Source organism: Nerophis ophidion, linkage group LG08, assembly GCF_033978795.1.
Source record: "Nerophis ophidion isolate RoL-2023_Sa linkage group LG08, RoL_Noph_v1.0, whole genome shotgun sequence".
NCBI lineage: Eukaryota > Metazoa > Chordata > Actinopteri > Syngnathiformes > Syngnathidae > Nerophis > Nerophis ophidion.
The window spans coordinates 52248774-52390249 of NC_084618.1; the positions used below are offsets into that span (position 1 = coordinate 52248774).

The 141476-nt window shown below is 39.4% G+C and overlaps 4 protein-coding genes across 4 annotated transcripts; 2 read left to right on the plus strand and 2 right to left on the minus strand.

Annotated features, from left to right (window-relative positions):
* The first annotated feature begins 33199 nt into the window (after nucleotides 1–33199).
* Nucleotides 33200–40076, plus strand: LOC133557073 (tumor necrosis factor receptor superfamily member 13B). The gene is made up of 4 exons (XM_061907335.1): nucleotides 33200–33451; nucleotides 33527–33643; nucleotides 39430–39681; nucleotides 39744–40076. Exons 1-4 carry the CDS (start codon nucleotides 33337–33339, stop codon nucleotides 39974–39976), a joined length of 717 nt encoding a protein of 238 aa, XP_061763319.1. The 5' UTR covers nucleotides 33200–33336; the 3' UTR covers nucleotides 39977–40076.
* Nucleotides 40077–46972: 6896 nt separating this feature from the next.
* usp22 (ubiquitin specific peptidase 22) lies at nucleotides 46973–84846 on the minus strand. The gene is made up of 13 exons (XM_061908873.1): nucleotides 84359–84846; nucleotides 74599–74731; nucleotides 70331–70444; nucleotides 70150–70251; nucleotides 63378–63544; nucleotides 63158–63305; nucleotides 61323–61425; nucleotides 59007–59165; nucleotides 54630–54756; nucleotides 54467–54558; nucleotides 54209–54271; nucleotides 51228–51377; nucleotides 46973–49982 (listed from the first exon to the last, which is right to left on the minus strand). Exons 1-13 carry the CDS (start codon nucleotides 84476–84478, stop codon nucleotides 49940–49942), a joined length of 1521 nt encoding a protein of 506 aa, XP_061764857.1. The 5' UTR covers nucleotides 84479–84846; the 3' UTR covers nucleotides 46973–49939.
* A 225-nt stretch (nucleotides 84847–85071) lies between these two features.
* Nucleotides 85072–98464, minus strand: cops3 (COP9 signalosome subunit 3). Its single transcript, XM_061908874.1, has 12 exons — nucleotides 98267–98464; nucleotides 97503–97632; nucleotides 96496–96608; nucleotides 94219–94268; nucleotides 93746–93838; nucleotides 93385–93564; nucleotides 90430–90570; nucleotides 90082–90255; nucleotides 87737–87823; nucleotides 87524–87637; nucleotides 87354–87434; nucleotides 85072–85818 (listed from the first exon to the last, which is right to left on the minus strand). The coding sequence occupies exons 1-12, from the start codon at nucleotides 98319–98321 to the stop codon at nucleotides 85765–85767; spliced, it is 1272 nt and encodes a 423-aa protein (XP_061764858.1). The 5' UTR covers nucleotides 98322–98464; the 3' UTR covers nucleotides 85072–85764.
* A 3117-nt stretch (nucleotides 98465–101581) lies between these two features.
* On the plus strand, nucleotides 101582–118002 carry LOC133557918 (5'(3')-deoxyribonucleotidase, mitochondrial-like). The gene is made up of 5 exons (XM_061908875.1): nucleotides 101582–102278; nucleotides 106148–106248; nucleotides 113967–114027; nucleotides 114118–114232; nucleotides 116916–118002. Exons 1-5 carry the CDS (start codon nucleotides 102030–102032, stop codon nucleotides 117053–117055), a joined length of 666 nt encoding a protein of 221 aa, XP_061764859.1. The 5' UTR covers nucleotides 101582–102029; the 3' UTR covers nucleotides 117056–118002.
* The last annotated feature ends 23474 nt before the right edge of the window (nucleotides 118003–141476 follow it).

Genomic DNA, 141476 nt, shown 5'->3' on the forward strand with positions numbered 1-141476 from the left:
CCCAAATCAACCGGAAATGTCCCCAGCCAGCTTTACCAAACAGACAACTGTCCATTGAGTGAGTCACTATAATATTGATCATGATACACGCAGAACATCATGCGCGTAATCACAAATACTTACGCTGTTGAGTTAGCTGTGTGTGGACGAAACATGAAATGTGGGCTAATACTTTACAGAGACTGTAACATGATTGTTTATGTTTTTCAGTCAATACAGATTGGTGCCCTATCACATTGTGTTGTGTATTAAAAACTCAAAAGCATTCAGCTATTTACCCATAAGCTAGTTTATCTCTTTCCGTAGATATTTTACCACTAATGCCTTAGCATGCCGTCCCTAGACAATATCTTACTGCCGTAGAAAAATAGTTTCTCAATGTTCGCTCCTACAATAACAATGTCGCTGCAGCTTGGTTATCATACAGATTACAGAACGTAAATGAATTACTGTTGGCGGTTTTTGAATGCATTTTTAAAGCCATTTAGCGCCATTGCCAAGCATCAAGATCCAGCCATTTTTTGCAAATTAGTGTAACTGCTGTGTACTCGTCCCGCCAAAAATCCACACACAGGCTGGTTTGGATGATGTGGTTCTTTACTGGTAGCTGCAATGAGTGATCACATCACACATACACACAATATGTGGTTAGCACCTCTGCTTGTTACGATGTCATTAGCAGAGTGCAGGAAGTCTGCCAAGAACAAAATATTTTTATATGTTTACAATTAGATGAAATGCAATTACAGGTGTAACTTAATACAATGTTTTTAACAGTATACTTTTTTCTGTGTGTGACTGTATAGTGGTTTTAGCTTGCTTTTATCTTCACTGGCATTACAATCAATTTATTTATACAACATATTTTTAACTTGGTTTTTAAGCCAACATCATCCTTTTATATATATTTATGAAATGGAAAATACAAAAACACAAAATACAATACAAGAAGTGACATGGCATGACACAAATCATTAAATGGACTTTTAGCACCCTCTGGTGGTCCATCCATCCATCCATCATCTTCCGCTTATCCGAGGTCGGGTCGCGGGGGCAGCAGCCTAAGCAGGGAAGCCCAGACTTCCCTATCTCCAGCCACTTCGTCTAGCTCTTCCCGGGGGATCCCGAGGCGTTCCCAGGCCAGCCGGGAGACATAGTCTTCCCAACGTGTCCTGGGTCTTCTCCGTGGCCTCCTACCAGCTGGACGTGCCCTAAACACCTCCCTAGGGAGGCGATCGGGTGGCATCCTGACCAGATGCCCGAACCACTTCATCTGGCTCCTCTCGATGTGGAGGAGCAGCGGCTCTACGTTGAGCTCCTCCCGGATGGCAGAGCTTCTCACCCTATCTCTAAGGGAGAGCCCCGCCACCCTGCGGAGGAAACTCATTTCGGCCGCTTGTACCCGTGATCTTATCCTTTCGGTCATGACCCAAAGCTCATGACCATAGGTGAGGATGGGAACGTAGATCGACCGGTAAATTGAGAGCTTTGCCTTCCGGCTCAGCTCCTTCTTCACCACAACGGATCGATACAACGTCCGCATTACTGAAGACGCCGCACCGATCCGCCTGTCGATCTCACGATCCACTCTTCCCCCACTCGTGAACAAGACTCCTAGGTACTTGAACTCCTCCACTTGGGGCAGGGTCTCCTCCCCAACCCGGAGATGGCACTCCACCCTTTTCCGGGCGAGAACCATGGACTCGGACTTGGAGGTGCTGATTCTCATTCCGGTCGCTTCACACTCGGCTGCGAACCGATCCAGTGAGAGCTGAAGATCCCGGCCAGATGAAGCCATCAGGACTACATCATCTGCAAAAAGCAGAGACCTAATCCCGTGGCCACCAAACCGGAACCCCTCAACGCCTTGGCTGCGCCTAGAAATTCTGTCCATAAAAGTTATGAACAGAATCGGTGACAAAGGACAGCCTTGGCGGAGTCCAACCCTCACTGGAAACGTGTCCGACTTACTGCCAGCAATGCGGACCAAGCTCTGACACTGATCATACAGGGAGCGGACTGCCACAATAAGACAGTCCGATACCCCATACTCTCTGAGCACTCCCCACAGGACTTCCCGAGGGACACGGTCGAATGCCTTCTCCAAGTCCACAAAGCACATGTAGACTGGTTGGGCAAACTCCCATGCACCCTCGAGAACCCTGCCGAGAGTATAGAGCTGGTCCACAGTTCCACGACCAGGACGAAAACCACACTGTTCCTCCTGAATCCGAGGTTCGACTATCCGGCGAAGCCTCCTCTCCAGTACACCTGAATAAACCTTACCGGGAAGGCTGAGGAGTGTGATCCCACGATAGTTGGAACACACCCTCCGGTCCCCCTTCTTAAAGAGAGGGACCACCACCCCGGTCTGCCAATCCAGAGGTACCGCCCCCGATGTCCACGCAATGCTGCAGAGTCTTGTCAACCAAGACAGCCCCACAGCATCCAGAGCCTTAAGGAACTCCGGGCGGATCTCATCCACCCCCGGGGCCTTGCCGCCGAGGAGCTTTTTAACTACCTCAGCGACCTCAGCCCCAGAAATAGGAGAGTCCACTACAGATTCCCCAGGCACCGCTTCCTCAAAGAAAGACGTGTTGGTGGGATTGAGGAGGTCTTCGAAGTACTCCCTCCACCGATCCACAACATCCGCAGTCGAAGTCAGCAGAACACCATCCGCACCATACACGGTGTTGATAGTGCACTGCTTCCCCTTCCTGAGGCGCCGTATGGTGGTCCAGAATCGCTTCGAAGCCGTCCGGAAGTCGTTTTCCATGGCTTCCCCGAACTCTTCCCATGTCCGAGTTTTTGCCTCCGCGACCGCTAAAGCTGCACACCGCTTGGCCCGTCGGTACCCGTCCACTGCCTCCGGGGTCCTATGAGCCAAAAGAACCCGATAGGACTCCTTCTTCAGCTTGACGGCATCCCTCACTGCTGGTGTCCACCAACGGGTTCTGGGATTACCGCCACGACAGGCACCAACTACCTTGCGGCCACAGCTCAAATCAGCCGCCTCGACAATAGAGGTTCGGAACATGGTCCACTCGGAGTCAATGTCCCGCACCTCCCTCGTGACATGTTCAAAGTTCTCCCGGAGGTGTGAATTGAAACTCTCTCTGACAGGAGACTCTGCCAGACGTTCCCAGCAGACCCTCACAATGCGCTTGGGCCTGCCAGGTCTGTCCGGCATCCTCCCCCACCATCGCAGCCAACTCACCACCAGGTGGTGATCGGTAGAAAGCTCCGCCCCTCTCTTCACCCGAGTGTCCAAAACATGAGGCCGCAAATCCGATGACACAACTACAAAGTCGATCATGGAACTGCGGCCTAGGGTGTCCTGGTGCCAAGTGCACATATGGACACCCTTATGTTTGAACATGGTGTTTGTTATGGACAATCCGTGACGAGCACAAAAGTCCAATAACAAAACACCACTCGGGTTTAGATCCGGGCGACCATTCTTCCCAATCACGCCTCTCCAGGTTTCACTGTCGTTGCCAACATGAGCGTTGAAGTCTCCCAGTAGGACAAGGGAATCACCCGGAGGAGCACTTTCCAGTACTCCCTCGAGTGTACCCAAAAAGGGTGGGTATTCTGAACTGCTGTTTGGTGCGTAAGCACAAACAACAGTCAGGACCCGTCCACCCACCCGAAGGCGAAGGGAAGCTACCCTCTCGTCCACTGGGTTGAACTCAAACGTGCAGGCTTTGAGCCAGGGGGCAACGAGAATAGCCACCCCAGCCCGTCGCCTCTCACTGCCGGCAACGCCAGAGTGGAAGAGGGTCCAGTCCCTCTCGAGAGAACTGGTTCCAGAGCCCTTGCTGTGCGTCGAGGTGAGTCCGACTATATCCAGCCGGAACTTCTCTACCTCGCGCACTAGCTCAGGCTCCTTCCCCCCCAGTGAGGTGACGTTCCACGTCCCAAGAGCTAGCTTCTGTAGCCGAGGATCGGACCGCCAAGTGCCCTGCCTTCGGCTGCCGCCCAGCTCACAATGCACCCGACGTCTATGGCCCCTCCTATGAGTGGTGAGCCCATTGGAGGGATGACCCACGTTGCCTCTTCGGGCTGTGCCCGGCCGGGCCCCATGGGGACAGGCCCGACCACCAGGCGCTCGCCATCGTGCCCCAACTCCGGGCCTGGCTCCAGAGCGGGGCCCCGGTGACCCACGTCCGGGCGAGGGAAATCTGAGTTCATTTTGTTGTAATTCCATAGAAGTCTTTGAGCTGCTCTTTGTCTGATCACTCACCTAGGACCTGTTTGTCTTGGGATACCCTACCAGGGGGCATGAAAGCCCCCAGACAACATAGCTCCTAGGATCATTGGGACACGCAAACTCCTCTACCACGGTAAGGTAGCAGCTCAGAGAGGAGCCCTCTGGTGGTGACTAGCGAATATAACAGACCACGTTGTCATGTTAAAATGGCGTAAATTTCAAACTTAAATATGAACGTACTGACACGTAACACGCACATAGTGCAACAATTATTACCTGCCGTGAGTAATCAAAACACACATACACACAATATGTGGTCAGCACCTCTGCTGGTTTCGATGTCTACAGGGGGAAAACAATATCGACTTCAGTGCAACATCGTATTACATCTAACGTTAGCAACAACCAATTCAAAACGAAAATTCGAGAACATTGCATTTCAACTGCTGTTAAATAACTGTGTATCTTACAATAAATATCACGTTAGCTTTAGTGTAATTTACAATATTTTGCAGAGCAATAACGGAACGTGGCTTACCATTAGCTGAGTGCAGGAAGTCTGCTAACAGCTTCCGGTTTCCGGTCATATTCACAGACTATCAGGTACCAGCAGATGGCGCAATTGGACCTCTCATTGCATTACAAAACAATATGCATATTTTAGGACAGGGGTCTCAAACACAATTAACCCGGGGCCCCCAGGTTAATTGTGTTTGAGACCCCTGTGCCCCCCAGGCTGGAGGCCACTGGATGCAGAGTCTGGGTGAGGCTGGGCCGCAAGAATATATTTAACAAAATGTTGCATACTCCTCACCATGTCTAGTTGTATAATGACATTTCAAATTGTATTCCTTGTGCACCGCAACTTTCTCTGTGCAAATAAGACACGTCGGGGTGCCCCTGTGCTCAACAAAGAATTATTGCATCTCCCACTTTTCCTGGAATTGTCTTTGCTCATCACTAACCTTTATCTTCAATGCAGACTTTGAAAAAGACATGTTTGGGGTTGTGGAATATATTTGTAATTAGCCGACGCACGGATAATAATGTTATTTCCGCAATGTGTGTCGTTCCGCTTTTCCTCCCTACAACAACAGGGCGGTCGGCGGGAAAAGTACCGGGATAGCCAGCGCAAAAAAGTGGCGGCACCCGGAGTATTATCCGCCATCATATAGAAATATATGTAGTGTTCATCGTGTGAGGCAATGCAAATTAAACAATAAAAAACAAATAACGGTTTGAATTGGTCAAGGTTATCAGGGACTGTTTTTACTGACAGACAGGTGTCGCGGTGTGACTGCAGCCAGGCAAGTGAGAAAACCCTCGTCTCCATGGCAACATTTCTGTCGCTTTCATTCATTTGCCGCTTTTCCACCAACGCAGAGGTAGGCAACCCAGAACATTAAAAGCGCCATTTTGGACCCACATAACACAACGTTGTCAAGTGCCATTCATATAAAACTCGCGGGCCGCACTAACAATACACTTTCATATTAAGATGGGGGCCATAAAATAACGACCTGCAGGCCCCAATTGGCCCGCATGTCTGAGACCCCTGTTTTAGGAGGAATTTCACTCAAATAATTTAAGTATTTTTTTTATACCCGTTACATTAAATTGCAAAAAAATTCAAAATAAAATTTGCGTCCTCTTGGCTCTCATTAGGATTGTAAACGAAAGGCAAAATTCCAAATAAAGTGCAGTTCCCATTTATAGATGCTGCTTCAGTGTGATGAGTTCCGTTGATTATATGAGGATGTGTGGAGACGTTCAAAGAGCAGCCATCAGACCTTCAGTCAAGATTGAACAAAAAACAACCAAAATACAGGCGGGAAACACTGAAAGGAAAAATATAAACTACACAGTAAACAAATGGAGGGCGGGGGTGATATGAAACCACATATCTGATCTTCAACTGTAATAATGTCAAATGTGTAATGCTCTTTTAAATACATACATTCCGGCCTTGACAGCAGCGATTCTTTGCTGCTTAAATATTTAAATGAATAAAATGTTTTTTCTTTAAAAAAAACAACAACAAAAAACATACCAACTGAAGTGCATCACATGTTTAGTTATTTAAAGCAAATTAAACAATTTTATCAATCAATCAATGTTTATATATATAGCCCTAAATCACGAGTGTCTCAAAGGGCTGCACAAGCCACAACGACATCCTCGGTTCAGATTCCACATCAGGGCAAGGAAAAACCCAATCCAATGGGACACCTTGGAGAGGACCACAGATATGACCCCCCAACCCCCAAAGTTACCGGTGCAATGGGCGTCGAGTGGATCTAGCATAATACTGTGAGAGTCCAGTCCATAGTGGATCTAACATAATAGTGAGAGTCCAGTTCATAGTGGGGCCAGCAGGAGACCATCCCGAGCAGAGACAGGTCAGCAGCGCAGAGACGTCCCCAACCGATGCACAGGCGAGTGGTCCACCCTGAGTCCCGGCTTTGGAGAGCTACTGCTTCATCCGTGGCCACCGAACCTGTGCCCACCCCTCCACAAGGGAGAGGGGGGCAGAGCAGAAAAGAAACGGCAGATCAACTGGTCTAAAAAGGGGAGTCTATTTAAAGGCTAGAGCATACAAATTAGTTTTAAGATGGGATTTAAATGCTTCTATTGATGTAGCATCTCTAACTATTACAGTTATATTTCTAATTTAAGAAATTCCACCTTGCCCAAAAGTGAGCAAGAGGTATGGACATTATGTAACATGTTTGACATATTCTCAGAGGGGGAAAAAGGATAAACAATGAACATTTTTAAGTTTATCAAATTCTTATTCAGCAAATAATTCATAGATATTACATGCACTGAAATTGTCCAAAGTGTCTTCTGCATCTTGTGTTTGAAAATTATACCGTGAATCCTAAATTATCCAAAAGAGTACTTAGATATACTTCAATCTATTTTTTTCAGCAGGTGTTGCCTTATATATGATAACAGTATGCAGCTTGTTTTAGGTTTTTAACATAATAATAAAAAATAAAGCATATTTAATGCATTTTGAACCTAAATTAAGCATTTTCAAACTGAAAAAGGATTCTAAAAAGTACAATCCCACGGTACTTTTGGCCACTAGATTAGACCAAACCAAGCAGAGCGCATTGTTCGATATCGTGGCCACTGATTGGCTCAGTCTCAGGCCCTGTTACTATATCGGATTAAAAGGAGTACAAGGTGATACGATGTAGGTGTTATTTCATGTCGAGAGGGCTCTCACTATTTAAGAAAAACTGTATTTAGAATGAAGAAAACTGTTGTATTCTTTACCTATGAAAATGTTCCATTTATGATTAATCATTCCTATATTTACCAGTTAACAGCGCTACACAAATGTTTGCTGTAGTTCAAAAGAAGAAAGCAGAAGGATCTGTCAGGGCTACGGTAGTTGTGACTCCAAGATGCAGGAGACAGGAGGACGAGGTACAGGTAAGAGTCTTTTAATTCTATCTAACACAAGAGGTGCAGCAGGGAAGTGCACGGAAGAATAGCAGCCTCCAGCAAGCTGAGTCAGCGACGTTTACAAAGAAACAATCCTCGAGCCCTGATGAAAGGTCAAGGCAGTCATCAATAAAAGCCAGCTGATTGACAACCAATTGTTGTGTACCGGGCAGAGGGAAGGAGGCGACACTAAGGCAGAACTGCGGTTTACCAGGTTTATTGAAACCCTTGATGAGTGTGTGGGGTGTGTATGCTACCACAAGTGACTGAGTGCGGAGGGTGTGTAGAATTAACAATGTAAGTCTTACCAGGGGTTGTTGTCGGTGCGTGTTGTGTTCATCTTTCATCAAATCCAAGGGGCAAGGCGAAGAGGTAGTCAGCAGGGAAGCGAGCAGTCGGGGGTTGGAGAAAGGCAACAATGTCTGTGTCCAAGCTGGGGTCGAGGGTCGAGGGAGGCAAGCAGAGATCCGGGTGGAGGTCGTGAGGCAAGGCACGATCACAGGCAACAAGGAAGACACAAGGGACATCAAACACAGGAACCAGGAAGAGCACAAAGAAGGCGAGCAAGGAACGAGGGAGAGGTGCCAGACGTGATGCTTACTGTGAAAGATTGGCTACGTTCTGGCAAAGTTCCCTCGGGTCTGCTGGACTTTATGCAGCTCCCTCTCATCAGATCCAGGTGTGTAGATTCTTGATAGGCTGCAGGCTCGTTGCTGAGTGGGCGTGCTGCACTCAGCACGAGTTAGGACGTTTCTGAGTGCGCTGTCAGCAGAGGTGTCTCTTGGCGCACTGTCAGCAGAGGTGCACGCAGCTCCAGCCGCTGAGGAAACGCGGGTTCGACTCCGCGCCATGACACCAATACCATGTGTGGCCAGGCTGCTAATCAGCGGCAGGAGAGGGGAGAGACCGCTTGGGGAGACATGCAGAAGTGAAAATAAGAGCGCTACACAGGAAATAAACCAACTAAGGAAGTATAACAAGCTGTGAATGTGACACGTCGTTAAGTTAAAGTCCATACAATAGTCTCACACACCACTAGGTGTGGTGAAATTACCCTCTGCATTTGACCCATACCTTGTTCCACCCCCTGGGAGATGAAGGGAGCAGTGAGAAGCAGCAGTGGATGAAGGGAGCAGTGAGAAGCAGCAGTGGCCGCGCTCGGGAATGATTTTGGTGATTTAACCCCCAATTCTAACCCTTGATGCTGAGTGCCAAGCAGCGAGGTAATGGGTCCCATTTTTATAGTCTTTGGTATGACTTGGCCGGGGTTTGGACCCACAACCTTCCAGTCTCAGGACGGACACTCTAATCACAAGGCCACTGACCAGGTTCCGAAATAAACACAAACACAACCACTATAAGGCCCTACTGTGTCCAAAGACCTATTCTCTATGTTTTGGTATGCGACTTCATCTAGTGGCACACTAAAGAATCGCTTGACTAACATAGTGTTTTATTTTCCTAAACACAGTGTTACTGTTCAAACTGTGTGTAATATTACAGTGGCCAATAATAGTAAATATAACTGTTAAATACAACCTTTGCCTTGTTTTAATGAATGCTTAGACCTACTACACTACTGTGTTTTAATGTTGTCATTATGGTGGTATTTGGGGAGCCAAGTTTTTTCTGAAGTGGTACTTGGTGAAAAAAGTTTGCAAAGCACTGTTGTAAATGACAATAAATCAAGAATGCAACAGTTGAAACAAAAAAACTATTATTAGTAAAAATAAAAATAAAAGACAAGAGAAAAATAAAGCTGCAAGCAGCGATGGACGGGACGAACTTTTGCTTGTGTTTCCTGCCTTTACCCATTCAACATATCTTTACCTGCACATTACCTACATTCCCTGCATCCTGGGGTCACACTGGTGCTTCTTTCTGTCACCCATACATGGTGGTGTTTCCTGCCATCACCCAGACAACATATCTTTACCTGTACATTACATACCTTCTCTGTATCCTGGAGTCAAACTGATGCCTCCTTCTTTCACCCAGTCAACATATCTTTACCCGCACAGTACCTACCTTCTCTGCATTGTGTAGTCACGCTGGTGCTTCATGCTTTTAAGCGGCCATCTTGAGACGGCAGCACGGCAGCAGCATCAGCGCAGCAGTTCTTTGAAGGCTCGTAAAATCAAAACCGAAGCAGTTATTTAAACTCTTTTCGCAACTTTTAATCCGAGGGTTCACTATCTCTCCTGTGCGAGTTTGAAGCCGACATAAACATGCTCGGAGGAGATAATATTTAAAAAAAGGTGACAGGGTTTTACAAAACTTTTGTTTTGAAAGGGTAATTGCCAACTTCCTGTTGATGTTTGCATAAGGATGTAACTAAATGAAATGTAGGTCTAAGTGAGACCTACATAGAAGTTTTTGTTTCATGTCTCTACGACATTCGTACCGGAAGTTCCAAGCAATTTTGTCTGTGTTTTCTTCCTAGGGGCAGTTTTGCTTGTGTTTTGTTCCTAGAGGGCGCTAGAGTGCAATTTTGAGTTTTGTTTTCTTTTTTTTATTAGATCACAATTTTTGCCAGTCCTGATGTGTGTGTCCAGTTTGGTGAGTTTTGAAGCATTTTAAGAGGGTCAAATTACAACTCAGAGAGGCAAAAATGACATTTAAGAAACATTTGTTTTGAAGGGGTTTTTGCCAACTTCCTGTTGATTTTTGCTGAAGGATGTCATTTTATGAAATTTAGGTCTGAGACCTGCATAGAGGTTTTTGTTTCATGTCTCTAGGACATTCCTAACGGGAAGTTACAAGCAGTTTTGGCTGTGTGTTTTCCTAGGTGGCGCTAGAGCGCAATTTTGAGTTTTGTTTGTTTTTTTGATTAGATGGCAATTTTCGCCAGTCCTGATGCGTCTGTAAAATTTGGTTAGTTTTGAAGCATGATGAGGGGGTCAAATTACAGCTCAAAGAGGCGGCGTAATAATAATAATGAAACCTTATGTGGAGATCCTCGTCCTTGATCCTCCGTTCCCTACCCGGAAACACCACGCCTGGTTCAATGGTTTCAATTGTTTTAATGGTTTTTCACAATATGACAAAGTTTAACAGTCTTTTAGCTTTTGTACACTATCTTTTCGGCTTGCTTTTCTCGTCTGGCAGTCTCCCTCTCGGTTGCCAGCCTCCTCATGGATTACAACGCTGCTAATAAAGGAAACAGGTGATTAGATAACTCGTCCCAGCTGAGGTATCTGCTCACCTGATTGCTGCTTCACGACCGGCTGCCGCACATGCTCCGCCCGCAGGGGACGTGTAGGACACGCCCCTCTCCACATGTCTCCACCGCCCGATTCAGGCCGGGCAGCCGTCCGGCCGCGGCCACTCCCCTCCCCAGGGCGAGAGAGGATGTCGGCCACGGCCATCTGACTCCCCGGCTTGTGGACTACCCGAAAGTTATAAGGCTGCAGCGCCAGGTACCATCGGGTGATCTTCGCATTGGAATCCCTCATGCTGTGGAGCCACTGGAGCGGTTTGTGGCTGAAGGGGCGCCCCAACAGGTAGTAACGGAGGGCCCCCACCGCCCACTGGATGGAGAGGCACTCCCTCTCCACCGTGCTGTACCTCGCCTCCCGGTCCGACAGTTTACGGCTGAGACAGTACCGCCCCCAGCCCACGACTCGACGCGTCCGCCTGCAGACAGAAAGGGATTTCAAAATTAGGCATGTGCAGCACCGGCTCCTCACAAAGTGCTTTTTTTACCTTCTCAAACCCCTGCTGGCACTGCTCCATCCACTGGACCAGTTCGGGAGCACCTTTTCGGGTGAGGTCAGTTAATGGCCCAGTCCAATCCGCGAACCGCGGAATGAACCTCCGGTAGTACCCTGCTAGTCCCAAAAACTGCCTCACCTCTTTTTTTGTCTTGGGAGGTGGACAGGCCGCGATCACCGCTGTTTTGTCCACCTGTGGCCGCACCTGCCCACCCACAAGTGGTACCCCAGATACTGTACCTCCCTCCGTCCAACCGCGCACTTCGCCGGGTTGGCAGTGAGCCCCGCCCGCCTCAGGGACTCGAGGACCGCCCCCACACGCTGCATGTGTTGTTCCCAGCTGTCACTCTGGATGATGACATCATCCAAGTACGCAGCCGCGTATGCAGCATGGGGCCGCAGCACCCGGTCCATGAGACGCTGGAACGTGGCAGGCGCACTGAACAAGCCGAACGGAAGTGTTACGAACTGGTACAAACCGTCCGGAGTGGAGAAGGCCGTTTTTTCCCTGGACTCTGGTGATAAGGGAATCTGCCAGTAGCCCTTAGTTAAATCCAGTGTGGTGAAAAAATTAGCAGTGCCCAGTCGATCAAGGATCTCGTCGACCCGGGGCATTGGGTATGCGTCAAAACGTGACTGATCATTCACCCTGCGGTAATCTACACAGAAACGCACGGTCCCGTCTTTTTTCCCTACCAAAACAATGGGACTGCACCATGCGCTGTGAGATTCTTCTATCGCTCCCATTTCAAGCATTTTTTTAAATTCCTCTCGCACAACTTTACGCTTGTGTTCGGGGAGCCTTTATGGCCGAGATCGCACCGTAATCCCCGGGCTAGTCTCAATGTGGTGTCGGATGAGATTCGTGCGGCCGGGCCGCGGGGAGAACACGTCAGAAAAGCGCCGCTGTAACTCAGCTACCTCCGCCCGCTGTGCCAATGTGAGCTGGTTGTCACAGGAAAGCGGAGGGGTGGGTCCAGAGTGCGGGACCTCTGGCCCCAACTTCTCTTCCTCCTTCACCACCGTCGCCATGCCTTCAGCAGATTAATATGATATAATTGTGTGTGTCCCCCCCGACGGTCCGAGCGCCAAACCTCGTAGTCCACATCACTCACTTGCCGCGTGACCGCAAAGGGTCCTTGCCACTTTGCCAGTAATTTAGAGCTTGAAGTTGGAAGCAATACAAGCACTTTTTCTCCCCGTGTAAATTTACGCAGTTGGGTTTCCCGGTTATACGTGCGCTGTTGACGCGCTCGAGCACGGAGCAAATTCTCGCGTGACAAGTTCCCCACCTGGTGGAGTTTTGCTCGCATGTCAAGGACGTATTGTATTTCATATTTGCTGGAGCTTGGACTCTCCTCCCAGCTTTCTTTAATAACGTCCAAGACTCCGCGAGGCCTCCGGCCATACAATAACTCAAAAGGTGCAAAACCAAGCGAGGCCTGAGGTACCTCCCGCATCGCAAACATGAGGGGATCCAACCATTTATCCCAATTTTGTTTGTCCTCTCCCCGATCGGGCGCAGGTGCTGGAGGCCCGAAAACCCGCATCACCTGCCCCACCTCCATCAGGGAGCACTCCCTGCGCACGTGACCGGGCTGACCGCACCCCCAACACACCGGGCCCGGCGTTTGAGGTGCACTTTGCGAGGGAAGCCCTCCATCTGCTGCGCTGGCACCCTGCAACATAAAAACACAGGCAGGTTTGTCATATTCCCGTGTCCCCCCTTTTGTGTTGTGTTTGTGTAGGTGTGTGTGTGTGTGTGTGTGTGTGTGTGTGCATTTTGTGTTGTGTCCGCCTGGGGAACCTGTCCGTGGTGCCTGGGCGATTTTGCTTTCTCCACCGCCCCCCATCGCGGGGCGAGTCGACGGCGGGTTGCTGCATCGGGTCCCGTGGCCATCCTTGGCGTCGCCTCCCGCTCTACGGCCAAGTGTTCCTCCGCCAGTCTTACGGCCACCTTTACATCCGGGGGGCTGTGGTACTTGACCCAGGCTGCGGTCCTCGCCGGGATGGCCTCCAGGAACTGCTCCAAGACAATGTCTTCCAGCATCTGTAGATCTTGCCCGTTTGGCTGGAGCCATCGGGTCGCTGCGTCTCTCAGCCGGTGCGCAAAAACAAACGGCCGGTCTTCTGGCTCCAGCCTCATCGCCCGGAATCTTTTTCGGTGGTCTTCTTTGCTGCTGCCAACCCGGTCCAAGATGGAGTGCCTTAGGTTGGCGTATTGCGTGCGGGCGGTTGCCGGGAGACTCAACACCGCCCGCTGCGCCTCCCCCACCAGGAGCGGCAGCAGCTTCACGCCCCACTCCTCTACCGGCCATCTGCTTGATGTTGCCGTTGCCTCGAAGACTTAGAGGAACGTCTGTGGGTCCTCCCCCTCCACCATTCGCTTCATGGTTGATGTCCCACCTGTCGCCTCCGTTCTGTCCATCAGCGTCTTGAGTAGCTGCGCCTGCTGCTGACTCCCGGCTGCCACTTGCGCCAGCACTTGGGCAAGTGCCTCAAGTGGGGTTGGTGCTGACATTTTCTTTGGGTCCGTCTTTATTGGGCGCCACTGTGGAGATCCTCGTCCTTGATCCTCCATTCCCTACCCGGAAACACCACGCCTGGTTCAATGGTTTTAATGGTATTTCACAATATGACAAAGTTTAACAGTCTTTTAGCTTTTGTACACTATCTTTTTGGCTTGCTTTTCTCGTCTGGCAGTCTCCCTCTCGGTTGCCAGCCTCCTCATGGATTCCAACGCTGCTAATAAAGGAAACAGGTGATTAAATAACTCGTCCCAGCTGAGGTATCTGCTCACCTGATTGCTGCTTCACGACCGGCTGCCGCACATGCTCTGCCCGCAGGGGGACGCGTAGGACACGCCCCTCTCCACACCTTAGAAATACAATAGGGTCCTCTGTCCCAAAGGGACATTCGGTCCCTAAATACTGAAACTATGTAAAACTGACACATTGGTATTAACACTGTTGGTATTTGAAAGCATTCTTGATGTTTTGCAAGAATTTCAAAAACCTTCCTGGTGCACCTTTTACTTTAAAACCCTTTGAAATATCAGCACATTTGCACAAAGCTCGTTTGTCTTCTTGGTGGCTGCAGATTTGAATTCATTAAATAAATATCACAGCCAATTACTTCATCAGCGTAGGTGGAATCTATATATGTATTCTTATTAGACGTCACCCGAGTTAAGCTTCTCACAGTTAGGGTCAGGCAGATGGGAAAAGAATGTGTTAGGTGTCAATGTGTACTGGTTGTTATGGCGACGCTGTCAAAAAAAAAACTGAAAAAAAGAGCAGGTATAGGCCTGATTAATAGCCAAGTTGTAATGCAATCTACTGTAAAGTCGCAGAAATGAACATGGTGATGTCTGATTCCCGTTTTTTGGAATTTTTGTTGGTAAATGTCCTTGTCCTACTTTCTGAAATGTGCCTGCATGCTGGTGGAGTGAAAGAAAACATGTTTCTCCAAAAGGCATCATTATGCATCTGTCCAAAGCTGAGCATGTGGATGCACACAACAGTCTGTTTGATCCAGCAGAGATGCACTTGTGATGAAGGAAATGATCAAGAGGACGTGCTCAGCGTGTGCTTTCGCTTGCTTTGATCTCAATTGCGCACACTTGGTGCCAAGACTTGCTTTTTTCGCCTTTTGCACCCAAAAGTGCCTCAGCCTACTAATTTTTACATCACCTCCTCGTCATAAAGCTCGTGCTGCAACCGGGCACTGACAAATTGCAGGCCGTGATGCTTGGGCCTGGCTGGTCCAATAACGATGATGACGGTGATGCAGGCTCACCATGGCAATAAACAAGCCCAGCAGCTCTCAAACCTTTTTCTCCGAGCACCACCATAGCAGCCAACATTAAAATACAATAGCATAGTAGGACTAAGTATTCCTTGAAAACAAGTCAGAGGTTTTGTTTCAAAAGTATATTCAATAGTTTTGGACACCGTTGTTACAGTTTGTACAGGGGAAGAAGATGGCACGGACAACAGGGACGTCGTTAAACTCTATTTATATACAGTATATACAATATTAATATAAATAATAAATTACGTGTGAACCAACCGAAATATGCGTATGGTGTGCGACGAGATCTGATAACTCAGTTACAGCTCATGTTATTACCTATTCTGTGTTATAGATGTTTTATAATGTTTTATGTGGACAATATGTGCAAAATACTGTGTGGTTGACAAAAGAGCATAAAACCAACAAAATAATAGTTCAAACGTAAAATCGACAGATATATCTCAAGTAGATCTCGTAACTTAATTGTTGAAAGTAAAACAAATAATAAAAATGTATCACTTTATGAGTGTCACACCTGGACTTGGATTTGTTTTGCTTCTTCCACGCAAAGGATGATTGGCACGAGCCAGACGAGAGTGTGAGTACATGGTTGTTTATTTGAATACTAAATACAAAAATAAACACAAAGTAAGGGCGCTCACAAGGAGGTACAAAACTTGGCAAAATAAATACAAAGAGGAAAACAAAACACCTTTTCGATGGCATGAAAGACAATTAATTATAAACTTAAACTTGCACTGTGGCAGAACTATGAACAACTTAAACAAAAACACTTACTGTGACCGAAACAAGGGGCATGGATAGCAAGGTGCGTAGCAGGTCATCGTGGGTGCGTGAAGGCAAGCGATTGCAAAGTTCCCAGACTGATGGACAGAAAGTAAAATCCTTAAATACTGGCTGTGGTAATTAGTAACAGGTGTGAGGGGCTGAGGATTGGGGCGTGACTAGGGGGACCAGGTGGAAACAAACAAACCAGGAAGTGCAAAACGGAACAAGAGTCCAGAAAACAAAACAAAACATGATCAAACATAAAACCAGATTCACAGGCATGACAATAAGTGGGGGACCTTTTCGATCCCAAAGATATTTAGTGGGATTTTATTTATTTTTTCACCGTGATTACTCAGAAATAATAATACATTTAAATCAATGGTGTCCTGCATTATTGATCTTTTTAGGGCTCCAATTATTTCAGATCAAACATTGCTTTCTGAATGTTTTGGGCAATGGGGAAATACTGCATATTTCAGTTTTATTATAAAAAACAAAGTTGTCTTTGACTGAAAAGGCATGAAACCTTTTTTTTTTTTTTTTTTTACTTTATATCAACCTGAAGTTGATAGAGAGATTTACTGTAAGCGTTACATAAAAAATGAAAATAATAATTTGACTTATTTTTTAACATGTTGATGACGTAGACCCTCTATGGTCCCTGGGAGTCCTAAAGGTAAAAAAATAAAAATAAAAATCCATATAATTTTGTTATGGTTTGAAAATGAAAAATATCAAAACGGCTCCCGCATGGTTTAATTTTTCCGTGTGTGGCCCTCAGTGGAAAACGTTTGGACACTCCTGTCTTACAACAACTAACCAGCATGAACGTGTCTCATACAGGTTTAATTCAAGCATCACCCCTTTTTGGTGAAATATATGCAATAGGTTAAAATTTCTGCATCGCCACTACATTGCAATAATAATTCATAACAATAAGTGCACAAGTGTAACCACATGCTGCTAAACTATAAAAGCTTGAACACAAGCGCAGTTGAAATGAATGTGTGCAGGTTGTTGCAAACTCTGCATGTTGTCTCCATCTTCTGGTGGAAATGAAGCATAAGCTGCCCAATTTATAGTAATACACTTAGACTTATAGTGACTGATTTTTCCAATTTCTTTTACTAATCTCAGTCCATGAAGTTTCTGCAGTTTACATAATTATGTTGCTTATGAGTACAGTTTTGGTCATCACCTGCTTTAATGCCTAATTCATTTGATTTTTTTTCCTTCTTGTAATGATATCCACTTTATTTACAAAGCCCTTTAAAAACAACCACAGTAGATAAAAAAACAACAAAAACACGTAATATATATATATATATATATATATATATATATATATATATATATATATATATATATATATATATATATATATATATATATATATATATATATATATATACATATATAAACCCCCCTTCCATATGAGTTAGGAAATTGTGTTAGATGTAAATATAAACGGAATACAATGATTTGCAAATCCTTTTCAACCCATATTAAATTGAATGCACAAGACAAGATATTTGATGTTCTAACTCATACATTTTTTTTTTTTTTTTTTTGCAAATAATAATTAACTTAGAATTTCATGGCTGCAACACATGCCAAAGTAGTTGGAAAAAGGCATGTTCACCACTGTGTTACATCACCTTTTCTTTTAACAACACTCAATAAATGTTTGGGAACTGAGGAAACTAATTTTTGAAGCTTTGAAAGTGGAATTCTTTCCCGTTCTTGTTTTATGTAGAGCTTCAGTCGTTCAACAGTCCGGGGTCTCCTCTGTCATATTTTATGTTTCATAATGCGCCACACATTTTCCATGGGAGACAGGTCTGGTCTTCAGGCGGGCCAGGAAAGTACCCGCACTCTTTTTTTACGAAGCCACGCTGTTGTAACAAGTGCTGAATGTGACTTGGCATTGTCTTGCTGAAATAAGCAGGGGCGTCCATGAAAAAGACGGCGCTTAGATGGCAGCATATGTTATTCCAAAACCTGTATGTACCTTTCAGCATTAATGGTGCCTTCACAGATGTGTAAGTTACCCCCATGCCATCACAGATGCTGGCTTTTGAACTTTGCGTGGATAACAGTCTGGATGGTTCGCTTCCTCTTTGGTCTGGATGACACGATGTCGAATATTTACAAAAACAATTTGAAATGTGGACTCGTCAGACCACAGAACACTATTCCACTTGGCATCAGTCCATCTTAGATGATCTCCGGCCCAGAAAAGCCGGTGGCATTTCTGGATGTTGTTGATAAATGGCTTTCGCTTTTCATAGTAGAGCTTTAACTTGCACTTACAGATGTAGTGACGAACTGTATTTAGTGACAGTGGTTTTCTGAAGTGTTCCTAAGCCCACGTGGTGATATCCTTTAGAGATTGATGTTGGTTTTTGATACAGTGGCGTCTGAGGGATCGAAGGTCACGGTCATTTAATGTTGGTTTCCGGCCATGTCGCTTACGTAGAGTGATTTCTCCAGATTTTGTGAACCTTATGATTATATTATGGACCGTAGATGTTGAAATCCCTAAATGTCTTGCAATTGCACTTTGAGAAACGTTGTTCTCAAACAGTTTGACTATTTGCTCACGCAGTTGTGGACAAAGTGGTGTACCTCGCCCCATCCTTTCTTGTGAAAGACTGAGCATTTTTTGGGAAGCTGTTTTTATACCCAATCATGGCACCCACCCGTTCCCAATTAGCCTGCACACCTGTGGAATGTTCCAAATGAGTGTTTGATGAGCATTCCTCAACTTTATCAGTATTTAATGACACTTTTCCCAACTTCTTTGTCACGTGTTGCTGGCATCAAATTCTAAAGTTAATGATTATTTGCAGCAACAAAAAAATGTTCATCAGTTTGAACATCAAATATGTTGTCTTTGTAGCATATTCAACTGAATATGGGTTGAAAATGATTTGCAAATCATTGTACTCCATTTATATTTACATCCAACACAATTTCCCAACTCATATGGAAACGGGGTTTGTATATATAAAGGAAAGGATAAAAGCGTATACATAAAAGAACACTTGAATATACACTTTAAAAATAAAAGTAAAATATGTTGTTTGGTAATAATTAGATCAGATATAGAATGTTCAAAAAACATAATTAGTCACAATGAGAGAGAGTTCGATACAAGAAATTATTACATTGAAAATGTGTAAATAAATAAGAAAAACTGTACAACATATTGTACACCAGTTTCAAACTCATTTTAGTTTGGGGCCACATGGAGAAAAATCTACTCCCAAGTGGTAAAGTGCCAAGTGCCGTGGTAAAATCACGGCACGATAACTTAAAAATAAGGACAACTTCAGATTATTTTTCTCTGTTTGAAAATAGAACAAGCACATTCAGAAAATGTACAAATCATAATGTTGTTGGGTTTTTTTTAAACTTACATGTTGCAGTTAATAGTATTCTACTATTATTTGTCATTACTTGTATTTTCTGAATACATTATGTGTATTCAGAAATGTGTGTACATTATGTTCTTCAGTCAGCTCATTAGTGTTAATTTTCAATTTGTCGAGATAAAAAAAAAAATTGTTTCAAAATCAAATTATAGGATCTGGGAATGCAGCTGAGATATGCTCCACCGACCCTAAAAGGGACAAGCGGTAGAAATGAATGGATGGAAATTACAGGATTTTATTTATGTAGTTTGATCATTTTCCTCGACTGGTGCACTAACGTGTGGCTTATTTTGTACATATGTAGCCTCATCTACAAGGATACAAATAATTGTTATTGCGACATCCAGTGGACCCATTTGGAACTGCTGCTTCTTTCCTTCAAAAATTTCATGTTAATTTTTATACTTAGCAAATTCATCCTGCGGGCCGAATAAAACCTGTTCACGGGCCTGATTCGGCCCTTGGGCCGTACATTTGACACCCCTGTTGTACACCTTCAGTGGTTTTTAAAAACAAGAAATGCGTACCAAATTTTGAAATCGTTTTAGATTTGATCTACTTTCCGAAGGCTCGATTTTCATATTATTCTATGAAAAAAAACAATATATGAAATGATCTTTGGATAACATTTTATGATGGTTGCTAATAACTATTGATATAATATATGCATAGCTGGGGATATAAACAAGATATTAACCTTTAATGTAAAAAAAAAAATCTTAATTTTATTTTCTTAATATTCTTAGAATTCTAAATACTGTATACACATCAAGGTGCTTTCTGGATTGAGAAAATCCATTATTTGTTAATGACTGTAATTATAATTATGTGACCTTTCCAGCCAATTCCAGTAAGCTATTTGCTGTTAAAAAAGAAAACCTTTAGTGAGTCACTGCACATTTTTGGGTGTCTTCTACCCAGCTGTACAGCAAGGGTTGGTTCACAATCGATACAGGAACATCTTATTTATGCTCTTGTTCACTATCTTAGTCATCATCCCCAATCCCTTTTTTTGAACCAGTCCTCATACAATACCAGTGAGTCAATCGTTATCGGTCTTAGTGTCGACTTGTCATCAGTTTTAGGATGAAAAAGACACACTGTAGTTGTGTGTACAATCACACAATTCTTACAAGATAAGTTTAGTTCGACAACCACTTCAAATTTTCACACAGTTAGCATCCAATTTGCGGTCTCAGGGTTCAAGTCATTTAAAATAACTTCCTGGTGTCAAACTTTAAAGTTTAGCTAAAGTACCACTGATAGTCACACACACACACACACACACACACACACACACATACACTAGTTGTGGTGAAATTAACCTCTGCATGTGACCCTTCCCTTTTATCCACTCCATGGGAGGTGAGGGGAGCAGTGAACAGCAGCGGTGGCCGCGCCCGGGAATCATTTTTGGTAATTTAACCACCAATTCCAACCCTTAAAGCTGAGTGCCAAGCAGGGAGATAATGGGTCCCATTTTAATAGTCTTTGATATGACTCAGCCGGTGACTCGGCAGCTTTTTGTTTTTCTTTATCTTCTTGTTATGGGACATTCACGCTCTGCTGTTGCCATTTTTAATATAAAGTCACCTAAAGTTCTAACTTATATCTCGCAATGGAAGCGCTAAAACGTACCGGTGTAGTGAGTTTACATAATTCCCCCACAGAACTTTATTAGAGAGTTACGGTCGAACAGTTTTTCACAGGACACATTTCCGGCCTTGTTGTTGCACTAGTGAGCCACGGATGAGGAGATGCTGCTCCGTTATTTATTGAAGTAAAGTCTGAATGGCATTAAAACAGTTAGCACCATCTTTTGACACTTCTTCCACTTCCATCCTTGCACGCTACACCACTACAACAAAGATGACGGGAAGAAGACACTGTCAAAGGTGAGCCACGTAAATAAGCCCACAAAAAAGGCGCATCCTGTTGCAACTGTCAGAAAGCGTCTTGAAGATGATCTGTAAAACATAATCTATGCAACATTTTGACCAAAGAACCACCATCACATGTTACGTAGACCACAAGGAAGTGTTTTTGTCAGAGTAAGTTGGTGACAAACCCCAAGATGCAGAGAGGGAGGCAGGCATGGAGTGAGAAAACATGATTTAATTTAAAACACTAAGACAAAAACCAACAAAGGGTACAAACAAAAAGCGCACACGTGGGTGGATAACAAACAAAAAGAGCTAGCATGGGAACTAGAAAATAAACAGAGCTTAGCATGGAAGCTAGCAAAAACAAAAAGGCCTAGCGTGGAAGTTAGCAGGTCTGGAGCAGGAAACAGAAGTCGTACATGAAATATGAAAACAAACTTGGAAGCAGGGAAAAAAAAGGCTGTAAACTAAAAACCGCTGCATTGACAAAACACGACAGGTAGCAATGACAAGAGCGACATCGACATGACAATAATACAGCACTTTCTGGAGGACAAAAGAAGGTACAAATAGGAGCGGGCTGATTGACACCAAGTGTGGCCAGGTGCCAATCAGCCGCAGCTGAGGAGAAACAGCGCACAGGGAAAAAAACAGGAAACAGACAAAATAAGAGCGCTGACAGGAACTAAAAACAGGAAATACTAAACACACACAGAGGCAAAACTAAAACACAAACAAACTGTCAGTGGCAAGCCTGACAGTTTTAAATGTAGAAAAAAATCATAATATGACCCCTTGAATGTGCCTTATAATCCGGTGCGCCTTTTGTATGAAAATAGACCTGACTCCACCCACTAATCGGCAGTACGCCTTACAAGTGTCACGATGGGGAGGTCGCAGCTTGCTGCTGGGTCATTCTCCCAGGAAGGCAGACGGACTACTCGGGACATGGCGTTCAGGTAAAAATGTGATTTAATTGTGACTAAAAATGGTGCAAACAAAAAGCGCTCACTGCGGAGGCACAACTTGGCTAAAGAAACAAAACTAACACTTTGACATAAAGTTAAAGTTAAAGTACCAATGATTGTCACACACATACTAGATGTGGCGAAATTATTCTCTGCATTTGACCCATCACCCTTGATCACCGCCTGGGAGGTGAGGGGAGCAGTGGGCAGCAGCGGTGCCGAGCCAGGGAATCATTTATGGTGATTTAACCCCCAATTCCAACCCTTAATGCTGAGTGCCAAGCAGGGAGGTAACGGGTCCCATTTTTATAGTCTTTGGTATGACTCGGCCGGGATTTGAACTCACGACCTACCGATCTCATAACTATGAACATAACGCAAACAACTGTGACTTGAAAAAAACAGCATGAACTTTGGCATGAAAAACGAGTATGACTAACTGTGGCAAGAACAGCGCATGGAACGAACACAATGACGCCAGGGCGACTGATTGGCAAAGACTAGCTTAAATACTGCCACTGATTAGTGCTTGGGAAGCAGGTGAGCGGGCGAGCACTAATCAGAGAGAGGTGGACACAATGAGTAACCAAGGAAACCTGGCAAGGGAGTGGAAAAAAACAGAAACTTAAAGAGTCCAAAGGTCAACAAAACATAACCAAACAAGACATGATAAAAAAGACATGACAATAATCCAGTGCGCTTTATGGTCCGGAAAATAAGGGTAATATGAATAATCAATATGTATGATAGAAAACTGGACTGACCATATATGGCAATGTATTGCACATGCACGCACACACACACACACACACACACACACACACCCACACACACACACACACACACACACACACACACACACCCACACACACACACACACACACACACACATACTTGTTATTAGGAATGGGGACCAAGTTTTTGATCATCACTTGTGGGGACCACCTTTTCTACAGGTTGTGGGGGTATAAAAAAAATGAGGTAAAATGGTCACTACCCAGTTAGCTCATATATGTCTTTAAATCTCTGGATTGATGAAGTAATGTGATGATCGTTCTTACTGGGTACCCTGGGGAAAAATCGTTAATATAGTTCATTGGGACCAAATTTTAATAATTTTGCATAATTCACACACATTTTTACGTGACTGCTGAGGACCATTTAAAATAAAAAAATAAAAAAATCAAATTAAATATAACGTGATCTTCAGAATATAGCACTGCAGCTGTCCTCTTATAGGAAGTTTCACCACCTAAAAGTACCAGCTACAGCCTGATGAGGGGGCTGCTGTGCAAATGTCTCACACTCAAACTAACTAGTAAACATGTTTTATGGGCCAACGCTTTAAAATCACTTAGGCGTCTTCAGAATGGATCTGACTATCATTTAAAAAGGTTTCTTTTTAGGGGGCCTGTTTTTTGTCCCCATAGCGTCAGAGGTCCCTGTGGAAGGGGCGTGGTCCACACGTCCCCTGTGGGCAGGGGATGCACAGGAGCCGGCTGTGAGGCAACTGACAGGTGAGGAGATATCTCAGCTGGAACGAGTTATCTAATCACCCGTCCCTTTATTAGCAGCGTCGGAGACCATGAGGGCGAGGGGAGAAAGCGCAGACAGCCGGACGAGCCAGGGGAAGCACGAGCACAACGACATTTGCACGACAGACCAAAAATAAAAGACTTGTAAAACCTGACAGCCGGGCTCTGCAGCCTTTATATTGGTCCAAAAAAGAACCCACAAGGAGAAGTCATCCACAGTCCCCTAAAGGTGACTGTGTAAACAGAGCAATGTCCCCATTAAAGGGGAACATTATCACAATTTCAGAAGGGTTAAAACCAATAAAAATCAGTTCCCAATGGCTTATTTTATTTTTCTAAGTTTTTTTCAAAATTTTACCCATCATGGAATATCCCCAAAAAAGGCTTTAAAGTGCCTGATTTTCACTATCTTTAAATCCATCGTCCATTTTCTTGTGACGTCATTTAGTGATGCCAACATGGCGGATAGCACAGCAAGATATAGCGACATTAGCTCGGATTCAGACTCGGATTTCAGCGGCTTAAGCTATTCAACAGATTACGCATGTATTGAAACGGATGGTTGGAGTGTGGAGGCAGATAGCAAAAACGAAATTGAAGAACAAACTCAGAATCAGAATCAGAATCATTTTTATTTGTCCGTTCAAACATGTACAAGACACATCAGAACCGAAATTACATTTTCGGCACAGTCCCGCTATGAGAAGACATACGTTACAGGGGGGGGACAAGACGAGACCGCCGACGGATCAGCCGGTTACAGCGCTCCTTAAAAAGATAAGAAAAGGGTGACATTAGGAAAGGGGGGGAGTAAAAAAATATCAGTCCAAGGCTAGACCCTCAGCAGAGGTCTAGTCTGAGTCCAAGGAAAAAACCTCACATAGCATGGCACACATTAAACATACATATATCACACCAACTTGCAACAGAGGGAGGGGTGGGTTTGCGCAGGCCCGCTGTTCGCTCTGTAGCGCCGCTCAGCCATTTCACAACCCCATAGGAGATAAGCGGTGGTGAGGGTGTTGATTTAAGGGTCGGGGTCATGTGTGTGTGTATATGCCCAATTAGCTCGGGAGAGGTGAAGTGTTTTTGTATGGCTGAGGCCGATAAAGTTCGGCTACAGATGTTGTTGACAAAGAGGAAGGTCAAAAGCGTCTATCTTTGAGGAGTCTTCGGTAGATTTTCTTCAGAACAGCCTGATCCATGGCAAGGCCATTCAGGGAGTCCAAATCGTAGATAAAAAGTTGTTTTCCTTCGAGAAGACAAAATATTGACTTGTCTTCTCTGCTTGTCCATGCGGGACCTCTTTCAGTTCCAATTAATTATTCCTTCCCTGCAAACTTTTCCAAGATGAGATCCATTTTGCGATTCAACTCAGAAATCGCACTTGTCTGTGTTCCCACAGCCCGACCCAATCCTTCCATTGCGTTGAACAGCCTTTGGGCTCCTTGAGTGGCTGCCATCATCTTCCGAATTTGTCGATACACGAGAGCAATGCCCAGCCCAATCAGCAAGTGCCCCGTGATCACAGCTCCAAATAGGTAGAGATGTCTTCGACGTCCTCGATGGAAAGAGCTGAGAGGCACATGATCCTCCATGAGTTCCAGGAGTCCCTCACGTAACCCGCAGCGATGGTTCCATCAGGGCAGCCAGGCTCCCCCGAACCTCTTTTTCTTGTCGAAAAGACTGTCAATAGCGTCAAGAGTCCAGCTGATCATATTCATATTGAAGTTTGGATTACAGGACAGCGCAAAGAAAGAGGCTTTTAAAAATTTCAGACAAGGACAAAGACAAAGAGAGCAAGCAGGGAAGGAGGGAATGGAGAATGCGACCGCCCTCACCAGAGGCTAGGATGAACTGAAGCTATTGGGCGAACGCCTACTAACCAACGCTTGAGTGTCGCAGGGCATCCATACATTTCTGTGCCATGTCTGTCGTAGCATCGCCGGTAAAATGTGCACGAGCAACTTAAATCTGTCGATTGGTAAGTGTTTGTTTGGCATTAAATGTAGGTGGAGTCAAAGGCTGGATGCAAATATAGCTATAAATGTACATACAGCTAGCCTATATAGCATGTTAGCATCGATTAGCTGGCAGTCAAGCCATGAGCAAATATGTCTGATTAGCACATAAGTCAATAACATCAACAAAACTCACCTTTGTGATTTCGTTGACTTTATCGTTGGAAATGCATCTGCTTTGAGTGTCGCAGGGTATCCATACATCTCTGTGTCATGTCTGTCGTAGCATCGCCGGTAAAATGTGCAGACGAGGGACTTTCGGATATTTTGACACTAGTGCAACTCGAATCCGTTGATTGGTAAGTGTTTGTTTGGCATTAAATGTGGGTGGAGGGAAAGGCTGGATGCAAATATAGCTACAAATGAGGCATAACGATGCAATATGTACATACAGCTAGCCTAAATAGCATGTTAGCATGCCTAAATAGCATGTTAGCATCGATTAGCATGCCATGCCATGCTAATCGATGCACACTCCACGTAAGTCAACTTGAATCAGTCCCTGATCGTGTTGTTACACCCTCTGACAACACACCGACGAGGCATGATGTCTCCAAGGTACGGAAAACAGTCGAAAAAACGGAAAATAACAGAGCTGATTTGACTCGATGTTTGTAATGTGTTTTGAGAAAATGGCGGATTGACTACCTAAGTGACGTCATCGCCCCGAGAGCGAATAATAGAAAGGCGTTTAATTCGCCAAAATTCACCCATTTAGAGTTCAGAAATCGGTTAGAAAAATATATGGTCTTTTTTCTGCACCATCAAGGTGTATATTGACGCTTACATAGGTCTGGTGATAATGTTCACCTTTAAGTAAGCATTGCCAGAACACACACACACACACACACACACACACACACACACACGCACGCACGCATACACACACACACACTCACGCGCGCGGGGGAGTCCCAGACCACAGTGAGAGTCCATACCCAAATGAACCTCCAGCGTAATAAAACACAAGCGATCTTAAACCTAAGATTTCACTTTCTTCTTCTTCTCTCCAGGTAAGCACGTTCATATGTGTTATAGAAATATGTTTCAGGTGGTTTTCCCTTGCTCACATCATCACGCAAGGAAAAATCAGATCAAATACAGTCAGGGAAGTTTACTTGCCCCTTTTTAATGTGATATAAAGAAGTGTGACTTAGATCACAGTAACTTAAGTGCCATGAATGATGACCTATGCAATATAGTTAATTTGTTTAAGTTAAAACATATTTGCCCATTTTTGCCAGGTTGTCTGCATTATGTCTTTTGTACAGTATTTACGACTACAAACAAACACTGCCCTATGAGCAAATGCCTTATAAAGCAATAGTAATAGTGTATTTGTTTTAAATGTGCTTAACAAAGTTACATGTTTACACTTGCACAATTCAACATGTCTGATAAGGAGTAGGAAAAAGCGGATCCTATTTGATACCAATCCTTTCTTTATGTCTCAACAATTACTGATAGTTTGTTCAGATAATAATGAGCTTATTCAGTGACGGACAAGAAAGGAAAAAACAAAATAAAAGTTAAAAGAAAAACTGTGTAGAATTTTCACACAAAAATACATTGAAATTGAAGAATAAATAAAGTATTATAAGAATAAATAAACACGGGTTGAAGAAAAAGAAAAAAAAAACAGAAACATTGCGTATTGTATCCTGTAAAAAATATGTTGTTATTGTGACTTTTTTCTGAAAGAAATTATGTTGAATAATTGACAGGGATATTGCTCATCTGTAGTTTTGATTTTTTTTTTTCAGACATGTTTACCAAGTTACATTAAGGATCATCAAGATGTACACAATACAACACACAGTGTTTGAAAAGGAGTAGGAAGAAGCTGAATTTATTCAATCCCAACCTTTTCTAATTGCATCACCAAATGACTTGATAGTTTGTTGACGTTTTCTCATATGGAAATAAAATATTAAAGAATGTGTCATAAATAGATGGTAGCTTTTTCAGTGACGTAGGAAAAAAAAAAGAAGAACATTGGTAAAAAAAAAAAGTATAAAAAGACAAGAACAGTGTAAGAAAAAAAGAAGTATAAGAATAAATAAACACAGCATTTTAAAAAAATAACAGAAACGGAGCATGATGTTCACTGTAAAAAAAAAAGTAAAAAAAAGTTGTTTTGATTACTTTTTCTGGCAGATTTTACCAAAGAAATTATGTAAAAAAATATACATTTGCAAGGTAATTTGTTAGATTAAAAGACAGTGATTATAATCAAGGGTTATTCACATTCAAAAATATATCCAAGTTTATTATGCATACCTTTTTATGGTTATGATGTATTAGTTTCAGACATGTTTATCAAGTTACATTAAGGAACATCAACATTTGCACAATACAACATACAGTGTCTGAAAAGGAGTAGGAAGAAACTAGAGTTTATTTAATTCACACTCTTTCCTCATGATTCAGCAAATACTGATATGTTAGTTCACCTGTAAAGTTTTCCTACAAGAAAAATACAATAACAAAGAATGTGTAAAAAATAGCTTATTCAGTGAAAGAAATGGCAAAAAATAAATAAAATATTAGTGTAACAAACATTTTTTTAAATGAATAAATCAAATATTGGAAGAATAAATAAACATAGGTGTAAAAAGAATCTGACAGAAACATTGCATATATTTTCCTGTAAAAAATCAATTCTCTTGTTTTTACAACTTTTTTCTGACATGTTTTACCAGCGTAACGATGTACAAAATACATCTGCATGGTTTTGAAAACTTAAATACATTAATTTAAAGCAGGGGTCACCAACCTTTTTGAAACCAAGAGCTACTTCTTGGGTACTGATTAATGCGAAGGGCTACCAGTTTGATACACACTTAAATAAATTGCCAGAAATAGCCAATTTGCTCAATTTACTTTTAATAAATACATATATGTATTTATATATATATATATATATATATATAAATATATAAATGGGTATTTCTGTCCGTCATTCCGCCGTAAATTGTTTTTCCTTTTACGGAATGTTTTTTGTAGGGAATAAATAATGAAAAAAACACTTAATTAAACGTTTTAAAAGAGAAGAAAACACAAAAAAAATTTAAATAAAATTTTGAAACACAGTTTATCTTCAATTTCGACTCTTTAAAATTCAAAATTCAACCGAAAAAAATTAAGAGAAAAACCAGCTAATTCCAATCTTTTTGAAAAAAATTCAAAAAAGAATTTGTGGAACATCATTAGTAATTTTTCCTGATTAAGACTGATTTTAAAATGTTGATGACATGTTTTAAATAGGTCAAAATCCAATCTGCACTTTGTTAGAATATATAACACATTAGACCAAGCTATATTTCTAACAAAGACAAGTCATTATTTCTTCTACATTTTCCAGAACAAAAATTTTAAATGAAATTCAAAAGACTTCGAAATAACATTTAAATTTGATCATACAGATTTTCTGGATTTGCCAAAATATTTTTTTTGAATTTTAATCATAATAAGTTTGAAGAAATATTTCACAAATATTCTTCGTCGAAAAAAACAGAAGCTAAAATGAAAAATTTAATTAAAATGTATTTATTATTCTTAACAATAAAAATAAAAAATATACTTGAACATTGATCTAAATTGTCAGGAAAGAAGAGGAAGGAATTTAAAAGGTAAAAAGGTATATGTGTTTAAAAATCCTAAAATCATTTTTAAGGTTGTATTTTTTCTCTAAAATTGTCTTTCTGAAAGTTATAAGAAGCAAAGTAAAAACAATTTTTTTATTTATTTAAACAATTGAAGACCAAGTCTTTAAAAAATGTTCTTGGATTTTCAAATTCTATTTGAATTTTGTCTCTCTTAGAATTAAAAATGTCAAGCAAAGCGAGACCAGCTTGCGAGTAAATAAATACAATTTTAAAAATACAGGGAGCTCACTGGTAAGTGCTGCTATTTGAGCTATTTTTAGAACAGTGTAGCGGGCGACTCATCTGGTCCTTACGGGCTACCTGGTGCCCACGGGCACCACGTTGGTGACCCCTGATTTAAAGTGATTCAAATCATGGATGATTCACATTTAAATTCATATATCTGAGTGGATTTTGCATAATGATTTGTTCATTTCAGACATGTTAAGAAGTTACAATAAGGAACAGTGTGCGCTTACATTTTCACAATTCAACATTTCTGAAAAGGAGTAGGAAGAAGCAGCGCTTGTATTTAATCCTCTCCCTTCTCCATGTCTTTTGCTGGTTATCAATGCACATCATGTCTTTTACATGTTTGAGCTCAAATGCTGTGTAAAAGAAAGAAATATGTTTGAGAAAATTGCGACCAAAAAAAAACCTTTTTGAATGTCTTGTCTTGATTGTACATTTCATAAATGATTCTGAGATATAAAATAATTGGTGATAGTCAGGGCTTCACGGTGACAGAGGGGTTAGTGCGTCTGCCTCACAATACGAAGGTCCTGAGTAGTCTGGGGTTCAATCCGGGGCTCGGGATCTTTCTGGGTGGAGTTTGCATGTTCTCCCCGTGACTGCGTGGGTTCCCTCGGGGTACTCCGGCTTCCTCCCACTTCCAAAGACATGCAACTGGGGATAGGTTGATTGGCAACACTAAATTGGCCCTAGTGTGTGAATGTGAGTGTGAATGTTGTCTGTCTATCTGTGTTGGCCCTGTGATGAGGTGACAACTTGTCCAGGGTGTACACCGCCTTCCACCTGATTGTAGCTGATAGGCACCAGCGCCCCACGTGACCCCAGAGGGAATAAGCGGTAGGAAATGGATGGATGGATGGTGATAGTCAATAAATATTATGTAGTATTTAATATTATTGTATGATGTCATTTTCAGTCCATTTTGTCCAGCTCCTTAATATATTTGACAACAAGAACTTAGTCTTGTCAGCAGTGTCCTGCCCTCTTCTGTTATCAGCTGCCGTGCCGTTAGCCATGCACTGTTACCTGAAGCCCAGTCATAATCACTTTGTTCATGCAGACAGACTTTTGCTTTTCCTGAGTCTGACACATCATTTGAAGTTTAATGGGATCCTTCCCATCATGTTTCTTCTTTAAAGGGGAACAATATAACAATTTCAGAAGGATTAAAAACAATAAAAATCAGTTCCCAGTGGCTTGTTTTAATTTTCGAAGTTTTTTTCAAAATGTTTCACCTGCCGGAATATCTCTGCAAAAAGCTTTAAAGTTCTTGATTTTCGCTATTTGCGATACAACTGTCCATTTCCCTGTGACGTCATACAGTGCTGCCAATACAAACAACATGGCGGTTACCACAGCAAGATATAGCGACATTAGCTCGGATTCAGACTTGGATTTCAGCGGCTTAAGCGATTCAACAGATTACGCATGTATTGAAACAGATGGTCGGAGTATGGAGGCAGATAGCGAAAACGAAATTGAAGAAGAAACTGAAGCTATTGAGCGAATAGCTATTGATGCTATTCGGCCATAGCATGGGTGTACCTAATGAAGTGGCCCATAGCATGGCTGCGTTATTAGCATCGCCGGTAAAATGTGCGGACCAAACGATCAGGACTTTCGCATCTTGTGACACTGGAGCAACTTAAATCCGTCGATTGGTACGTGTTTGTTTCGCATTAAATGTTAGCATCGATTAGCATAGCATGTTAGCATCGATTAGCTGGCAGTCATGCTGCGACCAAATATGTCTGATTAGCACATAAGTCAACAACATCAACAAAACTCACCTTTGTGATTTCGTTGACTTAATCGTTGCAAATGCATCTGCAGGTTATCCATACATCTTTGTGCCATGTCTGTCTTAGCATCGCCGGTAAAATGTGCAGACACTAGTCTGGCACATTCAATGGGGGTTTGGCGGCAGACACTTTCGCATTTTCGGTGCAACTTGAATCTCTCCCTGTTAGTGTTGTTACACCCTCCGACAACACACCGACAAGACATGATGTCTCCAAGGTTCCAAAAAATAGTCGAAAAAACGGAAAATAACAGAGCTGAGACCCGGTGTTTGTAATGTGAAAATGAAAATGGCGGGTGTATTACCTCGGTGACGTCGCGTTCTGATGTCACCGCTACAAGACCGATAAACAGAAAGGCGTTTAATTCGCCAAAATTCACCCATTTAGAGTTCGGAAATCGGTTAAAAAAATACATGGTCTTTTTTCTGCAACATCAAGGTATATATTGACGCTTGCATAGGTCTGGTGATAATGTTCCCCTTTAAAACATTCACTTTCCCTTCCTGTCCATCCATTTGTTTACACCAAATTGCATCATTACACAGTTTTGCAGTATCATTCCTCACGTCCTTAATATAAGTGCTGCATGTGCTCATGCTGTTTATCAAGCCTTACAAAATCTCTGTTCAACATCGTCCTTACTTCATGGTTGCTATCTGATTCTTGACTGCTTTCCACGTCCTCCTCTGCATGCAAATTATTTAAATATGTATTTATCTAATTTTATACTTTTCAAGTACATCCTCCTAAGCCGCTGTTTTAAAGAAATCTTAAGCTTCAAGCCACAGCATTCATTGGACTATATTTGTGATATAGTCCAATGAAATTGTCCCCCCCCCCAAACCCACCCATTAAATTAAATGGGTGAGTTTGACAAATAAGTATATTCAGGTCCATGTCATGATGTCATAAAATAAATCTTTAAATCATGATATTATTAGAATCATGAAATAACTAAATATATTATAAAATTATATTATAATATGGTAATATATTATGAAAATATATCTATATAATTAATTAAATTATTAATAATAAATAAATATATAATTAAATCATGTTTTTTATTTTATAATATATTTAAGAGTTTCATAATATATTCCGTTATTTCATGATTCAAATAATTTCATGATTTAAAGATTTTATTTTATTTTATCATGATACTAATATATATATATATATATATATATATATATATATATATATATATATATATATATATATATATATATATACATACATACATATATATATTATTAGTGTTGTCCCGATACCATCATTTTGGTACCAAAATTATTTCGATACTTTTCAGAAATTTTCTAAATTTCTAAAATAAACATTATTGTGAACCTGGAAGAGCCTGTCATGTCGGTGCTTGGTGGTCCGAAGAACCTGGAAGAAACAATCTTCCACATTATGGTTTTGCCGTACATTTACGCAGTATTCGTGTACTAATATGTTGGAGAAAAATACATATACTCTATATTTTAAGACAAGACAAGCGAAAAGGGGTTGTGATCCCTCTCATGTTGTGACTAACGTGCAAGTTTTGGTTGAGTTTTGACAGAGCGAAAGTGAGAAGACAGTGGGCGGTTCAGATGGATCTGTCACAGCTGGCTGACTCACTGGTCACTGGAGCGAGGAGCTCTGAACACTGATTTTCTTCTTCTTGTGTGGGGCTCTTTGCAAAATGAACACATCATTCTAATACAAAACAAAAGGATACATAATAGGAATACATAAAAAAAATGGTACGGTAGCTTAGTAAACAATGTCAAATGCTGACGTTATGTCAATGTTATTATGATAGGTTGCATCTCCAATGGGAGCTGCTTGCCCTGCAGGCCAGTACTGGGATAGCTTGGTTAAAACATGTCTTCCCTGCATCATAATGTGTCAGCAACCACTGGTTGTTACCAGATGCACCGACTACTGTGGTAAGCACATCAATAGTATTGTATTTGAGCAAAACTACCCCATCTTGTCTCCTCTCCTCATTGCTTTGTGTTAAGCGTTAGCAGATTGTGCGACACTGCCTGGACATTACTATGATGCACTTCTGAAGAAATGTGTGACCTGTTCCTATGTTTGTGGCAGACATCCAACACAGTGCTCCCAACACTGTGAAGGTAAGTCGGCCCACAGGACGATCTCAGATCAATTTGTATTCAGCGATGTCTTTGTCTATTTTTGGGGAAAAATATATATGGGGAAATGGTTGACAATCACATCTTGTTTTAATGTTAGCACGCTAGCGTTTGTAGCTAGTTTCCCCAGGTACGTTAGCGCGTTACCTTAGCGTGTTAGCATTGGCGGGCCGTGCGTTTCCCAACTAGGCCTTCAGTGATGTTCGACTTCAATGATGACCTCTCAAAATACCATCATTGATGTCACCACATGACCATTGCTGGAGAAATACTATACAGAAACACATTGAATCTCTACTGTGCATTGAACACATCAACAGCGTACAAAACGGGTTATTTTCTGGCGCATTTAAAAATCAATAAAGCCGCATCAGCAATTAAAACATATCTTATATGGTACTGTCTAAATTAAAAATGCAAAAAACATATTATACATGAACAAATTAAGAAATAAAATATCTGAACTCACACTTTGTAGAACCCATTCGAGCTTCCAGGGTTGGCCGACATATCGTCTCACAATATGTAGTTTCTCTTTAAATATCCTTCTTGAAAATGAATCACGTGTGATCTACAACTTATTATTATTGTTGCATTCTGACTAACGAGACATACTCTGGATTAATTCCATTTTGTATAAAAAAAAGTTTTGGTGTCAAAATACGCGTTCATTAGTTTTTACAAACAGCCGGGATGTGCTGGTGTCATGTCATAAATTGTCTTCTTTGGAAACCGTCTGACAATTATTAAAAATGTAGGTTCCTATTTCATCATACACCTTCAAAGTATTGCCCTATTTCAGCTTCTATATCTGTGATTTTACCTTGTTTGGCTTTGTCCTCTTCGCCTGCAATAATGTGGAATGCCAGGCAGCGTTTGATTGGCGAAATGGAGTCATGTGACTGCCGGGCTCCTTTGGATTGGCGAAACAGAGTCATGTGACAGTGCCTACCGGAAAAAGGCTCGCTGACAGATGAACACGTCTTTGCAACCCTTCATCATTAAATAATAATGATCTAAATTACAAAACATATTTGAAGATCGGAATGAAACTCAATGTAACAGAGTAAAAGCAGCGTTTCTTCTATGCAAAAATACTCTAGTAAAAGTAAAAAGTATGTTGCATTAAAACTACACTGACAAGTACAATTTATCCAAAAATTCACTTAAATGTAGCACGTTATTACCCACCTCTGTACTTGTAGTAACTGTTAACATGCTAATGTTAGCAGGCTAAAATTAGTATGCCAATGTTAGCGCTCCAATAGTTAGCATGTATAAATTACCAAATGTTATGACTTTGAGGTGTATAATTGTGGAATTGACAAAAAAAAAGCTATCATGTTAATAACTTTTGTAGCAAATTGTGCAGGTATACGAGTGTGTTCCATTAATCTCGGAAGTTGGAAGTCGGCGCTGGGAATGAGTTCACAGCCGAGCTAAAGGCATTCTGGTTACGAGGTCGGAAATCAAGATGGCCACATCTATGAAAGTTGTTCTTGCGTTTGCCTTATTTGAATACAAACAACCTCTGGATGTAAAAGGTATATACCACATGAAGACGTCTAGCAATACATTGAATGTGTTTCTAATTTAGCACGGCAAAACATAGTCAGGCGTGCTAATAAGGGATATCACAGAAGCTACTATTATTATTCACTCAGAGAAGCCATCTTTGAAGCCAACTCGGGGGGTGGTGAGTTCAAGATCAATATTTCGAATAGAAACTCTGGTATTCCAACTTCCAAATGGAACACACCATACACCTCAGAGTAGGGCTGGGCGATACATCGATATACACGATATATCGCGGGTTTGTCTATGTGCGATATAGAAAATGACTATATCGTGATATTCGAGTATATGTTCTCACGCAGTTGCTTTTAGCTGCTGGCTTTACACTGCAGGCTCTTCCCACTCTTTCTTCTATCCCTTTCTCACAGACCAGTGCACCTTCTTACGTCACATACTGTCACGTCATACGTCACATACGTACACGCCCTCGCGGATCAGAGAAGTAGCAGCATGGGTAACGTTAGCTGTGATGCTAGTGCAGCCATGCGATTCGTAATACAAGAGAAAGAAGGTGCAAATGAAGGAAGAATTAATTCCCAAGAAAAAAAGCATGGGGTCCATCTTCTGCCGGTGGTTTGGCTTCAAGTGGGAATATGTCGAACAGACGACCGTAATTTGTCAAGTGTAGGCCAAAAGCGTTGCTACAAAAAGTAGCAGTACTGCTTGTAGCATCATTTGAAAAGTCACCTGCTAGTGCAGGGGTCGGCAACCTTTACCACTCAAAGAGCCATTTTGACCCGTTTCACAAAATAAAGGAAATAATGGGAGCCACAAGACTCTTGAAATTTATAATGAAATAACACTGTATACAGAGTTGTTTTTTTTTTGCTTTGTGCTATGTCCCGCAATTAAATATGAAGATTTGATATTAGTGCAGCCAGGGAGTTTGATATGAATGCCACTTATTAGCATCACGGATACAATTCCTCACAATTTTTCCGGGAGACTCACGGGTTACAGAGTGACTATTCCCTCAGACGTCTGCTGAGTATTACCCAAACAACAAAAATAAGGGCGTGCTACGATGGCACTGTCTTTAATGCCCTCCACAACTTGTACAAACAGCTTTCCAGTCAGGTCACGTATTGTATGTAGCTTCTGCAGATGCACATATGCAATTGCAAGGCAATCTTGTTCAACAGCCATACAGGTCACACTGAGGGTGCCAGTTTAAACAACTTTAACACTGTTACAAATATGTACCACACTGTGAACCCACACCAAACAAGAATGACAAACACATTTTGTGAAAACATCCACACTGTAACACAACATAAACACAACATAACAAATACCCAGAATCCCATGCAACCCTGACTCTTCCAGGCTACATTATACACCCCGCTAGCACCAAACCCCGCCCCCCCCAACCCACCTACCTCAACCGATGCAGGAGGGGGTGGGGGTTGGTGCTAGCGGGGTGTATAATGTAGTCTGGAAAAGTCAGGGTTGCGTGGGGTTCTGGGTATTTATTATGTTGTGTTTATGTTGTGTTACAGTGCGGATGTATTCCCGAAATGTGTTTGTCATTCTTGTTTGGTGTTGGGTCACAGTGTGGTGCATATTAGTAAGAGTGTTAAAGTTGTGTATATCACAACCCTCAGTGTAATCTGTATGGCTTTTGAACAAGTACGCATTGCAATCGCTTAAGGATTGTAATAGCGGTTTCACACAATACGTAACCGGCCAGCACGTGCATGGTGTTGTGTAACAGCAGGCACAATTACATTTATTAGAATAAGTTATGGGTATTGCCATCACGGCCCGCCATCAATACTGTTGTCCAAGTGAAAATCGCAGTATGCAGACCTCAGACAATTTAAAGGAAAGGCACTGAGGTCAGAAATCTCCCGGTAAATTCGGGAAGGTCGGCAAGTTAACAGCTGAGCCACACCAGAGTGATCAAAGACCTGCATGCGGCTCCGGAGCCGCGAGTTGCCGACCCCTGTGCTAGAGAATGAAGAGTGTTTACTCCGCATGTCAACACCACCATTCGGTGCCACGCCCACACCATCAAAATGCAGAGGCAAACATTTCCAGATCAACACCGATGAAAAGAATAGTCAACAACATAATTTAATAACGTCCGCAATAACCTACCACATAACAAAGGACAAACACTATTTGATTTCCTATTATGCAGTTCATTTTTATTTGACGGTTATTGAAATATCTTGTGTGACATCATGCACAAAAGTGCACTTTATTTGTTTTAAACTATTGTAGTGGCAGTCTGTACAAAAAGTGCACTTTATTTTAGTGTTGTTTTGATATGTCATCTTACTGACATCATGCACAAAAGTGCAATAATAGCTTGTTTTAAAATGTTTCTGACAATCTTGCACTTTCTGTTTTGGAACTGACATGAATGTTTGTGCCACTGCTTGATAACTGTTTAATAAATACAGTTTTGGTCAATTGACTTATTTGTGATTTCCTTTTCTGCATGAAAGTTTAAAATGAGCATATATTAATGCAGTATGAAGAAGAAAGTTTTAATGTAGACACATAGAATCATCATAATGCTGTGAGTATATGTATCAAGAGTTAATTCAAGTCTACGGAAAAATATTGATACATACATATATATATATATATATATATATAAATATTAGGGGTGGGCAAATTAATGTGTTAATTACGCGTTAACTCATCAATCTATTAACGCCGACAATTATTTTATCGCACATTTGCGTCTGTTGTTTACATGCTTTTATTTTGTTAACGCCTTTTCTTAAGAAGATGACATCTCCCGGATGTACTTCGGCGTGGAGGGGCTCTTGGTAAAGATGGAACATTTGGCAAAAATACCGGACAATTCTGCAAATTTCATGGCTGGCTTACAGCGTGGTCACTCCGGGATCACTTACGACCGCAAGACAATTCTGAATGTGGATAGATCGGGCCGTTTTGGACTGAATGACGCGTGCTTGCTAGACCGGCTAGCTAGCATGGGAATACTTTGCCGGCTACATCCAGCGGCTTGTGAAGCAGCGGAGTATTTGTGTTTTCTGTCTATTTATGAATAATGCAGACGAGGAGTGTTGGCTGAGTTCTGAACGTTTGCTTTCAGAGCGTGCATATGACAACATACAAGATGCCGTCATGGCGACACAACCTATACCGGGCTACCGCGCATGCTCGTCACTCCTGTTGCATGCTGGGTAGGGTAGTTCTTTTTTTCCCTGGCTCATAACATCACAAATAGTACCATGTATATGCGTTCAGTTTATCAAAGCACCAAGCAAACAATCGGAAAATTCCCATCATATCAATTCCTAGATATGGTCATAATTATTTTAACTGCACTACGCAAAATAAACACAACATTATTAATATTAGCTACTACGGATAATTTGATCAAAAATTCCCTAAAACAGCCCACTACCTATAATATAGTTTTTTTAAACATAAGACCCTGATAAAAAAAATGTTTCTGCTGTTACCTCAGAAATTGCCTGTTCAGATGTTATGATTGTGGCTCAGAAATTTGTATGTAGATTATATTTATTTTCCATAACAAACAGGATAACTTAAATACCCTGGCAGTGGCAATAAGCTTAAATGTTTGTATTTACATTTTTTGAGTTGATTTTCATAAAATATGCTATTTAACTGCTACTGTTTAACAAGGACTGATTTAAATTGTGTTTGCACAACAAATGTTTTGGCGCTTTTGTTCATGTGGGAGAATATTCCAATAAAGGTGCATTACACACTACTTTTGAATTCATTATTGGGCTTTGCGTATACAATGCAGGTAATCGCGATTAATCGGAGAAATAGTGCGATTAACTTCGATTAAAATTTTTAATCGTTGCCCAGCCCTAATATATATATATACATATATATATATATATATATATATATATATAATATATATATATATATATATATATATATATATATATATATACATATATATATATATATATATATATATATATATATATATATATATATATATATATATATATATATAGTGTATCGTGATATGGCCTAAAAATATCAAGAAAGGGCCATATCGCCCAGCCCTACCTCGGAGAAATATAATTTGGTTGGTGACACAAGCTAATTGTAGCTCATGTTACAATTTCCAGCAAAATTTCTCTTCCTTGTTCACTCATATAATTCAGTGGTAGTTAATTAAGATGTTTTGATACGCAAGTTTCTCCTCCCTTCTTGCCCTTTAGCTTCATCTGTTCCAGTTACCCCAAAAAATGTCCTGGTTCGAGTCCCTTCACGCCTCCCGAATCCCAGTGGGCTCTCGGTGCAAGACTCCAGCGTCCTGGTCTACTCCCTCATGGCCCTCTGCATGGGGCTGCTGCTGGCCAGCCTGTCTGTTGCCTTGGCCATTTTCCTGAGAAGAAGCAAAGCCAGAAGGAGCACCGACCAGGAGCGTGTCAACAAGGCGGGCCAGGGAGTCGCTCAGCGAGGACCTAAAGGTGACATTACCAATGAAGTCCAACTGGGTGCGATTATTAATGTCATCTGAACTCTACGACAGATTGTGTCGCACGCCTTAGCAGAGCTGCAGACGGGACCAGACCTACTGAGACATCTGTTTGTGTCCATTGCTTCCCCGATTTCACAGCAGTCGACGATGAGAGGCCTCACAGAGCACCTCTGACGCACAACGTCCTGAACCACACCCGAATTCAACACCAATGTCCTCTGTGGACTGCAGACAGGTCTCATACTCCCACACTGGAGGTGCAGGGGGGGCCAATGGTGGGGTGAAGCGTGTTGAGTATACAAACACCGTTTTCATATGAGTTGGGAAATTGTGTTAGATGTAAATATAAATGGAATACAATGATTTGCAAATCATTTTCAACCCATATTCAATTGAATGCACTACAAAGACAAGATATTTGATGTTCAAACTCATAATCTCAATTTTTTTTTTTGCAAATATTAATTAACTTATATTTTAATGGCTGCAACTCGTGCCAAAGTAGTTGGGAAAGGACATGTTCACCACTGTGTTAAATCACATTTTCTTTTAACCACACTCAATAAACGTTTGGAAACTGAGGAAACTAATTGTTGAAGCTTTGAAAGTGGAATTCTTTCCCATTCTTGTTTTATGTAGAGCTTCAGTCGTTCAACAGTCCGGGGTCTCCGCTGTCGTATTTTACACTTCATAATGCGCCACACATTGTCTATGGGAGACAGAACTGGACTGCAGGCGGGCCAGGAAAGTACCCGCACTCTTTTTTTACGAAGCCACACTGTTGTAACACTTGTCTTGCTGATATAAGCAGGGGCGTCCATGATAACGTTGCTTGGATGACAACATATGTTGCTCCAAAACCTGTATGGACCTTTCAGCATTAATGGTGCCTTCACAGATGTGTAAGTTACCCATACCTTGGGCACTAATACACCCCCATACCATCACAGATGCTGGCTTTTGAACTTTGCGCCTATAACAATCCGAATGGTTATTTTCCTCTTTGTTCTGGAGTACACCATGTCCAGAGTTTCCAAATATAATTTGAAACGTGGACTCGTCAGACCACAGAACACCTTTCCACTTTGCATCAGTCCATCTTCGGTGCGCTCAGGCCCAGTTAAGCCGGTGGCGTTTCAGGATATTGTTGATAAATAGGTTTGGCTTTGCATAGTAGATTTTTAACTTGCACTTACAAATGTAGCGACCAACTGTAGTTACTGACAGTAGTTTTATGAAGTGTTCCTGAGCCCATGTGGTGATACCCTTTACACACTGATGTCGTTTTTTTTTTATGCAGTACCGCCTGAGGGATCAAACGTCCGTAATATCATCGCTTACGTGCAGTGATTTCTCCAAATTCTCTAAACTTTTTGACGATATTTCGGACAGTAGATGGTAAAATCCCTAAATTCCTTGCAAAAGCTCGTTGAGAAATGTTTTCAAAAACTTTTTGACATTTTGCTTACAAAGTGGTGACCCTCACCCCATCCTTGTATGTGAATGACTAAGCATTTAATGGAAGTTGCTTTTACACCCAATCATGGCACCCAACTGTTCCCAATTAGCCTGCACACCTGTGGTATGTTCCATATAAGTGTTTGATGAGCATTCCTCTTATTTATCAGTATTTATTGCCTCCTTTCCCAACTTCTTTGTCACGTGTTGCTGGCATCAAACTCTAAAGTTAATGATTATTAGAAAAAAAAAAAAGTTTATCAGTTTGAACATCAAATATGTTGTCTTTGTAGCATATTCAACTGAATATGGGTTTAAAATGATTTGCAAATCATTGTATTCCGTTTATATTTACATCCAAGACAATTTCCCAACTCATACGGAAACGCGGTTTGTATTTGCATGATGACAAATACTGGAGTAGAAGGTCTGATCCACACTTAAGTGGGGCTATTTAAGAACAAGTATGGACAACACCTTATTGCAGTGAAACTTGCCAAGGGACATGTGACCAAATATTAACATTGCTGTATGTATACTTTTGACCCAGCAGATTTGGTCACATTTTCAGTAGACCCATAATAAATTCATAAAAGAACCAAACTTCTTGAATGTTTTTGTGACCAGCAAGTATGTGCTCCAATCACTCTATCACCAAAAAATAAAGAGTTGTAGAAATTATTGGAAACTCAAGACAGCCATGACCTTATGTTCTTTACAAGTATATGTAAACTTATATAGACAAATATGATGTTTCAGGCTGCAAGGACACTTACATATGTCTTGCTTGTATGCGATTGTGTGCTTAGCTGTTGTGTAGCTGCTATCTTTTGGTAGCCTATTGTTTGGATTTACATGACGTCACGTCCAAATCATTACATATGCGTAGTGGTCAAGCCAGCATTTTTTTCAGTGGGTACTAGACGCCATTTAGCCTTTCTTGGAGAAAAATGCCCGATGATTGTGTTGTTGTTCGAACCGCTCAAATCACAAAGAGGACAAATGTTTCTTCACAGTTCCGCCTGAGGTAATCAAGAAAGGCTTAAAAGTGGAATTTTTTTTACCAAAGACGATGAGAAAAGTAGCAATCACTGGAGGAGTAGAGTAAAAGAATGCACAAGTTTGCAGTGATCATTCCATTAAAGGCTTGTTTGATGTATTTTTAACATTTAATGTTTCCCATTGAAGTATTATCTTGACATTTATCTGTATGCCCTAAAACACATTTTTGCTACGAGTGTTCAGAAAAGCACTTACTCTGTGAGTCTGAATAAAAGAAAGCAAATGTTAGCAAAACCTAAAAGGGTTAAGCTTTCATAAATGCAATCATAAATGAAGCTTTCAGCACGTACACAATGTTGACATCTGTAGTTATATTTTGATGAAAATGGAGAAAAACACGCTACTCGTAAACGGCAACAAACATGGCTGAAGACAACGTTAAATCATGAAATACAACTTTAACCGAGGAAAAACGAAGCATATTTATCCGGGAGAGTATTGATACCAATATCCTTGATCCAGCCGCACACAAAAAAGTTTTGACCTCCATGCTTGTACATATCACTCAAAAAATCTTTTATGATAAATTATAAGGATCTATTCCGTTTCACTGATTGATTTTTTTGCTCATAAGTGCTTTTTGCAGGAAGATCTTGGCCACTTGTGTACTCAGAGAGTTTGCAGGTTGCTTTCTGCACAAAAAACCTCTTGGCTTGGTTGACCACCACTGGTTTTCACTTCTGGGAAGAAGTCACATGATGGAATACAAGCAATCGCTTACCATGGGAGAGCTGCCGTGCGCAACCCAAGGGTCCCTGGTTCAATCCCCAGCTAGTACCAACCTCGTCACGACGGTTGTGTCTTGAGCAAGACACTTCACCCTTGCTCCTGATGGGTGCTGGTTAGCGCCTTGGATGGCAGCTCCCTCCATCAGTGTGTGAATGTGTGTGTGAATGGCTAAATGTGGAAGTAGTGTCAAAGCGCTTTGAGTACCTTGAAGGTAGAAAAGCGCTATACATGTACAACCCATTTACCATTTACCATTTATGTTGACATTTTGTGAGTTCCTTCAGTAAAACACAAGAAAAGACCAGATGGGTCTTCTTATTGGAGAACATTTGGATATTAACTGGCTGTCCTAGCTTTGTACAAGAACTGTAAATGTGCCGCAGGACCGCTTGTATCGGAATTATTAGAATAATGCAAGCCAATATAGACCAATTATTTTTTTCTTCTATTATCAGACTAATAGTCAATATCAATATCCATTTAGGACCCTCCTAAAAATTACTCATGTTATGCAAATTTATATTAATTAAAAACTGCGACATAAATTAATCAATAGGCCTTCAAAGGGCTGAAAAACATTTTGTGTTTATTTTTTGTTTAAAGGGGAACACTATCACCAGACCTATGTAAGCATCAATATATACCTTGATGTTGCAGAAAAAAGACCATATGTTTTTTTAACCGATTTCCAAACTCTAAAAGGGTGAATTTGGCGATTTAAACGCCTTTCAATTGATAGCCTGTCGAGCGATGACCTTTCACCCGTGACGTCACAACATCAAGCAATCCGCCATTTTCTCAATCTTATTACACGCACCAAGTCAAATCAGCTCTGTTATTTTCCGTTTTTTCGACTGTTTTCCCGTACCTTAGAGACATCATGCCTCGCCGGTGTGTTGTCGGAGGGTGTAACAACACGAACAGAGACGGATTCAAGTTGCAACAGTGGCCAAAAGATGCGAAAGTCCCTCGTTTGTTCTGCACACTTTACCGACGACAGCTATGCTACGACAGAGATGGCAAGAATGTGTGGATATCCTGCGACACTCAAAGCAGATGCATTTCCAACGATAAAGTCAACGAAATCAGAAAGGTGAGTTTTGTTGATGTTATTGACTTATGTGGAGTGTGCCAATCAGACATATTTGGTCACGGCATGACTGCAAGCTAATCGAGGCTAACATGCTATTTAGGCTAGCTGTATGTACATATTGTATCATTATGCCTCATTTGTAGCTATATTGGCATCCAGCCTTTCCCTCCACCCACATTTAATGCCAAACAAACACTTACCAATCGTTGGTTAGAAGGCGATCGCCGAATTTGTGCGAGCTTCCTCCCGTGACGTTGTCTGTCATGATATGGCTCAAAAGCTTCAATTTCTTCTTCAAGTTTGTTTTCGGTACCTGCCTCCACACTCCAACCATCCGTTTCAATACATGCGTAACCTGTTGAATCGCTTGCGCCGCTGAAATCCGAGTCGGAATCTGAGCTACTATGCTATACTTTTCTGTGCTATCCGCCATGTTTGTTTCTGGTGGCTTCACGCAGTGATGTCACAGGAAAATGGACGGGTGGATATAACGATGGTTAAAATCAGGCACTTTGAGGCCGTTTTTCGCGATATTGCGTGATGGGTAAAATTTTGAGAAAAACTTCAAAAAATTAAATAAGCCACTGGGAACTGATTTTTATTGGTTTTAACCCTTCAAATATTGTGATAATGTTCACCTTTAAGTTTGAGATTTGAGTGAAGAAAGTAAAAAAATACAAACTAACGTTGGGACTCTCAGGGCAACTCACATCTGGATTTCAGTTTTTGGGATGACATTTCGATTCAGAATCAATTCTTAAATGAACACAGAGTCTTGCAATAGATTATTTTGTATTAAAGTTATCCACCCATCCATCCATTTCCTACCGCTTGTCCTTTTGGGATGCTGGAGCCTATCTCAGCTACAATCGGGTGGAAGGCGGTGTACACCCTGGACAAGTCGCCACCTCATTGCAGGGCCAACACAGATAGACAACATTCACACTCACATTCACACACTAGGGACCCTTTAGTGTTGCCAATCAACCTATCCCCTGGTGCATGTCTTTTGAGGTGGGGAGAAGCCCACCCAGTCACGGAGAGAACATTAGTGGTGTGGGAAAAAATCGATTTGAATGTGAATCGCGATTCTCACGTTGTATGATTCAGAATCAATTATCATTTAAAAAAAATTTTTTTTTCAATATATATATATTTTTAATCAATCCAACAAACCACTCCACAGCAATACCATAACAATGCAATCCAATTTCAAAACCAAACCTGACCCAGCAACACTCAGAACTGCAATAAACAGAGCAATTGAAAGAAGACACAAACTCGACACAGAACAAACCAAAAGTGTTGAAACAAAAATGAATATTATCAACAACATTATAATTATTAGTTATAATTTCAGCATAGCAGTGAGTAAAAAATCCTTCATTGGCATTATCATTAAACATTTATAAAAAAAAAAAAAAGAATAGTGTCACAGTGGCTTACACTTGCATTGCATCTCATAAGTTTGACAACACACTGTGTCCAATGTTTTCACAAAGATAAAAAAAGTATTTTTTTTTGGTTTGTTTAATAATTAAAAAAAAAATTACATTATTGCAATCAGTTGATAAAACATTGTCCTTTACACTTATAAAAGATTTTTACAAAAATCTACTACTCTGCTTGCATGTCAGCAGACTGGGGTAGATCCTGCTGAAATCTTATGTATTAAATGAATAGAGAATCCTTTCAAATCTGGAAAACATCGTTTTTGAATCGAGAATCATGTTGAATTGAAAAAAAAAAAAGATTTTGAATCGAATTGTGGCCCCAAAAATCGATATTGAATTGAATCGCGAGACACCCAAATATTTGCAGCCCTAGAGAACATGCTAACTCCACACAGAAAGACATATTTTATTAAAAGCTTTTCAATATGAATTATATGTACAGTGAGAGAGGATATTGGCCTAAATACCTGTCAATAATTTTTGTTATTTATTTTGTAAGCATTATGAATGGATTTAGAATCGGCACAAATAAGAATTGCAATTTGAATGTGAATTGATTCTTTTTCAGCACCCTGTATTGTATGCGTGTGGAAGACTCTTTCTTCCCGGTTCTTCAGACCACCAAGCACCGACATGACAGGCTCTTCCAGGTTCACAAACATGTTTATTTTTGTAATAAATCGTCTCTGGCTTTGCTTTTCAGCAATTGTCTGTTGTGGGTCAGTCTCGCTCTAACTCGTGCTTCGCCAACCGCCATCCACCCCTTCTCCTTCCCGACTGCTGCCTTTGCGACAGCTGATTAGACAAACCCTCTCAGCTGTGCCATCTACGCACCTGTCGCTGATCACGAAGCCAGTTCTGCCACACCCCACTTTGGTGTAGGTCAACAGGCCACGCCCACCACAATGCGCTTTAAAAAATGAAGCACTTTTATGTCCTGTTCGACTTTAGTTTATTGCAAAATAACTGCCTGTGTATTGTACAACTGTGAAATAATATATGCATAAAAAGAGCTATACATACATCTACTGTCCAATAAATGTGTACACACACATGTATATTTATGTAAACATACAATAATATATTCACACACACGCACACACACACACACAAAACCCAAAACCAGTGAAGTTGGCACAATGTTTAATTTGTAAATAAATAAAGAATATAATGATTTTCAAATCCTTTTCAACTTATATTCAACTGAATACACAGCAGAGACAAGGTATTTATTGTTCAAACTGAGAAACTTTTTTTTTTTTTTTGCAAATAATTTAGAATTTAATGGCAGCAATTAATTGCAAAAAAGTTGGCACAGGGGCAATTTTACCACTGTGTGACATGGCCTTTCCGTTTAACAACACTCAGTAAACGTTTGGGAACTGAGGAGACCATTTTTTGAAGCTTTTCAGGTGGAATTCTTTCCCATTCTTGCTTGATGTACAGCTTAAGTTGTTTAACAGTCCGGGGTCTCCCTTGTCATATTTTACACTTTGTAATGTGCCCCTTTTTTTTTTTTAGGTCTGGACTACAGGCAGGCCAGTCAAGTACCCACATTCTTTTACTATGAAGCCACGCTGCTGTAACACATGGTTTGGCATTGTCTTGCTGAAATAAGCAGGTGCATCCATGATAACTTTGCTTCGATGGCAACATATGTTGCTCCAAAACCTGTATGCACCTTTCAGCATTATTGGTGCCTTCACAGATGTGTAAGTTATTCATGCCTTGGGCACTAATACACCACCATACCAACACATATGCTGGCTTTTGAACTTTGCGCCTAGAACAATAGTTATTTTCCTCTTTGTTCCAGAGGACACGACATCCAGTTTCCAAAAACAATTTGAAATGTGGATTCGTCAGACCACAGAACACTTTTCCACTTTGCAACAGTCCATCTTAGATGAGCTCGGGCCCAGCCAAGCCAGTGGTGTTTCTGGGTGTTGATGATAAATGGCTTTGCATAGTAGAGTTTTAACTTGCACTTACTGTTGTAGCGACAAACTGTTGTTACTGACAGTGGTTTTCTGAAGTGTCCCTGAGCCCATGTGGTTTTATCCTCTACACACTGATGTCACTTTTTGATGCACTACCGCCTGAGGGATCCAAGAACCTTTTGCTGATATTACAGACCTTAGATAGTGAAATCCCTAAATTCCTTGCAATAGTTGGTTGAGAAATATTGTTCTTAAACTGTTCAACAATTTGCTCACCCATTTGTTCACAAAGTGGTGACCCTCGCACCATCCTTGTTAGTGAATGACATAGCATGTCATTGAAGCTGCTTCTATACCATATCATGGCACCCACCTGTTCCCAATTGGCCTGTTCACCTGAGGGATTTTCCTAATAAATGTTTGAAAAGCATTCTTCAACTCTCAGTCTTTTTGCCACCCGTGCCAGCTTTTTTGCAACAAGTTGCAGGCATCAAATTCCAAATGAGCAATATTTGTAAAACAAAGTTTTCCAGTTTGATCGTTAAGTATCAGGTCTTTGCAGTCTACTCTATTGAATATATGTTGAAAAGAATTAGCAAATCGTTGTATTTTGTTTTTATTTACAATTTACACAACTTGCCAACTTCACTGGTGTTGAGGTTTATATACATTTTAACATTAAAAAGTCAGCATTTGTCCTCTGAGGGTTAAGTGTTGCTGAGCTCATCTCGAGCATCCTGCATATCTCAATTATTGACAAAAAATGTATTGACAACAAATTATATATTGAAAAAATTAACCAAATAGTTTTTATAACAGTAAAAGAACAAGACAAAGTGTGTTACAGATATATATATATTTGTTTCTTTATTGAAGTGTCTCGCCATCACTGTCCAGTCTTTGCAGCAGTCATTTTGTACGTGAGGAATGACTTCATAAGACACGATTATGCACAACTTCCGTGGCTGAATCCAGCAATATAGAAGAACAAAAGTCAATATTGAAGTTCTCACCGTTTGTCTAGTACATACAAACTGTACATACATACATACATACATACATACATACATATATATATATATATATATATATATATATGTATACATTAATATATATACACACATCATATATATACACATATATATATATATACACACATCATATATATATACACATATATATATATATATACACACACACATCATATATATATATACACATACATATATACACACATATATATACATATATATATGTATATATATATACAGTATATACATATATATAAGTATATATATACATACATACATACTATATATATATATATATATATATATATATATATATATATATGGTTTACATCTTTAACATGTGAAAAAAAACAAAAAAATTAATTGAATAGTCAGCTTGGGCAGCATGCTGAACACAAGTACTGATTCAGTACACAAACACCACATACGCACGCGCACCAGACGTGCATACAAACTTGAACACAAACACACTTTCTTTTATATACGCAGTAACACTTTTTTTTTTCTCTTTTACAACCAAACCGACAAAGAGCATTTATTTCACCCTGTCTCTTGTGCACATTAACAAACACACACACTAAAATCAAGCAGCATGCGGCCGTAGATTAACACTGTAGGACCCTTTTCACACTATTCTGAGGATGACACTTCCCATATTTTCTTATTTGCACTGACCTGAACCAACATTACAACCACATACCGTGAACATGAAGAATATATGACTATAAACTTCTCAGGACCAGTATATTAAAAAAAAACACAGTTTTACAAACAAAACTTAAAGCTGCCATAGCAGCATTTTCCAGAGTGGGTGAAGTTAGTTAGCTCTTTTGCGTATGGAAAAATAACACAGCACAATGCAACACAGACGGACAAAGTGAGAGTGAATGCAAAACTGTAAACCAACCTTTACAATTACAGTATTTATAAAAATATAATATTTACTGAGCAACGTCCGGCCCTGCGACAGTTGGAAGCAGCAATAAACGCGGAAACACCCGACACACTCGGTTAAAGTGTTGTCAAAGCTTCCCCTGTTGTTAACAGGACGCCAAACTCACAAGTAGTGACAGACATTAAACAACCTTTCTTAAAATGCTTATCATACATTTTGTGAGGAATTTTTTTTTTTCTCAGTGCAGCGAAAAATGCATAATGCAATATTTGGTCATTTGAGAAGGTGTGTACCTGTATATGATGTGCTTGTCATTGTATTGGCCTTTAAAAAACTGCAACAAATGAGCCTTGATTCTAGAGAAGCAGCTTGTCCCAGTGTGGATGTTTGCGTGCGTGGCGTAAACCGTCCTCAATGTGCATTGGGGTTAAAACCTTCTCTCGGGGCAAAAATGATCATAATAGGCTGCTGACAATCCAAACTGGGTTGGAAGATTTACAAGGAGTGCGTCCTTCGGTGTGTCTTGACTTTCAGCTTGCAATAGTGCTTCAGGGCTCATATGCATTGGGATGATGTTCAGGCGCATCATTCGTACTCCAGGAACTGTTTATGGTAAAATAAAAGGTACCTGGGGAGAAAATCAGGCAGACAATTAACGCTGAGTCTGCAGAAGCTAACTGCCTACCACCATATATAGGACATGACCAAAGTAAGTACACCCTGAACTAGGAGATGTGACGTTGGCCAACGAATCAAGTATTTTGATCGCCTTTTTTAAAGTGAATTATGACATCTAGATTCACTTTTCTGGTTCTTCTAATGTAGATATGTAAAGTAGTGAAAAAGTAAACACACCAGGCAGGGAAGTACAATAATGTATTTTTATTGTAGCTTTATTCATACTATTTATATACCCATTTACATTTTATTCTTACTTAATGTGTATTTTTTCCTGTATTGGTAAAATGCTCATGTGCTAGAATGATTTTTTTTTTGGTGAAGAACAACTTAAAGTCATTATTTACATTTTTGTCAACTAATCAAGCTAAAACCAATCCAATGTAGTCATGTCGAGTAATTAGATATATTACCATATAAAAAACAGCCAAAGCACAGTTGTTAATTTATTAGCATACATATTGATGTATTATCAACATTACGCTGAACTTTTTTCCCAGTGTGGTTCTTATCCTTCTGTATAATAATTCTAGAATATTTCCAAAGCAAAAACAAAAAACAGCAGATTTGATGATTTGTGTTCTTGTCACTCATAAGGATTGTGAATCATGGGCAACATTCCCAAAAAAGTGCAGTTCTCCTCTAAGAGAAAAAAATGAAGGAGAAAAAGAACATACTCAGGGAGCTTCATTAAATAAGTGAACTATTTTCTTATTCACAGTGGTGGTTTACTTTTTATTACACCTGTGTAACTGGTAAGAGTGGGGATGGACTGTTCCTCTGAACAGTATTTTGATCACAGTTTTGAGATGGTCATCCAAAATCACCAAATGATTCCCGAGCGCGGCGCATGCTGCTGCTCACTGCTCCCCTCAGATGGGTCAAATGCAGAGGACAAATTTCACCACACCCAGTGTGTGTGTGACAATCGTTAGGACTTTAACTTTAACAACAGTTTATATGCCCCCTTACAAATGTTTCTAATGAAGTTGTTTAAAATTTAACTGTACCTTTCATTAATTCAGCTTCTATGTCCCACCTGCCTACAATTGCATGACCATAATAATTTTTGCACATGTGCAAACCCAAATAATAAAATAAAAATACTAAAAATATGCATATGTGAGCTAGAGTTTTAGTTTTTGAGCTCTGGAACAGGCTGGCAGGAATACTATAGTATATAGAGACAGCTCACCCTTCACTGTCAAGCACTGCCTCGATGCTGGCCTTGGTGATGATGGCGTCGTCACATTTGAACCAGTGGTCTTTATGCTGCCTAATGAAGGTGGTGTAATGGCCGCTCTCTAGTGTCCCCTGGTGGTTGACTACTGCAAACAGGCTGTATCTGATTGAGATCAGTATAGGACACAATTTTAAAATCTGTGACAAAAACACTTGAGAAAGCGGATTTTTGCATTTACTTAGCAAAATAAGTCAAAATGTCAATCACATGATTATGTGAGATTTGGATACCAGAATGCAGATTAGTAACACATACCGTAAATTCTGGATTATAAGCAGCTACCTTTTCTTACACTTTGAGCGGTGCAGCAAATTTATGGATTTTTCTCCGATAACAGCCATACTAAAATTAAAAAAATAAAAGAAAATCCAGCAAATACACCAGGAAAGTGTTTTATTGTCTGTGCTATGGTGCCGTTTTATGGACGACTTCGCTCACTGCGGGTGTCCTTCCATTTACAGGTATTGCTTTGATTTGAATGACGTTATGTCCGGCTCATTGAAAAGGCGTGGTGGTCAAGCTGGCTTCGTTCTCAATGGGTACTAGGTGCAATTTATTCTTTCTCGAAGAAAATTGCCCCGATGCTTGCGTTGTTTACGGGTGTACGTGCCGTTCAAAATGCAAAAAGGATCAAAGGTAATCAAGAAGAGTGGAAGAGTGGAAGATTTTATGAAAGACGACGATAAAAAGGCACACACTGCAGTACAGGGGAACAGAGTGACCACTTCGTTAGAGGTCTGTTTGATATATATGTAATATACTTACCGGCAACGTTCCCTCTAAAGTGCGCGTTTGAACAATCACACATAACAATTTATTTTGTATGATTTGGCAATGCAACTCTATGAGTGACAAGTGACAACAAGAGTGGCCCCGATGAATAAAACAATCTTTGTCAACACAGTTCAATATCGTCTGTCGAGACACTTTACGGAGAGGAATTCCATCAATCACTTTATTGAGCAAAACTGTTTGTAACCACACCAAAAACATGAGTAAAAAAAACTTTTATCTATAAAAACTGGTAATTTTCTGCCATACAAACCAGGCTTAAACCAACTTTGTCATCCGTCGTTTCAACAGAAGCCGCTCGCTCTTTTACCTGCACCAACACAACCACTCATGGCACTTATCCAGTGTTGCGTTTATGGCCACACGAAAAGTCGGACAACCCCAACGCCACACAATGTGTAAATGCCAGGTTGTAACACTCTTACTCCTCAATCACATGTGTGCTTATTTTACTGCCATTTATTAAGAAGAATATTATTCATGAAATATTGTTACTAAATTCCATAAATGCTAATAAAAAGATGTATTTTACAGACAGAAAGTTACAGGAACTAAATGTAATCTCTGAAAGGGGTAACATTTCTTTTAAAGGGAAAAGCAGGACCCGCAGCCAGACATACAATACTAGCACATAGTTCATGAAAAACATGTTTTTTTGTTATTGTCATGTTAAGAGGGCAAAATCACTTATATCAGAAAATTATTTTAATAAAACATTTAAATTGTTATGATGTTAGGTTTGGAACAGGTGTGACGCTAGTGTGGCCACAGTGTGCACGTCTGATGTTGCTCACATGTGCTCCACTGAATGCTCAGGGAGTTTGTGCGTTTGCTCACACACATGAAAAATTAGAGGGAACATTGTTTACCGGTAACCCGTTTAGTTTATCTCATTGAAGTATTATCTTGATAGTATTTGTGTTTTAATTTTTATAAACAGAAATCAGAAATGATACTTTGTCAGTAAAGGTACTTTTACGTCTCCTTTCTTGTTTATTTTGAACACAAAGGTGTCAGACTACATAAGATAGCTGGACAAATATCTAATATGGTGATGATTTAGTAATTGTTAGTTTGTTAAATGGAAATGAAGCTACTGGTTTCAATGCTGTCAGGTGCTAATTTGCTTACATGGACACATCCTCGCAAGATGCAAAGTTAAATCATGAAATGCAAACTTACCCGAGCAAAAACAATGCATATTTATCCGGGAGAGTCTTGACACCAATTTCTTTAACCCAGCCACGCACAAAGAAGTTGTAGACCTCCAAGCTTATTTGTTTTGTCGTGTAGTATGACATCGGAACACAAGATAGTTCGAACTGTCTAGAAACTGAATCGACAGTTCATGCGCTGCTTGCTGCACAACTTGGTTGACCACCACTCCCGGGAAGAATTTAAGTAACGTAATACAAGAATAGTGCTTTTTTTTTCTTCCAACCGGAGTGCTGTATTCGTCTTCCAGCCGTGCATAACGTTTAGGCTCGTGTGGATTCTTCATTCTGCACTCCAAGCAAGGTTTCTAAGTTTTACAGTAAAACTTAAACTGTTTATACTTACTAAACTGTCCCATGTGTGATGTCTGTAGGAGTGTTTTCATGCATATTTATACGTGCTATAGTAATATAGTAGAGCTAGCAGGAGCTAATGTCCTACTACATTTTTTTAGTGTCCGTGTTAGTATTATTAACTTGCAATGGGATTCTTTTCGTATTGTTTCAGTTTAAAAAATTCCTCAGTAAACTCACCAAGACGTCAATGTGGAGTTATTGAGTCTGTTTAGCTGATTGGAATACTACATTACGCAGCTATTGGGTCCATGACGATGACTTCTGTTTTGTTTGAGCACCCGTTTTACTGCGGTGTTAGAGACACCGTTTTGAAACAATTAAAGGTATGTAAATAAACATTTAGAAAATATTTCTTTGTAAATAACTCATTTCACAACGTATATGTCTGCAGCTTATAGTCCTGTGCGGTTAACATATGGCAAACTTTTTTCCCCCTCAAATTTAGTGGGTGCAGCTTATACCCTGGTGTGCTCAATAGTCCGGAAAATAGTGTAATCGGTTTCATGACAATAAAATGGTAACATATGGGCCGTGCGCTGATTACCACTTATGATAAAGAGATAATCTTACTTGTTGTCATTGTTGAAGGGCTCCACAGTCTGCTGGTACTGGCCGTTCATCCTGCTCTCCTTACTGAAACATGCAATGGAAAAATGATTAATTACACAACCCTGTAATTAATTTTTCACACACTTGTCAGCCTTTTACTTAGTTTTTCCATACATTTTGAAAAAAAAAAAAAACATTAATTCGGAATAAGTATCTATGAAGTTGAAAGATTGTTTTGCACTTTAATGCTTGTCCTCGCTGTAGGTCTACTATTCTCACCTTGAAGCCATAAAAGGAGTCATGTCAAGCTCCAGAGGAAAAGACACGTATGTTGTGATTTTTCTCCGTAGTTTGGCTGAGTGTTCAAACCTCTGACAATACAAACACACATTATAAACAGGAAATGAAAGCAGAGAGAGCCATCTTGAAGCGAAACTCTTACTTTGAGGTGAAAGCAGGCCACAATGGGCAACTTTTTCATGGTCAGTTGCTTGGTCGACTCTTGGTAACTATGGCAACCGCTGCACTTGATCTTCGCACTGCTGCCGAGGTGCTCTGGTCTGGTGAACCTGGACGGGAAGTGACTATACTTGGTACATACAGTGCACTATAGATGGTGTCTCTCATCTCTTTCTCAGCAAATAAACTGAGCCAAAGAGGTGTTTGTGCGCCTTGCATTTCATTACAATGTGGATCCAATATACTCCAAGTAAGATATGCAAACAGTTCATGATAAACACCTTAATTTAGATAGACAGTATGCATGTGGTGACTATCTATATTAGGGGCAGGAATTCTATCACTGTGAAATACATCTGCTGATGCTTCTGGTCACATTTCAGTGACATTGCTGGAATCATTGGGTGTTTCAACATCATACTCCCTCATCCATGTGACCCAGTTTGGGCTAGCTAGCTACCACAACTCCACAAATCAAATTTATTGAGCCACAGCCATCTTGAAGCTCTCTCAGCTGCTTTGATAATACTGCGGATGGCTCTCCTCTTTCTCTCTCCCTCGATGCCTAAACTGGCCAGAAAACGAGCAGACAAACCTTTGCATTCCACTTTCAGATTTCAGATCTGTGCTACTACCAAGTCAATACACAACGTAGAAAATCATAACATATAATGCATTATATTGTGCCAAGCAAATACCACCCAGGGCAGCACAGTGGCACAAGCATAATAGCTTTGTTAGTGCGTCTGCCTCACAATACGAAGGTCCTGGGTTCGATCCTGAGCTCGGGATCTTTCTGTGTGGAGTTTTCATGTTCCCCCTGTGACTGCGTGGGTTCCCTGCGGGTACTCCGGCTTCCTCCCACTTCCAAAGACATGCAACTGGGGATAGGTTCATTGGTAACACTAAATTGGCCCTATTGTGTTAATGTGAGTGTGAATGTTGTCTATCTGTGTTGGCTCTGCAATGAGGAGCGACTTGTCCAGGGTGTATCCCGCCTTCCGCCCGATTGCAGCTGAGATAGGCTCCAGCACCCCCCGCGACCCCAAAAAGGGATAAGCGGTAGAAAATGGATGGATGGATGGAAATATCACCCTATATGTGCCTGATGCACATACAGTACCAGAAACCGCAATTAGCCGCGCTAATATTGGAACACATTTCGTCAGCGTATCAGCATATTGAGAACGAAACAGGCACTGACACTACCCATAACCACATATATTTTTGACAAATAAAACCTATTTTGCCCTGTCAGTTGGATGACACATACAGGCTAAATGGCACATATTTCCCTGATCAGCCTATACATCGATGTGTCATTGACCGGGCTAGCATGCTAAGTAAGCATTACACTAGCGTGATGGTGCTTCGCTCCTAAGCATTTGTTGCACAAGCATACTAGCTTTGTTAGACAAGATCATAGACTGTATTGGAAAATATAGTTTACATACGAAATGTCCATTTCCATTTGTCACATGTAATAAGAAATCAAATGCCTGACTTACCTATCAAGCAGGAAACTAACAAAAATATTTTCCGCCTTCAATCGTCTCCATCTTTCAAAGGCATCCCCGATACAAATCCTCGTTTCGTTCCTGGCTTTGCCATGAATAAGTTGAGAATCGTAACGACGCTTTTTAGATTTACTAAGGTCTGACATGTTTAGTGGATGTGACACACTCACGGATTTTCTAATTGAACAGGAAAACTAACAGGAAAACAGGAGACATCAGTGTCTATCCCCAATAAGAAACGACATACCCCGTTATTATAACGATATTGATAATTGTGATCATTTTGTCCACAATAACCGTAAACCATGGAATTTGAATATCATTACATCCCCTTTTTGTTTTGTCCTACCCAGCTACTCAGGCAAATCATATTGTTGATATAGATGCCCATATCACATTGATCATATTGTTGACGTAGATGCCCATATTTGTTTAGTTTATTTACATATTTAGATTACAAAAGACAATCGTAGGACACTTCTCTTGTTGTCTTAATTGTATCTGACTTTATTAAATTATTTATATTAATGTTTGGCGCAGCCAGACCGGAGCAGGAGGGGATAGAAAGGAAAAAAGGAACACAGAAGGGGAAATTGCGTGGACAAGAAGGGGATAAGCCAGAGAGATGGCCGATCGATCAGCACGTCCCGAATAGTAACTGCATAAAGATTTTATAAATAACCACAACTACAAGGCTGCTAAAAGCTCAACCTAATTGATTAAACTAAAATTAGGAATACATTTCAAACCACATACTCTAAAACTGGACAAACTAACACATGTTATGTATATTTTGACAAAACAAAAGAAACGGTAAAAGTTTTGTTCTCCAAGCGCCAACTCACTGAACCAGTAGCACTCACCCAGGTGTATACAGTCATGGTCAAAAGTTTACATACACTTGTGAAGAACATAATGTCATGGCTGTTTTGAGTTTCCAATAATTTCTACAACTCTTATTTTTCTGTGATAGAGTGATTGGAGCACACATACTTGTTTGTCACAAAAAACATTTGTGAAATATGGTTCTTTTATGAATTTATTATGGGTCGACTGAAAATGTAACCAAATTTGCTGGGTCAAGACTATAAAAATGGGACCCATTACCTCCATGCTTGGCACTCAGCATCAAGGGTTGGAATTGGGGGTTAATTCACCAAAAATGATTCCCAGGTGAGGCACCGCTGCTGCCCACTGCTCCCCTCAGCTCTCAGGGGGTGATCAAGGGGATGGGTCAAATGCAGAGGACAAATTTCACCACACCTGGTGTGTGTGTGACAATCATTGGTACTTTAACTTTTTAAAAGTATACATACAGTAACATAGATTATAAATTTTGGTGATGTAGAAAAGTTACAATCAAATCAAATTAGCTCTATGGCATGGCCTTTCAACTTCATGTGAGTGATTATGATTGACGCCGCCTGTTGACATCTCAGAGCCCATTTAAATAGGGCTCATGTGATGTAGTCATTAGACTCTGTTACAACCCCGACAACGGGAAAGTCAAAAGAACTCAGCACAGATCTGAAAAAACAAATCATTGACTTGAACAAGTCAAGAAAGTCACTTGGAGCCATTTCAAAGCAACTTTGCAGATAATTGTTCGTAAGTAGATCGTGGCACCAGCTGCTGAGAGAAAATTGGTCAGGATGATCAAGAGTCAACAGAGAACCACCAAAAAGCAGATCTGCAATGAATTGGAAGCTGCTGGTACACAGGTGTCAGTGACCACATCGCCATGGACTGAGAGGCTACCACGCAAGAGGAGCTAAAGTTTGCTGCTGATCACATGGACAAATATAAGACCATCTGGAGGAGCGTTCCGTGGTCAGATGAAAACAAAATTGAGCTGTTTGGCCACAATACCCAGCAATATGTTTGGAGGAGAAAAGGTGAGGCCTCTATCCCAGGAACACCATCCCTACCGTCAAGCGGGGTGGTGGTAGTATTATGCTATGGCCCTGTTTTGGTGCCAATGGAACTGGTGCTTTACAGAGAGTAAATGGGAAAATTATGAAAAAGGAGGATTACCTCCAAATTCTACAGGACAACCAAAAATCATTAGCCCGGAGGTTGGGTCTTGGGCGCAGTCGGATGTTCCAACAGGATAATTACCCCAAACACACGTCAAAAGTGAAGTAAAGGAATGGCTATATCAGGCTAGAATTAAGGTTTTAGAATGGCCTTCCCAAAGTCCTGACTTAAACCCCATTGAAAACATGTGGATAGTGCTGAAGAAACAAGTCCATGGCAGAAAACCAACAAATTTAGCTGAACTGCACCAATTTTGTCAAGAGGAGTGGTCAAAAATTCAACCAGAAGTTTGTGGATGGCAACCAAAAGCGCCTTATTGCAGTGAAACTTGCCAAGGGATATGTAACCAAATATTAACACTGTGCTGTATATATACTTTTGACCCAGCAAATTTGGTCACATTTTCTGTAAAACCATTAAAATTTCATAAAAGAACCAAACTTCATGAATGTTTTTTGTGACAAACAAGTATGTGTTCCAATCACTCTATCACAAAAAATAAGAGATGTATAAATTATTGGAAATTCAGGACAGCCATGACATTACCGTATGTTCTTTACAAGTGTATGTACACTTTTGACCACGACCGTAGATACTGGTATATATATTTTTGCATCTACAGTGAGCATCAATATAGTGTATACATTGTAGATGAAATTTTGTGTCTTATTAAACAAAACAACTCAGGGTTTGAGAAATCCGTACCAAGATTGTACAGTATATGATGCAAAGCAATTTTGAAAATTTTTTTGCAGTTAAAAATTCAAGATAGTAATATAAAACTAAATATTATTTTAGTCGGGTACCTTCGTAGACAGTCAGTCAGTGTCGTGGCTCCATTGGTGTGACTCTCTCCGTTTAGTGTAGATCCATCTCCTCCGGGACTTAATGGCCAAAAGGGGGTGGAGGAACCTGGCAGGTCCAGGCTGATGTCCCAGAACGGGTCGATGGTTGTTGAGACACCACTTGGGTTAAAATAAAGAAAACCAGTTGCACTCAAAATGATTCATTGTAAATTAATGTATTTGTGTATCTGTAAAACAATATATGTATTAAAACATATTTATTTGCAGTAGTTTACAATATAGAAATAAACAAACTAATATCTAAACAGCTCAACATATTTAATATTACGGTCACTATGTTTTTTATTTATTAAAAGTTGGTACAGTTTGAAAATAAATGTGATTTATACTGATTTAGACTATATACAGTAAATAAATGGAATAAATGTGAAACGATACTAATGATAATTTTCAAAGGCAGTGTTTTGACGATGACTTCTTATTAAGTTAAGTTAAAGTTCCAATGATTGTCACACACACACTTCGTGTGGTGAAATTTGTCCTCTGCATTTGACCCATCCCCTCAATCACCCCCTGGGAAGAGAGGGGTGCAGTGGGCAGCAGCGGTGCCGCGCCCAGGAAACATTTACGGTGATTTAACCCCCCATTCCAACCCTTGATGCAGAGTCCCAAGAAGGGAGGCAATGGGTCCCATTTTTTTATAGTCTTTGGTATGACTCGGCCGGGGTTTGAACTCCCGACCTACCAATCTCAGGGCGGACACTCTAACCACTAGGCCACTGAGTAGGTACCAACTTATAAACGTTAATACAAACCCCGTTTCCATATGGGTCTGGAAATTGTGTTGGATGTAAATATAAACGGAATACAATGATTTGCAAATCATTTTCAACCCATATTCAGTTGAATATGCTACAAAGACAACACATTTGATGTTCAAACTGATAAACATTTTTTTTTTTGCAAATAAACATTAACTTTAGAATTTGATGCCAGCAACACGTGACAAAGAAGTTGGGAAAGGTGGCAATAAATACTGGAATGCTCATCAAACACTTATTTGGAACACCCCACAGGTGTGCAGGCTAATTGGGAACAGGTGGGTGCCATGATAGGGTATAAAAACAGCTTTCCAAAGGTACACCCCTTTGTCCACAACTGCGTGAGCTAATTTAGGGATTTCAACATCTACGGTCCATAATTTCATCAAAAGTTTCAGAGAATCTGGAGAAATCACTCCACGTAAGCGGCATGGCCGGAAACCAACATTGAATGACCGTGACCTTCGATCCCTCAGACGGCACCGTATCAAAAACCGACATCAATCTCTAAAGGATCTCACCACATGGGCTGAGGAACACTTCAGAAAACCACTGTCACTAAATACAGTTTGTCACTACATCTGTAAGTGCAAGCTAAAGCTCTACTATGCAAAGTGAAAGCCATTTATCAACAACATCCAAAAACGCCGCCGGCTTCTCTGGGCTCGAGATCATCTAAGATGGACTGCTGCAAAGTGGAAAAGTGTTCTGTTGTCTGACGAGTCAACATTTATAATTGTTTTTGGAAATATTCGAAATCGTGTCATCCGGACCAAAGGGGAAGCGAACCATCCAGACTGTTATCAACGCAAAGTTCAAAAGCCAGCATCTGTGATGGAATGGGGGTGCATTAGTGCCCAAGGCATGGGTAACTTACACATCTGTAATGGCCTGTATGCTGAAAGGTACATACAGGTTTTGGAACAACATATCCATAATCCATCCATTTTCTACCGCTTATTCCCTTTTGGGATCGTGGGGGGCGCTGGCGCCTATCTCAGCTACAATCGGGCGGAAGGCGGTGTACACCCTGGACAAGTCACCACCTCATCGCAGGGCCAAGACAGATAGACAGACAACATTCACACTCACATTAACATACTAGAGCCAATTTAGTGTTGCCAATCAACCTATCCCCAGGTGCATGTCTTTGGAAGTGGGAAGAAGCCGTAGTACCCGGAGGGAACCCACGCATTCACGGGGAGAACATGCAAACCCCACACAGAAAGATCCCGAGCCTGGGATTGAACCCAGGACTGCAGGACCTTTGTATTGTGAGGCAGACGCACTAACCCCTCTGCCACCGTGAAGCCCCTGTTTTAGTATAGCAGAAGCAAAACATAAAAAATCTGCATTAGATTGCAGCGTCTGTGCTACTTTTAACCACAAGGGGGAGTTGCAGTTCAGCTTTATAGACTACATTAAAAGGGTTTTCCTCTGGATGCTGCATTAGTGTGTGTGTGTGTGTGTGTGTGTATGTGTTGCACAGACTTACTGGCACACTTGACAGGTGACATCAGATTGCAGGCCCCCTGTGAAGATTTGGTCAATAATGCAGTTGCAATGGTTTGGGTTGTTGGCTTTTTTCCCATTGTCATCTGTGTGCAGAAACACAAAAAGTAACTTACATTCTGTTTACAAACCAAAAAGAATTCTAAGCAGTGTCTCCAGTATTTTTTATGTACTTCTGTACCAGATAGGGCATTTTCCACAATATTTTGTGGTTATACAAAATGATCATACAACTTCTTTTTAAAGTTATTTTGACACATTTTATTTTGGAATACCTCACAAATAACTGAATTTTTATTTAATTGAAATATGCACCTGTGAATAGGTTGATTGGCAACACTAATGTCTGAATGTGAGTCTGAATGTTGTCTGTCTTTCTGTGTTGGCCCTGTGATGAGGTAGGGACTTGTCCAGGGTGTACGCCGCCTTCCGCCCGAATGCAGCTGAGATAGGCTCCAGCATAGGGCTGAGCGATATTGGCTTTTATTGATATCGCGATATTTTAATGCCATATTGCAATATACGATATATATTACGATATTTTGCCTTGGCCTTGAATGAACACTTGATGCATATAATCACAGCAGTATGATGTGTCTACATTAAAACATTCTTCTTTATACTGCATTAATATATGCTACTTTTAAACTTTCACACAGAGAGGGAAATCACAACTAAGTCAATTGACCAAAACTGTATTCCTTAAATACTCCATTTTCTCACGGGTGACTTTTTAAATGAAAGAACAAATTAATAGTGCTGCTACCTTTTTGTAGTAACACTTCTGCTGCATACTTTGCATATTGCTGTTGTCTGCTGAATATCTTCCCACTTGAAGCCAAACCACCAGATGATGGATCCCTTGCTCTTTATTTTGGGCATTTATTGTTCTTCCTCCATTTGTGATCAGTTTCGCACCATCTCTCTCTTGTATTGTCACAAGCTCCGCTCCGCTTGTACGACCTCTCAGCTAACGTTTGCCATGCTGCTACCTCTCTGGCCGGCAAGAGCGTATGACGCTAGACGCACAACAGTATGTGACATATGTAAGAAGGCGGGCTTGTTTTCCGTCTCTGTGAGAAGGAGACACGAGAATGAGTGAGAAACGCCTATTGTGTAAAGCCCGCAGCTAAAACCAACTGCGTGAGAACATATATTCGAATATTACGATATAGTCATTCTCTATATCGCACACACACAAACCTGCGATATCGTTTATATTGATATATCGCCCAGCCCTACAACCAGCCCAACAATGAGATCTGAACAAAAAGGGCAGATGACCTGTGCATCTTACTGTATATGTTCTTTGATGATTTCCGCGCATCCTGTAAGACTGTATTTCCTGCAATTGGTGCTTTTCTACACTGTATTTTACCTTTAGAATTATTTTCATCTACCAACCTGTTTTGGCTGTTTTTAACACTTATGTAATGTACTATTAATATCATTGAAAATGTACAGTAAAATTTTTTAACATGCATGCAAATAACTCAGTAAATGTTTCCCATTTGGCAACTGTCCTGTAGCCACGCCCCCTTCCATGTTGTGACCTAGGTTTACATCCATTATCAAAAATATACCTTTTTGTTGGCTACTAATAAATACTGTAGAACTAAAACTGGTTCAGAACTAACAGCTACTAATAATAAGTGGATGATTACAATTCGAACACTAAGTGGACAGAGGCTCCTCATCGTCTCCTCATTGTATTCAGTTTATATTTACATCTAATACAATTACCCAACTCATATAGTATCAGGGTTCGTAAAATATTGGGTAGCACATATTAGAGTGAAAGAGAAAAAATTGTCATACCTTTGCAGTGTCTGTGTAGGACATCCAGCGCGGCAATGAGGAACTCGTGCGCGTCTTGCTGCTCGTAGCCAGCGAGGTGACGAGCGTGCGTCCACACCAGGTGGAGGAGACGGAACGGGATGTGTGGTGAACGATGGCCTGAGTAAAACTGGTGACAAACCATGTTCAGTAATAGAAATGTTGACATTTCCAAATGCCTTCTTAAGCAAAAATACGTTACCTCCTGGAAGAGTTGCGACATCTCACACACTAAGCAGGAGTTGCTCTGCATTTCACATTTGTGTCGGTCAGACAGGAAGAAGTCACGCAACAACGGGGTGTGCGTGAGCGCCTGGACGATGCAGTTCATGAAGCAGGTGTTTCCAAGGTTGATAAGACCGCGCAGCCCTAAAGAGCAAGTTAGAATGAGGTGCGGGTCAGACTAATGGCATCCGACAAATCACACACACACTGCAACTGCTGCTGATTTCTCTCAGTGTAGCATCAGGCAGACCCACCTAACACTTGGAAACCCATGTTTTGTTATTTTACAGGTAGTATTATTTCCGTTCATATGCAATTGGGTGTGCAAGAGGCTATGAAATCAACATAATATTCCATGCATGTCCATGGTTTAAAAATTAGCCCAATATTGCTATAAGGATATAGATTTGTTTTTACTGGACAGCCATGACATCAAATTGTATTCGTACAACAGTACAGAACTCAGCGATTTGCTGGTCCTGTTTCATGGTTGTGTTCAGTGAAGCTTTCAAGAGAAATCTTGCCAAAAAATAGGCCTGTGCTGATTGTCAATAATACATCAATAAATGACACTTGAAAATTAACTCGATAACCTTTCTATAATGGATAAATTGTCATGTCTGGGTGTTTTTGTTTTCTTTGACTCTCGCTTTCAAACAGGATGTAAGAGGGTTCACTCTGTCCATCGCTCTCTGCACCTGAGTTTGTTTATTCAAAGGCAGAATTAAATGAAAGTAGTGACTCTTCTTGTCAGTCATCCACAATCTTTGTCTCTGTGGTTGGAGGCGGGGCCGCTGGCTTACACACGATGCATGGACAAAGAGCCTTGCGAGTCGTTACTCGCGAGTCATAACTAGCTAATCACTAGTTGCTATTTGCTACTTATTATCCGCAACTCGTTAGTCGCTACTCGCTGTAGGCTCTAGTGAGAAACATCGCAAGCTAACAAAAATTAGGAGGAAAAAAGGTGTGGGAATATTTTGGTTACAAACACATGAGCACTTGACAAATCAAATATGCCAAAATTCTTGGAAATTGAGAGCAACAAAAAAATCTTGCACTTCAATATATTTATTATTCATTAGAGTGCATTTTATGCTAACACTGATTGAGAGTGTCTAATTTATTTCAATTGTTTGTTTACATCTTTTGGATAATCAAAGGTACCAAATATGATGGTAAAAAAAAAAACCTAATGAGAAATGTGATTTTATTGGGTTTGAAAGGAATACTTGCATTGTTATTGATGTATATTATGATTACCGTACATTGGTGATTAATTTTTGGGAGAATATATCAGCCAGCAAAATGTATTAACAGCCCAAGCCTACTAACTAAGCTTTTCAGGTTTCCTCTTTGGTGCCTGTGTGTCAGTAAATCACTTACGTTTTAATGTTATTGTATAGTTTTAAAGATTTTAACATTGCAACAGCATATTGTACATGTGCACGAGTTTGTGTCGGTGATTGTCAAAAATGGCCATTCAACCACTACCTCCTCCTCTTGCTTCTCAACCCTCTAAAGCTATGAACCCAGGAGGAACGCAGAGCTTCGATATTATAGTAGTTTAAATATGGCGCAGACTCTGACGACTCATACTCAACTTTCGCTTACACAAAATTAAACAGCAGCCATATAAAAAGGGATCTACCATAAGCTTAAATAGTGCTGCACAGTCTGACTGTTCTTCAAAATTCTTCACAAATGCTGTTACAAGTGTGGACTCTGCTTGTTACTCTGAGGCTGACAGACGCCTGCTGTTTGAGTTCCTTGTATTATTTTTCCACTACTGTCTAACTATTAATCTATGTAGAACACAAATGTGCATAATAGTATCTCTGAGCAATATGATGACGGGGAAGACACAGAGTTGGGCGATATGGGAGAAAATCGTATCGCGATATTTTTCAGTATATGTATTTGTTGAAAATGACAAATCAGTTGAAGAACTTGATCCACAGGCTCCATATACACTATCTTACTGTATAATATTTACACACTGCCTGTATTGTTTTACAAATATGATTTTGCTCACAGCTCTTTGTTTACGCCTAAAAACAAGAAAAAATTCATACTTATACATACCATAAACTGACTTCTGACATGTCTTTACGTTTATTATGAACATTTTACCCAATTTGTTGGATATTATTCGTCCTATTCGCAATATTTGAAGCCACTACCAACACACACTTCACTTAGCAAAGTCTCATGACAGAGTGAGACCTCTTGTTCACCTTTGCTATAGATTATATTTGTGCCGATATTGTGTAGTCGTCTTTAGCAAGCCAGTCTTACTTTTTCGGTCAAAATTGCCTCTTATTACTACCGACAATATTTTGCAGTTTATATCATTAATGTTTTATCGGCCAGCCCTAATGACACGCGCAAACTCTAATTGAATAGATACTGTACTTCCGTCAATGACACCATCACATTTCTGTCCACAATACCTGCCGCCTTTCATCTTCCCCCAGAAAAAGAATGATTCAAATTGAAACTGTATTGCCAGTGGAGAAAAAACAAAACTAAACAAAAAAAAGTACATTTTGCATAGGCATGACTAAGGGCGGGCGATATGGCCTAAAATCTATATCGCTATATACATTGCAGCGTTGTACAATACTGTGATAATATATCACAATATATTTTTTGGCATATAAATGATAACAGAAACATTTCAAAATGGGTTACAGAGGCTTCTAATCTGTCTGCTGACGTACAGCAGTGGTTCTCAAATGGGAGTACGCGTACCCCTGGGGGTACTTGAAGGTATGCCAAGGGGTACGTGAGATTTTTTAAAAATATTCTAAAAATAGCAACAATTCAAAAATCCTTTATAAATATATTTATTGAATAATACTTCAAGAAAATATGAATGTAAGTTCATAGACTGTGAAAAGAAATGCAACAATGCAATATTCAGTGTTGACAGCTAGATTTTTTTGTGGACATGTTCCATAAATATTGATGTTAAAGAATTCTTTTTTTGTGGAGAAATTTTTTAAATTATGTTCATGAATCCAGATGGATCTCTATTACAATCCCCAAAGAGGGAACTTTAAGTTGATGATTACTTCTATGTGTAGAAATCTTTATCTATAATTGAATCACTTGTTTATTTTTCAACAAGTTTTTAGTTATTTTTATATCTTTTTTTCCAAATAGTTCAAGAAAGACCACTACAAATTAGCAATATTTTGCAATGTTATACAATATAATAAATTAGAAACTGATGACATAGTGCTGTATTTTACTTCTTTATCTCTGTTTTTCAACCAAAAATGCTTTGCTCTGATTAGGGAGTACTTGAATTTCAAAAATGTTCACATCACTGAAAAAAGGTTGAGAACCACTGACGTACAGTATGCGATGACATATTGCATCATTTGTACTTCATCATTTTCTCAAAATTATTATTATTCCATCCATCCATTTTCTACCGCTTGTCCCTCTATGGGTTGCAGGGGTGCTGGTCTCTATGCCAGCTGCACTCGGGCAGTAGGGGGGTACACCTCTTCTAAGGGCCAACTCAGACAGACAACATTCACACTACTTGCTAATTTACTGTTAATAGCTGGCTACATTCTGTTGTAACATTGTTTATATCTATACTTCTATTAATATATAAAACGCTTGTACTTGTGTTGTTTAGTTGCTTTGCATTATTTTGGGCATGACTAAAAATGTGGATATGGGTCTAATACCGAGTGGTCACAGGGGCAATATTGGTCATACCAATATTGAAAATGATATTTAAAATAATCAACATCATTGAATGATTCACTTTTTGATCACAATCATAAATAATCAGACAAAAACCCAGAATGAAACAATATCAATAAATAATGTCATACTTTTGGCTCTGATTTAAATCATTTGCTTTTTGCCCTTAAAGTCATCTTGTGTCCATGGACTTACTTGTTAGTTAATAACAAAAAGGACAAAATACTTTCTGACAATAAAATAATCGATCTAATCATGGTTGTACAAACAATATACAGCTTTTCTACTTAGTTTTGTTACAGTCAATATTTATATCGATCCACTAATTTTTGTTTACATTCAAGAGCGCTAGCTTGCTTTTAGCGGTTGGCATGGCTTATTGTATCCTACTACTGTACGGGTGTGTAGGATAGCCGGTTTAGCTATTCCTCATTCTCTAATTATGATATTTAAAGAAACTTAGTTTATCTGCTATCATGGAGGTGAGAATTGCCGACTTAAAAGTGGCTTTGCACTATGGAGGGACATTACTGTACCTGCTAACATAACAAACCACTGTTGTATTGACCGTACACTGCTACTATACTTGCTGCAGTTACTATGAATATTTGTGTATTGAGCTGCCCACCTCTGTTCAAATTCAGGACTTCTAGCTTAGCGATTAGCAAACCCTCTTACGGTGTGTAATGTAGCATGTTTAGCTTTTCCTCGTTGTCAGTAATAATGACACTTGCAAGAAATGTACCGTATTTTTCGGAGTATAAGTCGCTCCGGAGTATAAGTCGCACCTGCAGAAAATGCATAATAAAGAAGGGAAAAAACATATATAAGTCGCACTGGAGTATAAGTCGCATTTTTGGGGGAAATGTATTTGATAAAATCCAACACCAAGAATAGACATTTGAAAGGCAATTTAAAATAAATAAAGAATAGTGAAGAACAGACTGAATAAGTGTACGTTATATGACGCATAAATAACCAACTGAGAAGGTGCTTGGTATGTTAACGTAACATATTATGGTAAGAGTCATTCAAATAACTATAACATATAGAACATGCTATACGTTTACCAAACAACCTGTCACTCCTAATTGCTAAATCCCATGAAATCTTATACGTCTAGTCTCTTACGTGAATGAGCTAAATAATATTATTTGATATTTTAGGGTAATGTGTTAATAATTTCACACATAAGTCTCTGGCCAAACTATGAAAAAAACTGTGACTTATAGTCCGAAAAATATGGTAGTTCATTTGCCGTCATGGAAGCGAGATTTGCTAACTTTGAAGCTGTTTTGCAATGTGGGACATACAGTAAGCAGAGAACTGCTACGTTAGCATGGTGAGAATGCTATTTTGCGTTGAGGACGCGTTTGTTCGTTTGTTGTTGTCAAATTTGCGTGACATAGCTTGCATGTGTCATCAACATACATTATCACAATATTACGATTGTAATAAAAGCATGCCCAAAACTACCAATGAAGACACGAAGGTCATGTCCTATGTATATTTTTAAGTGAGAAAAAGAAGATGATATGACTGACTGCAAATATACTTTGTGTAGGACATTGTGTGCACTGTACATCACCATGTAGTAGATCATCCCCTCGCAAAATACAATCTTTGGTCAAGCACAGTTGGCTACAACTCCATCAAGATAACGCAATAAAGTTAACATCATCCAATCTGAAGTGTGCCGTCAACGTAATGTTAACATTAAATTATACTAACCTAAATAATGTTGGTTTCACCTGATTTAAAATGTTTTGAAATTCTGTCAGTAAAATAACGTTGTCAGTCAGGTTCTGTTAAAAAAAAAGCCCGCCCCAAACGCTGTGTGTAAGGCTTAGTGATCAGTGTTGTGCCCTATTTGTGTAAATAAACACATTAATATGCAAACCATTGAATGGCAAGGCGCTTCATATAACATTTTACCCCAAATGTACTCCTGGCCACATCATGCTCTGTTACTGGTAAGTTAAGTTAAAGTTAAAGTACCAATGATTGTCACACACACACTAGGTGTGGTGAAATTTGTCCTCTGCATTTGACACATCCCCTTGATCACCCCCTGGGAGGTGAGGGGAGCAGTGGGCAGCAGTGATGCCGTGCCCGGGAATAATTTTTGGTGATTTCATCCCCAATTCCAACCCTTGATACTAAGTGCCAAGCAGAGAGGTAATGGGTCCCATTTTTATAGTCTTGGGTATGACTCGGCCGGGGTTTTAACTCACAACCTACCGATCTCAGGGCGGACACTCTAACCACTAGGCCACTGAGTAGGTGAATATGAGGGCAGAATTTCACTTCACTTTTACTTTCCGTAACTCCGATGCCTATGTCATTATGCTTTGCAAAGCAGAAGATCTTGGGTTCAAATCCCTTTCATGGTGTAGATTTTGGTGAAGTTTTTAAGTTTATTTTTTTAATGATGTGTAAATTGTTTCATATGGTGAACTTAAGCATATTAATAAAAAAAAGTGGACTGTTACAAAATTGTACTGATTGTCAAAGATCCATCCATCCATCCATTTTCTACCGCTTATTTCCTTTGGGGTTGCGGGGGGGCGCTGGTGCCTATCTCAGCTACAATCGGGTGGAAGGCGATGTACACCCTGGACAAGTCGCCATCTCATTGCAGGGCCAACACAGATAGATGTTAGATATTATTACATGGGATAATTCGGTCTCAATGAAAGCTTTTATCATTCTGGAAATTAATTGTGTTGCTCAAGGTGATATATTATATATATGGTGCTGGGATCCACGTGATTTCTGCGTTTCAAAGCTCCTTTTGGACCACCAACTTTTTGACCTCGGTATTTGTCAAATCGTAGTTACCGCCCAGATTAAAAGCATTATCATCAGGCATATTTACATCATATATTGTCTATATTGCTCGCACGTTCCTGACTAAAATGAGTGCAAATTCAACCTCTTGTACCAAGCTTTTTATCTGTGAGGTATAGTAGTGATAAATTGGATCAAATGTTTATTTATCCACCCCTTTGAGAGTCACGAACCAATTGTACAGTTGGACGTGATTCTCCTCCTCTTGGGGTTGTGGCGAAGAAGCTCCAGCTCCCTCTTGGTGGGCTCCCATGTGGAGTACTTCTCACCTATGCCTAATATTGGATCATTGTAACAAAAATGAAAGATTGTTCAAGCAGTCTAATAGTGTTGAGATTTCAAATTCTACCACACCTTGCATTTTCCAGGCTTTTCTTTGTTCCTCTTTGGCGATCTGTTCCATGTCTTTGTCGTATATGTAGTCTTGGCACATAAAGCAGTAAATTCCCCCATACAGCAGGTCAATAGCTGGAAAGTCAAGACAAGGAGAGGGTGAGAAAAAACTTGCTAAAGAAACAACAGTGCGCATGGGAGATGTTTTATAGAAATGCAGTGATGTTCTCCTCGTTTATCATTTTGTTTTTCACAGGGTAATAGAGAGCTGTGAGTCACTACACCCTGTATGCAGCGCTAGATGATTCATCTCTTAGTCTTTTTTCTATTAGGCCACGTTGCCATGGCACTGCAATGCCAAGAAGCAGGGCTTATTTGCTGACATATCTGCTATCTGTTAACATCCTCCAGTAATGGTGGAAAGGCACCCGAGAGAGGTGACGAGCATAAAAAAAAAAGAGTCAAAATGTGAGGGGAGGAGTAAAAGAGGAGGCGTCTTTCAAATGTTTCACACATGCTGAATTGCACCACCCGTCTTTCTAATAATGGGCTTGCAGCTACCTGTTTTCCGTCACCATGACAACTTGGCCTTCAGCTTCCCTTGGCTGACGTTTTAATCCTCTGCAGGTATGGAGGGAAAGCTAAGAATGAATGCAGGGAGGAGAGGGAGTATAGAATGTTCCATATTGTCAGGGAACCGGGACGAGTAATGTTTTTATACAAGATGTTAATTGAGACTGTCATAAACGTATTAATGTGACATGTTTGTGTTTGTTGTAAAACTGCACTGCATCATGCTGACACACAACAATCAATGTTGTTAAAAATGAATACCACCTATAAAGTGAACATGGAAGAAACAGTAGGGATGACCTTTGGGGAGACATGGGGAGGAGTTTGAAAGCCTGCTATGATTGCATCACGAAAAATGTTTTTTCTGCCTTTACAAATTGGGCCAGCTCCTCTAAAGTAGTCAGCTGATGAGAAATAATGTTGGGATGCACTGTCAGATGGCTGAAAGAATAAATGAAGGGCACACTATAAGAAATACAGTAAGAGTACAAAGATAAAAGCTCAGGTCAGAATTGGCTCCTAAAAGAGTTGGAAGAACATGATTGAAAGAAAGAGGATGATTGCAAAAGAAAGAGGATAATTGCAGGGGAGGAGTTTGGTCTAATAGAAGCTAATTCCACAGGGGTTATTAAAGACGACTTAATTACCTCTTCAACAGTCTGATGTGCTCTGCCCTCCTCCCTTTTTTTCTTCTTGGTATTCAACTGTTATTTTTTCAGGGACAGCTTACCTAATTAGGCCCACAATTACACTTACCCAATTATACATGTGGGAAACGAATGCACAAACACACATCACAGGGGGATGTTCCTGAGCCAAAAAGTAAAGAGGCAGAGAAAAGGAAGCTTCCAGAAAACCCCCCACAAACGATTGTGAACATCTGCCAAAGAGGTGCTCTGTCATGCACACCCGAAGAGTCTATGCAGTGACAGACAGTCCCCAAACCATCCCACTTTCTCCAATATTGCTGTATGAGGTTCTTAATTTACACCTCAAACGGCCTAATTCCGTTATGTGTAGAGTATTTTTAATCCCATTGTAAAATATTGAGTTTTTACGTTCAAAAAATATGTCCTAGTGCTTTAAAAACAAAGAACATCAGCACTTGTTCTGTACATGTTCGTCTATAGTACTACTGAATAGTCACAAACAAATGATAAATGATAAATGGGTTGTACTTGTATAGCGCTTTTTCTACCTTCAAGGTACTCAAAGCGCTTTGACACTACTTCCACATTTACCCATTCACACACTGATGGAGGGAGCTGCCATGCAAGGCGCTAACCAGCACCCATCAGGAGCAAGGGTGAAGTGTCTTGCTCAGGACACAACGGACGTGAAGAGTTTGTTACTAGGTGGGGATTGAACCAGGGACCCTCGGGTTGCGCAGGGCCACTCTTCCACTGCGCCACACCGTCCCTGGTAACCTCTGGTAACACAAAGCACAATGTAACCAGAAAAAGCTGAAATGTTTATATCTATCATACTCTGGTGATCGATAAAGATAGCCAGACTTCTGTTTCCAGGCTCAGGGTGAATGCTACCAAACAACAACAAACCAGCTAATTTTGGCTCTACGGTATCTTCACCGTGACAATCTCCAGTTGACCAACTTTTGGCAGAACAGATATTTGATGGACTTCATCTTCTGAGACTTTGATGCGAGTGATGTCAAAGGGCAGTGGGATGTAGCTTCAGACATTCGGTGCAACCCTTCAGGCTATGAGCTATCAACAGCTGTACGGGCGAAAAGGAGATGAACTCTCTGGATTCAAGATGCACTTCATCTTTGAGATCAATAGCACAGCTTTGGTTGTGAGCGAAATGGAATGACAACAGATATTGCTAACAAGACGGAATGCTAACAAATAACAAGAAAACTAACGACCGCAGCTTCGACTGTTGACCAACTTTGTGCAAGACAACACACTGCCCCCTGCTGTTTCAACACAAGAAAGCTTAGTTCTAACTAAGAAATTACACAGAATGTGATTAAGTATTTCCACGCCATGGCCCTGTTTTAGTGGCCGAGAGGCGACCATAGCAATGACGTTTGGAGGATCCTCCAAGCTACCAGTGAGTACTGTAATCTATGGTAGAATACACTCAAGGCTACTATATTGGGTGAAATGAGTGTAAAGGGCTTTTATAATGTTACAATGTATTTAGAAGGTTTGTAAAATGTTTGTTATGCTCCAACTATGAAAATCTTTGAATTATTAATAATAATTCTACTTTGCAGAAATGTGTTTATTGCGATCATGTCCGGTACCAATTAACCATGATAAACAAGGGCCGACTGTACACGTAACTATACATGTACATTGCAGTGTGTACACTGTTCATCTTTTCTCTGCAAATTGGATCTTGTGAGAAACGTGGATGTCTTGCGCTATTTGCTGATGTGTGACATTTTGCATGATGACGGACCAGGTCGAGAAATACGTATTGTAAATAAATAGCCACAAAATGCAAAGCAAAACGTGTGCAATATTTAATGATTTCATAGCGGTGATTCAAAATCCACATTTTTATGTGACTTCAGAAGCATTATGTTTTCCTAAAATCAATCAGGTCAAATTTAGATTTTTAACACTTTTGACTTTAAAGGTTCTATTATTTTCCTTAACCTTTACTGGTGGGTAAAAACATGTAAGTTTGTGCTTGATAATAATGTTACCATGCAACAGTGCATAAGTGACTTGAATTTAATTTGATGTAAGTGCTAGCTAGTACAATTCGTAATTACCTAGGAGATATTGTAGTTATTGTGCCTATCTATATATTTTTAGCAAAGCCTCAAGAAAAACTCTTCTTTTAATGTACGCCTGTAAGGAATTAATGCATTGACACATTTTCTCTTAATCTGACAGGATGGTCGATATCTTCATACTCTAGGGATGGTTACATGTGGCGGAAACTACAGTACAGAGCAAAAACTGACATGAAATGAAATGACCGAAACTCATACCCACAATTTACTCTTGTCATTGAGAACGTTAGCCCTGCACACATGATTTTCCAGTCTGGGTATTGAGATAGAAAGTAATACACATTATTGACTGAAAATAATAAAATACAACCATAGATTATAATTCATGTTTATCTCTACTCAATGAGAGGGCCAGTGTCAAATATATGAAATACTAAATAAAACCACATGTTATTCCCTCTTTGATTTTGAAATATACAGCTATGTTGCTGAGCAAATGAAAAAAAACTATAATTTAAACTATATAATTCTGCCACCATAAATCATGGGATTTTTTATACACATAATATTGTAATGGTTATCATCGTCAAAATTTATATATAAAGTGCTTTTCAGACATATAAAATGCCCCATCACCAGACACACACACACGTGCCATGATTTTGATTACCGTACATCGTAATCAAATCGTGAGGTGGCCAAAGATTCCCACCTCTAGCTATTATGTTGCTCTTTTTTGCATGATTGCATTTTTCCTTGATTAAAAACATCAGGATAACACATACGGTCAGACCTGTGAAATGATGCAGTTGCAAAATTGGAATCAAAATGTGTGTTTGTACAGTATGTGTGGCATGTGGACCCTTGTGTACAATGGGGCTCATCAGGACAAGCTATCAACTCATTTTAATTAATGGGCAATATTGCAAGGATAGCAGGATTTTGACTCGGTGCAAACACAGCTATTATGTGTATTCTTTAAGCCAGTGTGTTTTAACCATACCTAGATTATGCCTTTTGCTCTTGGCATGCTCGTGGATGTGTTTTTTGGCAAAGCAGGCGAAGAAGACACAGTAAAGGCAGGAGTGAAGTCTGCTGAGGTGTGCGCCGCACATGTGGCAGATGCAGGACTTGGCCTATAATAGAGGTGGGATAAAAACAAACATACACAGTGTCATCAAACAATTAAAAACAGCTTTTTGAACAGGGCAAATGATTTGAACCAATCAATTGACTTGTCCAATTAATTAAACAAACAATACAAATTCTGTAATAATGGTGTTATGTGCAGGGCGTATTGACTGTCATTTCACCTCCAACTGATTTCAGCTACCAATGCACTTATTAACTAATTAAAAAAGGAATTGGATAAATAGTGACATTTTTTAGCCCCTTGTTATTGATCAATTCTAATGTCCTCAATGAGGACTGCAAAATTGTCATTACATTTTTAAATAAATAAAATATATTAAATTACAATGTAAAATTAAAAAAAATTATTGTATTGAGCCAATTTTTATATGTATTGACAGCTTATAAGCAATGTATGGAAGTATGTTTATAGAAAATGTAATTAAATGTTAAACTAATCATAGTTCACATCAAATAGAGACAATTAACTTCCACTGTTATTTAAACAAATTATCCTTTTAAGCATTATACAGAAACACTAATACAGTCTTACCTCAACCAAAAATGTGTGTTTTGAGATAAAAGCTGCCTCTCGACGAATTGTTTATGCTTTAAGTTGCAAGCAACAACTTGAGTTACAATCAGTTGGCGTAACTAATGTCATATACATCTGGTCTTACTCGCTAAATTGAGATTAACACCACTATTTTCTGTTTGATCGTGGGAAGGAAGAAAGTGATTGTTGAGGATAATGATGAGAAGAAGAAGTGGATGCTATTAAAGAATGAAATCATCAAAACCATGACAGACCATGCAGCAGACTTCAGAAGCAAGCAGTTGGAGCACTGCACTGCTAGTCTGCACAACACTAAAGCACAGTTAGTCAGTAACACCAGCCAAGGCTGTTAAAACAGAATCTAAATGACAAACAAATAAAAGCTTTTTATGGAGTGTTTGTTGGCGAAGCAACTCGAAGGAGATACCGTAGAAGTCCACTCTCCAAGGTAAATGCTACGCATTTTTATTATTATATTACAATCCCCGTTCCCATATGAGTTGGGAAATTGTGTTAGATGTAAATATTAACGGGGAAATTGTGTTAGATGTAAATATTAACGGAACACAATGATTTGCAAATTATTTTTAACCCATGTTCAATTGAATGCACTACAAAGACAATATATTTAATGTTCAAACTCATGAACTTTATTTTTTTTTTGCAAATAATAATTAACTTAGAATTTCTTGACTGCAACACGTGCCAAAATAGTTGGGAAAGGGGATGTTCACCACTGTGTTACATCAACTTTTCTTTTAACAACACTCAATAAACGTTTGGGAACTGAGGAAACTAATTGTTGAAGCTTTGAAAGTGGAATTCTTTCCCATTCTTGTTTTATGTAGAGCTTCAGTTGTTCAACAGTCCGGGGTCTCTGCTGTCGTATTTTACGCTTCATAATGCACCACACATTTTGGATGGGAGACAGGTCTGGACTGCAGGCAGGCCAGTCTAGTACCTGCACATTTTTACTACAAAGCCACACTGTTGTAACACATAGCTTGGCATTTTCTTGCTGAAATAAGCAGGGGCGTCCATGATAACGTTGTTTGGACGGCAACATATGTTGCTCCAAAACCTGTATGTACCTTTCAGCATTAATGGTGCCTTTACAGATGTGCAAGTTACCCATGCCTTGGCCACTAATACACCCCCATACCATCACACATGCTGGCTTTTCATCTTTGCGCCTAGAACAATCTGGATGGTTCTTTTTCTCTTTGATCCAGAGGACAAAACGTCCACAGTTTCCCCCAAAAAAGTGAAATGTGGACTCGTCGGACCACCGAACACTTTTCCACTTTGCAACAGTCCATCTTAGATGAGCTTAGGCCCAGCGTAGCCGGCAGCGTTTCTGGGTGTTGTTGATAAATGGCTTTCGCTTTGCATAGTAGAGCTTTAACTTGCACTTACAGATGTAGCGAACAACTGTATTTAGTGACAGTGGTTTTTCTGAAGTGTTCCTGAGCCCATGAGGTGATATCCTTTAGAGATTGATGTCGGGTTTTGATACAGTGGTCAAAGGTCACGGTCATTCAATGTTGGTTTCCGGCCATGACGCTTACGTGGAGCGATTTCTCCAGATTCTCTGAACCTTTTGATGATATTATGGACCGCAGATGTAGAAATCCCAAAATTTCTTGCAATTGCACTTTAAGAAACGTTGTTCTTAAACTGTTTGACTATTTGCTCACGCAGTTGTGGACAAAGGGGTGTACCTCGCCCCATCCTTTCTTGTGAAAGACTGAGCATTTGCTGGGAAGCTGTTTTTATACCCGATCATGGCACCCACCTGTTCCCAAATAGCCTGCACACCTGTGGGATGTTCCAAATAAGTGTTTAATGAGCATTCCTCAACTTAACAGTATTTATTGCCACCTTTCCCAACTTATTTGTCACGTGTTTATGGCATCTAATTCTTAAGTTAATGATTAGTTGCAAAAAAGAAAAAAGTTTATCAGTTTGAACATCAAATATGTTGTCTTTGTAGCATATTGAACTGAATATGGGTTGAAAATTATTTGCAAATCATTGTATTCCATTTATATTTACATCCAACACAATTTCCCAACTCATATGGAAACAGGGTTTGTACTTCAAAAAACAACTGACAAATCCAATAAAATGGATTTTAATTCATTTCAATGGGAGACATTGATTTGAGACAAAAGTGTTTTGAGTTAGATGCCCCAACGAAGAACCAGCTACTGAATTGTTTTTCTACCCAATTCCTTCCTATTAATGCGCTCAATACTCATTGGCGAGTGACGCGCATAAGCTTAGGTACCACTTCCAGGTGTGTTTTATGGCTGATTGTGAGATGAATGAGTCAAAGAGTTGAGTAAAAAATTAACAGTGAGGCAAACAGTGTGACAGCTATGTATGTATGTAGCATGTACGATTCATGTAATCAGTTATTTTTATGACCAATTACGTTTCACATGCTGTAGGCATGTTGCAGATTACAAGATGTGATAAAGGTTGATTTCAGTGTCAGATCTAACTTTTGATGCCACCACCAAAAAGTATTGGACTTTTGGTCTGACTATGGCTTTAATAATCCTCGCAAATGGTGCCTCGGATTTGGCTGAAAACACATTTTGCTGGACGATAAATTGTCCTACAAATTATTGCCAAAAAACAATATTATCGTCTGTAATAAATTAAGGACTATTGTAGTCATCAGGGTTTCCCACACATTCATTAATTTGTTGCGGCCCGCCACGAAAGAATTATGGCCGACACAAATAGATTTATTTTTTTTAGGCTTTTGACTCACTCGATCGCTCATAAAAGCAATGGGACTCTGTCTGTGAATGGAGCTTGTAGTTACATATCATATAAATATGTAATTATTATATAAATATGTATATAAAGTGTTGTAATTATATTCCAACTCCGCATTCTTTTGGTCATCGCCGCCACTTTTGGTCCCTAGTGTGTGAATGTGAGTGTGAATGTTGTCTGTCTATTGTTGGCCCTGTGATGAGATGGCGACTTGTTCAGGGTGTACACCGCCTTCCGCCCGATTATAGCTGAGATAGGCTCCAGCGCCCACTGCGACCCCAAAGGGAATAAGCGGTAGAAAAAAGAAAGGATGGGTGGACTTTGTTAGTATTTATTTGTATTGGAAACATTTACTTAATGTCCTTTTTTTAGGCATTTTAAATGATTCAAAATCCTTCACATTTGAATATGTCACTGAAACCAAGCATCTAAAATGCATTCAATTAAATTGTTCAAGCCACCACATTTCCAGGAGCTCAAGATCTTCTCGATTTTTGTTTTGAGAACCAGCATCCTCTGGAGTAGAAATTTGTTGTTTGTGTATTTCTTTAGTCAAACTTACACTTTTCAGAAAAAAATAGCACTGTTATGCAAAATACAAATGGCCCCTATGAGTTCAAATGTCAAGGCTAGATCTGCCAAGATGTAGTTTACACTGGTCCAAGTTCCTTGATACAACAAGAGCACTCTAGTGTTTTTAAAAATTTGCTGCAAAAACGTTTCAGTCCATCCCAAGTTTTGAAGTGAACTAGGTGGGGTGGTCTGGTATCATTCATTGGCCCCCAGTTGTTTAGCTCTGATCTAAAGTCTTCGGGTGAACAGACTTAAACAGGAACTGCACTTTTTGAGGGAATTTTGCCTATCTTTCACAATTATTATGGGAGACAAAACCACAAAGCTTCTTGTATCTGGCGAGGAAGACACTGCTCAAAGAAACGACAGAACAACAAAAGACTAACTGTTTGCACTGACAAACCCTGCAGTGGTAGAATTTTTTCCCGCAACTATTGTACCCAAAATCAACTGGAAACGTCCTCGGCCAGCTACACCAAACAGACAACTGTCCATCGAGTAAGTCACTATGACATTGATCATGATACATGCAGCACATCATGCTTGTTAGTACACACACTGTCGAGCTGCCTGTGTAAAAACCCATCCATCCATCCATTTTCTACTGCTTATTCTCTTTGGGGTCGCGGGGAGGCGCTGGTGCCTATCTCAGCTAAAATCGGACGGAAGGCGGCTTACACCCTGGACAAGTCGCCATCTCATCGCAGGGCCAACACAGATAAACAGACAACATTCACACTCACATTCACACACTAGGGCCAATTTAGTGTTGCCAATCAACCTATCCCCAGGTGCTTGGAGGTGGGAGGAAGCCGGAGTACCCGGAGGGAACCCACGCAGTCACGGGGAGAACATGCAAACTCCACACAGAAAGATCCCGAGCCCGGGATAGAACCCCAGACTACTCAGGACCTTCGTATTGTGAGGCAGACGCACTAACCCCTCTTCCACCGTGAAGCCCCTGTGTAAAAACAAAACATGACATTTGGGCTAATACTTTAGGGATACGGCAATATGTTTTTCACTCAGTAAGATTGGTCTCCTATTGCATTTGTGTTGTGCATTACAATCTCAAAAGCGATTCAGCTGCTGAATCAGAAGCTAGCTTACTTCTAGCTAATGCCAGAGCATGCCGTCACAAAGCGATGTGTTACGATGGTAGAAAAAGAGTTCCTCAGCGTTTGCTATTACAATAACAACATCACGAAAACTTGGTTATTATACAGGTTACAGAACATAAATGAAGTATTGTTAGTGGTTTTTGGATGCATTTTTAGATTGATTTAGAGGCAGGATGGATTGTTCCCATCTTTACGAGCGTTATTTTAATCTTGAGAATGCAGAAAAAATAAATAATAATAACCTTAATAAATAACCTACCTGCTCAGTGACTTTGTGGTTAAAGTGTACGCCCTGAGACTCGAATGTCGTGAGTTTAAACGCCCGGCCAAGTCACACCAAAGACTATAAAAATGGGACTCGTGACCTCCCCGCTTGGCACTCAGCATCAAAGGTTGGAATCGGGGAATAAATACCCAAAGTTATTCGTAAGCGTAGCCACCGCTGATGCTCACTGCACCCCTCACCTCCCAGGGGGTAAACAAGGGAATGAGTCAAATGCAGAGAATAATTTCGTCACACCTAGTGTATGTGTGTGACTATCGTTGAGACTTTAACTTCAACTTTACCTTATGTGTTCATGTTCTCATAAGGACTGTGAACAATTAAGCTGACTCTCGCCATATCCTTGTAGTTCGCTGAGCTACAATGATCTGGCGAGAGTCAAGTTAGTGAACAGAAGGCACAATTGCAAAAAAAAAAGTGCAGTTCCCCTTTAAGCACATGCAACACATCTAGCCATCCATATTCTACGATTTGTCCATTCGGGCAAAAGGCGGAGTGCACCCTGGACAAGTCACCCCCTCATCGCAGGGCCAACAGATAGACGGACAACATTCACACTCACATTCACACACTAGCGACCATTATGATTGCAAAACAATTGATGCAATCGTCACAAATCCACACTATAAATAACACATAAAACGTATTGTTATCTAAATATTAGGGTACATTAAAGCTGCTCTGCACTCTGCAATAGCTTGCTGATTGGAACAGTGACCCTTGATGGACAAAAAAAAACACTGTAGTGCCACACGTTAAGAAATGGGCAATTGTGAGGGGGTAAGATATTTGCACTGCTGGAGTTCCATCCTGAATTCCAAAAAGATGAGTAACCAAGGATTGGGTTTGCCTCTGACAGGCCTCGAGTTTGAACTTTTTAAGGGCAAGGCAAGTATTGCCTTAAAGGAGGGCTCATACTTTAGGGCATCAAGGCAAGTTGGAAGAGCACCAAGGCAAATATTATTTTCTTTCGAGGCAGGGGCTCCAAAGCATGCATACATATACAGGACTGTCTCAGAAAATTGGAATATTGTGATAAAGTCCTTTATTTTCTCTTATGAAACTAAAAACATGAAAAAGCCATACATTTTAGATTCATTACACATATTGCAAGCCTTTTGTTATTTTAATATTGCTGATTATGGCATACAGCTTAAGAAAACTCAAAAATCCTATCTCAAAAAATGCGAATATTTCCTCAGACCAAGTGAAAAAATTGATTTATAACAGCAAAACAAAATTAAACATTTGAAAATGTCAATTAATGCACTTAGTACTTGGTTGGGAATCCTTTTTCACGGATTACTGCATTAATACGGCGTGGCATGGAGGCAATCGACCTGTGGCATTGCTGAGGTGTTATGGATGCCCAGGATGCTTCAATAGCGGCCTTTAGCTCATTTGCATTATTGGACCTGGTGTCTTTCAGCTTTTTCTTCACAACAACCCACAAATTCTCTATGGAGTTTCAGGTCAGGGGAGTTGGCAGGCCAATGGAGGACAGTAATGCCATGGTCAGTACACCAGTTACTGGTGGTTTTGGCACTGTGGACAGGTGCCAGATCATGCTGGAAAATGAAATCATCATCTCCATAGAGCTTTTCAACAGATACAGCTTCAATAGCCGTATTCCCATGGTCAAGCCACTCCTGAACTCTAGACAACGGAAGTTCCCTCAGTTAGCAATGGTTTGAGGAGCCATGTCAGCTGCTGGTTTTGGTCCACTGTGTTTCATCAAGTCCAGAGTCAATGCAGCTGTGTACATGCTTCCATCTGTTGTAAAGCTCTATGGAGACGATGATTTATTTTTCCAGCATGATCTGGCACCTGCTCACAATGCCAAAACCAGCAGTAACTGGTGTACTGACCATGGCATTACTGTCCTTGATTGGCCTGCCAACTCTCCTGACCTAAACCCCATAGAGAATGTTTGCGGTATTGTGAAGAAGAAGCTGAAGGACACCAGACCCAATAATGCAAATGAGCTAAATAGATAGATAGTACTTTATTGATTCCTTCAGGCCGCTATTGAAGCATCATGGGCATCCATAACACCTCAGCAATGCCACAGGCCGATTGCCTCCATGCCATGCAGCATTGATGCAGTAATCCGTGCAAAAGGATTCCCAACCAAGTACTGAGTGCATTAATTGACATTTTCAAATGTTTGATTTTGTTTTGCTGTTATAAATCTATTTTTTTTACTTGGTCAGAGGAAATATTCTCATTTTTTTAGATAGGATTTTTTTAGTTTTCTTAAGCTGTATGCCATATTCAGCAATATCAAAATAATAAAAGGCTTGCAATATTTCAGTTGATGTGTAATGAATCAAGAATGTATGACATTTTCATGTTTTTAGTTGCATTACAAAAAATAAAGGACTTTATCACAATATTCAAATTTTCTGAGACAGTCCTGTATATATATAGTTGAGGTTTCTGCTGTTTATCCCTTATACAGTGCTCAATTAAGGCTGGGTGATATATTGATATACTCGATATATCGCGGGTTTGTCTCTGTGCAATATAGAAAATTACTATATTGTGATAATCATTCTCATGCAGTTGCTTTTAGTTGTGGGCATTACACTACAGGCGTTTCCCACTCTTTCTCGTCTCTCCTTCTCACAGAGACGAAAAACAAGTGCACCTTCTTACATACTTCATGTGTGCAAAGTCACATGATCCCACGGAGCAGACACGTAGCAACATCAGGGTTTCCCACACATTCCTTTATTTGTGGCGGCCCCCCACGAAAAAAATACGGCTGCCACAAATTAAAAAAAAAAAAAAAAAATTAAATTTTAATTTTTTTATATACATTTACATATATAAATATGTAAATATTATATAAATATGTATATAAATATGTACATAAAGTGTTGTAATTATATTCCAACTCCACGTTCTTCTTGGTCATCACCGCTGCCTCAATCCCCCCCCCCACCCCCCCAAGGGTAAGGGGACAGGATGATTGAACCGTGTTAAGGAAAGAATGAATGGGGCCATGTATCGTGAGATTTTGAGCCAAAACATCCTTCCATCAGTGAGAGCTTTGAATGGTTGACCAAATACTTATTTTCCACCATAATTTACAAATAAATTCTTTAAAATTCCTTCAATGTGAATTCCTGGATTTTTTTTTTCACATTCTGTCTCTCACAGTTGAAGTGTACCTATGATGGATATTACAGACCTCTGTCATCATTTTAAATGGGAGAACTTGCACAATCGGTGGCTGACTAAATACTTTTTTGCCCCACTGTATGTGTGTGTATATATATATATATATATATATATATATATATATATATATATATATATATATATTCATAAACATATATCTGAAAAAAATGGGCATAGTGTCTGTCCCCATACGCCCATGTTGTTTATACCGACTAACGTCAATAATGCAATGTCTTAAACAGTTGAAAATGTAAGAAAAAAAGTAATCTCAGAGTGTTTTTATCATTTTATTCGATGAAACAATTACATTGCAATTGTCCATTAATAAGTAAAAAGTCAAGGGCGGTCACGGTGTGTTATTGCCGTTGATGCTATGTCTACCATGAATTGATTAACGTAAACCCCGATTTAAACAAGTTGCAAAACTTTTTCGGGTGTTACCATTCAGAGGTCAATTGTACGGAATATGTACTGAACTGTGCAATCTACTAATAAAAGTTTCAATCAATGCTGGTCAATTATTTTAGGGCATTACGGCAAGTGACTTGCCTTGGTTAAATCCGAGCCCTACTCTGAGCACCTCGGATGGTGGGCGCATGCAGATGCAGAGAGATTGGAGATGCAAGCACTGAATGTGCACACATGCCAAGATGGTCCAAACTCAAATAAAATGGGTCAATGCATAGCGCGCTGTGGAGGAAAACATCATTGCGATTAAACAAATGTGAAGATGACGGCTCATTCATGGTTATTGAAGACAATCAATGGGCCTTCAAAGCGATATAGTAAGACCCGTACAGTCCATGCTGATACAGTAAACACATGACTTCAAGGCGCAGTGCCGAGATGTTCTCTTTGATTGCACAGGACCGATTCTTCGTATTGTAGTCCCACCCTTCTGAGGGAGGTGCTGTTGACATTCGGGTGCGTTTGAGCACTGACGTTCGACACCGGTATGTCGCGCGGAGTGATGTTTTTCTTGGAAGGGGAACTGCCCGCATACGCACACGCGCGCGACCTTTCACATTCAAACCCACGCACGCACACACACACGTACACTCACACACACACACCATCTTTCGTTAGGTGACCCCGCAACGTTTCCCAGCATTGTGTTTATTACCTTGCGTTTCCTGGTCTCGGCTGAACCACTCCATACGAAACACTGATAAATGACCCTCAGGTTCTGCTTCCAGTTGTCCACTTTGAAGCAGTTGACATGGGGACAGCCGGCGGGACTCATCGTAATCACAGCATCCGCTTCGGTTGTCCCCCGGCCGAGGAAGGCTGTTCAAGAAGCCACTCGAGCCACTTCCCAAACCCCGGGAAGACTGGCTAGCTTGCCAGGTTATCTTTTCCACCAATCGCCGCGTTGTAGCTAACTGGACATGCTGTGGTTGTAGTTACGGCGACACACACGTTGAGGGATCCCAGCATTCCTCCGGTCAATTTAAGTCCATTATGACACCATGGATGCAGTTTAACCACACTCGCTTATTTGCAGGTTAGCATGCTGGCTAAAGTTGGTTAGCGTAGGAATTTCAACAGTAGCTTACATGGTGAACATAGACCCACCTCGTTCATAACGACGGACCAATCACAGGCGAGCACTACCGGGCTTTGGCGAATGCCAGCTTTTTCAGTGGTTAAGTCCCGCCTCTTTAAAGCGGATGCTATATCATGATTGGTCCAATTTTCGTCGGAGCGACATCCGCCTCTGTGAAGGAACTCATTGGTTAGACGGTAAATCACCTTCGCAGCATCAATGAAAAACGTTACGGACTGAAATTGAACAAGATGCAATCGATGAATGACTGAACGCATGAAACAAATCACTACATTCTTAAACAATTTATTAAAGATCCACAACCACAAAGCTCCCAAATGACATGACAGTTTGGTTGTCCGTTGACTTCACCACTCGTACAAGCTGTCCAAACATTTTTGTACAGTGCTCTAGTGACCTCTAGTGGATCTGACCTAAAAAATAAAAATAATCGTAAAACACAACAGTGCACCAAATTGTGACTTAATGTTTCACCGAGTTTGGTCAACGGTACGTTTGAGTGGATATATTGGCTAGTGATATCTACAATCTAACCAAAACGAGCATTGCAGTTGTTACAAATGTGGATTATACTCAGTTTTATCCCTTGCCAGCTATAGATGTATTGCCTCATATGTAATATTTTCTAATTACACCCATCATGCAGCAGAATGGCGCTATTATTCACAAGTATGTCCAGTTTTTAATTATTGTGTTTTGTAATAACCTAGCAGTATCACTCCAACCTGAACATTGATAAATAAAACACTGACAAAATATTTCTGTAAAGACCGCTTTGTTATCCTTCTTTGACAAAACAATAACCAAATTCAACATCATTCCACACAATTAAATTTCCTTAACCAATGTCCTTATGCAATAGAATATTTGTTTTCCTCTTTTAAAAAAAAAAAAACATTCCAACGCATTCATGAAAGAATGTGCTGGGTAGGCTGCAGCATTCTCGAGCAGTCTGTAGTCCCTCAGGAATAACTTGATGTTTTGCTGCCAACATCATCCTCCTGCGATCCCATACTCTGAAAAATAAAAGTCACATATTAGGAATATGTGTGGCCAGTTAAACTATAACTCTTTTCCACTTTGGTATGTAAATATTGACAGGTTTTAGGTTTGTTTTTAATGCTATATTGATCAACTTGCACTACATGCAAAGAAGGAAGGACATTTTGGAATGACTTATTAAGTAGACCACCATTTGCAGTCTACTTAAAAGATTTATTTTGTCAAATACAGTGTATATTTTATAACATGCAATGAAAAGTACCTCTATTTCTAAGAGAGTGCATGACAAATACAGTTCAAACGACAGTCAAACATGTCTATAGAGGCCACACAAAAAATACTCCTGCAGAGAAAAGTGGTGTTATAAACCTGGCCTGCGGTCACTTATTTTAAATCTTAGAATATAATAATAATAATAATAAAAATATTTTTTTACTTTGTATAGCGGCCATTAATATCAAAATTTGCTGCAATGACACATGTTGATTGATTGAGGCTTACACCAAAATTTAACTGTGTGTATGCGTTTTGGCTGTGCTGTGAGCTTGCTACGTGGTCCACCAATGGTCAACGGCTGAGTGCAGAGCACAGCACGGCTTCGCTCCGAAGACAGTTGGAGTGACGACGGCAACAAATTATCAGGGTAAAAACGCGCATATTAGTGCATGAAAATGGCTATTTGGGATAAATTCAACAACAAACAAGTAGATGATCCAATTGTAAAGGGAGAAGGAGGGCACCTTCTTGAGTTTATCTTTATCTTTTTTTACACTGATTTTTGTGCTTTTAAGTTGCCAAAGTAACATGTTATTAAACACTGAGTGTTTTATTCCGAAAATCAACCAGACCTATTTTGTTTGTATGCCGTAATTCTTGTTCCGCTCTACACCATCCAGTAAGTTATTATTAAACTGTTTACACTTCGAGGATAAACTTAACTACGATATGAATTGTTCTTCTTATGCTATTTTTCCATGTTTAAATGTGATTATTTAATAAATAACGACACTTAAATATGGCACTTGCTTGCCGTTTAAGTGAACCTTCTATACTGTTCCTCACTTCCACATGCATGTCATATTACCCACACTTCCTCATGCATGTCAGATTACCCACACTTCATTTGTTCTCTGACTTTCAACGAATCAGCACAAAGCAGCACTCTATTCTCAGTGGCTCATCGTCATTACTCGCTTGTGTGTACTAATCCAACTCCTCCTGTCGTATCCTGCTTATACGTGTGAGCTCGTCATGCAACCTACATATAGTGACCACTTGTTTAAAGTGGCCGTGTTTGTTGTTTTCCTTGAGTGGTCTTTCAGACAGGTTTGCCTGTGTATTAGATAAAAACAAACACGCACACGTACACGTATACACAAGGCCAAGAAATTATTAAAAGAACAAACAGGAGGAAAAAGACAAAGTAGAATATTACGGTCTACCCACTACAATGTGTTTAATACCTCAAAATTGCTATGTAAATCTAGTTGTGGCCCAGAGACCTTCAGCACAGAACTGCAAATGTATTGAAACACATATGTTGCCTCACCTTCTGCACAAACTGTGGGTTTACTGTGATTTCTTGATCCATTGACTTTAGTTTTTCATCCAGTTCTATACATTTCAACATCTAAAAGGAAAAAACATGTCATCATTTTTTGTGGGGACTAATGTATTGGACTGAAGTGTAACTGCAAAGACAGACTAAAACTTTTGTACCTCTTGGTCAATTTTGTGGAGCATCGCTGGATTGTTGTATTTTTCTGGGTTGTCATGGAAGCACACCATGCCGTCCTTTTGGTTAATGCTAGCATAGATCTCACCGTCTTCAATCTGCACACAAACCCGAGGTTTCACAAGGAAACGAACCCCAAGAGGATTAAAACTGGGATCAAAATGTATAGTTAAAGGCAGGTGTGTCGACCTCCTCACCATGTGTAAGACATATTTCTCTGCCTCCTGGGGGCCTGAGAGCTGCACTCGACTTGCCATGTCTTGCAAAGACAGTGTCAGGAACGTCTGTAAGGGGGTACCATTAAACAGCAACACACAAAGAAACAGTTTAGACAATGATTTGTAGAACATAATAAAACACATTTCATATAGTTTAGTTTTCACTGGGTTGGACCATTGTTGAAGGGTACGATATGTTCATTTCCACTACAAAAACACACTTTTTTTTCTGTACCATCGTTCCATGTGTCAAGCCCAGAGAATATATGTTGATTGCTCATTTTATCAGCATTGGCCTTGCTCACACTATCATACTAACAGCTTTTGGACCTCCTTCCCGTTGGACATGCAACCTTGGATGCTAACAAAAGCTGCGGTCTAAGCCGCTGATCATGTGTAGGCCGACGTCGTACACAAAGTTTAAAAAAGTATTCTAATTGTACAGTCAACTTAAGACTGAAGAGTTACGACATTAAAGGTTTTCTGGTGGTTTGCATGTCTGTCTGACCTTTTTAAAAGACAATATTCTTGCCATGATGGTGCAATATAAGAGTCTATATTTGTATCACCCACAAGGCGCACCGAATTATAAAAGGTGCACTGTAAAATATGGGTGTATATTCATACAAAAGGCGCATTAAAGAGGTAGAATCATTTGTGTAAATTTTTTTTCTACATTTAAAATACTTCCTTGTGGTGTACATAACATGTAAAGGTGGTTCTTTGGTCAAAAAGTGGCATAGATTGTTTTACAGTTCAAGTTGCTTTCTGACCGTTTCTTCAGAATGCGCCGTTTTGTGGGCGGTCTTAATTAAGTGCCTCCGCTTTGACGGTATCTTCTCCCTGTCATCTTTGTTGATAGTTTTTTGAGTTTCCATAGTGAGTCAACTGACAGATCAAGTTAGAACTATATGTTACATTGTATTACAAATGGCAACAGTAGAGGATGAAAGCCTCACAACAAAAGCATAGAGAAAAAGAAGGAGCTAATTGACTACAGCGCTGACAATGACGGTCCCAAATACACCACAACAGGTACCAATAGGTAAGAAAAGTTGATTTTGCATAATAAACAAAAACACTAGCTGATATGCCCCTGAGTAGGTGCCATTTTGGGGTCCTTACACACACATCATAATAATAACCGTATGTTAAAACACAGATGACCATGGTACCCGTAATGCTCCGACAATCCATCATGCGGTGCAGCTTCATAGCTTACCAAAGATGTACTGAAACATTTTGACACATTTTTGAGCGCTGTGTGTAATGTTCTATATTCTCAATGAAACATCAAAGTTTTGGTCTTACTTGCTTACGAGTACTTGTTGCCGTCATTTATTGAACCGGCATTAACCTGTAGTCCACACGCATCCCTTATGTGTGACTCCCATCTATCTACTGGTCACACTTATCATTCCACCACATACTACAACTAGAATAAGTACAACCAGAATTAATACATATTTAATTTGCACTGTAAATTTTTGAGATTTGAGGATTTTAGGTGTTCCTTGTAGTCACAAAAATATGGTTCTTGAGGTTCGATTTTTAAGTGTGCCTTTATTTTCGCCAATTATCTTTGGTTACACTTTAAATGCTCTTTTTGGGTTGCTTGCTTCAAAATTATGAAAAATTACACATTTCCACAGCTTTGTAGCATGGTAAGAAAAAAAATCTGTTAGTGTTTGGTGCAGATCTGGATAAAGGTGTGTCATAAAGAATACATGCTCACTTCTTGCTTTACAGTGCGCCTCCATTGATGCCACCGAATACACCAAATTGAGTGGCAGTTGAAAAAAAGTAACAAATAAACCTACTTTATTATGAAAATTATGGCCACTTGACTGGGGTCAAAAAGCAGCATAATCAATCACACAAGCCAGGCAGACATGTTTAGGATTATTCAGCCTTGGTGGAGATTTGCTTTTCACTGTGGGCCATTTTTAGTTTACCTTTGACAATAGTACATTTTGACTACAAGTATTAAAACTTCAAATATAAAGTAGTGTGTTTTGAGAGAGGATAACTAACCACTTACTATCTCAACATGATAAACCAATACTACATTATGAATTTATCTGATATTAAATGGTTACTGCCACATCCTTTTTGGAGGATTACAGGATTAAAGGAATTACTTTACTCCATCCATCCACCCATCCATTATCTAGCGCTTATTCCCTTTGGGGTCACTGGTACCTATCTCAGCTACAATCGGGCGGACGGCAGGGTACACCCTGGACAAGTCGCCAACTCGTTGCAGATTACTTTACTCACTTTTTTGTAAGTACTATTGAAAACCTTACCAACATGCTACTCACCTTTGTTAACCTCTGAATGTTCTTTTTATAGAGGGAGGAGAGGCACTGTTTGACCAGGCCTGTGTTGTTGTCTCGCGTGTACGTCTCGCTGTGTTTGTTGACTACGTTGCGCAATTCGGCGGGATTGTTGGTGGTGTAAACCTGAGCCAGCTCGTGGTACGCGTTGCTCAGGGGCTGAGGAAGAGAAACAAAGTAAATGTAAAGAATGGTGCTTAAATATTATGGGAAAAATACAGCAAATGAGCTTAAATTGTTGATGTTGTCAGCATAACTGGATGCTTGCTTGTGCTTGAATTTTAGTCACTACAACTTAGTGGAAATTTTAAGCCAAACTCAAGTCATCCCCACCTTGATAAACCTCCCTACAATTTGTGAGGTGTATTTTGGCAGCTGCTGAACTTTGCCATGGAGAATGAGCGAGACCAGGATGTATTTCTTATAGGCTTCCAACATGATATGGCTTACCGCCATGGCTGGAGTGGTTATTGCCTGAAGGGGCAAAAAAAGTACAGGTGATTAGAAGACAGAATTTTATGAAAATCAGATGGTATTACTGTGGATGTGAATTAAAAAAAAAACTCTTAAAATGCCTGCAGGGCTACACTAACTTGTAATTCTGATCCACGTTTCTGTAAATAATATGATTGAAGAGTTAAAGGGGATTCTACCAAAAAAATAACAAGAAAACCACCGGCTAGCTTATGTTACCATTATTGGTTTAACGTAAGATATATTTTCTAAATGACTATTTTTCTCACAATTACTTTATTATTTATAGATCGAGCAAAAACTGTTCGTCAGTCTGAGGAATTTGGCTTCATGCTTGTCATTCACCGCTGTCTTGTCCACAATTGCAGGCAATGAAGGCGTGGACACACAAAAGACGTCCCAAGGAAACAACGAACAATGTGTATTCATGTTGTTCTTACAGTAAGCTGTACTATAGTCAAAGATGGCTAACGATAGCTTGCCAAATCGCTAGCATTAGCTAACAACACACAGAGCTAGTGTGTGTGCAAGTGTTACTTACAGATGTAGTTTATGCTATTATGTGCTAAAAGCTGCAAGAGGGTGGGATTAATGCTTAAAACACATGGGAAAGTAAGCGCCCTCTTGGCAGTCATGTAAAGGTTGTAAACAGCTCCTTTAACTCTTAATTAGGGATGGGTACCTTTCACATTTGAACCAATACGGTATCGATTTCCAGTACTCAATGGTACCAATTTTCCGTACTTTTGTGTGTGTTAAAAAATGCATATTTTTTAAAAACAATAAAAAAAACATTTAACACTGAGCTTATAATGATAACTGTGCTCCCCAGTTGTTATCAGTGTTCGTAATAATGCTGTCATTATAACAGCGTAAGTAACACCGGTATATTTTTTTAAAGAAAAAAAACATTTAACACTGAACTTATGATAACTGTGCTCTCCAGTTATCAGTGTTCGTAACATTACTTTTACTAGTAAGGAGTAATCTAATTTATTTTAGGTCTGTTACAACGCCGTTAACGATCGCTTGATGTAAAGTGGTATGCTAGTATTGATATGGTTTAATGTTAACAACAAGACAGGTCAGAAGCGCAGCAAGTTAAATGCAGTAAATACATTTTACTAGTGAAAGCAACAAGCAGCAACGCTCTAAAATGAACTTGATAACAATTAGGAATAGACAAAATCTCACTGACAGAGCAAACCTACGCACACGTACACAAAGAGAATAATGAATAACAAATCAACGATTGTAATCGAACTGGCAATCCCATCAATACATTTTGTTGGCAAGAAGATATGACAGCCATCGAAGCACATTAACCACAGGTAACACAATCCGGTGAAAAGAATAAAAAGAGCTTGCGTCAAAGCCGACAAACTGCCGCTGCTAACTGCTAAAGCTAAAAACACAGCTCCGTTGAAACCCTCAATGATATTTCACGTCACTAAGCAACAGGCCCCGACTTCTAAAAAGCAAACCCTTGCTCTCATATGGAAGGTCTTTCAACTGCATATGCCTGATATTTTATATTTTTTTAAGTAACAATTACTTTTTTTTAGTAATTAATTGCATTTATTAAAGAGTAATTATTTTAGTAATTCAATTAGTTTTTGTTAGAGGAACAACTAACTATAATAAAATACTCTGGTTATATTATATAACGTTTTCTTACACTCCTTAGTCCCATTTGCCATCATGCATTCACTTCAATTTGTCCAAAGTGTGTTGACATAGTCAAGAAGTAGTCTTTGCCTTTTAAATGTGCCAGTCTTGTCTTTTGTTGAGCTCTATAAAGTGTGTGTTAGTATTATACATATTTCACTATGTAAAAGCGCTTTGAGTCACTAGAGAAAAGTGCTATATAAATACACTTTACTTCACTACACACAAGTTGTGTTTTTGTTATGTTCATCTTAGTTGTAGTTTTGATTACAAATTTAGGTGTTGAAATCGTTTAGTATAATGCTAAGTTGTACTATTTATATGACATATCCAATATAAATTACCTCCGAGCTGGCACATTTTGAATAGTGGAGCCTTACCTTAGATCACTTTCCATTAAGCATGCTTGATTTGTTGGCATGGAAACTTGCAATGCTACCTAGAGTAGTCTGCCACAAATACGCACGTTTGCCTGCCAAGTGATTTATGTCATTGAAGTATGTCAAAATATGGTACCGTTTGATTTTTTTTTAATCGGTACACGTGGTACAGACAAAATTCAGTTCGTTTCTATAAAAGTACCGAATTCGGTATAAAATGTTGTAAAGGGGTAGGAGCGTTTGATTTGTTCACCCTTGCCCACCTACAACACAGTATGAGTAGTCGCCTCATTGGAGCGTTTTTTTTTAATGTATCGGTTAGCTGAGCTTTTTTTTTGTATTAATGGTATCAAACTATCTGTGTGACACCATCATTCCCAACATCCCAACAAATTATCATGCACCCTTATTCTTTTACACTTGTGTAGTAAAAAGCACAGGTGACATGTGAGTTATGTTTAAAAACCTAATTCCCTTTGGAATACAAATGTGTATTACTGCATCTATTCAGGTAAAACTGAAGGTTATTTGTTTTTTGCATCTCAAAATACAGTATTTAGCTAATTATATACAAATGTGTTACCTGTATGAAGACACATAAAAATGTAACTAAAAAAAAATCCTATACACTTAATAAGGCCTGGAGCTGAAACCGGTTTTTCCCTCATTACTTTCTCTGGCAGAATGTGCATGACATAGGTTCAAATGCAATATTAAAAAAAAACACCTGCACAGAGCTGTGGTGCAAACTGCACACAGGACTTACCTGTTCATAAAAATACAGTGCTCTATCGAAGTCTTTGAGGCCCATGTAGATCATGCCACCATAGTAGTAGTAACATAAAAAGTGCTTTGCGTCGTAAGCTCCGTTCTCCTTACAGATGTCCATCATGTCAAGCTCCAAGAAGGGCAGAGCGGGCTTGAAGCACTTTGCTAACAAGCACAGCTGCAGAAATGAAGGAAAGAATATGAGGGATTACAAATAGGACGATAAGACTAAATTGATGCAAAAATGATCTTAATTTTCAAAAAGCTGAATAAATAAATGCAGTCTGTGGAAAAACAGTGATTCAAAATAGATATCTACAGTTGTGTGAAGGATGTAAGTGGTGAAGCGCGTGACTTACCTGACACAGGTCTGCATGAACTGAGGTAAGTTGGTTTGTGTTCATCTGCATTTTGTCTATTGCCTGTTTTAGTACGACAACACCCCTCAATGGCTGTTTGGAGAGAAAAAATATTCAAAATACTAACTAAATATTCCAACCCTATGAGAAAATAAGAACCCACCTTTTTAATATATTGTAATATTTAAAAGGCGCATATGGTATAAAATAAGCCACATTGGGGAGACTGGTGTTATTACACAAAGCAAGACCTGATTGGGCCTTGCAGCAACAATAACACGACGATTTGTTACCAATGACGTTAGCCCAAATTTAGTAGATGCATACTAAAAGCATACACACAATTTTTATGGTTATTGAATATTCATTATAGAATCGGGAATGATCATAATAATTATATTTTAAATTACTATCATATGACGCATTGCCATATTCTGGTGGTAAAAAATTAGCATCGGTAACTAATCTGGTACCTGTTTCCGTTCGACGAGGGCGTTTGTCAACTGGTGGCAGAGACCAGCAACTAGAGGGGGCAAGAAAAGGAGAAAAAAATAAAACAATACAGACCATACACTATTTTGATGCATTTGTAGGTGGTCCATAAACTCCATCTGGGTTTACAGGGAGTAAAATCCAGATGGAGGCAATAAAGCTGTCCAAAAAGTTGCATAACATATTTAAATATTGTATTAAAAAAAGTTATATTCAATACGACCATTTAACAAAACCTTACATTCATTTATGTTCAGGGTCACGGGTGAGAGAGAGCCTCGTCCAAAAAATATTAGATTGCAAGAGCCCTCCCAAACCCACAGTGTGATCTCACAAGAATACAATTATTACACACTTTTTACTAAAGTATTTTTAAGACACTACTATAGAAATTAGATATGGATGAATTTGAAAAGTCTTACTGGTACTTATCTATTTAAAACACATAGGTATTATTGTTTAAATAGCATTAAACACCAATTAGGACTAAAGATCATTATTGTTTGCCAATAGTCAAGTGTGGCGGTGCATGACCAATCATTGTGCATGAGTGCTGCCACCGCTTGGGAGCTGAGGTTCATTTAGTGACACAATGTACTTTGACATTCTATAGCAGAGCACGAGTTTCTCCCTTCGGAAACTGATGAACTTCATAACAATTCCTCAGTACACCTCCAATAAATAATATGTATCTGTGCATATACTGTACAGTGTACATACAAACGAATTTCGATTTATGAGCCCCCTTATATGCAAACTTTTCAATTTACAAACTTGTGGAAAAAAAAGACGCAGCCATCCACTTCACTTGCTGCATAGGAAGTCTCAACACTCCAGCAAATGCCTTTTCTTAGTTGTTTTCACATTTTGACAAGTTTTATCCATTTTGCTAACTCACTCCCAAAAACTCAACAGACCGGCATGAAAAGAATGGAGTAAAAGACTGACTATTTACGAGTACTTTCATGGCGCTCACAAGCATGATCACAGCACAACACAAGAGTAAGTAACTACGAGGGCTGTGAATCTTTGAGCAAGACACGATTTGATTCGATTCTTAAGGGTAACGATTCGGCTCGGAATCCAAATTTTCGATTCAAAACGATTCTCAATTCAAAATCCATACTTTTCAAACACATTCAAATACAAATAAATCAACAAGAGAAGTATCCCACACTTTTGTAAAGTAAATATTAACAGCAGACATGGGTAGCTACATCAACAATCTGATTTGCCTGAGTGGCTGGATAGTACAGAATAAATAAAATAAATCGCTTAAGAATCTTTACAAATAAGAATTACGATTAATTCGAAAATAAATGTTTTGAAACCCTTAGTAAACACATCAAGTTTTAATTGTGAGGAGATCGGTATTTTGCCATTGCAGACTTATATCACAGCAAAAGAAAAAAACAGTATCTCTTCTCTCTTTCCTGCGCAGCCCCTTAATCTTCCAAAGCACAAACATGGCTGGCCCCTATCCCACCCACCCTGCCCTTCTCTCTGTTGTCTGTTCTTTGCTGTTGTTATTGTAAAGTGAATTTTATTTTTTTCAATGTTTATTATTGTAGCAATATGGTTGTTAGAGTTAAGGATTTTGGGCACCAAAGTGACTTCTGGGTGTGGGCATGTTTGTTTTTATTATATAGTTGATACACCAACCCCTTGTTATGTTTAACATACAGTGCTGTACATCACTTAATATTGTGTTCAAACTGTAATTTAACTAAAATAGGGACTTCTGTTGTGGCTGGACGTTCCTGGAACCTATTATTCATGTTTACAATGTTGTTCTATGGCGAACTCTGCTTCACTATAGAAATTTTCCCATTTACAAGCCCTGTTTAAGAACCAATGAAGTTCGTAAATCGAGGTTCCATTGTACATGTACATGACACTTGTCATCATTAGGGGTCACAGGTGAGATGGCTCGATCTTAGCTGACTTGAAGCAAGATTATGCTGGACTTGTCACATAAAGACAACCATTGACCATCTCATTCACATTTATAGGTAATTTAGGACAAATTCAGGGCAGACACGAAAAGAACATGCAAGCTGCTTACAAAAATGTTCAAAGAAAGACTCCAACCAGGATCTCGATACATATGAGGTCAAAATGCATCCCAGCCCACCTTAATGTTTTTGTAATTTAGCAGCAAGCGTATTTTACACCCAAGCACAACAACACCAGTGAGCGAAAACTTCCTCTTGTGTTAGACTATTAGCTAAAATGATGAGGGTAAAGCATTGACTTACAAGTGTCTGTTGCATATCTAATGTGCTCGCCATTGCAAGTGCTGATGAAAAGTTGGACTTGGGAAAAAAGCGTCTCAAAGTCAGGGATGTTTGGCATTGAGAACTTTACGAATCTAGAACAGAAAAGGAGGAAAAAGTCAGTAGAAAATCAAAAACAATAGACCACAGTATGCGGAAGGAGCAATTCTGTGACAAATATAAAATGTTTGTTCCTATCATGTTGTTCTGTAATCCCAACATCATGGCAATTGCCTGGGGAACAGAGTCACATATACAAACTCTACAACATCCATTTCCGCTTGTCCATAATAATGATGAATAAGACAAACAGCTGCATCAAATGTATTATCATTTTTAGATTACGACGTAAAATTAAACCATGTATCAATAGACGATGCGTGATAAAAATGTTTCCAGTATTCCACCACTCTACAAAACTCATGCAAGCACAAGTATTAAACAGAATCAGAATCAGACATACTACTTTATTAATCCCCGAGGGGAAATTCAAATTTTCAGCACAATCGCATTCAAGAGCAGACAAACATTACAGGGAGAAAGAACAGGATCGCTGACGGGTCTGCCAACTTCTGGCGCCCCTTGCAAAAAGGTGAAATACAGGTAAACAAGTGGGGGCGAATGGGAGAAAAAAATTAAAGATTCAAATAAAATAGAATAAAATAAAAAATCGGTCTAAGCCTGGGCCCCTGTGGAGGGGGTCCAGACGGAGGCCAAGGGAAAAGAAAAAAAACCTCATAGCCATAGTAGACATCCCTCTTACAAGAGGGAAACATCAAAGGACATTAAAGTCAATAAAGAGCAGAGCTGATGCAACCAGCCACATCTACATACAGCTATGAATTAAAAGTAAAAGAAACATATACACTGTGGTGGCGTCTGCGGTGTTCCACGCCATCAGTGTAAACAGCAAACTTCTCCATGAGAGTCAGTACATAGTGTGTGGCAAACATACTGTTGCTGGATTTATAATGAAAGTCTGCACTTACAACACAGCAAGCACACCGAGGGAGTGCTCCTGAATGTCCAAGGCCCCCAGCACTGTGTCCAGATGGGACAGGTTCTTGGCCAGCAGCTCCCCACTCTTGTTGATCAACTCGCACAGCTGAGTCATCTGGCCTGAGTATTAAATTCGAGTTAGTAATACTTCAAAGACAATTACAAAGTATAGTACATAATAGTCTGGATAACTTTTGATCAAGGACATGTGTATTCATTGAATTTAAACGTTAGGTTTTGGGAACATTGGGAACAATTAATAAATATATGAACCAAAGGTTCTTAGCAGAGGGAAATGCATGTCTGCATGAACTATTTTTAAAACTCTAACAATATTGTATAGCCTTCCTGTTAGGTAAAGTGCTTGTCAAGGCCTGGCAAAGAGGCAAACGAAAGCGATTGACGGGCACTTGATGCAATCAAATGAGTTGATTCCGTTCGCCAGCCAATCAGATGAGGCTAAGGCGGGACTTCCGTTAGACCAGAGTCTAGAAAATATTTCCCAGATCAAAACGAAAAGTATGATTTTGACATTTAGTTTAAGTAACTATTTGTTGCATTCCTACGGTGCTCCCATGTGACGACACATCTTACAGTTCTGCTTCACGGTCGTCTGACTGTCACCGAAGGAACCTTCAGCGATGTGTTTATATGATGAGGCAAAAAGAAGGGTCTTACTTAGCTATCGCATTGGGTAGCATATGTAGGCTAACTAGCGTAGTACTTCCCATACGAATGAGATTACCAACCCTACCTTGAGCGGAAAGCTGCCGCACATTGTTCACAAACTGCTCCAAGGCTGAAGCCATTATATCACGGTTCCAATGTGGAGGTAATTCACACAGTTTTTCATTCAAACGTCAGCAACAACTCCGTCCGTAGTGAGACAGGGGCCACACAGCCGCCACTGAGGTACAACTCTCGCGGTGTCGTATGAAGTTTACTGACTGCAACGAGACTTTCGAAGTAAGAGGTTTTTTTAAAGGGACACGATTCGCAAAGTATCCTTTGATGCGTCCAAGATCAAAGTTACTGCCATCCCTAGTTTCTTTAACTTCCCCAGCAAACCTTATTTCAAATATATATTTTCATATTCAACATTTATGCATTTTTACAGAAACAGAAAACATTATTGGAGGCAGGCGTGTCCCCTACACCCTTAAGAAATATGAAACAGGAAGTGACGTTTCATCTAGTCTTTTGATGAAGATCGTTTTGTCAAATTAAAGTAACTACTGACTATGACGTTGATTTTCTTACATTTACACTTATGTGCAAAACAAAATGCAATTAAAGTATTTATGTAAACATATTTAGTCAAATTACCTACAGCTTTTTTGTAATAAAAACGTATACAAATATTATTTAAACTCTTTCTTGATTGATTGAGACTCGAATTAGTAGATTGCGTTCAGTACATATTCCGTATAATTGACCACTAAATGGTAGCACCCGAATACATTTTTCAACTGGTTTGAGTGTGTCCACGTTAATCAATTCACAGTAAAAAAAAAAAACATTGGCATATTTAAATGACATATTTTAATTGCATAATTTTGTGAACCTTTTGGAAATGTATTTTTGTGTAGCAAATACTGTACAATATGTTTGCCTTATGTTAAGAGAGGATTAAACATGGATTAAAAATATATATATACATGCGGCACGCGTTTGAACAGTAAATATACTACATATTTAATATAATAGCAATAACAATGAAAATAACAATAAAAGTAATGTGTTTAGTTTAAGAGAACATGTATGTAGTGAGTCATCGCTCTATTTTAGACAGCTCAGTAGGGGTGTACGATACTGCAAATGTTGGTATCGTTCCGATACCGAGAGCCACAGGATTGGTATGGTCTTTTACACCAGTGGTTCTCAAGCTTTTTTCAGTGATGTACCCCCTGTGAACGTTTTTTTTAAATTCAAGTACCCCCTAATCAGAGCAAACCATTTTTGGTTGAAAAAAAGAGATAGAGAAGTAAAATACAGCACTGTGTCATCAGTTTCTGATTTATTAAATTGTATAACAGTGAAACATATTGCTCATTTGTAGTGGTCTTTCTTGAACTATTTGGAAAAAAAGATATAAAAACAACTAAACACTTGTTGAAAAATAAACAAGTGATTACATTATAAATAAAGATTTCTGCACATAGAAGAAATCATCAACTTAAAGTGCCCTCTTTGGGGATTGTAATAGAGATCCATCTGGATTCATGAACTTGGCATACCTTCAACTGTCAATAGATGGAATTAGTACTGAAAAGGTTTCTGAAGTTAAGATTTTTAGGAGTGATACTGGATGACGGTCTGACATGGAAATCTCATATTGCACATGTACGGAAAAATATGTCTAAGAGTATTTTATATTAAATAAGGTAAAATATGTGTTGGATTATAGGGCAATGCGTATATTGTATTGTGCACTTATATTGCCATATATCAGCTACTGTGTGGAAGTACCGGCGAATTTACAAAACAATGTTTGTCATGACTTCTGAGAATGAAGAGCATAGAAGAAAAGGTCATTTCAAACAGTATTCAAGGACAACTTTAAAACAAATGTGTATATCAGTGGTGGGGGTTAAACTATGGAATTCGTTTTACAATGAGATAAAAGATTGTAGAAATATATTCCAATTGAAAAGAATATATAAAGCCAGAACAATAATATCATATGGACAGCCGTGAGTGTTTACATTTGGCTTTATATTTATCATTTTACTTATTTTTTGGCTGGTTTTGTATTTGTTTTGTATCATCTCGTGAGGTGTATATTATTTTTTGTTCGTTTTGTACTTCATTACGTTTTTGCACTTGTTGAGGTTTTTTTGTGTTTTTTGTCTTTTTTCATTATATTTGGATGTATTTGTTTGGTTTGTAGGCTTGTGAATCTGGGCTATCCATTAACTACTTAAGGGGGCAGTAAATATAAGATTTTCTTCATCCTGTTCCTTCTCAAGCATAGGTGTGTAAATTTGTGTTTTGTTGTTAGAGTTTAATTGTCTATTATTCAAAAATGCACATCAATGAAGGAGATAAATAAAAAATGAATGAATGAAGGAATTAATGAACTTTTCATCTTGGATGACCCCATGAAATCTGATTTCAAACACCTTCTCAATTTAAATTACATTAATTAATTAAAGTACCAATGATTGTCACACACACACAAGGTGTGGTAAAATGTGTCCTCTGCATTTGACCCATCCCCTTTTTCACCCTGTGGGAGGTGAGGGGAGCAGTGAGCAGCAGCGGTGCCGCGCCCGGGAATGACTCGGCCGGGGTTTAAACTCACAACCTACCGATCTCAGAGCGGGCGCTCTAACCACTAGGCCACTATAGCGGTTATTCACACTGTTTACGGATACATTAACTTCTACCTTTCATTTATTCAAAAATACCATCAACATACTCAGTGGCCTAGTGATCAGAGTGGCCGCCCTGAGATCGGTAGGTCTTGAGTTCAAACCCTGGCCGAGTCATACCAAAGACTATAAAAATGTGACCCATTACCTCCCTGCTTGGCACTCAGCATCAAGGGTTGGAATTGAGGGTTAAATCACCAAAAATGATTCCCGGGGGCGGCACTGCAGCTGCCCACTGCTCCCCTCACCTCCCAGGGGGTGAACAAGGGGATGGGTCAAATGCGCAGGACAACTTTCACCACACCTAGTGTGTGTGTGTGACAATCATTGGTACTTTGACTTTAATTTAATTTAGTATTTTCCAAATTTAAAGATTCTTTATTTACATTAAACCACAATTTTAGTTCAACCATTCCCTCTTCAATGTTATCAGCTAAGATGTTCAAGTCATCTCCTGAGCAGTATAAATAATAAGGAAACACATGCAAACACGACTGTCTCTCATTCCAATCACTTGATGTATGCCACAAAAGCCCTCCTGTGTGTATAAACAACATATAAACACTTAAACACACACACACACCGATATTTATTTAAAATAAACACAGATTAAAGATATCGATCTAACCATACTAGTATCGATCTAAAACTGATATTACCTTTGGTATGTATCGATATTGGGATCGATCCGCCCATCCTTACTGTACAGTGTGTTCCTCCTAGTTGAGCTGAGCTAAGGTGTTTATATTTGGCACCGCAGTAGTGTAGTATTCTGCTACTGTGGCCTTTCCATTTGGCACCTCAAACAAGCATTTTCTAAAAGGTTGCCAGAATTACAAAGTCGTTTAAAAAAACAATACACGCCAACAAATGGCTGAAACACACTCCAAAACATCCAATTTTCCCGTCACATTTGACCTTTTCGCTGCAATACCCTCAGTTAGCGCTTAGCTAGCAACTAGCTCTCAAGCTAACGTCAAGTTAGCGTTGGAGCCGTGCGAGTGACAACGTTCACAGTGACACACAACGTCAACAGGAGACGTGTAACGCGCAAAGAATAATAATAAACAAACAAACACTTTTAGCCTTCCATGCGGACTTTTTCTTGGAGAGAATTGACCGGTTGTGCTCGAGTCCACCAGCATGTTGCCGCCGAGCACACGCCGCCTGCTGCTGGGGAGAGGACTCGCGTTACTCCATGACTCCTTCCACTCGCCTACTGGTAAGAGACTGCGGGTGTTGGTTGACATGGACGGCGTCCTGGCCGACTTTGAGGGCGGGTTCTTGAGTAAATACCGGGCGAGGTATCCGGATGAGCCCTACATCTCCCTGGAGGACAGGAGAGGGTTCTGGGTGTCCACCCAGTATGGAAGACTCAGGAGTGATCTTTCTGTGAGTATTCTAGTACGTTAATGAATGTATCTGTTGGTATTTAAAACAATGTCTGCACATGGACACTACTCAGAAAGTTACCTTTTTTGATGACATTTCAGGATATTGCTAAAAAGCTAATTTTTGACATACACTAAAATGTCAAAAGTGTTTGCCCACATGCCTTGACTCACATATGAACTTGAAGTGCCATCCCATTCCTAACCCATCCATCCTTCCATCCATCCATCCATCCATCCATCTTCTTCCGCTTATCCGAGGTCGGGTCGCAGCCTAAGAAGGGAAGCCCAGACTTCCCTCTCCCCAGCCACTTTGTCCAGCTCTTCCCGGGGGATCCCGAGGCGTTCCCAGGCCAGCCAGGAGACATAGTCTTCTCAACGTGTCCTGGGTCTTCCCCGTGGCCTCCTACCGGTTGGACGTGCCCTAAACACCTCCCTAGGGAGGCACTTGGGTGGCATCCTGACCAGATGCCCGAGCCACCTCATCTGGCTCCTCTTGATGTGGAGGAGCAGCGGCTTTACTTTGAGCTCCTCCCGGATGGCAGAGCTTCTGACCCTATCTCTAAGGGAGAGCCCCGCCACCCGGCGGAGGAAACTCATTTCGGCCGCTTGTACCCGTGATCTTATCCTTTCGGTCATGACCCAAAGCTCATGACCATAGGTGAGGATGGGAACGTAGATCGACCAGTAAATTGAGAGCTTTGCCTTCCGGCTCAGCTCCTTCTTCACCCCAACGGATCGGTACAATATCCGCATTACTGAAGACGCCGCACCGATCTGTCGATCTCACGATGTACTCTTCCCCCACTCATGAACAAGACGTCTTTCCTAGGTACTTGAACTCCTCCACTTGGGGCAGGGTCTCCTACCCAAACCGTAGGGTTCAAAATGATGTCGGTCCACCTTTTGCAGCTATTACAGCTTCAACACTTTTAGGAAGGCTACCCACAAGGTTGCGTAGTGTGTTTATAGGAATTTTTAACCATTCTTCCAAAAGCGCATTGGTGAGGTCCCATACTGATGTTTGGTCGAGAAGGCCTGGCTCTCAGTCTATGTTCTAATTACCGTATTTCCTTGAATTGCCACCGGGGCGTTAATTTAAAACCTCTTCTCACTCCTGCACTTACCAAAGGCATGCGGTAAAAGTAAGCATGCGCTAAATATTTTAAGACCTCTTCTCACTCCGGCATTTACCAAAGGTATGCAGTAAAACTTTGAGTGTGATGTAAGCTTGGACCTTAAATCCTACTGAATAGCTCTTAATTTTCTTCCTTTTATGCAATTTCAAATTACCGGTATTGAAATCAGCCTCCTCCATTTTGAAAATGATTACAGGGGAAGTGTCACTCGTGACGTCACGAGTTTGACCAGGCGGTACTACTAAGCATGCGCTAATTATTTTGGGAAGCGAGTTTGACCCGGCAGTAACTCAAGGCAGGCGCATACTTTATGCCCTGCGGCAATTCGAGGAAATACGGTAATCCCAAAGGTGTTCTATCGCAGTGGTTCTCAACTTTTTTTCAGTGATGTACCCCCTGTGAACTTTTTTTTAATTCAAGTACCCCCTAATCAGAGCAAAGCATTTTTGGTTGAAAAAAAGACATAAGGAAGTAAAATACAGCACTATGTCATTAGTTTCTGACTTATTAAATTGTATAACAGTGCAAAATATTGCTCATTTGTAGTTGTCTTTCTTGAACTATTTGGAAAAAAAGATATAGAAATGACTAAAAACTTGTTGAAAAATAAACAAGTGATTCAATTATAAATAAAGATTTCGACACATAGAAGTAAGGATCAACTTAAAGTGCCCTCTCTGGGGATTGTAAGAGAGATCCATCTGGATTCATGAACTTAATTCTAAGCATTTCTTCACAAAAAACGAAATCTTTAACATCAATATTTATGGAACATGTCCATAAAAAATCTAGCTGTCAACACTGAATATAGCATTGTTGCATTTATTTTCACAGTTTATGAACTTACATTCATATTTTGTTGAAGTATTATTCAAAAAATATATTTATGAAAGATTTGTGAATTGTTGCAATTTTTAGAATATTTAAAAAAAATCTCACGTACCCCTTGGCATACCTTCAAGTACCCCCAGGGGTACACGTACCCCCATCTGAGAACCACTGTTCTATCGGGTTATGGTCAGGACTTTGTGGAGGCCAGTCAAGTTCATCCACACCAGACTCTGTCGTCCATGTATTTGTGGACCTTGCTTTGTACACTGGTGCACAGTCATGTTGGAAGAGGAAGAGGCCCGCTTCCAAACTGTTTCCACAAGGTTGGGAGCATGGAATCGTCCAAAATGTTGTGGTATCCAGGAGCATTCAAAGTTCCTTACACTGGAACTGAGGGGCCAAGCCCAACTCCTAAAAAAAAAAAAACACACCAATATTCCTCCAAGTGATTTGGACACCTGATTCTGATCATTTGGATGGGTGGCCAAATACTTTTGGCAATATAGTGTGTGGATGTATATACAGCAATACCTCAATTTACGAGCTTAATTGGTTCTTTGGTGTAAGTCTAAACACTCGTAGCGCAAATTAATGTCTTCCACTGAAATAAATTGAAATCAATTTAATTTGTGCTTGACGCCCCCGCCCCACCCATGCACCCCTCCAACACAGCATAGTTGTAACATGCTTTAAAAAACAAAAAACAAACTTTTAACTAAGATATGTTGTATGTATTATATCTGTTTACTTACAATGGTATTTTATCAATTTATTATGTATTTATTGACAGTTCTGTTACAGAGAACAAATAAATGGGATAAAATGGCTATGGTATGAAAAGGGGTAGAATTAATTAAGCTTCTTCCTACTCCTTTTTGGACGGGCTGTAATGAAACAACTGTAAATATGTGATGCATTACAATGTATCGTATGCATGTTTGAAATAAACTGAAACTGAACTGAACTGAACTAACAACTACAGCTAGTTTAGGAATTAATTAATAAATATGTCCTGTCCAGCCACTCAAACAAATCATATTGTTGATGTAGATGCCCATATTTGCTGTACAGATTTACTTTTAAAAAGAGAAGTGTGGGGTATTTCTATTTTTGCCTTAATTGTATTTGACTTTATTAAATGTTTGGGTATATTTAGGACTGGAGCAGGAGGGGATATAAATAAGAGAAAAAAGAACACTGTGGGAAAAATTGTGGAGACAGCACAGTGAGAAAAACAAAAACAACAGCACTACATTAACAAATATGATTTTTACAAATATGATACCAGAAATTTTTAAGAAAAGCAAATAAGTAAAGTAGATAAAGTTATTAACATATTGACATTATTGCACTACAACTGAAACAATGATTATACTGTACCAAAATAAATAACAATGTTGATTATGGATAATAAAATGTACATTTATTATCAACATTATGATCGTTTCAAACGCAACAACACACAAATGTAATTAATTATTGGATTACTAAAGAAAGGAGAAAAAGAGTGGGTCATACATTGGAATGGGCTATATTAACCTTTTACATTGTTATGGTAAATATAGATTACGCTTTAATCTTTCTGACTAAATATATTCAATCTTTCAATTTTGACAGAAAAATTGCATGTACTTGTAAAAAAAAAATGCATAGGCAATTATCTTGTATTAATATCATGAGGCCATTATACATTAAAATGAATAAGATTCAAATATATTCACTATCACACAAGCCCTTTGAGGGCAGCCATAACTGCCATGTATCCCTCAATAAAAACAAGTGTTACGCACCAGGTTTAACTGTATCACCTCACCTTTGGAATGTTTCATAATAAGCACATAGTTGTCTGCATGTGCTGTGTGTGTCCCTTTTGATCATAACATGTTTTTTTTATCTCCAGGAGAAAGCTATCAGTATATGGGAGTCCAAGGACTTTTTCATAGACCTGGAGCCCCTCCCAGGCAGCGTTGAAGCACTGAAGCAGATGTCCAACATGGACAAGTAGGTTGAACACAAGCATCCTCACTTGTATATGCATTAGGGCTGTCAAAGGTAACACAAAATTAACGAGTTAACTATAATATCCTTTAATGGGTCTAATTTTCTTGACGTATAATTAACGTGCACACGTCATGTCTGACCCTCAGTCCACGCAGTAGGGTGGGAAAATATAGTTGCGTTCAGTTACTAGATAGATAGATAGATAGATAGATAGATAGATAGATAGATAGATAGATAGGTGGATGGATGGATGGATGGATGGATGGATGGATGGATGGATGGATGGATGGATGGATGGATGGATGGATGGATGGATGGATGGATGGATAGATAGATAGATAGATAGATAGATAGATAGATAGATAGATAGATAGATAGATAGATAGATAGATAGATAGATAGATAGATAGATAGATAGATAGATAGATAGATAGATAGATAGATAGATAGATAGATAGATAGATAGATAGATAGATAGATAGATAGATAGATAGATAGATAGATGGATGGATGGATGGTACTTTATTGATTCCTTCAGGAGAGTTACAATTAAAATTCCAGCAGCAGTGTACAGAGTTGAGATCAATTAAACAGTAACAACTAAATAATGGGGGGATAAATGGAAACAAAATAGAAAAAAATTACAATAAGAATAAAAATAAAAAAGCATCAATGAGAATAAAAATATAACAGTAAAATAAGAATATAAGAAGCAAAACTAGGCAGTAGTGACCATGCTATGAAATACTGAGTATGTATGAAATACATGAAATGAGATACTGATGAGCCACAAAATGGGAAAAAAATAGCATGTACAAATGGAGAAAGAAAAGTGTACATTATGGAAAGCCCAGGTCCAAAGCCCTGGCAAGTCATTCTCCTGACACGACAAGACTATTTTCATTCAACATCGCCATGAGCTGTCATCACTGCAGCAAATGCTTTCTGGAGAAGTGGAGCTTCACTTCTATGTTTATATTATACTTTTGTGCATTTATAACATAAAATGTGGATTGTTACTGTAACTGTTTGGTAAAATGGGATACAAAGCTGAGCAGAAATGAAGGCCGGTAAGCAGAAAGTCGAAAGTAATTTTCTTATTGCCAACATTCAAGTCTGTCTTAAAAACATTCCAAGACACCTCTTCTAAACCAATCATGCATTTATGACTTCAAAATATTAGTTGTACAAGTCCAACTACACAAACCAAAATGAAAAATGTCTTACATTACAGTAACGCTTTGTCAAATATGTTTTGTAATATAATCTGTGATACTTCTACCTAAATAAATGCAAAAACATCAATTGAGAAATATGGGAGGGAAATATTCTGGCAGGCTGGAATATTGTGTATATTCTTTGATTGTCCTCAATTACAGACTGTTTAGCTGGTTGAATATTTCACTTTATTAATAAGTATATAATTACCATTAACATTTAGAACACGTAATGTACAGAAAATGAGAAGCATTTATTCAGTTAAAAATGTTAGAGATTACATTACGAAACATCTTTACAATCAAGCCATGATTCTAACAATTCACATTTTGTGTTATATATATATATATATATGCAACTTGTATCTAAACATGGTGTAGCTCCTCTCTTCTGAATGCAATTGCTCCTACAGCAGGAATTTAATTTCTGCCTGGGATACATCAACGCACTGCAGATAATTATCTTTATGGCCATTAAAAGTATGTTTATTTCCATTTTGTTTTGCGTTGTTAACATTAAATAAATATGTAATTAAAGCAAACAAAAAAAATATTAAAAAACTTGACAATTATCTGTCTATGACATAGGGCTGGGCGATATTGCCTTTTTTTAATACCGCGATATTTTTAGGCCATATCGCGATATACAATATATATTACGATATTTTGCCTTAGCCTTGAATGAACACTTGATGCATATAATCACAGCAGTATGACGATTCTATGTGTCTACATTAAACATTCTTGTTCATGCTGCACTAACATATGCTACTTTTAAACTTTTATGCAGAGAAGGAAATCACAACTAAGTCAATTTACTAAAACTGTATTTATTAAAGTTATTAGCAGGTGACTTTTGAAATTATGCTACATATTAGCAGTAATGCTACTTTTGGTAGCAACGCTTGTGCCCCACACATGACAAATTAAAGTTGTCTATTCGACATTGTGGCGATCCTTGTCCTGGACCCTCCGTTCCCTACCCGGAAACACCACGCCTGGTTCAGGGTTTACACACTTTTATTTGTCACAAATGTCTCTTTCCAGCTTTTCAGCTCTGAATGACATGTTTTGATTGTGCTCTCCTCCGTCTGGCTCTCACTCCTCACTCGCCCGCCACCTCATGGTTTCCAACGCTGCTGATAAAGAAAACAGGTGATTAGATAACTCGTCCCAGCTGAGGTGTCTGCTCACCTGATTGCTGCTTCACGACCGGCTGCCGCACATGCTCCGCCCGCAGGGGACGCGTAGGACACGCCCCTCTCCACAGACATATTCCCGCTTGAAGCCGAACCACCGCCAGACAATGGGCCCCGTGCTGTTTTTCTTGGGAATTAATTCTTCCTTCATTTGTTACGAGATTCACACTTTCTTTCTCCACAACAACCCATTAGCATCACAGCTAACGTTAGCCATGCCGCTACCTCACCGCCGGGCGAGGGCGTGTACGTATGACGTGACAGTAAGTGACGTATGAATGTGCGCCTGCCTGTCTGTGAGGAGACACAGGAAAGAGCGAGGAGAGTGTAATGCCCACAGCTGCGTGAGAACATCTACTCGAATATTACGATATAGTCATTTTCTATATCGCACAGAGACAAACCCGCAATATATATCGTATATCGCCCAGCCCTACTATGGTACACTTATTAATGATGAAAAATTATATCTATCTGCGATTATTGCGATTAATTTAAAGTTAGCTGTAAGTCATTGCGATTAATCGCGATTAAATAATGTAATCGTTTGACAGCCCAAATATGCTTACAAAGTTCATAATCCATAAGTGCTGTTTTGGTTTGTTTATTGGTAAGTTAGTAGTGGCTGATACTGGTCCTTTTTTACACAGCCTGTCAAAGCTCTGCTTTTTTACTTTTTATTTGCTCTAGTGTAAAGTTTGCATACATGGTGTTCCACAGTCACATTTATAACCTACTTTCTATGTGTGCGGACTGTGGAGGTGACCTCTCAGATTGAAACCCTTCACACCCTACCCGCTCCAAAAACATAAGAAATATATTTTTTTAAATGTTAAATATACTGTATATCGTAAATATTATTTTGACAACACACTGTCAAAAACAAAATCCATAAACATTACATAGAATCACTGGTCACAACTTTAGGTGCACCTGCCCAATTAAAGATCAATATATTGATGTCACTTCACATTGCATGTCAGTGTTATTGTGCGCATGCCACAATAAAATGAGATAATATTTTATCCTGCTTATCTTTTGCTTCCTCAAACAAAGTGATAATGTTGCAATTTTTCATCACGATTATTGTGACTAAAATTATCACGGTTATCATTATTATCACATTATTTTTAAATGTGCTCAAAACATTTTCAAAGTACTTGCACTGAAATCTTTTAACCAAGTTGTATTTAAAAAACACAAACAACACATCCAAAATGATTTTCTTTGTAAAAAAAAAAAAAAAAAAAAAAAACTGTAGGTAAAAACACTGTTTGATGGACCTCAAGTAAAAATTGATTCTGCATATGAAAAGAACACACAGTAATATGGTAAAAAAAAAAAAGATAACATCAATAAATAAAATAAATGAAAAAATTATGCAAGATAGCACTTTATGGACATGAGTGATACAAAAATAAAAACAAAGGTAAGAATTTTGAAAGATGGCACTTGATGGCATTAAGATAACTGAAATTTTTGTTTATAGAGATAAAAATAGTGTTCATGTATAGGATTTAGTCATATACATTGGGCTACACGACTATTGCCAAAATAATAATTATGATTATTTTTTATCAATATTAAAATCACAATTAATAATTATGTTAGGTAAAACAGAGTTGGGGTGGGGTGTGAATTTGTAATGTCTAATAAAAATGCTGTAGATAAACGTTATCCATATATTTAAAGACAAATATTTGTTTTTTCTGTTCATTAATATCAACGTGTCATCTCTTTCTCATTACATGATGCCTTTATCTCTATTTTATAGAGGGATATTTTTTAAGTTATGTACATGTATTAATGTCCTGTATGTACATGCTGTATCAGGACATTTGGAGCAGAAATATGTTGTATAGAAATTAACTGTACACAATAAAACATTACCAAAATGGTACGTCACATGAATGTTTTTTGAAAGTAATAACTTTAAAATGAAAAAACCCATAAGTGATGTAAAAAACATAAAAATACGTCCGTCAATCTGTGATTTCACAAATGGCCCATTGTTAAAAAAAGACTCCAGGCATCTGAATCAAAAAGCATATACTTTATAATTTGACATTCAGGCATTGCTTTACAAGAGTATCCAACATTGTTACATTTATACTTTAGAAAAGAGGAAAATCGTCATAGGTTCTCCAGGCAATTGTCTGCTGGGGTCGAGGTCAGCACAGCTGGAGGCAGAAACAGACCTAGCAAAGCAACAAAGAGAGCCGACTCCAACATAGGCTGCGCTCTATCTCTCAACCAATTTCCGGTCTGCACAGATAGGCGAGAATCCGCTTATGGATACTGAATTGTCCAATCCATGCTCACTCTGCCAGGGCTCCGTGAAGCTCCTCCATCCTGATGCTCAATGCCAGCTATGCGGCACCGTCTCTTTTTCGCATCTACTTTGCCCTCTTCACGTGAAGAGCAGACAGCCAGCAGCTGCTCTCTGGTGCAAACATGGCCATGGTCAAAAGACTGCCAGAAGGAGAGCGAAAAGTCCAAGTAAACGCTCCAAAAGGTCGCAAGGAAGTCACAAACGTGTCACCCCTTGTTGCAAGGTCCCAAAAGGGCTCAAACCAAAAGGCAAAAAAAAAGAAATGGAAACTAGGGAAACCGTGATTTGAGATTTTCATATCATTATACAAACTACGTTTCCATATGAGTTGGGAAATTGTGCTAGAAGTAAATATAAACAAAATACAATGATTTGCCAATCCCTCTCAACCCATATTCAATTGAATGCACTACAAAGACAAGATATTTGATGTTCAAACTCATAAACTTTATTTTTTTTTTTGCAAATAATAATTAACTTAGAATTTCATGGTTGGAATACATGCCAAAGTAGTTGGGAAAGGGCATGTTCACCACTGTGTTACATCATATTTTCTTTTAACAACACTCAACAAACAATTGGGAACTGAGGAAACCATTTGTTGAAGCTTTGAAAGTGGAATTATTTACCATTCTTGCTTGATGTACAGCTTAAGTTGTTCAACAGTCCGGGGTCTTGTTGTCGTATTTTACGCTACATAATGCGCCACACATTTTCAATGGGAGACATGTCTTGACTGCAGGCGGGCCAGGAAAGTACCCGCACTCTTTTACTACGAAGCCACGCTGTTTTAACATGTGGCTTGGCATTGTTTTGCTGAAATACGCATGGACGTACTTGATAATGTTGCTTGGATCACAACATATGTTGCTCCAAAACCTGTATGGACCATTCAGCATTAATGGTGCCCTCACAGATGTGTAAGTTACCCATGCCTTGGGCACTAATACACCTCCATACCATCACAGATGCTGGCTTTTGAACTTAGCGCCTAAAACAATTCGGATGGTTATTTTCCTCTTTTTTCCGGAGGACACCACTTCCACAGTTTCCAAATATAATTTGAAATGTGGACTCGTCAGACCACAGAACACTTTTCCACTTTGCATCAGTCCCTCTTAGATGAGCTCCAGCCCAGCGAAGCCAGCGGCGTTCCTTGGTGTTGTTGATAAATGGCTTTCGCTTTACATAGTAGAGTTTTAACTGGCACTTACAGATGTAGTGACCAACTGTAGTTACTGACAGTGGTTTTATGAAGTTTTCCTGAGCTGATGTGATATCCATTTACACACTGATGTCGGTTTTTGAGAAATCAAAGGTCCGTAATATCATCGCTTACGTGCAGTGATTTCTCCAGATTCTCTGAACCTTTCAATGATTTTACGGACCGTAGATGGTAGGGCTGCGAATCTTTGGGTGTCTCACAATTCGATTCAATATCGATTCTTGGGGTTGGGATTTGATTATAAATCAATTGTTCGATTCAAAGCGATTCTCGATTCAAAAACAATATTTTTCCGATTCAAAATGATTCTGTATTCATTCAATACATAGGATTTCAGCAGGATCTACCCCAGTCTGCTGACATGCTAGCAGAGTAGTAGATTTAAAAAAAAAAAAGCTTTTACATTTGTAAAGGGCAATGTTTTATCAACTGATTGCAATAATTAAAATTTGTTTCAACCATTAAACAAACCAAAAACATTACTTATTTTATCTTTGTGATAACATTGGACACAGTGTGTTGTCAAGTTTATGTGATGCGATGCAAGTGTAAGCCACTGTGACACTGTTGTTCTTTTTTTATTTTTATAAATGTCCAATGATAATATAAATTAGGGATTTTTAATCAGTGCTATGCTGAAATTATAACTAATATTGATACTGTTGTTGATAATATTCATTTTTGTTTTACTACTTTTGGTTTGTACTGTGTCGTGTTTGTGTCTCCTTTCAATTTCTCTGTTTATTGCCGTTCTGAGTGTTGCTGGGTCCGGTTTGGTTTTGGAATTAGATTGCATTGTTATGGTATTGCTGTGTATTGTTTTGTTGGATTGATTAAAAAAAAAAAAATAAATTAAATAAAAAATAAAAATCAATTTTTTTTTAAATGAGAATCGATTCTGAATCGCACAACGTGAGAATCGGGATTCTTATTCAAATCGATTTTTTCCCACACCCCTAGTAGATGGTAAAATCCCTAAATTCCTTGCAATAGCTCGTTGAGAAATGTTGTTCTAAAACTGTTTGACAATTTGCTTACAAATTGGTGACCCTCGCCCCATCCTTGTTTGTGAATGACTTAGCATTTCATAGAAGCTGTTTTTATACCCAATCATGGCACCCACCTGTTCCCAATTAGCCTGCACACCTGTGGGATGTTCCAAATAAGTGTTTGATGAGCATTCCTCAACTTTATCAGTATTTATTGACACCTTTCCCAACTTCTTTGTCACATGTTGCTGGCATCAAATTCTAAAGTTAATGATTATTTGCAAAAAAAAAAAATGTTTATCAGTTTTAACATCAAATATGTTGTCTTTGTAGCATATTCAACTGAATGTCGGTTGAAAATGATTTGCAAATCATTGTATTCCGTTTATATTTACATCTAACACAATTTCCCAACTCATATGGAAACGGGGTTTGTATATCTATATAAACTCTATTGTTGGATTTTTTCCACAACAGCTGAGTACCTACTAAATTACTAATATAACATTTTTGGTCAATAGCAGGATGCATATTCTAGCTGCCACCTGCGTGAGTAATGAATGTTTGAGATTATTTTTGGCAGAAAGGTTGTCACGAAATGGCCTCGTAACATTTACTTTGACATTTGTTGAGTCAAACTGCCCTATACTGTAAAGAACATTGCTATGGTACAGCAATCTAATCACTTGACATCACTAAAATGAGAAAATATAATTGTGTTTGTGTAATTTCCCCCTATTTTCTATTCCAACACAGTACAGACGTCTTTATCTGCACCAGCCCTATCAAGCGTTTCAAGCACTGCCCTTATGAAAAGGTACGTTCTCTTGCTCATCAGTGACATGTTCACTCTGGGAAGCATTACAGGTTGTCATTGTGGGTTTTTTTTTTCTTCCTTTTTTCCCAGTACGCGTGGGTTGAAAACCATTTGGGACATGAATTCCTGGAGCAGGTTATTCTGACCAGAGACAAGACGGTGGTCAGCGGAGACATCCTTATAGACGATAAACCTGACATTTTAGGTATGAATCTCGGTTTGGTTTCATCTATTTAGAGCCCAATTCTATTAAACCTTTAAAAGGCTCATTTCATATGGTGCAATAGGGCTGGGCGATATGGCCTTTTTTTAATATCTCAATATTTTTAGGTCATACCGCGATATACGATATAAATTATGATATTTTGCCTTGGCCTTGAATGAACACTTGATGCATATAATCACAGCGGTATGATGATTCCATGTGTCTACATTAAAACATTCTTCTTCATACTGCATTCATATATACTACTTTTAAACTTTCATGCAGAACTAAGTCAATTGACCAAAAGTGTATTTATTAGAGTTATTAAGCAATGGCACAAACATTCATGTCATTTCCAAAACAGAAAGTGCAAGATTGTCAGAGACATTTTAAGTGTCGAATAAAAATGAGCTGCATATAGGAAATCAAATAGTATTCCTCCTTCACTATGTTGTATGTTACTACGGACGTTATGAAAATATCTTCATTCTCGAGTGACTTTTCAAATCATGCTACATATTAACAGTAATGCTACTTTTTATAGCAATGCTTTTGCCCCACACTTGACAAATTACGGTTGTCTGTTTGACATATTCCCACTTGAAGCCGAACCACCGCCAGACTATGGACCCCTTGCTGTTTTTATTGTGAATTAAGTCTTCCTTCATTTGTTACCAGAGCCGCACTCTCTTTCTCTTGTATTAACACTCGTACGGCTACGTTAGCATCACAGCTAACGTTACCCAGTCTGCTACCTCTCTGCTGGACGAGGGCGTATACTTATGTGACGTATGACGTCACAGTATGTGACGTGTTTAAGTTTGTGTGTGATAAGGAGAGACAGGAAAAAGTGAGAAAATCCTGTAGTGTAATGCCCGCAGCTAAAAGCAACTGCGTGAGAATGTATACTCGAATATTACGATATAGTCATTTTCTATATCGCACAGAGACTAACCCGCGATATATCGCCCAGCCCTATGGCGCGACAAGGGATTAAACACTATTAAAGTGTAGTAGTATAATTAAACGCAGTTGACATATAGGTCTGCTATCTACTATTAAAATTACTATTTAAAATATACTACTTTAAAAACAACTTTATACTCGTACCACTAATCACAGTAATAATATAACATTCATGAAGTTTGGTTCTTTCATGAAATTGTTATGGGTCTACTGAAAATGTGACTAAATCTGCCTGGTCAAAAGTATACATACCTGGACAGCAATGTTAATATTTGGTTACATGTCACTTGGCAAGTTTCACTGAAATAAGGCGCTTTTGGCGCAACCCACAAGCTTCTGTCAAGCTTCTGGTTGAATTTTTAACCACTCCTCTTGCCAAAATTGATGCAGTTCAGCTAAATTTTCTCACGTGGTCTTGTTTCTTCAGCATTGTCAACACATTTAAGTCAGGACTTTAGGAAGGCCATTCTAAAACCTTAATTCTAGCCTGATTTAGCCATTCCTTTACCACTTATGACGTGTGTTTGGGGTCATTTTCCTGTTGGAACACCCAACTGCGCCCAAGACCCAACCTTCGGGCTGATGATTTTAGGTTGTCCTGAAGAATTTGGAGGTAATCCTCCTTTTTCATTGTCCCATTTAAAGGACCAGTTCCATTGGCAGCAAAACAGGCCCAGAGCAGAATACTACCACCACCATGCATGACGGTGGACACGGTGTTCCTGGGATTAAAGGCCTCACTTTTTCTCCTCAAATCACATTGCTGGGTATTGTGGCCAAACAGCTCAACTTTTGACATCACATGGACAAATATAAGACCTTCTGGAGGAAAGGTCTGTGGTCTTATTGCAGTAAAACATGCCAAGGGACATGTAACCAAATATTAACATTGCTGTATGTATACTTTTGACCCAACAGATTTGGTCACATTTTCAGTAGACCCTTAATAATTTCATAAAAGAACCAAACTTCAAGAATGTTATTTGTGACCAACAAGTATGTGCTCCAATCACTCTATCCCAAGAAAATAAGAGTTGTAGAACGTATTGGATACTCAAGACAGCCATGACATTATGTTCTTTACAAGTTTATGTAAACTTTTGATAACGACTGTATGCTCAAAACTTAGAGCATAACAAAAAGCGATTCAAAATCAATGTTTTTAATAGCATTGGATGCCAGTTCTGTGATAAACTACATTCATCCATAAAATATATTAACAGTTGTGAAGAATGTTTGTATTACTTAAAAGAAAAACTGGTTTTGTTTTAATAAATTCCTACCCAAACTTTTAACAAAGTTAAATATAATTAAGGCAATATTAGAAGTATAACACACTTCTTTTTTGTAAAATACATCTGTACAGCAGATATTTTCATTTACATGAACAATTTGATTTGCCCAACTGGCCGGACAGGAAAGAAAAAAAAAAAAGATTTTTGGATAGTTATAAATAAGAATTGTGATTCATTCAAAAATATTTTTTTTGACAGTCATACTTTATATGGAACCAAAACAAAATTATTATTTCATAAAATAATATTGTGTAACGCTTCATGGGTGTTTTTCTCTGATTCACCATCACCTCCTTAGACAGCTGTTACATGGTGTTACTGTCTGTCTACAACAACACTGTATGGGTTGTGCACCATGTGGACAAAGGCTGCTGCATGCTTCTTGTATATAATATTTCATATCAATCACATCTCTTGTTCAGGTGTGGAGCCCAAACCCACGTGGGATCACGTTTTGTTCACCGCCTGTCACAACAAGCACCTTTCTGTCAGTCCTCCGCAGAGGCGCCTTCAGTCGTGGTCTGATGACTGGCAGGCCATCTTGGAGGGCAAAAGGAAGTGACGTACGGCTTCAGTTAAAAGCTAAGGCATTCCAAATGCAATCAAGATCGCATCACCAGCTGTATTGCCTCTTATTCGGCTGCAGGTGCTCATAGGGGAAATCATTCACTGATCCAAAGAAACACTTGACGGTAAATCCAGAAGTCAAACAAACCACTCTAGTTGAGGTGTCTTAGCCTTGTTTGACCACAAGGAAGCGATGTGAGACTGAAGCATGTTTTGATCCCGAACAAAGTGCAGACTGAAATTAATGTTAGCTGTAAATGTGAAATGTATCCTCTCATTAGCACACGTTTCAACTGATTTTACCTTTTGTGCAGAGGTGCGTGAATGAGCCAACAAACACTTCCTCTCTTCACACTCGATTAGTCACCAATGGTTGCCTACCATTTACAGACCAAATACTGTATGTGCAATACTGGGCAATTAGATAACTAAAATTAGGTGTGATATAGTCAGTGTTCAAAGAGCTTTTTCTTTTTTTTTTTTTTTTAAAGAAAAAGAATACTTTTAGTGCTTATTTTTATCTTTGTTTTAAAATAATCTATGCATTTTACTTATTATGAAAAAGAAATATAACAAATATAATTGCATACACTAATGCACATGTTAATTTAGAATCAGCCAATGAAATTAGGCTGATTTTATTAAAGAAGATCATAGTTAAAAATGCGGTGATTTAATTAAAAAATATGTTTTTTGCTTGCAAAAAGTATTTTGCAGTTTTTGCTCCTATGTACTTTTTACACGAACACTCACAACTCCTTGTTTTTTTTGTTGAGTTTACTTACATCATTTTTTTAATTGTATGTAGAAAAATAAGTACTGTAAGATGACACCCATTACAAGAACTGTGTTCTCAAAATGCCACCTAGTAATTGTTTGCATAACAACGATTTACAATGGATCGATAAAGTACCTTCACAAAATAAATGTCTGTGGTGTACACTTTTGGCCATTCTGTGGTTTAGTTTGTCTAGATTCCTGTCCTAAATAGAACATGTACTCAAATGCCAAATCAATTTTGACAATTACATAATTTCCATCCATCCATTTTCTACCGCTTATTCTCTTTCAGGGTCGCGGGGGGCGCTAGCGCCTATCCCAGCTACAATCGGGCGCAGGGCAGGGTACACCCTGGACAAGTCGCCACCTCATCGCAGGGCCAACACAGATAGACAGACAACATTCACACACTAGGGCCAATTTAGTGTTGCCAATTAACCTATCACCAGGTGCATGTCTTTGGAAGTGGGAGGAAGCCGGAGTACCCGGAGGGAACCCACGCATTCACGGGGAGAACATAATTTGAAAGAGCAATATTAAAAAAAAGAATACATGTGCATCTCAGAAAAAAAAAGAATATTGTGAAATATTAAATGTTTTTCACTAAAATATTAGAATGATCGAAGACACTGCAATCATTAACTTATTGAGAAATTCGGAAATTTAAAAAAAGATTACATATCTACTGGTATGTTATCTCAAAGTTTTCACTCTTGAATTTGATCTAGTAAAAATGAATTTTGATACATGCGTTCTTTTATATATATTATGTAGTTACTATATTATTATATGTTATGCCTATTGCTAATTGTTAAGCATTTCTATTTAATTTTCCTATACAATAATAACATTGGGGCAAAAACTGTTATCTTTTGACGTTAGTTTTCCAAAACGTTTTAGCAATGTTTTTTTTCATGAAATATTTCTTTAAACATTTAAAAAAATGTTATACATTAATTACATTTTTTTCTGATTCATTCCAAACCCTAACTTTCACATAGCCAGACATCATAAAAAAACACCACAAGGTCTCTGAATGTATATAAATATGTCTGTATGCAGATTGTAGATTCTTTGTTAGAGTGCATAATATATTCGTAAAATTGCACATTGATTGTACAGCTGCTTCTGAAGGAACCATGGTGTTACCATACTTTGAAGAAAAGTCTTTCTAAGAAATGTGTTGCTTTCATCCCTACAATATTTAACTTGCATTAAGCGGACGGACATGGTGTCATTATTATTGGTCACATCATGTCCACTCCTTGCGCCTTTGGATCATTGTTACCAGCCTTCTAAAAAACAAAAACAAAAAAAAACACTTATCCTAGAAAGACCTGTGTGCAAAATTGCATTTTTTGTAATATCTCTTTCTCACTTTTTCACAAGTCTCATATGTTATAATCATCTCTAAAGTCTCTATCTGTATCACAGTGTAACTGCTTTATTTGGGGCTTCAAACAAAGAAGCAATCATGCTATGGCACATCAATCCAGCTTGTTATACAGCATGGATAATCAACAAAAATATTTTGAGGGCCACATTTTCAGAAAGCCTAGCCGTTAACTCTTAGTCTTTGTAAATAGGAACCAGCGGCCTCTATAGTAGACATTTGATTTGGGTTGTTTTTGTTTTTAAAAGCTAGTCAAAGATCATCTCTATGACGATATCTTATTGTGTTTTTAAGAATAGGCTGCAAACAAATGTTTTGAACTGAACTTGGGGGCCACCAGTTAAATAGCCCTACTAATGAAAAAGATAGGACCTAAAATGGAACCTTGAGGAAGGAGCATCACGATCATAACTAAATACATTGAACAAATGACTACTGACTCCATTTAAAGGAAACAACAATCCACAACAACACTTAAGCTCTATACATCACAAAATGAAAAATAATAACTAAAAGGACAGGACTTAAAGGGGTGCCGTGTGGAATGCCTCAGTTATATCAATCACAAGTTTGGACAGGAGTGTTCTATGTTTGCTAGCAAGGTTAAAATGTCAAGAAATGGAACTGCCAATGTGTTTACAGTGGTCCAAGTTCCTCTCTCTTGCAGGAGCACTAGTGGTTTTATTGATTTGCTGCCAAGTTGATTTGCTGTTTTCAAAGTTTTAAACTCAGTTTGGAACTACTGAACTAGGTTAGATATGTCAGTATAGTGGTGAACATGGTTAGTTATCACATGTATTATATCTTGTCACCAGAGGACACAGTCTCTCAATTTGTGCTAGGATAATTTTTCAGAAGTGGAAGCATAGCTCACTTTTATATAGTCTTCTGGAGAGTAAGATGGCTGATGAGAAGACCTTTTGTGTTTTCTTTATGTGAAATTGTAAATTTTTAGCTGTTCAGTCGCCTATTTCTGTTTTACATGGCTTCATAACAAAACAATTGTTACCTTTACGAAGTGTGAAAGTAAAGGTATAGTTTAGATCAGGGGTCGGTAACCTTTACCACTTAAAGAGCCATTTTGACCCTTCCATTTTCTACCGCTTATTCCCTTTCGGGGTCGCGGGGGGCGCTGGCGCCTATCTCAGCTACAATCGGGCGGAAGGCGGGGTACACCCTGGAAAAGTCGCCACCTCATCGCAGGGCCAACACAGATAGACAGACAACATTCACACTCACATTCACACACTAGGGCCAATTTAGTGTTGCCAATCAACCTATCCCCAGGTGCATGTCTTTTGACCCGTTTCAAAAAATAAAGAAAACAATGGGAGCCACAAAACTTTTGAAATTTAAAATGAAATAACACAGCGTGCAAAGTTTCTTTTTGCTTTGTGCTATGTATAAACCAGGGGTCTCAGACACATGGCCTGCACCTTAACTGAACATTTAATATAAGGGCGGCCAGCGAGTTTTATTTGAATGCTGCTTGACAACATCACATCACATTTTCCAAACATCCCAATTTTTCCGGGAGACTCCCGAAAGTCAGAGCAACTTTTCTCTCGAATATATGCTGATATTCATTCAAATAACAATGATAAGGGCGTGCTAAGATGGCATTATGTTTAGCGCCCTTTACCGTCGTAACAAACAGCTTGCCAGCACATTCACATGTTGTATGTGGCTTCTCCAGACACATAAAAGTGACTGCAAGGCATACTTGTTCCACAGCCAAACAGGTCACACTGAGAGTGCCCATTTAAACAACTTTACATTCTTACTAATATGCGCCACACTGTGAACCCACACCAAACAAGAATGACGAACACATTTCGGAAGAACATCTGCACCGTAACACAACATAAACACAACAGAACAAATACCCAGAATCCCTGACTCTTCAGGGCTACATTTACACCCCCGCTACCACCAACCTCCCCACCCCCCACCCCCCCAAACCTGCTCACTTCAACCGACACACGGAGGGGGGGCGTTGGTGGTAGTGGGGATGTATAATGTAGTCCGGAAGAGTTGGGGATGCATGGGATTCTGGGTATTTGTTCTGTTGTGTTAATGTTGTGTTCCAGTGCAGATGTTCTCCCGAAATGTGTTTGTCATTCTTGTTTGGTGTGGGTTTACAGTGTGGCGCATATTAGTAATAGTGTTAAAGTTGTCTATATTACAACCCTCAGTGTAACTTGTTGAACAGGTATGCCTTGCAGTCACTCACTCGTGGTTACAACAGCCGCACACTACATGTGACCGGCCGGCACCCAGAAAGCATGGTATAAAACCAGACGCGACGACATGTTCTAGAGGACGTTAGAGGCATCGCCGTCACGGCACGCCCTCAATGTTGTTGTCCGGATGAAAATCTGAGAATATTATCCTCGGGAGATTTCTGGGAGAGGTACTGAAATCCGGAAATCTCCCGAAAAAATCGGGGGGTTCTGCAAGTATGCAGCTGAGCCACGTCAGAGTTATCAAAGAGCCGCATGCGGCTCCAGAGCCGCGGGTTGCCGACCCCTGTTTTAGATTGTTATTAGCTAGCCCACTAGGTACACGGCTGATGGTCTTTATAATAGCAAAAAATTATGATGTGGTTTGTTGTCAGGTATACTCCTATTGGCCTAGTCATATATAATACACAGTAAGCTGCCCTACATATGTGTTTAATGTTAATATTTTGTGTTGTTGGACATGAAACCAGCTAGGTCACCTGTGAAGCAGCTATGGTTCCAAGTGAGTGCCTCGCTAATGGCCACGGTGTTTACATAAGGAAGCTGAGTAAGTCTTCCACAAATGAGCCATGTGTGTCACTTGTTCTGTTAATTGGTATGTCTCGCAGTGTTGCTGGATGGGAAATTACAAATTATCATACCGTAAGCTTAAAATTGTCATATTTTTAGGAAAATTCTGATGCATACTTAATCTATTTGATGTTTGTCAGAACCATTTTCTACAGTAAATCATCACTACAGACTATGTATATTGTATACAGCAGGGGGCACCAACGCGGTGCCCGTGGGCACCAGGTAGCCCGTAAGGACCAGATGAGTCGCCCGCTGGCCTGTTCTAAAAATACCTCAAAGAGCAGCACTTACCAGTGAGCTGCCTCTATTTTTTCAATTGTATTTATTTACTAGCAAGCTGGTCTTGCTTTGCTCGACATTTTTAATTCTAAGAGAGACAAAACTCAAATAGAATTTGAAAATCCAAGAAAATATTTTAAAGACTTGGTCTTCACTTGTTTAAATAAATTAATTAATGTTTTTACTTTGCTTTTTATAACTTTCAGAAAGAAAATTTTAGAGAAAAAAATACAACCTTAAAAATTATTTTAAGATTTTTAAACACATATACCTTTTTACCTTTTAAATTCCTTCCTCTTCTTTCCTGACAATTTAAATCAATGTTCAAGTATATATATATTTTTTTATTGTAAAGAATAATACATACATTTTAATTCTTCATTTTAGCTTCTGTTTTTTCGACAAAGAATATTTGTGAATTATTTCTTCAAACTTATTATGATAAAAATTTTAAAAAATTATTCTGGCAAATCTAGAAAATCTGTGTAATCAAATTTAAATCTTATTTCAAAGTCTTTTGAATTTCCTTTAAAATTTTTGTTCTGGAAAATCTAGAAGAAATAATGATTTGTCTTTGTTAGAAATATAGCTTGGTCCAATTTGTTATATATTCTAACAAAGTGCAGATTGGATTTTAACCTATTTAAAACATGTCATCAAAATTCTAAAATTAATCTTAATCAGGAAACATTACTAATGATGTTCCATAAATTATTTTCTAAATTTTTTTCAAAAAGATTCGAATTATCTAGTTTTTCTCTTAGTTTTGTTCGGTTGAATTTTGAATTTTAAAGAGTCGAAATTGAAGATAAACTATGTTTCAAAATTTAATTTTCATTTTTTTCGTGTTTTCTCCTCTTTTAAATCGTTCAATTAAGTGTTTTTTTCATCATTTATTCTCTACAAAAAAAAATTCCGTAAAAGGAAAAAAAATGTACGACAGAATGACAGACAGAAATACCCATTTCTACCGCTTATTCCCTTTTGGGGTCGCGGGGGGCGTTGGTGCTTATCTCAGCTACAATCGGGCGGAAGGCGGGGTACACCCTGGACAAGTTGCTACCTAATCGCAGGGCCAACACAGATAGACAGACAACACTCACACTCACATTCACACACTAGGGCCAATTTAGTGTTGCCAATCAACCTATCCCCAGGTGCATGTCTTTGGAAGTGGGAGGAAGCCGGAGTACCCAGAAGGAACCCACGCAGTCACGGGGAGGACATGCAAACATCATTAACAATAGTTAATGATTATTTGCAAAAAAAATTTAAGTTTCTCAGTTTGAACATGAAATAGCTTGTCTTTGCAATCTATTCAATTGAAAATAAGTTAAAAAGGATTTGCAAATCCTATGTAAGTTTTAATACTGTACATATTCATACTGACCTCTTTCATCCTGCATAATCATTGATGAAATGTCCGCAAGGCTACACTGAAAAAAAAAAAAAAAAAGTCAGTAGATTCTGCTCTAGAAACCTGGCAGCTCAATTGCCAGAATGTTGTCAAAATAATGGTGGTACTTTTTTCAATGTATATTAATGCATTATATGAAAGTAGTCATAGATTTTACAGTAAAAACTGGCAGCTCAGTCAGCAGAATTTTAACATAAACACAACAGTGATGCAGTCTTCAAATTTGCAGTAATTCGGTGTAAAAACTATATTTTATGGTAGAATTATTGTTACTGAGCTGCCAGTTTTTTCTTATCGATATTTTTTTAATTTTTTTTTTTTTACAATAGTTACGTTTGAATTTTAGTACCCCTGCTCTATCGTAAAGTTGTAATTTTTTGACGCTCTTTGAACAAAAAATAATCTTGTTCACCATGCTTGGTCCACGTCCTATAATGAAAACCTAAAGTTTTTGAACCGTAGCATCCTCCTTTTGTCTAATCTGTCTGGGTAAAGTTTGAAAGTGATGAGATTAAATATCTAGGAGGAACAGGTTACAGAATGGAAATGGCGAAAATCTGCATAAAATGACCTTCTTAAATGTTTTGAGGTTAAAAATGTACATAAAAGATGCAAAGTTGCATGTTAACTTCAGTAGGCACAGTCTCTGTAACAACCTCGACTACTTTATATTCATATATGCCGTATGAGGCTAAATCCCTCATTCGTGGTGCCGTTGCGTGGTAAAAATCGCTATATTACCCGCGGACCATTGGTACATGTCTTTTTCGCACATTTTGATCCGGACCTTTTTGTGACTGCGCAGCAAGGGTATCGTACCTTTGTGACTTCAGCGCTGCTTTTTGTTGCATTTTTGTGGACTTTTGAATCCGCCTCGGAGCAGCCTTTTGGCCATGGCTCGATTGTCTGCACCGAAGACCAGCTTCTGGCTCCCTCCCACACTGGAGTCTGCGAGGAGAGAGCGGAGGGTCCAGAGGAGATGCGGAGGAAAAGACGGGGCAGATATACAAACCAAAAGACGGTATTGTGTGTTAAAAATACACAAATAAGTAAAGACAAGAAAGAATAAATAAATAACAAACATAATACGTTAAAATAAATGAAGGTACATTAGTACCTCAACTTATGAGTTTAATGGGTTCTGTGACTAAGCTCTTAACTCAAAACACTTGTATCTTAAATCAACGTCTCTCATTAAAAATACATGGAAATCAATTAAATCTGTACTAGCCCACCCCTCTGAAAAAACAGCACAATTTTAATTTGCAACATGTTTGTTAAGAAAAAAAAACCTAGTTAAGAAAGATTGTATGAACAACAATCCAATAGAATGAAGTTCCAATCTACAGTAGTTTTAAGAAGTAAGGTAAAATAAAATATGATACCGTTACCATTGTACTATATTCTTCTCTTTGTATATTATGTCATTCTCGTAATTCAAATTGTGCTAAAGCATAACAAAATGTCAAGAGAAACCTCCAATCACAAGGAGTGAAAGACAAGCTCTTTGGAAAAAGTAGTAAGCTAAGCTACAAGTTACTATCGATTAAATGCAGCTAAGCTACAGGGGAAGTTATCCCCGGAGAATTGTACCAAGCTGAACTACAAGCTACACGGCAGAATTAGCTTGCTACATCAGAGTTGCATTTAAACGCATTTATATCTATGGGGCCACATGTATAATATCAATGTATTATGTAATAAGGGTCCATTACTATTAACTATCTGTCATTTAGCTGGGCACACCCCAATGTATTTTTTTTTTTAGCTTGCCTTTTCTTTGGCCCACCCCTATAATGTTATTAATTTTTTCTACCTACAGTAATAAAAAACAGCATCTATCTACAGTATATCTTGACAAAAAAAAACAATGACTTGTATGTTGTTTTGTAACAGTTGGTAATGGTTATGTGCGGTAAAACAATTAAAAATGAAGAATTGGGGCATTGTTTTCTGTAAAAGCATATATTTGTCGACATATTTTTGCGTGAAGAAGCACATTAAAATATGAATTTTTGAATGACAAGGCGCTTCATATAATAATTTACTGGCCACGCCATGCTCTGTCACTGATTAAAATATGAATGCAAATTTTTTGCGGCAGGTGTCATTAGGACGTAGTGCAAAGAATCGTAGTCGTGGTTAAAAATGTGGTATGTTTTTAAATGTATGTTTTAATGATGTTAAAATTGTTTAATATGCTAAACTTCAGGATATTAATCACAAAGTGGTCTGTTACAAAATTGTGCTGATTATCAGATGTTAGATGAGTGGTAGATAGTTATAGCTCAATTAAAGCTTTTCTTCTGAAAATTCATTGTGTTGCTTAAGGTAATATAATTTGTATGCGTGTATGTTGTTTTCTCACAGGGGGTTGCAGACTTGTTTGGGGATGATATGATGTGCTTTGCTGGCTGATTCCAAGGTCTTGTCCTTTCCAGGGAATGTTTTTTAAAACATCCTTGGAAATTAAATCGGACCAGAGACTGGGTTCTTTTGTCGCTGTTGCGTATTTCTTACATTTAACAAAGAGAGCACAGTCTACCAAGTCAAATTTCTCGTGTGATAAACATCATTGTCTTAAGTTGATGCTAAGTTAGCTAACGTTATTCCTTGTATCAAGACAAACATATTCATTTGCTGTACGAGCTGTCGGGGGAATTTCCAATGAACATGAAACAATGTTGGTTATTGTCTGCTGGTTCTGCATCAATGATGATTTGGAGTAAGCATGTGTGAGTTGAGTGCTTCTCAAATGGTTTATCTTCAGGAAGAAAAACATTTTTCCATATCATCAAGTCGTGAGTCAAATTTTTAAATCGTTCAAGTTTATTTCACAGAAAAATAGCACAGTAGACTTGTCTTGTTATTGGTGTGACTTTGACTAAAATAATCTTGTTTTGTCACCAGAAAAATGGCTACAGCTAAATCATCTGGTTTTGTTTCCAGAAAACATAGTAACATTTCTGTATTTGTTACCAGAAAGATGGCTGAAAATATCGGGTTTGTTGCCCCATTTAGATTTTTTAAAAATATATTTCCATGTCTGTCCTGAGTCCTCCTCCAACTTGTTAGTCGGTTTGCCTTTTGCTAAAATACTCACTAATAGTCACTAGAAAAATAGCTAAAAATATCTGGTTTTGTTGCTACAATTAGATTTTTTTTCTCCCTATACTTTTTTTTTTTTCATGCACACATGTGAGTGCGACTCACTGAAAATGACACACAATCCACTTTTATGTCACGACCCACCAGTTGGGAACCACTGGTCAACTGTATAACAGTTACTGTAATATTTCCATGTCTGTCCAGAGTGATTGACCACTTTGCAAAAATGAAAACAAGACGTTACAGTTTACTTCTCAGAAAATGATTCCCTGAACAGACACACAACAGTTGTTCATTTATTCTACTACTGTGGCTTTATTGTTTTGTGTATATTTTATAGTTTTGTGTATCTGAAATAGGATTAGCCACATTGCCATAAATGGAAATTAAATATTATAAAAGAACCCAAAGATGAAGGGGTGCTTTATTTTTTGTTTTACTTTTGTAGATGTTAAATTTGCAGATGATTACTGCAATATATATTTCAAAAAGATGCATTGCTCTTCCTTTTTGCTTTTACCAGTAGCAGTTTAGAAGTCTGGAGTAAAAAAGTGCACAAGTAGGTCAAATACATTAGTTAATTTCAGGTAGTTAATCAAAAATCCATACAACATAATCTGATATGATTTCATAGTTTAAAGCACTATTTATGTATTTTTTATGATAAATAAGTGCCAAAAATGTTTTTGCTTGCGCGCTTTGCACGCTCACATGAAATATTTGTGCCCCAAGTGTGCCCCAGTACAGTATTAGGTCTAGTGACGCCCCTGGCTGATTACAGAAAAATAATAATAAACAAATATACTGCAAAAGAGGGGAACCATAAACACTGATTAAAAATAAATATACATACAATTACACAGTGCTAAAACAAATAGATGATTTCTAAATTAATTATATATATTAATTTCCATCCATCCATTTCCTACCGATTATTCCCTTAGGGGTCGCGGGGGGCGCTGGTGCCTATCTCAGCTACAATCAGGCGGAAGGCGGTGTACACCCTGGAAAAGCCGCCACGTCATCGCAGTATATATTAATTTGTTTCTTAAATTACATGAAAATACAGCTTTACCAGTTTAAAAAAAAAAAAATGCGCTAAAGAAACTTCTGAATTAATTTAGCTTCGGACTTCTTCTGTTTATTATAAATGTCATTACTGCCACACGTGGTAGAAAAGTGTATTACAACTGAGAACCGCTGCTGTCCATACGAACCACTGATGAAAAACAGATATTATTTGGCGGCCGTCTAGGGCAGTGGTTCTCAAATGGGGGTACGCGTACCCTTGGGGGTACTCGAAGGTATGCCAAGGGGTACATGTGATTTTTTTAAAATATTCTCAAAATAGCAACATTTCAAAAATCCTTCATAGATATATTTATTGAATAATACTTCGACAAAATATGAATGTAAGTTCACAAACTGTGAAAAAAATGCAACAATGCAATATTCAGTGTTGACAGCTGGATTTTTTGTGGACATGTTCCATAAATACTGATGTTGGAGATTTATTTTTTAGGGAAGAAATGTTTAGAATTAAATTGATGAATCCAGATGGATCTCTATTACAATCCCCAAAGAGGGCACTTTAAGTCGATTATTACTTCTATGTGTAGAAATCTGTGTTTATAATTGAATCACTGTTTATTTTTCAACAAGTTTTTACTCATTTCTATTTATTTTTTTCCAAATAGTTCAAGAAAGACGTCTACAAATGAGCAATATTTTGCTCTGTTATACAATTTAATAAATCAAAAAACTGATGACATAGTGCTGTATTTTACTTATTTATCTCTTTTTTTCAACCAAAAATACTTTGCTCTGATTAGGGGGTACTTGAATTAAAAAATGTTCACAGGGGGTACATCACTGAAAAAAGGTTGAGAACCACTGGTCTAGTGCGTACTCAAGGCCCTCATGGTTAAGAAACACTGAATTAAGCAATGTTATATTTTTGAGATTGGATATTTGGTCCAACGTTTGGTCAATAAAACGAAAAGAAAATAATAATGAGATAACATTGTGATTGCACATTCATTATTTTTTAATATGTGCGCATTAAAACAAAAAAACATGCACTGATAAACCACTTGATTTCAATGAGCTTAACTGTTTCAAATCAGTCAGGTTACTTTTCTAAAGGGCTGTGTACATTTTCATCCCTTGTCTCCAAGCCTGTTAAATCGCGTTGAGATTGGTGTGCACAAAAAATTCATGAGTCATTTGAATGAAAATGTAAATAGTGTTAGGCAACAATAACTATGTTACTTGAGATTGCAGTTTGAAGAAAACCACATTTCACTGAGCGTTGTTTTAAGTAGGAACATTATTTGAAACATTTGCATGTGTCATCAGTCAAAAATGAACACGATTGTTAATACAGCCCAGTCCCATGGGTCTGCAGGTGTAGCTAGGGCCATAGCACCAAACTCTGGGCCTCCATACACAAGATTTCTAAAGGCCCTCCATTTCACCCTAAACGGAATGTTGCTGCCCCAAACACACACACTTGGTATGTTTACATGCACTGAAAACAAGTTATTGAATGGATTTTTGTTATGTGTACAGGATGAGGAGACGGCACAGACAGGAGGGATGCCGTTTTAGCTCTATTTATTATATATATGCACAATATATATAAATAGTAAATTAAAGTGTGTAATGAATCCAAAATCTGTGTGTGTGTGTGTGTGTGTGACTATGTGTGTGAGTTAGCTGCTGTGTGTTAACGGAGTGTGGAGCGAGAGGTGGAAGTCCCGGCAGGTAGTCAGGGCGATAGAGAGGCGTCAGAGGTCCGTGTCCAGGCAGGAGGTGGAGATCCAAGAAGCAGCTAGGGAAGCAGAGGGAACGCGGGGAGACGAGACACACTGCTCGTACATGGGAACGAAGGCAGGCTGCAGGGACGATGACAAGGGAGACACGAGACGATTCAACACGACCAGGGAGAACACAGAGAGAGCAAGAGTGCATAGGCCATCAGGCGCCCGCACGCAGCGGCACCCTTTGTGGCCAGTGCATGGACGCTTTTTGCAGCAACAGCAGCGACGTCCAGGACGTGGGTGTAGAACTCATAGGCTGCTGTGGTTCTGGCTCCAATCACGTCCGCCTTCACGACGGCCAAGGAGGTGGCCGTACCTTGGCCGCCCGCCTCGCCACCAGCGGCTTATGAAGGCAGGTCCTCTGATCAGTGACAGGTGCGCAAACTGCTGGCGATTGATTGCAGCTGCTTGCTGCAGACGGACTGACACGCGCCTGGCGCGCTCTCGAAGATTCATTCAGCGCAGTGACCGTGACAATTTGGTTGAAACCAGCTTTTTAAAACACAGATTTTTGACTTTTAGATAATGACAGATAGATAAATAATAAATCATTTGGTGATGTTTTACCAAAAAGTGCAAACAAATGAAAAATAAAGTTGGCAGAATATTTATTTATATAATCATATAACCTGTCATTATTCACTTAAATATGATAATACATATGTCAAGTTGTCCTTTACTTCAGAGTGTAATGTAAAATGTAATTTGAAACATTTGTATGCATGTACAACACTTAAAACATGTGTGTCAGTATGTGGAATTAAAAGATGTACTACGAACTACAGTACGTACAGGTAGATGATAATTATCTTAAAATAATCACAAATAAGGAAGTAACTCCACACAAAAAATAGTAACACAACAATATCTCTTAGTCCCCAAAGTCCATCCATCCATTTACTACTGCTTATTCCCTTTGGGGTCACGGGTGGCGCTGGTGCCTATCTCTGCAACAATCGGGCGGAAGGCGGCGTACACACTGGACAAGTCGCCACCTCATCGCAGGGCCAACACAGATGGACAGACAACATTCACACTCACATTCACACTCTAGGGTCAATTTAGTGTTGCCAATCAACCTATCCCCAGGTGCATGTCTTTGGAAGTAGGAGGAAGCCGGAGTACCCGGAGGGAACTTTCTGTGTGGAATCCCCAAAGTCATACACGCTAATAGGATTCGTGTCATTTTAAATCAATGAAGACCCATCACTGGGTCTTCTTATTTATATAATATGCACTCAACACATACACATATCAGTTTGCGGCTGTCAATGTGACAGGATGTACATTTAGTCACTAGTAGAATACAGTGATTGTAAGTAGCAGAGTAAGCTCTTGAGTTGTATTACTATGTCATTTTATATTCGCAACTTAAAAATGTTTATTGTTAATGGCAACAGTCAGCACCGTTATTTGTATTATAAGGAGCTAATGTTAATGTAGGGCTTCACGGTGGCAGAGGGGTTAGTGCGTCTGCCTCACAATACGAAGATCCTGCAGTCCTGGGTTCAATCCCAGGCTCGGGATCTTTCTGTGTGGAGTTTGCATGTTCTCCCTGTGAATGCGTGGGTTCCCTCCGGGTACTCTGGCTTCCTCCCACTTCCAAAGACATACACCTGGGGATAGGTTGATTGCCAACACTAAATTGGCCCTAGTGTGTGAATGTGAGTGTGAATGTTGTCTGTCTATCTGTGTTCACCCTGCAATGAGGTGGGGACTTGTCCAGGGTGTACACCGCCTTCCGCCCAATTGTAGCTGAGATAGGCGCCAGCGCCCCCCGCAACTTCAAAAGGGAATAAGCGGTAAAAAATGGATGGATGGATGTTAATGTAATGCCAGCATTAATAAGAGTCATTGTAGTACTGGATGTCTCCAGCAGGGGGCGCCTTTTATGAAACGCGTTGTGCTGGAAACTATACGAGAGGACACCTGACTTCCTCCTAGCAATCATTACAGACATAAGCAGAACGAAGTTGTGTCCTCGTATCTGTAGAACTCAAACATCTCCCTTCTCAGGTATAAGTGTCTTTATATAAAAAGTTTGTATTCGAATGTATCTATAGTGTTTAAACATGTTTGAAAGATTATATTTTTATGATATGTGTCTTTTCAGTCGACAAGGCTTTATATATGACTAGGCTCATGCTAAAGCCAATTGCACTGCCGATTTCGAAGCGGATGTTGACTGCATTCATACATCCATCCATTTACTACCGCTTGTCCCTTTGTCCCTTTTGTGGTCTCGAGGGGTGCTGGAGCCTATCTCAGCATCAATAGTGTTAAATATATAGAAAGGTACTGTGCGTAGGTAGTTATTAATCTGTGTATATTGCTGCTGAAATATGTATTTACTACAGTTTTTTCTGGGACTAGTTCAGTGCATGGCCGGCTCTACGCAGGGGCAAGAGGGGGCAAAGCCCCCTTAAATAAATGTATTGCCCCCTCAAATCAAAATTTGAGAAAGAAAATTTTAATAAACTCACAAAATTACTACATTATAAGTTAACAAAATTATATGCACTAGCGGAAAAATCCGCCAAAAAAGGGACACACACGATATAGTAGTGTCGGCTCCCCTCTCATCCCTCCCTCCGCTGTGCATGTATTCAACATTCCACAGGCTGCGCAGCAGACACACACGCGCACACACACCTCAGCCCTCAGTAAACATCCAATCACTGTTGCAGTTTGAAAGTAAAAGAAAAGGAAACGTTGTCTACATTTATCATATACTTGTTAGGATGGGTGTATTTGTGTAGTCTTATCTGACATAAACACGTTTATCGTCGCGGACTTTCGGTGCTACGGAGTTCCTTTTTTTTTTTTTTTTTTTTTTTTTACAACTTGACGAGAGCAGTGACAGCGGAGGCTCTGAGCAGCAGTGGTTTGGAAGGCAGAGAGCCTCCACTGTCCCTGTAACAAGCTACAAGTCATGTATGATGCTGTTAATGGCGGTAAAAATGAAACATAAGGTATATATCCTGCTTAGCAGTCCTCCTCTGCTGTCCTCTGTTCAGAGCGGAGTCCTTAGCAACGGCCCGTTTTACTTAGCAACGGTCTGGCAATCGACTGCTGGAATTCTTTTTCTGTTGTTTTTCTTGTTATTCTACATAGTCAATCTTTAATGTTTTAATCTACATTTTGTAATAAACAAATTATAAGTTTCATTTGATATGACAAAGACACCTAAAAACAAAAACACAGCCGTTTTCATCAATTTACAAGCAAGTGGGCAACACACATACATTGGAGTGAATGAATTTTGTGCCCAGATGAGTGCCCACGTCCACTGCATGTGACAAACTGAAGACAAGTGACCTGTGTCTGGCAGACCCCTACGTCATGGGTGTCAAACTCTGGCCCGCGGGCCAGAACTGGCCCGCCGTGTAATTTCATTTGGCCCTTGAGGCAATATCAATTTAGCATTAGATCTGGCCCGCCGGTGTTATACAGCGTCGGTGCCGCTGTAACACCGCATTCACCGCTAATACTCATACTTGCCAACCCTCCTAATTTTCCCGGTAGACTCCCGAAGTTCACTGCCCATCCCGAAAATCTTACGGGGCAACCATTCTCCCGAATTTCTACCGATTTCCACCTGGATAATTATATTGGGGCCGTGCATTTAAGGCACTGCCTTTAGCGTTCTCTACAACCTGTCATCACGTCCGCTTTTCCTCCATACTAACAGCGTGTCACATAATACTTGTGGCTTTTACACACACACAAACGCACAAGTGAATGCCATGCATACTTGGTCAACAGCCATAGAGGTCACACTGAGGGTGGCCGTATAAACAACTCTAGCACTGTTACAAATATGTGCCCCACTGTGAACCCACACCAAACAACAATGACAAACACATTTCGGGTGAACATCCGCACCGTAACACAACAGAACAAATACCCAGAAGCCTTTGCAGCACTAACTCTTCTGGGAGACTTACAGCAAACTGACCAATAATTAACGTTTTATTCATGCATTTTCTCTTGCTACTTCAAGGCTTTAATGTCTGGTTCATTCATTATTGTTATTTTATTTTCAAATTTATTATTAGCCTGTGGAAAACAATTGATATTTACCTCAGAAGATTGCAAATAGAAAAAAAGGCAGAACATTTTTATTTAAATTTTATTTGATATGCCATTGATATTTTTTAAATTATTATTATTATTATTATTTGAAACTGGATTTTGCATGTCACTAAAGTTATATAAGCTTTGCTTGCTCAATATTTAATGCAAAACTTGTTTGGGTCCCTATTAAAAGGTTAATTTGTTCAACCTTGGCCCGCGGCTTTGTTCCGTTTAAAATTTTGGCCCACTCTGTATTTGAGTTTGACACCCCTGCCCTACGTAAAGCCCCGCCCCAGGCTGTAGTCCTGTACTGTTGTTGTTTTTCTTCATGTAATCACAGCGGGTTTTTTTCTGTTGTTGTTCAAGCTTACTCATTTTCTGCTCCAGCTTCCAGCAGCTCACAAAGAGAAAGTTAATGCTCTGTAATGCATCCATTTTTCAGAGCATTTAAAAAGTCTAGTCCTGCTCCTGCATGTAGTAGTAGCAACGATGCTACTGCTAGTACATCAGGGACAGCAGCTAGCAATACTGCACCTTTAGCACCAGCAAGCACTGTTTCTCCTGCACCAGCTCCCTCCGTCCCCCCAAAAAGAACTCCCCCAAAGCAGCCTGCTCAGCTACCCAGTGGCTTAAATGGCAACTCACCATCTCAGCCAATACTGGGTGGCTACCCAAAGCGTGCATTTGGTACAACATTAAGATCATTCAATCCTGCCTGGTACCGCACACGACCATGGCTACAGTATTCTGTGGTGCGAGACGCCTGCTTCTGTTTCCCCTGTCGGAAATATGGCAGCGCTGTTAATGTTTCCCCCCCCTGAGGGATTGCCACCTTATTGTGGTCAGGGGGTTTGCGTGCCTCAGTGACCGTAAGAGCTATACCAGCAGGAGCTTAGTCTTCAGGTGGGACAGGTAGAGGCCTGACAAAGTGCAATCCACTACTCCAGGTTGGGGTTGGACACATAGCTAAAGACCCATTTTAATGAAGAAAGCATCGTTACTATAAGCACAGAAAAAAAAGTGCTGGGGCATGATGTGTACACATGATGCCCCCTTCACATTTCTGACTGCCCCCTCATATAAGCATGCCTAGAACCGCCCCTGGTTCAGTGTAGTTTGTTTAATATTTAGTGACTTTTGTCACTAAAACAATATAGGCCTATTGTATCGGTTGAACCTTTGTATTTACTTGTTGAGATACCTTGAAATACTGTTACACTAAGGTAAAGTCTATTAGTGCAAAGAACAGGAAAACCGACTTGATCATTCGAATGTATATTCCTATCATAATACTGGATTGCATTTTATGTTTGTTGCAATACTGTGTTTTTGTACATGTTTGGTGTTTGATTTTTTCCTGGCAGTCATTACAGATGTGAGCAGAACAAAGTTGTGTCCTTGTATGTGTATAACTCAAACATCTCCCTTCTCAGGGCAATTACATCAACACTGGCTTATAGTCCATCACTCAAATAGGTCTGTGTGCAACATAAACACAAATAACTCCTATTGTTACAAAATGTGCACCTACTCAACATGCTAATTGTTTGTATTGATTTATATTATATATTTGATATGAGATGTCATGGTAAAGATCTGTGACTGAATATGAATATCATACATTATTTTATTTTACTTTATTATTTAATTACTATTATTTTACATGTTTTAAGGGGAACAAGCGGTAGAAACGGATGGGTAGATATAAATAGAAACACGGTGATGGATCTTTGTGGTTTTTACAAGAGGATGACATAACAACTATATTGCACTTTGGACATGCAAACATAGTTGACTTGTTTATATTGTATCATGATTTGGTGAGCTTTGCTTAAGTTGTAGCGTGACTCCAGGGATGAGAAAATAGCAGACGGCGTGGAGGTAAAAGTATATTTATTTGAAATAGGGGTGCACAGGAAGCCGACTAACAAGTAGAATGATCCAGCACAGAAGGAGGGACCCAGGTGGAACTAAATATAACTAATTTATGAAAATTAGGTGGACTAGCAGAACATGGAACAGAAAGCTTACCATGAATTGATTAACGTGGACCCCGACTTAAGCAGGTTGAAAAACTTATTCGGGTGTTACCATTTAGTGGTCAATTGTACGGAATATGTACTGTACTGTGCAATCTACTAATTCAAAATATATAGACCAAACAGGAAATACTGACAAAACAATAGCACCAGGACAGGAAGTGATTAAAAAACACAGGAAGTAGAAATTGGAAGTAAGAACACTGGACAGGAATTAAAACACCAAACACAGGAAAACACAAACATGAGAAAACTGTCAGTAGCAAGACTGACAATCAGTTTAAGACCTGTGAAGTATTATATCATGATGTTGCTGGTGCACAACCTCTTGTACTAGTAAAAATGCTAACACTTTTTTTGCATTATGGATGGATATTGTCATATGGTCTTTCTGTGTTCCTCTTGGGACTATGATGTATGACGTAAATGAGCAACTATGCTATAATCTGGCTCATTTACAGTCTGTAACAGTCTGTAAATCACATTGCTCATTACGGGCGTTGTCATGGATAAATACATTTGAAATTTGAATTGAATTTTACACTCCTGCATTGATGTGGTCAGTGTGGCTGTATAATTAGAATTGCACGTGCAGGCTGCTGAATTGTAAAATTGGAGTCTGAGTGTCAGCAGCGTTTCTTTGTGTGTTATTGTCGCAACTGATGAGTCATCTGCTGGCAGCTTTCTGTCAGTCTGTTGGCCTGGCGTCATGTCACCTGGAGTCTGCATATCTGTCATCTTTCTTCTTGTGTGTCTGTGTGTGAGTGCGGTACATGTGCGTAGGAACAGGACACTGTGTTTTTGCTGATCTCTTGTGTTGTGGATGTCAAACACAGTAAGTAATTACTGAACAAACACACCTAACACTCATCTAACAGTATGATGCACTGATAAGCTTGAAATGACTGCAGGAGACAATTAAATATTTCATGGCATGTTTCCTAATGACTGTAAATTTACTTTGTAGTGGTTGCCCAGTGGATATACAGTAGCATGTGATTCATACACATATTGTGGCAAGCGGGGGTGTAGGAACAGTGGAGATGGACAGTTGCTATTGGGTTAACCATATTTCTTTTTTTCTAGCTATCACATTTGAATTGGGGAGATCACAAATGATTAATATAAAATGAATACACAAATGTTTGTTGGACCCCATACCAAGGGAGTAGGTCTGATTTTGAGATTGGTGGGGACACAAAAGTGCTCCAAGGCAGCACTCTGAAAGTTTACTCTTTTTTTTTACATTAGCAATCATAATTTCACGTCATGCAGATGTTATAGGGTAAAGCAACTAAAATGAAAGCAAAGGAGACAACTTGGAAGAGTTCTCATCTTTACTCTTTAGTGAAGGGCTGTAGTGCAACTGTGCATCATACTGTCAATTAACATAGCCTACTGTCCATCAACAACATCAGAAATACATTCATGCAATACAACATTGTAAATAAACATAAATGAACTGTAATAATCTTTTCCCCAACTTGTGTTTAAATCACTCACAATTTTTCCCTTCAACTACTTCTTTCTATTGCTGCTTTTGTACTGTAAATATGTGTGTCACTAATACTCAAATACAAGCAGATTAGTGTCCACTGGTTGTTCCTATTTGAAAAAGCCAAACACATGCCTCCGCCGGTCTGTCACAGAAATGAACTGCTGGCCAAAAATATGTTGATTCATGACAGATACATTAAGGACAATGACCATAGAGCTTGATGGTACAGATACTGCCTGAGCAAAAAGGCTTTTACTAAATATGAATATTACTTCATATTAATTAATTATATTTTAGCATTGTAAAATCACATGATCATCTAGTGAGGGTTTATTGTATTTCCACCCCTTTGGTATTTTCAAACCGTTGCTCACTTCTACACAAATACATGAAACTAAAAAATAATTTCAAAAATAAAACGGAAAGGTGAAATCCGGCGATCTGATTGGCAGTTAACCGTGGTTTAAATATTCTAAAGCCTTATCACAGCGTAGGCTATCACTCCGCCTCAGGCACGTATGACTGGTATGAATGGAAGTTGTTGTCATGTATCCATGACAATGGACTGTTGCAGTCCGTAGTAAAAGACAGCTGATGTTTTTACTATGTTAAAAAACGGACTAAAGTAGTTGAATTCACACGTTTAAGGTTAACTTTCCCCTCCGGGGAGGGTTAAAAATGGTAAAGGGGACTGAGCATTGACTTTCACCTGAAAAAAAGCGGAGGAAAAGACGAGATGCAGTGCTAGTTTGGAGCTAACGTCTGGATAGGTGGGACTATTTTTTCCACAGTGAGGCTATTTTATTGGATAATATGTATTTCTGGTTGAATAAAACTACATTAAATTGATTGAGTATTCCTATTTCATAATGCCTTTATTTGCAACCGTTTTATAAAAGCAATATATCACTCCAGTCCATGGTATATGCTCATTATAGCACTCTTAAGGGGCGTGACTGGAGTGATATATTGTTTAATTATTCAATATTGTTGAGCCTCTATACACCCTTGAAGTAACTTACAGTTTGACTCCTCAAGAAGTCTCTTATATCCAGTTTTCTTTTCATTGACATCCTTCAAAACCTACAGCACACACGCACGCAAACAGACACAAACACAATGTAAATCACAGCACTGATGTTAAAATCCATCTAGCTACCGTGTACCAGGAACAACAAATGCCGAACATGTTGACAACTTACACTTACTTACAACTTACAAGTTACAACTTACACTGACAGTTGACCTTCCTCTCGTCCGCTCGCTAGCAACTAGCATGTAGGTTAGCTTTTACAAGCAGAAGGAGTGACAGCGGGGACAGCCAATCACACGTAAGTTAGCATGAAACCGGCAACCAATCAGGCAGCGATATTTAGGTTAGAGGTGGGACTTCTAGCAGAGACCGACATTTAACCCTTTCTGTGCCATAATCATTGACTAAACATTACGGGCAGCGCTTGTATTGATAGTGACTACACAGTAGCGGCTGGATATTGGTAGGGACGTGTCCCTAGCGTTCCTACCCAATTCTACGCCCTTGCCCCATACATTCAAATATTATGTTCTGAACTAAAGAGTTTAGGGTTCAATTTAAGCATTAAACTGTCAACTACACAAGAGTCTTAATAGATAACGTACATTCTAAGCTCAACATAATGCAAATGTGATGTATAAATCTCCATTGTGATACAACTACCACTATTACTACGAATAATAACAGTTAGCACATCTGCTTGCTTTTACTTAAGTATTTTAAAATTATCTATTGTTTGTATTAATCCTATACATTATTTTACTTTTTTGTAATTATGATTTCATTTTTTTTCAATTGGGTCTTAGATTACATCTCTTTTCGCTAGAGGTTTGTTCACTTTGGTATGGTTTGTGCAATGTAAACTACATGCATTAAAAACTGTACTAGCTATTGTAATGCAGTTAAAAGGTGTCGGTTCAAATACAGTTCAAACAGTTCATTCTCTTCCTGACATGGCCGGTTTTGTGTTGGTTTTGCTGTTATTCTTCTTGGTGTAGTATATTTATGTTACCAGCACTTCTAGTCCTTCTTTGTTTATATTCTTGTTGCTATGTGGGTTTGAGCTTACGTACCAGTTTCTGTTTGTTGATTAGTGTCTCCACCTGCCGCTGCCACTAATCACTGCCCCTCTACATGTCCATGTCACTCTCGCAGGCCTTTCAGGATTTTTGTTCGCAACATGCGACAGTTGCGATTTCCTTTTTGCCACACTGAAGACGTTCTTGTTGTTCACCAAAGGCGACTACTACGGTATTTGTGTTTAGTACCTCTTTATCTTGCTATGTTAAGTTAGTCTCATGCTTCAAGTGCGTTTCCCGGCAGCACGCTCTTTTTGTATTTTGCTTTGTTTAAGGATTAAAATACTTTTGTATTTTGCTTTGTTTAAGGATTAAAATACTTTTACCTTCACGTTGCTTATGATGCTTCCTGTCCTTCCACATCCTGAGAACACAACCATTGCTCCAATGCAAACCAAAATCAACACTTCCATAGTTATGTATAAAGTCACTTGAAAATATCCATCAATCCAGTTTCTACCGCTTGTCACTTTCGGGGTTGCGGGGGGTGCTGGCAACACTTGAAAATATGACGGACAAAAATTTTCTTTCACATTTTCTGGTTCTACTCCTAAATTTTAAGGTATGTTATTACGTGGCGTGGCTTGTAGAGCCTGTATTCTTCCGGGCTACATTATACACCCCCGTTAGCACCAAACCCCGCCCACCTCAACCGATCCACGAAGGGGATGGAGGGGCGGGGTTTGGTGCTAGCGGGGGTGTATAATGTAGCCCAGAAGAGTAGGGATGCATGGGATTCTGGGTATTTGATCTTTTGTGTTTATGTTGTGTTACAGTGCGATGTTCTCCCAAAATGTGTTTGTCATTCTTGTTTGGTGTGGGTTCACAGTGTGGCGCATATTAGTAACAGTGTTAAAGTTGTTTAAACAGGCACCCTCAGTGTGACCTGTATGGCTGTTAAACTAGTATGTCTTGCTAACGTTGACGTGTGTCTGCAGAAGCCTCATAAGACATGTGACTGGGCTGGCAAGCTGATTGAACGTGTTGTAGAGGGCACCAAAGCCAGCGCCTTGATAGGATACCCTTATTGTTAATCGAGGGAAAGTCTGGAAACATTCGCGAGGATAGTTGATCTGACATTCAATAGTCTCTCGGAATATTCGGGAGGGTTGGCAAATGTGACGCTGTCAAGCGACATTCAAATAAAACTAGCGGGCCCCACTATCATTAAATTTTCATATTATTTACAATGTTCTAGAAAGAAGAGCACAGGCTGTGTGTTTGCCTCTGCCTCCTTCACGTACGGGCAGTGTGTGTGGAAAGTAGAGGAGGAAAAGTGGGTAACTTTCCACGTAGGTGGCCCAGACCACCTCATCTCTCTGCCATCTATTTTGACCAGAGTGCACATATTGCTTTCGACGTGTGTCGAAACAACGCTGGAAATTTTTCGCATTAGCTTGCTGACGTCTGGCACACGCAATGGACACACATCTATGATCTTCCCAAAATTCATTGAGAACAAAATGTTTACTGTACAAGGAGCCGCAAACACGAGGCTCAACAGTCAGTCCTTTATTCATTCGCATGCCTGCAAGTTATCCACATGTAGTGGTTAGGAGACAGTAAAGCTCACCTTAGGTCTACCCGAGTCTTCCAGATTGTCGAACTTATCAGATCTGCGTTCTTTGAAAGATGAATGATTGCAGTTTCCGTTGGTAAAAAAACCCTTAAAAGGAATTGTAGACCATACTGTGAAACGGAAAAAGCACAGAGAGCCAAGATGATGAGAAGAAGTTTGGTACATAGCATTTATTCGATCAAATCTATTTTTTAGATTGTTGCTTTAGATCTCAAGACTAGCCTTGAGTTTGACGCAGGTGTCAAACTCAAGACCCAGGTGCCAGATCTGGCCCGTCACATACTTTTATTTGGCACGCGAAAGCCTGGATATATGTCTTAATAAAGTACTTTATCTTTCATACTAAATCTATTAATTATTTTTCATTTTGACAGAAAAACATTTACTGTATGCATATATTTAACATATTTGATATTCTCTAATAATGAAACAAATACTATATTATTATATATTCCCGTTTTTTATTTGTTAAAATATAAATACATATTTAGACATC

Coding starts and splice junctions, on each gene's coding strand:
- LOC133557073 (XM_061907335.1), top strand. CDS start 33,337: ATGGGAGCTGCTTGCCCTGCAGGCCAGTACTGGGATAGCTTGGTTAAA. Junction 33,452..33,526: donor CAGATGCACCGACTACTGTG/GTAAGCACATCA, acceptor CTTTGTGTTAAG/CGTTAGCAGATTGTGCGACA. Junction 39,682..39,743: donor CGCTCAGCGAGGACCTAAAG/GTGACATTACCA, acceptor ACTCTACGACAG/ATTGTGTCGCACGCCTTAGC.
- cops3 (XM_061908874.1), bottom strand. CDS start 98,321: ATGGCTTCAGCCTTGGAGCAGTTTGTGAACAATGTGCGGCAGCTTTCC. Junction 96,609..97,502: donor CTCGGTGTGCTTGCTGTGTT/GTAAGTGCAGAC, acceptor TTTCTGTTCTAG/ATTCGTAAAGTTCTCAATGC. Junction 87,435..87,523: donor TCCACAAAATTGACCAAGAG/GTACAAAAGTTT, acceptor TTTTCCTTTTAG/ATGTTGAAATGTATAGAACT.
- LOC133557918 (XM_061908875.1), top strand. CDS start 102,030: ATGTTGCCGCCGAGCACACGCCGCCTGCTGCTGGGGAGAGGACTCGCG. Junction 106,249..113,966: donor CAGATGTCCAACATGGACAA/GTAGGTTGAACA, acceptor ATTCCAACACAG/TACAGACGTCTTTATCTGCA. Junction 114,233..116,915: donor CGATAAACCTGACATTTTAG/GTATGAATCTCG, acceptor TCTCTTGTTCAG/GTGTGGAGCCCAAACCCACG.
- usp22 (XM_061908873.1), bottom strand. CDS start 84,478: ATGAGTCCCGCCGGCTGTCCCCATGTCAACTGCTTCAAAGTGGACAAC. Junction 63,545..70,149: donor CACGTCCAACTGTACAATTG/GTTCGTGACTCT, acceptor CTTGCTCTTTAG/GGCTGCGCGGTCTTATCAAC. Junction 63,306..63,377: donor TGTCGCAACTCTTCCAGGAG/GTAACGTATTTT, acceptor GTTTGTCACCAG/TTTTACTCAGGCCATCGTTC.